The following is a 105318-nucleotide window of genomic DNA, read 5'->3' as shown; positions in this document are numbered from 1 at the left end:
CAATATATTTGTTTAAAACTGTTTTGGAGTCGTGTGTATTATGAGGTTTTTATCAGCAGTTTGGACTCTTATACTGACGGCACCCATTCACTGCAGAGGATCCACTGTGCAAATGATGTAAAACTAAATTTCTCTAAATCTGTTCCCATGAAAAAAAAAAAATTCCAACATTTTTGGGAGAACTATTCCTTTTAGAACAAAAAATAGTTCAGTTCAGTGGAAGGGTCTCTGGGGAATCCAAATGGTTCTTTTATGGCATTGCTGTTAAAAGTCCTTTTGGAACCTTCCTTTTTAAAGGGGTCATACAATGCTTTTTTAAAAGATTATTATTTTGTTATTATTATTATTATTATTTTATTTGTTGTAATAGAATATGATGACATGCTTTAATGTTAAAAAAACACATTATTTTTCAAATACTGTACATTATTGTTGGTCTTCTATGCCCCGCCTCTCTAAAACCAGTAATTTCTACAAAGTTCAGTTCAATTCAAGTTTATTACTTGATACAAATCATTGCAAAGAAAATTTACTTCAATATTTAGTAGTAGCTTATCAGTGGTGACTGTCAGTTTATCTGCAGATGACAGGAATTTTCAGAAAAATTAATACAAGACATGGTCAACCAGACGATGAACACTATTAATATCAATTATAATATGATGCAATCACACTTGTAGCCCTCCTTCTGACCAGCGCAGTCTGCTCCGATTGGCCAACTGAACCAGTGCATTGTGATTGGCCGAACACAACAAGCAAATATAAATATTTCCACATAGTGACATAGATGTGGGGGCATGTTTGAATGAGTCACTTTAGGGGGGCGTTAACTTTGATGAAGAATATCTCTTTAGATTTGAAACTTTAGTCTTTGCAACTTTACAGATCTTCATTATGCACCAAGAGCTTGTAACACTCCAAAGAGAAAGGACAAATTTAAAATCGCATCATACGACCCCTTTAAGAGAGCCACATGGAGATTCTGTTCATGCCTTTTTTGGCTTTTTTTAAAGACCCCCCCCCCCACATGAGGGCGAGTAAACAATGACACCATTGCATTTTTTTTGTGAACTATCTCTTCAGTCTAATGAGGTTTGATGTTTTTAGGTTTAATGACTGGAAAGGGGACAATTCAGTGTGAAATGACCTATGAAATAAGATGTTGTTTTCAGTAAACACGAACGATCATATAATCAACGACTTTTAGGATCCTTACACTGAAAATACATTGCTGATTAGATGAAGACAAGAGGGCTGAAGCCCCCCTAAATAGAGTCTTTAGCTGTCTATATGATGTATTATCAAACAAAGGCCCTTCTGCAAATTCAGGTGCAGAAATTCCCAGATTAGAAGCAATCACAAAGGTGCACATATAAGACTGTGCAAACCATCATGATGTCATAACTTTGGAAGAAGAGGACTGGTCCATGGATGGATGTGCAGCAACATCAATTGTCTATTCTGATTCGCCTATTAAGACTACCTGATGGAAAAAAAAAAAAAAACGCCTGATATCAGGGACTGAGGAAGGATTTGAAAAGCAGAGGGGAGACACATCAAAGTATGGATCTTTGAAAAGTGATGATTATCTCCCAAAACCACTGAAAATGAATATTCCCTGTTTCTAGTAAGGGGGGCATGTCTCCTCTAGTTATGATGAATTCCAGGCTCCGGCCAAAGCCTGCAATCTGGAGGAAACAGGAAAAACTCTGCTGTATTCAGAAGATTTCCCCTCATAGATGTAGACGGGGAGCTGCATGGCTGATTTGTATATCTTTTTGCCTCTTTTTGCTTCTCATTTGATATGAATGGGAGACATCAGAATGTTTTTGAAATGAGATTGGGAAATTCAGTCAAACAGCTGGTCCTGGGGAGATGCTGGTGATACTCAGCATGAAATATTTTAGGAAGGAAGACAACTTTTCAAATTATGTTCTCTGTCGGAGCCGTGACGCAGCAGGTTTTGCACGTGCTCACCGGGACACTGGTTGAAGTTTACCTTGTGCCGTGTCCTTATCGAAATCCCACCGGCTCTCCCTCCGTGCTCATGTCTGCTCATTTTGGTTCCTGCATATTAAAGAAAATTATGGATCAGTAGCCTATGGGATTGTGATGATAAGGATTTAATGACAGAAACACACAAATCTCTAAAAGTCTCATTTAAAACATAGATGCTCAGAAATCTAAAAATAAAAAAATGCAATCTCAATCTTTATATAATTTGTTCTGTTTTCATGTTTTTGAAAAACCTGAGTAAATGCTATTTTCAAGACGTTTAGCTTTAATGACTGTGAAATTGCAAGCAGCGCACCTGCTAACAGCTAAACAGAAAATGAATAATATTTTACATTTCATAAACTAACCTCGCAAAAGGTCAAATGATTTGTCATTTCTTGTCACTTGACAACAAAATGGACATTCAATGTTTGTTTGATAGGTTTTGTCTTAAATTTTTTGTATAATACTTATACTTTTTGTATATATCATAAATATATTCACGAAGCCTTAGATGGAAGCATGCATGTGTAGGAATTTTTGTGTCCTCCATAAATATATAATTATGTGTCAGAGCGTGCGTGTTCATGTATGTGCATCGGGAGCAGAGAGTCCATCATAAATATGTGAATATATGTCTAAAATGAGTGTGCTTGGCATGATAAATTATGTACTTAGTGCGTGTCAAATTGAATAAATTTCACTTTGTTAACAGTTCATGACCTGTGTATCAGTTTTATATGTGTGTGCGTGAGTTTGTTAATGGGATGTAAAATTAGACTGCAAGAAGTCAAAAGAGAATCTCACAAGATGTTTTATTGTAGTCCGTTAAGTAAATGTGTGTGAACATTTGGCAGCTAGCGTGAGACCGAAAATGACATGAGCTGGTGCTCATTACAGAGAAAGAAAAGAGAGAGAGAGAAGAGAGAATGTTTTTTTTTTATCAAATTTAATCAGCCACTATTCCCATTAAATTATTTTAACTTGTTGGAGATGTGGCCTGCCGGGTAGTAAATGCCTTATAATGTGTGGGTGATGTGACACTGAATCAATCTTAGTTCACGTCTTGACCCTCTGCAGTGTACAATCAAATTTACTGCAAATGTATATATATTTCACAGTTGTTCTGGCTTGTATCATAATGCCATAGCTTGGAGTCTAAGTGCTGTCACAACTGCAGCAAAGGCTCATTTTATTTATATATACTAACTAGCTGCACAGATGCTGTTTTCTCAGAGTGGTAGGGATCCAAGCATGCACTGGAGCATGAATAAATAATACAGTTGCATTGTTTGACCGTTTGCCAGTTTTATTTGCATAGTTGTTGTGTTCAGTAACTTGTTCTCTGTTGATGCCGTGCTGAGTTTGTTCCTCTATTAAACAGATCAGCCGATTGTTTACCATTTCATGTTACATCTACAGGTCTGTGTGCGGCAAGGGTTTCATGAGTGTTGTTTTGTTTCATGAATGCTCATGTGACATTGGCATTAAGTGCTTTCCTTTTATGGAAATGTAATGTTAAGTGAATATGTTTAATAAAAATTAGATTAACTTCCAGTAAAAAACAAAAAACAAATGACTGAAAGTCCAATTCTACAATGGTGGGTTGTTTTGAATTGGCAGTGTTCATTCTTCTGGTTAGCGACAGAAGAAGCCTGCTGGTCTCTACACCCTCTTCCAACTGCCATCAAGTTGCATATTACTCCCACAGATTCTCAGGCTCTTTGTTTTTTTCCATCTGAATGTCTCCAAAAAAGCCCAAAGTAATCCAAAACCCCTTAATATATGTTTAATGAGTTAGCAAGACAGAAAAAATCTCTAACTATAGTACAGTAATTGCCCACTGCCAATTAAAGGAGGACAGGCTCCCCTCGGGTTTGATTCCTCACCAGGTTTCTGCTCGTTGCGCTTCTCTGTGGGAATCATTCCTCCCACAGGTCGCTTAAAGGTACCCTATGGCATTCTCTCAGGGTTTCAGACCCAGCATTCTGTGAAGTTGCTCTCTGACAAGATCCATTTGATGATGCATCGCAGTAGGACGAAATTTAATAATGCATGCAGCTGAATTGTTTGAAACTGTCAGTGTAAGTTGTTGTATAGGACTAGACATCCAGCTGACAGGGTGAAAGATCTATGATGGAGATGGGAAGCTACTCATCAGCAAAATAGTACTGGAGAATAACTAACTTAAGGCGGCGTCCAACTGGCTGTCTTGGAACAACTCGATTTATGCAAGGGAATGTCAGACATCCAAAATGTTTTCACTGAAATCTCACCCTGTTCTGTCGGAGATAACTAAACTAGTGCCTCTGACATTTATGTCCATTCCCCTGGCGCACAGAGCTTACCAAAATGTGAATGGGAGCATGGCATGAGCATAAACAACTGTAATTCATGCAGTAACTTTTCCCAGTAAATGTGTGTGATTATGTATTTCTCCCTTCGGGGCTGTTAAGTGTTTATGCACAGCTTCAGCGAGAATATGATTTACATTTAATCAACAGACTGTCCTGCCTCAACTTTCTTATTTTATTGGTAATTTAAAGAAAGAAAATATCCCAGAAAAACACTCTGTGGATAACAAATGGTGGTTGCGATTTATGACTTTTTGTTCACTGAGGAAAATGTTTAAATGAGATTAGAGTGTGACACAGTAACACTGACTCATAGCAACCGTGGCTCAACCAATAATGTGAATTTGGGGCGGAGCCATCTGTTTTCTGACCAATAGCAGACAGGGAGAGTGTTCAAGAAACCTTTTGGAAACAATCATTATTTTTCCAATTTCATGCTGATGATTTGAAGTGAGGTCAACAATGTTTTTGTGCCCGATAAATATACATTTATAACATGATTTATATATAATTTATAAATAATTAAATATATATATACTTTAAAATGCATTTTATTCCTGTGATGGCAAAGCTGATTTTTTTTTTAGCTGGCAATATGCTGATAACTACCAAAAACATAAAGCATTAAAATCCCAAGAGTATTCAGAAATGTCAGCAGGACACTTGTAAATATTCTGTTCCCATGTTTGCAGTTTCTACAACTGTACCACTGACATGTAAACTGTACAGTATGAGAACACATTTTTATTAGTTTATTAGTCTTGGGTCAATAATAAGTCAACGTATGATTGTATGATTTCCTCCTCTCCTACAACGAAACATTCACTCTGGCTGGATATACTTAAATATGCAATAAGGGCGTTTTTCTGTTACATAACACATGTGTACTTCAGTGTGCCAAATGAATGTAAGCTAAGGTGTTTATATGCGGGGTGAAATCGGGGTAATAGGCAAAAATCTATAGCTATGGTCATAAACGGCTTAAGATTAACCTTAAATTTTTGCCCACTACACTGTTTTGTGGTGTTGAAAACAGTTGTGCTGCTTATTAAAAAAAATGTGAACCATGATACATTTTTTTTTTTTTTTGGATTCTACTAGTTACAGAATTATTTTATTATTAATTGCACATGTGTTTATTTATTTATTTAGCCACTGACCTCTATTGGGGATCTGTCATTCAGATATCAACTATTCAGTTCTGGCTAGTATGTATTGCAATAGTAATTCTTATCTTTTTACATATTACTGGTAATTATTTAGTAGAGTACACATTTATTAGATACTAGGACTTATTCCAAATGTTACTAAGATTTTAACTGAAGTCCACAGTGGCCATTCTGACTAGTCATAACATAAGACCAGTAAAAGATACTATAGTCTCTAAAAAAAAAAGTACTAGTGCCTAGTCAATAAACTACTAGTATCTATTAAATAGGTACTAGTATCTAATAAATGTAATATTATTTAAAAAAATAAGTACTAATATCTGTTTAATAGGTACTACTGTAGTATTTAATGAATAAGTACAAGTAAATAAGAAGTAGTGTCTAATGAATAAGTACTAGTATGTTTAAAATGTTACTAGTAACTAAAGAATAAGGACTAGCAGCTAACGAATAAGCACTTGTTTTTAATGGAAAGGGTATTAGCAGCAAAGAGATAAAAACAGATTCTAGTATGTTTTAAGGATTAAATGTTAATATGGCTTGCCATAAAGTACTACACTAAAGTAACAAATGCAGTCCTTAGAAGACAAAGCCATCGTGAAAATGCTATTGAAAGCAAATTCTTGAAATTAGAGACCTGTGCCTGTTCAAATACACACAAACACACACAGACACACACACACACACACACACACACACTCTCTCTCACTGTAAGGTCAATACCTGCCAAACATACAATAAATGTGCTGCAAAACTAACAGAGGTTGGCCGCTTTTTGAGTTGCTAGTGTGTGTGTGTGTGTGTGTGTGTTCTCATTTTTTTGTTTCTGTTGTCAGGTTGGCCTACTTAAGTGTGTGTGTGTGAGTATGAGCATGTGTTTATGGGCTAATATTACAGACCAACTGGAAACTTGGTCCATCTGTTACTAAAATGTGTTCTAGTCACAATTAGGTCTAATGGAGACTCACGAGAAGTAGAGAAGTTCTAAGTGCTGACCTCGTCTCGAGCCAATTAAAGTCTGCTATAACACACACACACACACACACACACACACACCAACAGAGGTTATTAACTGTGACCAGTGCATCACACTCTTCAAATTACTGATAGACCTTTATTCCATCCTGTGCCTAAGAAATGGATCCACTCGCAGTAGGTAAGTATAATACCGTAAGTGAATTAAAAGTAAAAGTGATAAAAGGGTTAGATATCCACCCCCCTTGAGAGCAATTAGTGAGACTTATAGGGTATTTTAAGAAGAAATCACAGGGTGGGTGTTTAAGAAGGTTATAATCTGGATCAAAAATGAATTACTTGACTGGATATTTCCAATTTACAGTGACATTTGAGTTAGAAAGTTAGAAAGACTTTTCTGCTTCCCACACATGCAGTGCTTTGCAGCAGGGATGCATGTTCAACTTTGGCCTGTTTTTATAGGAATATAATCCAGTCTGTAATTTTTTTTAAAGAAACGTTAAAATAAATTTAACATAACATTTAACTTTAAAATAAAATTTTTGCTAATAATAAGAAATGTTTATTGGGCACCAAAATAGCATATTAGACTATACTGAGATATTAAACAGTAGTAATATTAAAGAGTTAAACAGTTACAATATTACTTAAATAGCAGGGATATAAATTCCAAACTTCATGACAAGAATGAGAGATTAAATAATGCAATAAAAATAAATAATAATTGGTACTTTCCTGCAATCACTTATTTCATATTGTAGATAATGAAGGTTGCGTCATCATTTATTTAAGCCTTTATGACTTTATTTCTTCTGTGGAACATAAAAATATATATATAAATGTTAAAATTGGACCCCACTGATTTTTTTCGTGACTTAGAATCAATGGCGAAATCACGTGGCGGGCGGACATGCTTCTACACCAATGAAAGGTGGTGTATAGATGTAACAACAATGAAGAAGATCCTGTCCTGATCTAGTACTCTCTGTGGGAGTTTTTCCTCGTTCATTCTACTAAGTGTTTACATTCCACTGCAAACACGGTGCTACAACAGCTGGCTGTTCAGATCTCAGACACAGAGCAACAACACCCGGACTCTGTCATAATAAAGCAAACCACATGTCCCACCAGAGACAGTAATTTGCTGGACCACTGTTACAACATGATAAAGGATGCATATCACTCTGTCCCACGGGCAGCTTTGGGGATCTCTGATCGCTGTCTGGTTCATCTTATTCTGACCTACAGGCAGAAACTGAAATTAGCTAAACCTCTAATAAGGACTGTTTAAAAATGGACTAATGAAGCAGAGTGGGATTTCCAAGCCTGTTTTGACACCACTGGTTGAAGTGTTTTTTTGAAGCTGCTTCCACCGAGCTGGACCAATTTTTAAACTTACAATGACAAACCATGGTTTCGCAAAACTCAGACAGCTCCATCAGGCAAAAAAAGATGCCTGTAGGACAGTGGCGGCTCCTGCCAATTCTTTTGGGGGAGGGGAAATGTTTGCTCGATTAATGAGGATATGTTTTTACTTCGATTTCAGTTTAATAAGAAATAATTGAAGTCACATAAATCAGTGTTTACACAACTCACTTATATTACACTGCTCATTTATATCAATGGTATTTCATTCAATGACACCATAGAATTAATCCGCGCTGAGGTAATGTTCGCTGTGATGTCGATCAAGTTCAGCTGACACAAGCATAACGTTAGCTGATCCCATCTCTCTGTTTTTTTTTCCACATTTGATAAAGATACTAAAGTAGTTTTTCATTTTTTCTTGTTGTTGAAATTCAAAATAGTTTTTACTGTTCCCACCAGTCGTTGACGAAATGCACGATGACGAAAGCACGTTAGGGCTAGCCCTCCCGGAACTCATTGAGATTGCATTGCAGTGCCTGCAGTTCGAAAAAAATTTACTTTGAATGGAAGTCTATGAGAGCACTCGGGGCGATTCTCAGTCTGACAGAAATCGCCCAAAAAGGGGCGGTACTACACAAAACGCGACTCAACGCTGATTGGACAATTTAGAGGCAGCACAAACAGTCTAGAATGGTGAAAGCTAGCATAACACTGTGGTTGAATGTAAAAGAAGGAAAAAAATCCCTCCCTTTCCTTTGGTGGTGCATCACCCAATCGTCCTAATGGAGAAACCGCGACTGCTACAGGAATGGGGAAAGTCTTTTATAAACAGGCCAAAAAAGCACCAGACCCAGAATGTGTTACACAAGCCTGTCTGAAATCCTGTGCTGACCAGCTGGCCCCCGTCTTCACAGAGAATTTTAACAGATCACTGGAGCTATGCGAAGTCCCTTCCTACTTCAAATGCTCCACCATCATCCCCATTCCAAAGAAACCCAAAATTACAGGAAGAAAAGATTACAGACCTCTTCTCCCTCTAAACTAAGAGCTGCACCTCTTAATACCCCTCGGTCAAGGTCCTGAAGTTCGCAGATGACACCACACTTATCGACCTCATCCAGGATGAAGAGCTGGCTGTCTGGTGCAGTTATAACAACCTGGAGCTGAACGCGCTCGAAACAGTGAAGATAATAGTGGACTTCAGGAGAATCTCCCCTGCACTCCCCCACATCTCACCATCATGGACAGCACTGTTACAACAGTAGAGTCATTCAAGATCCTGGGCACCACCATCAGGACCATCCTGGGCACCACCATCAGGACCTGAAGTGGGAGTTCCACATAGACTCCATCATCAAGAAGGCCCAGCAGAGGCTGAACTTCCTTTGTCAGCTCAGGAAGTTCAAGTTGCCGATACAGTTTTACTAGAGGCTGACATTTTTCAGGAATCCCGCGGACTTCAAAATCACTATTAATCACGTGATTAGGACGAGACAGGAAAAACGTCAGAGGGAGTGGGCAGGGCCGGAAATCACGATCAGAAATTGCTCACTAACATTTCTGGGTTGTCTGAAGTAACCAAAACTTTTTTTACCATTAATTTTTATAATGTGTGCGCGTGCAAGTGTGTTTTTGCATGGATGATTTCTATGACATTTAATGTGTGTCAGTTCAAAATAGCATAAAAAACTTCATTTTGGATTTTTATTCAGCTAAGGTGGGCATGCTGTGATCTGTACTGTATTTTTTACTGTAACTGAAGGATTCCTGCCAAAAAAACAACAACACGGGAGTGGGAGGCATTCTTCTGGGATTGGGACTGGATAGGATTTCCCCCCAGTTTTTTAATGGGATCAGGATGGGATTTTTATTTTATTTTATTTTTTGTGGGAGTGGGACGGGAGAGATTTGAAAATCCTGTCACCCTCTACTCTGCAGTCATCGAATCTGTCCTCTGCACTTCTATAACTGTCTGGTTCAACTCAGCTACTTAGAAGATTGAAGATTAAAAGATAGTCCAGACTGCTGAGCAACTCTCTCCCCTCTCCTAGAACTACACTCATTCAGAGGGAGTAAAAGAGCTGGCAAAATCATTTTGGACCCCTCACACCCAGGCCACTTCCTCTTTGAACTGTTGCCGTCTGGTTGGTGCCACAAAGCACTGAGCACCAGAACGTTCAGACTTAAGAACAGTTTCTTTCCTCATGCAATCCATCTCTTGAACAGCTAACTTGGCAATAAACACTATTTATTTATTTAACACATACCTCTTTTTACATTTCCTTGTATTTGTACATAACACACATGTGCAGACACATACCATCAACTGTCTACTTTGTATGTTGTGTACTGTTATATATAAATATATATATATATATATATATATATATATATATTTGTGTATATTGTTAATTCCTATCTACTTTTTCTTTATTATTATTATTATTATTATTATTATTATTTATATCTCTCTTGTCTTGTCACGGTCATTCTGCTTGTGCTGTGGAAGCTTCCGTCACTAAGACGGTTAAAGGTGCTGTAGGGAACTTTTGTAAAAAAAATATTTTTTACATATTTGTTAAACCTGTCATTATGTCCTGACAGTAGAATATGAGACAGATAATCTGTGAAAAAAATCAAGCTCCTCTGGCTCCTCCCAGTGGTCCTATTGCCATTTGCAGGAACTCCATCGCTCCCGGTAAGAAATCAACCAATCAGAGCCGCGGTCCGTAACTTTGTTTGTGTTCAAAATGTAGAAAAATGTACAGTATTGTTCAAAATAATAGCAGTACAATGTGACTAACCAGAATAATCAAGGTTTTTAGTATATTTTTTATTGCTACGTGGCAAACAAGTTACCAGTAGGTTCAGTAGATTGTCAGAAAACAAACAAGACCCAGCATTCATGATATGCACGCTCTTAAGGCTGTGCAATTGGGCAATTAGTTGAAAGGGGTGTGTTCAAAAAAATAGCAGTGTCTACCTTTGACTGTACAAACTCAAAACTATTTTGTACAAACATTTTTTTTTTCTGGGATTTAGCAATCCTGTGAATCACTAAACTAATATTTAGTTGTATGACCACAGTTTTTTAAAACTGCTTGACATCTGTGTGGCATGAAGTCAACCAACTTGTGGCACCTCTCAGCTGTTATTCCACTCCATGATTCTTTAACAACATTCCACAATTCATTCACATTTCTTGGTTTTGCTTCAGAAACAGCATTTTTGATATCACCCCACAAGTTCTCAATTGGATTAAGGTCTGGAGATTGGGCTGGCCACTCCATAACATTAATTTTGTTGGTTTGGAACCAAGACTTTGCCCGTTTACTAGTGTGTTTTGGGTCATTGTCTTGTTGAAACAACCATTTCAAGGGCATGTCCTCTTCAGCATAGGGCAACATGACCTCTTCAAGTATTTTAACATATGCAAACTGATCCATGATCCCTGGTATGCGATAAATAGGCCCAACACCATAGTAGGAGAAACATGCCCATATCATGATGCTTGCACCTCCATGCTTCACTGTCTTCACTGTGTACTGTGGCTTGAATTCAGAGTTTGGGGGTCGTCTCACAAACTGCCTGTGGCCCTTGGACCCAAAAAGAACAATTTTACTCTCATCAGTCCACAAAATGTTCCTCCATTTCTCTTTAGGCCAGTTGATGTGTTCTTTGGCAAATTGTAACCTCTTCTGCACATGCCTTTTTTTTAACAGAGGGACTTTGCGGGGGATTCTTGAAAATAGATTAGCTTCACACAGACGTCTTCTAACTGTCACAGTACTTACAGGTAACTCCAGACTGTCTTTGATCATCCTGGAGGTGATCATTGGCTGAGCCTTTGCCATTCTGGTTATTCTTCTATCCATTTTGATGGTTGTCTTCCGTTTTCTTCCACGTCTCTCTGGTTTTGCTCTCCATTTTAAGGCATTGGAGATCATTTTAGCTGAACAGCCTATCATTTTTTGCACCTCTTTATAGGTTTTCCCTTCTCTAATCAACTTTTTAATCAAAGTACGCTGTTCTTCTGAACAATGTCTTGAACGACCCATTTTCCTCAGCTTTCAAATGCATGTTCAACAAGTGTTGGCTTCATCCTTAAATAGGGGGCACCTGATTCACACCTGTTTCTTCACAAAATTGATGACCTCAGTGATTGAATGCCACACTGCTATTTTTTTGAACACACCCCTTTCAACTAATTCAACTAATTGCCCAATTGCACAGCCTTAAGAGCGTGCATTTCATGAATGCTGGGTCTCATTTGTTTTCTGAGAATCTACTGAACCTACTGGTAACTTGTTTGCCACGTAGCAATAAAAAAATATACGAAAAACCTTGATTATTCTGGTTAGTCACATTGTACTGCTATTATTTTGAACAATACTGTATATAATAAGCGAGTACACCATGAATCCATTTTCCGAACCGTGTTTTTAGCCTGTCCTGAATCACTAGGGTACACCTATAATAAGTGTTTATATTCAGACTATTTTAGATTGCTTCGGGGGTACCGTGGCGGAGTAACCCAGTACCTTTGTGATTCTTCATAGACATAAACAGAGAGAAGTAGTTCCGGCTACGATGTTCTTCCACAAGATGCAAACAGTTCTGTTTATTAACCGCTAGAGCGTCAAAAGTTCCCTACCGCAGCTTTAAATAAAACAGTAAAACAGTTATTTCTTGTATGTGTAAACATACCTCGCAATTAAGCTCTCTCTGATTCCCCCAGTGTCTATGTATCAGTTCTAGTGCTGGTACTTCAGGCTTGTGGTGCAAAAATACGATTTCTTGCAAATTCAGCAGTAACCTTTTCAAATGAAACTGAACTTCAGGCACAAAAAGGCACAGTTTCCTGAGAACGACCCATTTTACAGTCTTGTGACTGATAGGTACTGTGCATGAAGTTGTCAGGATGTCATGTTTTGTTAGGTATGATTTTGAACCTGGAGGGTTAGAAGCAATCAAACAAAAGTTGTCATCCATCAAGCAGCAGCTTTTGTTCCAATGACCCAATATATATATGTATTTTTAATTTATAGATGTTCTTTTTATGTGTTGCTTTTGAAATTTGCTCCACGGGTAGTCAGGATGTCGGGATGACATCATCGCTGCAGCCCACACTCTGACAAGTCAACACTCAAGAGATGCATATTAAATGTTGAGATATCACATTAAAAAATAAATGTATAACACTTTTCATGAATTAAACATGTAGGGGGCCACCTGCGTAATGTTCCAGACTTTCCACTGTCTTGTCATCCCCATGCACATTCTTCTCCCTCTCCCTCTTTCTCTCATATAAGATGGGAAACTAGGTCTTTGCATCTACAGGCAGCTACATGAAATGCCCAGCAAAACAGGAAATGATGTTTTTTATTCCCAAAATGCACAAGAGAGAAGCCAGAACAAGCAAGAGTAATGAAGTGTAAAAATTAATTATTTATATTTTAACAACTCTGCTCCTTATCCAGTGCACTCTAAAAACATAAACAGAGATTTGTGTGTTTCACAATTAAATTAATAGTTTAAACTAAAAATTTACCCTCAGACTATCCAAGATGTGGACTGAATTTGTTTCTTCTTTGGAGAAATTTGTCATTACATCACTTGTTCACCAGTGGATCCTCTGCAGTGTATGGGTGCCGTCAGAATGAGAGTCCAAAAAGCTTATAAAAACAACACAAAAAATCCACAAGTAGTCCACATGACTCCAGTCCATCAACTAATGTCTTATAAAGTGAAAAATTGCATTTTTATACAAAACAAATCCATTAAGAAGTTGAACTTCAAACCAAGTCCTCTCCATGATATTGGCATCTCCAGTGAAAAGGTTGTCTCATCTGAATCAGGAGAGAAATATGCACAGAACAAACAGTTCTAAACAAATATGTTGTTCTGATTTGGTGTAAAAGGAAAACAGGGTATATGGACTTTGAGCAAGTGTTATCATGGACTATTCTGGACTCGTGTTTTGGCCAGAAGGTATGGTTTAAAATGACTGTAAGTTCTTGTTAAAGAATATTGTTATGGAATAAGTAATAACATTCGTTTTAGTAGCTGATCAGTAGTTCTCCATTCTAAAATATTTTGACTGAACTTTACAAAAATACAACTTATCTTAAAAAAAATATCTCAAATATAATGTGTAAGTCAAAGATTAATCTTTAAAAATAACTTATGCAAATGTTAGACAAAATTAACTGTTGGATTTTTTAGCCATTTATTTTGGTATTTCCAACACAATCATTCAAGTTATATTCAGATATATTTTTTAAGGTAGTTATTTATTTTTGTGATATATACAAAGCCATTGAATTATTTCTTAAAGTGCATTCCCTTAATGGCCAAAAATCTGTGAACATCTGAACACCTCAACCATATGCGCTTGCTGAACATTTAACAGGTTCAATTCTTCTGGGAAGACTTTCCACAAGATGTTGGAACATGGCTGCAGGGATTTGCTTCCATTCAGAGCATCAGAGAGGTCAGATACTGATGCTGGGAGATGGGGCCTGGCACACTGCCAAACTCATCCCAAAAGTGTTCAGCAGGATTCTGGTCTAGGTATTGTTCAAGTTCTTCCACACCAGACTCAGTAAAACGCTTAGTGCATTGTCATGCTGAAACAGAAAAGGGTTCCTTACTGCTGAAATGCAGACTGCTTGGCTGCACGCTTGATTTTATGCACCTGTTATGGTATTAATATGTGCATCTGAAATATCTAAACCTGTTAAACAAACAATAAGTGTCATCATATTCTAATGGCCATATATTTAATCCAAACATTTTGACTTCTGGCTCCAACTGGGAACTCACCTAAAATAACACTCATTTGCATTTGCATAAACAGTTCCCATTTGGAGTGTTTTTGAAAGCATAATTAGAGTTATAATTTTGCTATATGTGCGGCCTCTTTCCCAAGTGACTTTATGAACGAACATAGTCACACTGATTGGGTGTATAAGACCATTTGCAAGCCTACACACACACAAACTCATATTCATACACATTATTGGGGTCACATGCAATATACTGGATTTAATATTTTTCACTTGATTAGTTTTAAAATACTTCCAAATTTGAAATAACTAACACTGCACATGAAGTCTATATGCTTGACACATTATGATGGGCTTTTTAATGCACTATAATTCACTCATTATGCTTTAGTACACCTTGTAATGATCTGCATGTTAAATAAATTGCAATCATCTTTTGAATAATTGGGATCAGTCATATCAGTTATGGTAAATGCCTTCTTATTCACATGATATATTGTGCATCCCTAATTAATAAAATAATTATGCAAATATTATGTGTTTTTTACGTAGACCTGGTCTTAATTTTAAGATTGTAAAAATGAGTGATACATATCAAAATGACGCAAAAAAAAATGTTTGCTAAAACAGTGTCTATTTACAAAAACAAACATTACAAAGTTGAAAAGATGGAAATTTGATACCGACTAGAAAGACAAAATAACAATATGAATAACATGCACTGAAAAAAAATCACCCACAGTACAGCACAAAACGTAAATAGGGACAATTTTAATTTCATGTTGACTTCAAACATCCATCGGCTCCAATATCCTGTACTTTGATTTCCCATATAATGTGTGACCTGTGGCATTCTGCGGTCACACCACACATGGAGGCCTGGAAGGAAAGTCTCACACATCTATCTCACACACTAAACACACACACATGATCATAAAAGGTTGACTCTGAGAGTGTCATTTGAAAAGAGAAACCCTTGCATGGTGTGCCACGTGTACAACGCTCTCCTGCTCACCGAACGTCATCCTCTTCCTCCTATCTCTCTCTCTCTCTCTTCCTCCCTCCCTCTCTTGCCTCCAACTATCTTCCTCTGTATTTTTAGTAATGGAGAGTAGGCGTCGCGCCCTTATGAATTTTCATGGGTTCTTCGATGTGTAGGCAGAGCGCGCTCTTCTGGCAAGATCTCAGAAATACTCGCTCACAAACGCATGCACACAAACATACACTCATTCTTTCAAAACTGCAACCCAGAAGAAAACTCATCAACATCATCATCTCTGTTCCTCCTGTTTGGCACAAACACACACGTACACACCCACATGAGTGAAATACAGTACACACCTAACACTACATGAACATTCAATGTCTCACAGTAAATTAAGCCAATGAGAAAGGACTTATATATAAAAATGGATAGATCTGGGTCTCTTGCTTTCCTTGTGATCCCCCACACAGACCTTCAGAGGAAAAAAATCCCTTGACTTCTTCAGAAGCTCATGTTAGTGACTTGATAATACAATGTTAATCGGGTTTTACTGCAGGCGCATTTCTGAGATTTATCTGGGGTCACTGACCTCTCCATTTAAGCTCACACTGTACTGTATGTGCACTCTCACACACACAGACACACACACACACACACACACACACACACACACACACACACACACACACACACACACACACACACACGCAGCAGGAACTTCTGCAGCACTGACTGACAGCAATCCAGCATGTGAAAGCCATGTGTGAGCGTGCATGCTAATCTGTGAGCACATTATAGGCATTATTTTGCTCAAGGGGACCGCGCATATGTCCACATTAGGGCCTTAGTTAAGCAAATTCTTCAAATTTGATTCATTTAGCAGCATTCTTTTATTTTTTTGACATGTGCTTGTATGTGTGTTAGTAATTAGTATCTCCAGCTCCTCTCTCTCTCTGTGATAGGAATCAATGTAAACATGTCAGGGCATGTTTGCAGTTTTACTGCAGGCTGTGAAGCGGTGAATATGGATTATGTCATGATTCATTAGATTAGGATAGTCTGACTGCAGATTATCGCCTGTGTATTTGAAGCTGTTTGTTTAAAGCTGTATAAATTATGGAAACTTGTTTGATAGGTTCTCATCTGCCCTTCACACTGACTCCTTTCAGCCTCATCGCAATACATCTGGACCTTTTACAGCCCATTGATGAGTAAAAGTAATGCTTTCACCCGTGTGCATCGCTAAACACACTATGACACATGCATACTACACGCTGTTAGAGACACAGACACCAGATTTCCGGAGTGGGAATGTATGGAGGCGTTTGGTCCTTGATATGCTTGAAACATAACAGATATTATAAATATAACTGTCATAAGTAATAAAAAAAGAAAAGAAAGAGAGAAAGAAAGATTGAAAACAAGAAAATTACTGGACAAACAAAGAGAGAGAGAAAGGGAGAGAGTAAAACAAAAGAAAATAAAAAAAGGTTTATTTAAAATTTAAAAGTAAATTAAAATAGAAAAGGGTTTTAAGTATCCAGAAAGAAATGCTAAAGTGTATCGTTAACCAGCACTATTAAAAATCATTGTTGGTAATTAAAATAAGGCTGAAATTAAACAAAATATAAATATGAGATGAAAAAATAAGGATGGAAAATAAAACCTTAAATGTTCCTAATTGCAGCAACCTAAAATTACTTTAAACTGAAAAAATAAAATGAATTATTAAATGAATTAATTCAAATGTAATCAGAAATATTTTCAACAAAAACTAATCAAAACAAAAAGCAAATAAACTAAATTGAAAACTATTAATATATATAATATATAAAACTTCAAAATATTAATATATATTATAACAGTATATAAACAATACTAAAATAACACTGAATGGCTTTGAAGAAAACAATTCAACTGTCACTATCACACGCTAAAAAAATCATAGTTTATAATTAGAAGATAATGTTTCATTTCTAATTAATATAACTGTCTAAAGTAAAATACATAAAAACAAATCAAAATAAAATAGTACTTTTAAATGAAATTATATGAATATAATTTTTGCCCATTCCATTCACACAATAACTTGTTTTGTGTCATTAGTTATATGGACTGGAACCATTATGCTGCAGTATGGCCTAAAGTGTGTTAAATGACAACCCAAGTCATTATAAAATAATCTAAATTATAGCATTGAAAATCAAAAAGTTCTATAGTGCACTTACATCCTCCCATTGAGGATCTCTCATGAAGTGCATTCCCTGCCATTAAAGTGCTCTCAAGAAATAGTAGGTCACATCTGGTTGAAATCTGTAAAGCACACAAAGCAGTCTATTAAGGCTTCATGAAAAAACTGTGATGGAGAAATAAAAGTAGAAATTGTTGCTAATATTTATTTCAGACCAAAGGGTCTTAATGGATACATAAAACCATAATTAAACATGCATGAACATTATAAATAACCATTATGTTTAAAATAATTAATAAATATGTCCGAAGATGTATTATCTTTCTTTATATGGTACAATTCAGCAAGTGAATGCTTGTTAAGACAAGTCTGATTGCCTTTTTACATTTTTTTTTACAAGAAGCCAAGTATGGTGTCCTGTCCTCTGTATTTGTGCTCTGTATTTAACCCAAGTGCACACAAACAACAGATATATATATAAATTATTCATATTTAAATCCCCAAAAATATAAAACTGAAGTGTGTCATTTCTGTGCCACCAAAAGATTATTATAAAATGATTGTTGTCAAACATGTTTTCCGAACACTCCCACCATTTTACATTTATTGGACAAACAGCCACTGGGTGGGCCAATGTTCTGGTGTTGGGCTGGTTGTGTTGTTCAACCCAACAAAGCAAGGTTTTGACAGCAGTTTCTAACAACTAATAAACTTATACACTTCACCTATAACCAGGAGAATTGGATTGTTTCGTGACATTAACCTGAATGATTAATCAGATACATTGTCTTACTAAGAAGGACACAACACTTAGTACATAATACATACAAAAGTCATACACATACCAGTCTTGGACATCTGAAGTTTAGACACATACACAGTGAACATAAACTGCATTTGTATATTGCCAGTGTACACACACCCACACACACACAAGTGTATTCTGTAGTGCATCAGCCTACTTGTACTAGACTGAAGACTGAAGAGGAAATGACTGAAAATGTAGCTTAGCCCTCATTTTAAACTACAAAATGTTCTTTATATTGTAATAATATTTAAAAGTATTACAGTTTTAATCAAAAGAATAAAACAATTAAAAAAATAAATTGTCCATACAGATAAAAAATGTCTCTAGACTTTTGTGCAAAAATCTCTATTTATTTTTATACAAGTGCAGATGAAATGAGTATTAAAGGGTATAGTTCGCCCAAAAATGAAAATTATGTCAATGTTCCAAACTTGTATGAATTTCAACAGAAGATATTTTGATAAAGGTTGGTAACCAAACAGTTGCTAGCCAATGACTTCCACAGTATGGAGAGAAAAAAAAAAACTATGGAAGTCAATGGCTACCATAAACTGTTTGGTTTCCAACATTACTGGGTGAACTGTTCAGAGCATTTGAATTCAGAGCATTTCTTCCTTTTCTGAGCCAATTGCTGTGCCTCGAGATGCCAGGTTTGTCAGGGTCTTTTGGCAACTGCAAATTACAGGGGGAAAAAGAAAACCAATGCAAAGTTGTTTTGAAAGATCTACCAAAAGCCCGTCATGTAGCTGTTATCAACATCATTATGTTTCATTTTTTTTTAAATGGGATACTTCATATGTTTCTCTGTAGCAACATGACCAGTCTTACAACAGAGGCAAACAGTGTTGATACAGAAAAGAAAAAAAAATGCTGCAGGTTGTCAGCTTTAAATTTAAATTATATACCTTACCGATACTACCTATACATTAGTCTTTGTTATACAGAATCACTGTCAGAGGTTCCCTACAATTGCACTATGGGCATGAATTATATACCACAGACAGTTTGACTGCTTGTTAAGAAGAGCTGGATTTTTTTTTTATTTTCAAACTGGTCAGACTTTTCATCTGCTAGAAGTTAAATTTGGTGAAAGCATCCCTTTGACTTTTATTCAATCAGGGACCTGAGTTATATTTACAAACAAGAATAATATAGAGACTTTGGTCAGCAATTTACTAATCCGAACACCCAAGCAACCACACAGCAATGAACTTACCATTAACCAGAACACCTTTGAAACTGCATAGCAACACCCTGGCAACCATTTTAGAATAGCATAACATTGTGTTTTTTTTTTTTTTTGCTTTGATATGCACAACACAAGATTTCATGTGTTTACTAGAAGACTTTCAGTTGTTATTTGACAACTGGTTATGTAATTAGCAAGCAGTTCTGCCGGAAGAATTCCCATGGACCTCATTCCTCTAACCACAAATGTTCTCCAGTAAGTGTTTCTAGGTGAGTTTGAGTACAAGCCTTCATGTGGGTCGGACCTCTCATTCTGGGCTCGTGATGAGGATAAGTTGTCTATCGCAGAATTGACACTGAGATGGCAGCCGTGCTTACCTGGGCAACAGGGAGCATCAGAAACTCACCTGAGCTGTTCCCTTTCTTCCCAGAAGTCCACGAGGAGCTGATAAAATCATTGAACGCACCTTTCTGTCATAACACCATACACATTTCCACCATTCTCACCACCCTTGACAGCGGTCCAGTGAGGGAATATATGGAGGTTCCCCTGGTGGTCCGAGACTCCCATATAGAACATGTTAGTTTCTTCCTTTATGGCGAAAGCTTATAATGCTTCTGGACAAGCTGTGTCTGCTCTGCACACCATGGCTGTACTGCAGGTATTTAGGCCAGGGTCTGCACAAGGGTGATCCCAACACGGAGCATACAGGAACTACATTCAGCAACTGACTATGCCGTCTGGGTAATGAAGGTCACAATGCAGGATGTGGGGAGGGCAATGTCCACATTAGTGGTCCAGGAGCACCACCTGTGGCTCAGTCTGGAGATTGTAGGATGCTGAGAAAGTGCACTTTCTCGCCGCCCCCATTTTTTTGGCAAAACCTTTGAAGAATCTGCGCTGCAATTCTCCATGGTTAAAAACAAATGCAATCCATTAAACACCTCCAGGAGGAAATCAGAGGTCTTTCATCCACAGTGGTGAATACTATCATGTAAGCTAAGACCCCCTCTATGAGGCAGCTATATGCCTGAAATTGTGAATTTTTGTGAATTGGTGTTTTTCCCATGGGAAGGATCCTTTAGAGATGTGGCAACGAATCTGTGCTATCTTTCCTCCAAGAGTGCCTGGAGAGGCACCTGTCTCTGTCTACACTCAAGATATACATGGCCACTATTCCACAACATAACCACAATCTGGTTATCAGGTTCCTAGGAGGTGCCCTGAGGGTTGAATCCTCCAAGGCAGTGCCTCATCCTCTCTTGGAATCTCTCAGTGGTCCTTCAGGCCTTAAAGAGATATCCGTGGAGCCCTGTCAGTCAGTTGGCCTCTCTATAAAAGCACCCCTCCTGATTGCGCTCACTTCTATCAAGAGGGTGGGGGATCTCCAAGCCCTCTCCATTAAAGAATCATGCCTACAATTCAGACCAGCAGACTCTAACATTTTTTCTGAGACCTTGGCCTGGATATGGGCCCAAATTCCCACCACTCCTTTTAGAGATCAGGTGGTAACATTGCAAGCTATTCCACCATAGTAGGGGGACCCTGACCTGTCTCTGTTTTGCCTGGTGCAAGCCCTACACATCTATTTGGAATACACACAGAGTTTCAGACAACAGCTCTGTCTGCTTTGAAGGTCAGCAGAAGGGGAATACTGTCTCCAAACAAAGGATCTCCCACTGTATTGTGGATGCGATCCTTTCTGCCTATCAGGCCAGAGGCTTACCATGGCCTCTTGAAGTAAGAGCACACTCAACAGGGACATTTCTGCTTCATCAGCTTTAGCAAATGGTGCCTCATTAGCGGATGTTTCTAGAGCTGTGGGTCGTGCTTCATCTAATACATTTGCCAGATTCTACGTTATGCGAATGGAACCAGTTTCATCCAGAGGTTTGAGCACTACCTCTTGAACTCAGGTGGCTGGTAGGGTGTAGAGCTTGCATTTCGCACCTTCTCCTCTCTGAGCTGATAATGTGGGCTTACTGAGTCCAGTTCAGTTCCTTCTTATTAACCCTAGACTACCCATCCATCACTCAAGCACTCCCTTACATAACATAGTCTAGTGGAAGAACTTGCTGTAAGAATCCATTACGAGCAAGTATCCCTCGAGTGAATCATAATGGATTAGTGCTCCATATGTTGTGACTCCCTTTGACTCCCCCTGCTTTGTTCCGAATTGGATTCAGTGTTTCTCATAGACAGAGAGTCCATATGTCAGTTTAGCAGCTGTGGCGTTTGGTATAGGGACCCCTAGAATCTGAACTTTGACGCAACGTTGAAGTGACCGACTGAAAGTGATTGTTCGGTTACATATCGTAACCCTCATTTCCTGATGGAGGGAACAGAGACATTGTGTCCCTTACGCCACGACTCTGAACTGCTTCTGAGTGGGATGAGATGCTTCTCAACTCCTCAGAACAAAACAAGTGAGTAAATGTCATTGATGTCAATGTCAAATGATGCATTATTACAGTATTTTATTACACTATTTTAATATAATGAATTCTAGCAGTGGATCAAGCAAGTGTAAATTGGTCTAAATTTGCATAATGGACGGGATCTGAATGATGTAAAACATATCAATGTGCAAATAGATTTATTCAAAATCTACCTGTAAATACAACTGCATACTGGTTGTGTAAACCACTACAATCTAATCACAACCCATCTACTCTTGACATTAAAATCCTACGTTGTCTGGATGTTGTTGTCTACATTCAAGTGAGATGTTTATGCACATAGACGTGGACTTTTCCATAGAGGCTTATATGAAATATGAATATGCTAGTATTCCGTAGACATTAAGGAGGTTAAAAACAAACAGCTGATTTGAATATTCTTGAGAGTGTAAACACAAGAACGCCTATCCAGATGCAGAATGGAAATGGTTAGAGGCAGACGTGTAGCATCTGTCAGACTGACCTTATGAAAAATGCTTCTCTTCACAATATATTCTTTATTATTGTCAAACCATGTTCGTGTGGTGAGGCTAAAACCTGGTATATACCCTGAAATGTTAATGTCACTTCGTTTCAGACACAGCACTGAAATCACAGTAAAGAACGGTGATCCAGTTAACATTTGGTCATACAACAGTTTTATGTTTGTATTCAAATGAGAATCAAAATCACATCTGAGATGAATCCATATTTTCACCTTCACTGTAAACATATACTCCCATTCACATCAAAATCAAAAAGAACAATTCTAAATGTTTGACCATAGAGAAGATTAACATGCTGTTATCTTTTAAATATGTACGCAATTAAATCACATTAATAAATTAATTCCACATGTATAACAATTCATAAAATGAAAGGAACTAATAATTAAACATATTAAAACTAGGAAATTTCATACATAAATATAATATTGCAACCTGATATTGTGCATATCGCTGGAACGACCATTATATTCAAAACAACCAAACACTTTTGTGAAGTATGAGTGTGTGGTTGGATTCTACAGGAAGTGATGTGTTTGTGTGTTCGAGGCAATCAGGAATATTTTGTATTTCGGTGGTTCTGTATCGACATCATTAGTTGGTGTGGGCTTTTACATTTACTCTGCCTTCTCTGAGTCCCTTATGACCACGAAAAATACAGTATACCTATTTTTCTATCACTTCCCTTAATTTCTTTTCCTGCTGTCTTCTTTTCTATAACACAATAAACATATTTGCACACCTTTTGCAAATATTTGGTAGTGTATAAAACTGTGTATAAATTGACTATTACTTTTTTCAATATTCTAGACAACTATAGAAATATGCTCAAGAATTTAGATTAATAATGAATGAACACTGACACTTACTACACTGTTGTGCTGTTAGCAGAGGAGTGTCTTCCTGCATTTGACACATTCAAGGGTGGGAGGGTCAAAGACTTTTTCCACTTGGTGTCGTCAGAGACATGAATGAGTCGTGGGTCTTGTGAGCATCGAGTTCACCTTCTCTGAAATTCCCCAACATACTTGATTTCAGAGATTACACTCGAGACTAATCATACAGGTAGTGCATTTTGTCACAGTTCAGACTGGAATGGAAATCTTATCTTTGAACTCTGAACAGTCTTTGAGGACCATGCCTCATTGCAGCTTTTACATCAAAATGCATTCATACATGCATTTATAAGCCGTTTAAACAGTGTAACAGATGTTCTGCTGCCTTTCCAAAAACTCAAATCAGGTTCGGATCTGCTAAACAATTATTTATTTCAGAGCATGAGATTCATAGCCTGTTATTTATGCTATTACATTATATATGGTTTTCCTTTTTTTTGGTCAAGTCATACCTAATGTCGTCCTTTCAGTAGTTTGAGATCATGTTTTGTTTGTGCCTCTTGCATGTGCATGTGTATTTTTGTGTGTAAAAGTGCAGAATGTGGTTATTCACGTATGTTTACATATATTCAATTTTTTGGTTGCTTGTGTTGTGTTAAAAAGGAAACTCTTTGGAGCTGCCCCTGTACTTCCTTCGTTCAAAGGCGCAAGAGCGTCCTGCCCACCATTTTTTGTTTTCTGGAAGACACAGAGCTGCCGCTCGACTAGAGGGGGGGACCTGATGTAAAGTTGAACTCTGATTTCTGTTCAGACAGATAAGTCCAAGAAGGGAAACAAAATATATTCCAGACTTGCTTGCCTTATATTTAAAAAGCTTTACAATCCATCCAAGAGTTCCACGATTAAGCCATATCCTGGTGGAAATATCCATGCATGTCTTTTTATAGTCTTCCTGATCTCTCTATCAGACCTCCGATCTCTATCAGACGTCAGATTCAATGCTTGGCATCCTCTTGTAGACACGCCGAGCTCCCCCAGCGCTCAATGCCCTGGGAGCGGCGTATGTGGCGACAGGGGGAGGGGCTACATAAGGCATGACATGCTCGGAATAATAGAGTTCAGGGGTCGGCATCCTCACGCCGAGCACATTGCATTCAGCCTGCCCTAATGTGAGTGGCACAAGCTGCTTATAAATGTCTGTGGAGCTGCGCCCGTGAGCTAGACGCTGGTCGTCACGAAGCGTCTGGAGAAATGGGTTGTCCGTTGGACGTGCCGGATACATTGACTTGCTGCGACGCCCAATTCCGAGTCCGCTGACACCCACCCCCGCAAGCGTGTTGTTTAGGTGGACAGACTGATTTTTGGGGGGCTTGTCCGGGATCAGAGTCGCCGAGGGAACATTAGCGTATGGTGTGTTGTCCTGCAGACTGACCCGCCGTGACGAACTCTTCTGGGGCAGATTCTCATATGAGTGCTGACGGATGATTACACCCTCATTCTGGTAGTGACTAATAAGACCATCGCCTTCTTGGTCACTCTGGGGAAGATAGGCTGTGAAGGAAGCATCAGGCTGAGGGAGAAAAGGAGAGAAGGCCCTGTCAACACTTCCGCCTCCAGTGCCCCGTCCATTTGGATGAAGGAATTGATCTTCGCTTATGTCATACAGGTTTCCAGAGTGCAGGCAGGCATCACAGCGATACTGAGGAGACCGTACAGTGTAAAGCCCAGAGTAACTGGACAATTTCGACAGGCAGCTACGGCAGTGTGTCTGTCGTGGATCCTGAGTAGAACCAGACCCACCGGTGATGCTCCCTGCCCCGCCGGGCTTTCCGCATGTGTTGTATTTCTTATCCTTTGCAATGGTGGTTTGCATCACTTCTGGTTCATGGGCCTGGGACAGCAGACTGCTGTTGAGCTGCAGGATTGGCTGCTGCTCGGAGGAAGAGGATGGCCGGTGCTTATTGTCATTGTGATCATTGAAAATATCTGGGTAGTGCAGCCCATACTCCTGATCAATGGAGTCAATGGTATAAATCTGACTTCCCTGGCTGCTCTGAGAGTAGATCTGAGCACTGTGGTTACTTTGCTGACTGGGCTGGCTCCGGAGAGTTGAAATCTCCACATCGCTCAGATCCCGCGGTAGGCGGTTCCGTTTCCGAAGTGTTTCTTTTAACTTGTGCTGCTTTTGCAAGTCCACCCGACTGGAGCAATCTGATATATCTGAGCGGGCAGGTGCATCTTCAGGCAGGTAGCGCTGGCTCTTCATAGGTAGGGTCTCGGTAGGCTGCTGGACAGATGGTGGGGAATTATCCCCAGGTCCTTGGTTCTTCTGTAGAGTTTCCACAGACTTCTTCCAGAGAGCACGTGGCTTGGAGGCTGGTGGTCGAGTGGTCTCACCTCCACCTACTGAGCCACCATTTCCAGCAACACCTGGCTGAGCATCCGTCAAGCTTAGGGCACGTTGCCCTGGCAACAGAGTGTTGTTAAGTGGCTCTTTGTGACGGTTGCTGAGCATTGAGCTGGTATTGCTGTACGGTGTGTTTTTCTGGGCAAGGTTGTTGCCTTTTGCTCCATCCATAAGTTCCATCAAGCCCGTGGTAGGACCCAGAATGCTACTCACGGGACGTTTGGGAGAGGTAACTCCAAGGGTGGTGATCTCTTTAGCTGTTTTCAGAAGGTGTAACATGTTGGCCTGAGGACTGAAGCCCAACTCTGGGGCTTTCTTCATCTCAATATGGACACCGTGAATACAGCTCCAAATCCCCTATAGGTGAAATGGAGACAGAAATGTTAATGGAGAGAAGTTCTTAAGTGGAGGCTAACACCAAAAAGTATATATTAACAACATTTTTCTCTGTATAGTCCAGCTATATGTTTTTGGGGTCTCTATAAACCAATGAAATTAAGTAATATATCCTGCTGTGACAAACAACTGCACCCTGCAACTTTATTCTAGAGATGGTGGCTGGTGCTATTATATTCTGTTATATAAGCTCTTTCTTATTTCACATTTTATCTTTCTTAAAATGTGTTTGTCAGCACATAAGCAGCAATTCCAACACTGATGAAGCTTTAAGTTGACTGTGGTAAACAGCCACCATAACATGTTAATATATCAAGACTGAACAGATAATGGTTGCCTTCAGCAACGGAACCTCTCTAGTTAATTTACCATGGTGTTTCTGTGACATACCCTGCTGATAGTGAAGAGCATTCCTGGCCGACCAGAACAGAGACCAGTGAAACAGTAACGTAGCCTCCAGTAGAAGAGGTGCTCCCAGACAAAAGTAATTAGCGACAGAGTCATGGCAGCCGCAAGCATATAGAACACACCAGCCATATTATCCACATCCAGCTGACTGCTCATCACTTCATTCTTCTCATTATGACAGATACCAGTCAGCCACTGGGCCTCCAGCTCTTCCATCTCACCTAATACACAACACAACATCACAGTTTTAATGCTTATGCACAGACTCAAAACAGGCTCACATTCTGGCTCTGTTCCAAACACAAGCCAGCTGTTTACTGGGCAGCATTTACAAACGATACAAAGGCTGTTAAATAGTCGGCAAAATAATTTTGCTTTGTGAGATATCTTGTTAAATAAACCAAATAGAAAATAATTTTTGTAATATATTTTTTTAATCTAAAATAGTATAGTTAAATCTAAAAAATTACACTGAAAAAAAAAATACCCCAAAAAATATAAACTCAGAATTTACTAGTGAATTTCACAATTAATAAGAAATAGCAAGTAACATTTTGTAAAAAGTATAAACACTGAAATAAAATTTTCTTGAATTGAAAACATTCCAATAATCTTTATTTATAATTTTGAAATTATAAATATAAATATAAATATAATTTATTTACCCATGATTTCACTCCCTGGAATATCTCATTCTGATTGTTTGCTTGCAGCATTCTGCAGTCAATTTGTTAAATAATTACCGTTAAATTGCATATTTATCCTCTGTCCCTGGCTATCAATCACCTACAATGCTGTAGTTTTGCTCACTTCCTTCTACCATTCAAACGTTTGGGGTCAATAAGATTTTTCAGAATGTTTTGAAAGAAGTCTCATGTTCATCGAGGCTGCATTTACTTTATCAAAAATACAGATTTGTTTTATTTTTTATTTTGAAATATCATTTTAAAATGAGTATCAGTATTTCATGTTCAATGTCAAATCTATTCTAATCAAGTGAGTCACTTGCAATTCATGATATTTATGCTGCACATCTGGGTGAGTGTTTAACAGGTTTTATCCTGTATTAAAACAACCATTTATTAAAGGGATAGTTCACCCCAAAATCTAAATTATGTCATTAATGACTCACCCTCATGTCGTTTCCAAACCTGTGAGACCTCCGTTCATCTTCGAAACACAGTTTAAGATATTTTAGATTTAGTCTGAGAGCTTTCTGTCCCTCCATTGAAAGTGTGTGTACGGTATACTATCCATGCCTAGAAAGGTAAGAAAAACATAATCAAAGTAGTCCATGTGACAACAGAGGTTCAGTTAGAATTTGTTGAAGCATCGAAAATACATTTTGGTCCAAAATTAGCAAAAGCTACGACTTTATTCAGCATTCTCTTCTCTTCCGGTTCTGTTGTGAGACCGTTCAAAACACTGCAGTTTAGTGACAACCAGTTTGCGAACGAATTTGATGTAATCGGATATTCTTGAACCAGTTCACCGAATCGAACTGAATCATTTGAATCGGTTCGCGTCTCCAATAAGCATTAATCCACAAATGACTTAAGTTGTTAACTTTTTTAATGTGGCTGACACTCCCTCTGAATCAGAATAAACCAATATCCCAGAGTAATTAATTTACTCAAACAGTACACTGACAGAACTGCTGTGAAGAGAGAACTGAAGATGAACACCGAGCCAAGCCAGATAACGAACGAAAGATTGACTCGTCACAAGTCAAGAACCGGTTGCATCGGTTTTCGGATCACCAGTAGTGATGGGAAGTTCGGTTCTTTTCCGTGAAACAGTTCCTTCGGACAGTTCAAGTCAATAAACCGGTTCTTTTGCGCTCGACGTAATGACGTAATTTGCGATGATTGCCCTTGATTCAGCCCATCAGTTTACCCGCGCTCATAACATTAGCACAGAATCAGTTCAGAATCAATCACCAAAAATCAAATGCGTCTGACAGAAACGGTTCTTGACTCGTGAACGAGTCATTATCTGGCTCGGCTCGGTGTTCATCTTCAGTTCTCTCTTCACATCAGTTCAGTCAGTGTACTGTTTGAGTAAATGAGTGATCAGTGGGAGTGTCAGCCACCTTAAAAAAGTTAACAGCTTAAGTCATTTGTGTATTAATGCGTATTGGAGATGCAAACCGTTTAAAACGATTCAGTTCGATTTGGTGAACTGGTTCAAGAAGATCCAGTTACACCAAATGATTCGTTTGCGAATATCACATATCCGGATATCACAAACTGCTTTGTTTTGAACTCTCTCTCACAACAGACACGAAGACAATGCTGAATAAAGTCGTAGTTTTGGCTATTTTTGGACCAAAATTTATTTTCGATGCTTCAAAACATGCTTTTCTAACTGACCCTCTGATGTCACATGGACTACTTTGATGATGTTTTTCTTACCTTTCTGGACATGGACAGTATACCGTACACACAGCTTCAATGGAGGGACTGAGAGCTCTCGGACTAAATCAAAAATATCTAAACTGTGTTTCGAAGATGAACGGAGGTCTCACGGGTTTGGAACAACATGAGGGTGAGTTATTAATGACATAAATTTGATTTTTGGGTGAACTAACCCTTTAAGGTCATTTAATTTAGGATGCTGCTTATGTAGAGAACAAGGAATCTCAATAAGGTTAGGAACAGAGATAGTGTTTAATACAGAGGTCATGAAATAAGTGAAATAATAGGAAAGAAAAACAGGAGAAGACTGATACCATCTCCAATGATCCCGAGGATAGCAAGGTCAACCAGACGTTTCCAGTAGGATCCTTTCTGCAGGGCAATGCCATATCCTGTTGTGGCAAAGACGTAGCCACTGCCAATAGTTACTAGCTTACAGCCATCATCACGCCCCGCCATATAGTTGAGCACAGCAGCATCATATATGAAAGCATCCAGTTTACTATACAAAGCACAAAAGCACAAGTAGTGGCTTAAATATATATTATATAACATTATGTCTACCAGAAATAATCTTGTTGTCAGTACAGAACATTTGGATATCCCAGCCTTACCCTGTCTTGAGGCTGACCAGTGCATCCTGAACTCCAGTCTGATGGTATTTCACCATGTATTGGTGCATATCTGGGTAGTTTTTCCTGATGTTTCGCTCTGTGCTCCCATTAGGCACGGTCCCGAAGCGAAACGGTGGTGAATAAGAATAGGGACTCTGAAACTATAAAACAGAAAAAAAATAAAATAAAATCATCAATTACATGAAGAACAGTGAGGGCAGCTTTAAGAGATACATGGAGGGAATCAATACAAGCTCAAATAATGAAATATATACAGGGAGATAAACCAAGTAACTGGTGTAGTTCAGACACTCCATCTTGTAAATTTAGAAATTTGAGCTGCCAACTAGATAGCACACTCTAAAATATGTTTTGTCAGGTAGCCTAGAAAATGTGCCTCTAAATTAATGGTTTTTATTTGAGTCACAAAAATTCTTTTTTATGACTAAATCAACTGGAATACATTAGGTTACACACATAAAAAGTCATTTCTAATGTAAAAATAGCTTCTTTTTACAGGGCATTTTAAGCATGCACCAGTGTGTGTGTCGTCCATAGATAAGGTAATTTCACAATGGATTTGTGCTGACATCAGCAACAAATGATAGCCAAGATGGCTGACAGAGCCAAAGTTAGATGCTGTCTATAAATGTAGGTATTATTAAGTTAGAACTTCAGTGTCAACAAGACACAACTGCTGCCAGGGATGTCAAGCACCTATTTTTTTGAGGAGTGCCAACCCTGCTTCACTCAGAGTCCTAGGTAAGATAAGACATAATTAAAAGAAAAACACACATTAACTACTTAAAAAGTTCTCTACATACACTCCCATTCAAAAGTTTGAGGTCATTAATTATTATTATTTATATATATTTTTAAACACAATCATACTTGTATTCAGCAAAAACACATGAAATTTATAAATGTAAATAATTCGCTTGTTAAGTCTGACGTCACGCCGCTGCGCTTCCGTGTCCAAACGCTCGATCAGTTACCACGAGAAAACAACAAAAGGTGCTAATATAAACTAACAATGTGATAGAATACTAGCGAAAAAGTTATAATCTTAACCTTTAACTCCATACTGAAGTCCCAGATAGCCAGACAATGAAAATATAAATATAAAATAAATATATAAAAATCTTTTGTGTTTGGGACGCTGTGAGCACGGAGACTGTAGTGTATACCATAAGTTTGAAAGCGTTTATCTTAAATGATTAATATGAATAAACAGTGCTCATAAACGGCTGCTGGGGTAGTATTCTCAAGTGAAGTGAGTTGAGGCTTGGACCCGGAAGCAGCGCTTCTTACGTCATCACTAAACAACCGAATAATTATTATTTTTTAAATATATTTAAGCACAACTGCTTCCAACACTGATAACAGTGAGAAATGATCCTTGAGCCGTAAAGCAGCATATTAGAATGATTTCTGAAAGATCACGCTACCCTGAACATTGGAGTAATGGCTGCTGAAAATTCTGGTTTGCCATCACGGAAATATATCCCATTTTAAAATATATTAAAATAGAAAAAAATAACAACATTTCACATTATTACTGTGTTTACTGTATTAATATTTTACTGATCAAATAAATGCAACCTTTTAAATGGTATTATGAATATCAGACAGAATACTCTAGTCACATATTTTATTTCCATCCTAACACAGAGTTACAGGTATAGATATAAATACAGGTTAGAGTTAGAGAGGCAGTAGACAGTAAGACAGCTCAGTATATTTCTACATTCACAAAAAATACCTTTCTGTCACTGAGGCCTGTGACTTGATCCACAAACTCCTCTTGGATCATAAAGGCAGCTAAGTTGGCAGTGTAGCTGGCCAGGAATATCACAGCGAAAAAGGCCCATACGGACACAATAAATTTACTGGTAGTGCCCCTGGGGTTCTGTACCGGAACGGAATTGTTGAACACCAGACCCCACAGCAGCCACACAGCCTTACCAATGGTGAAGGAGGGTCCATGAGGGTCTATAGAAATGCATAACAAGAGAGAAGGAAAGTCAGTGAGTAGGAAGTCATAAAAGTTTTGTGGATCTCAAGGTGCTTATTGTTTAAATTTTTAATGTTGAGATTTTACAATTCCTTCAGTTTCAAATCAGACGCTGGTTGACTGTGTGGCTGAGGTTGTGTATCATACCTTTGCCCTGTGCAAGGTTTCTATTGAAACCGAGTGGACTGATGAATTCAAAGAGGAAAACAGCGATTGCTGTGACGATGAGTAACATGACAAACATCATAACCCACACTGAAGCACTGAAGGGTTCTGAGGGAGGAGAGAGAAGAGAGATGCATGGGGTGAAGGCAGAGATTACAAAAACAAAACTGGTTCCAGAGGGATTTCAAACATATTATTTCATCTATTACCTAGAAACGCAGAGGGCGACACCGTTCCATTGCTCCGTGACACCATTACGCTGATGCCTGTCTCGACAAATGGGACAGAAAAGTCTATGGCCTCTGACCGCTCTTCATTTATGGTCAATGAGCCCACAGCCATTACAGCCTTTTTATAGACTACCTATAGAGAAGAGAAGAGAAAACAACTCAAGAAACAGGTGTGTGACAGGCTGAATGAAAGACTGATAGACCAACAGACAAACAGAAAGCCAACATATAGAAAGACAGACATGCACAGAGGCAGAATAATCCTTTGATAGAAAAGTAAAAAGAACGATGGAATGACAGAGAGATGATAGAACAACTGATAGACAGACAGAATGAAAGACTGATACAGCGACTGATATACAGACATTATAGATGATTGACAGAGAGACAAAACAACATAAAGACAGACTTGATGATATACAGATAAACAGATAGATAACAAACAGACAGACAGACAGACAGACAGACGAACAGACAGGGAAAACTGACATCCATGTGACTGAAATCAGGTTATTTAAAGTGACTAACCTCCCCCACCATGCCGTTCCACATGTTATTGATCTTCTTGCCATGTTTGCCATTTGTGACCAGGTAAAGATCATAGGTGAACTTTACATTTCTGGCAATCTTCTTTAGGATGTCTATGCAAAAGCCCTTGCAGCACTGCTTGATATAGGAACCCTCCGTGGTATTACTGCAGCATACACAGGCAAAGCAATACAGAAAACAGCTGATACTGAGAAAGATTGACGATAACTCAGTCTAATAGGTTCTAAATATAAAACACAAAAGTTCATAAACACATTAGAGACTGTACAATTATTTCTGTATTCCCCAGGAAAAGATTAGGATTAAGATAGGATGCCTGCGGAACCTACTAGTTTCTTCCAAACTGGTATTAGCTGCAATAGTTTTTCTATAAAGTTAAACAACTAAAGCAAAACTTACTTTTTAATGTGTTTCCTGCAAGGTACAGAGTTCCGCATGCATGTGCCAGTAAGAATGTCCACATCATCCACTATTACAAAGGGTCTTTCCTCTAGAGTCACAATGCTCAAGTGGTTCTCATCAGCGTCTATGTCCCCGAATGAGTTATAACGTGGCCAAACTGGAAACTTCAACTTCAAGGTGTGGTTTTCCCATCGCCCCATCTGTAGACATACACACGTAACATTTGGCTCACAAATAAACAAGGTCTGAAGGTTCTACTAAAGCGGCTTCCATTTTTATAAGTTTGAGGATGAAAATACGATTTTCTGCTCTTTAAGACAAACATAAGAAATGTTACACTGTTACACTTGTATATTATATCCAGCAAGCAACAAAGTCACATTCAAGGACTGGGACTCAAGTCTGTCTTTACTTCAGCTTTCTTTATCATATTTCATCTCATTTGCTCTCTCTGTTTGCCATGTAGGTGGTTGACATAAACAACATAAATGTCTAGATTTTAGGGATTTACACTTTATGGTATTTTGGTGCAATTTCATCTGTCACTTGGTAATATGACTAATACCAATATCATATTTGGCCCAGTATTTGTTCCATGTGTTAGGCTGGAAATCACACTTGTGCTGTTGTGTATGCATAAGCAAAATTCTCAGTTTTACCATTCAGCCTTTGTCATGTAAATAATTATGCACATTGTTTTGCCTGTGCAGTTCATGCTAATATTAATAAATGTTAATTTTGGATTTAAAGGACATTTTTGTTACTTTTGTACATTAACGAATTTTAGTTGCAACTTGAAGTCCAAGATAATATCGGTTTTAAATAATCCTGTGTATAAATGTGTATATGTATATATAATCCAGTCTTAAAACTGCATGTGTACTAATATTACAAAAGAAAAAAAGCTGTTTAATGTAGTTTCAGATAGCATGGCAGACTGCAAGATAATGCTGTTTCTGCTTGAAATGCCATGTCAACTCATGCAACAACGTGCAAATTTATCCCATTTATGTGCAACAGTTATGCATTCCATCAAGTGTGATTGTTTCTTTGTTGATGTTTGATAAGCAATGTCAACTATCCATGTATTGACATAATGTGTCAAGTTTACCCCATGTATGTTCACTGTGCACTCTTTATTCAATAGTTATGTGTTCCGTCAAGTGCACATGTTCGTCTATAAGCTCGATTCCATGATCGGCTCACACCCTGTTCTAGCCCCTCTGCAGTGAGAAATGATTAGTGTCACACTTGACTTTTCACACAATCACTGCAGGGTTTTAATTTGAGTGTGTGTGTCTTCACACACACTGCAGGGCACTGTCAAAATACACAGCATCCAACACACCTCAGATGAAAAAACAATTCATTAAAAGAATGCATGAGTGAGCAAACGATTACGAAAATGAGTGTGTGAAGCACCAAGATAGAACAGGAGAAGATGTAAAACTAATTAGAGAAAGGGCACAAAGACAGAGAATGGATTAATGTACAAAAAAAAAAAACAATAACAAAAAACAAGCAAATTATTTATGCTAATAGCCAAAATAGAGAGAGAGATGAAAAAGGGCATAACCAGCACAATCAAATTGGATGGAGACACGTGCACTCTTCCTCAATTTAAAGCTAGAAGTAATTTCAAAATAAATCAGTTATGAAACCAATGACTTAATAAAGGCTATTTTCACTCTTTATGACTAAGTAAACAGTATTTTAAGTCATGTGCATGAAAAACCCTAGGCTGTGAAATGGGAAGTACAAATGAAATGTTCTTTTTCTTTGCTAGCAAAGTCCAGTGCATTTTCAGTCACAGTCACATAAAGGCTTTGAGCTAGTAAACAGAATATTGATTGCTAATGCTTCCAGAATCCCCTTACAGGCAAAGCTAATAGAAGGATATAAAGATTAGAGGCTCTTACCTTCTCCCATTCCCTCTTTGTGTTCAGAACAATGACAACCAGTTTGGGATTGACTTGGTAGCCATCATCCATGAATGAATGATCTCTACCCCCTAGATTGACTCCCATCATATATCTGCAACACACACAGACACAAAAGCCCCAAACAGTTAAATATCAGCAGACTTACAAGATGCTTTAAGGTTTCAGGGCTCGTTAATAAGGACTGCCGATGGCCCAGGGCCAGTGTGAAAGACGCTTGGGACAGCTGACAGATTTGTCAATGGCCCAATTGGGCAACTGCTGCATTGTTATGAAAGTTTATAAGTTGCATGTGCTTTTAAGACTTGCTAATTAAAAAAAATCATCACAATTAAAATAACCTAATACTTAAACTACTTCAGTCTGTGTGCATGTAATTTATTTAATACATGAGTTTCATAATTTGAGTTGAATTACTGAAATAAATCATCTTTTCCACAACATTCTAATTTATTGAGATGCACCTTTATATTTTCACAAAGCTAAAATCGGACCATTCTGTTTTTTGCTTCAGATTTTCATATAATACAAATTAATTTGAATAAAAAAACTGCATTTTACATGTGTGTAGCATTTGACTCAAATGCAGTAGTTGTTTCTAATTTCAAATGGCTGCAGACATTTTAATTCTTTCTCGTTTCTGACTTAAATAAAAACAAAAAACGTAAATATTTAAAAAACAATAATGAGAAAATCAAGATTGGTGCGATGTGATTATTCAGTTTCTGTACACCTACAAACCTAAAAACCTAAAGCTCTGTTTAATTTGAATCTCTGTGCTATTGATTGTTATTTGTTCTTATTTACTGACTTTTCAGTTGTCTTTAGTAATGATTAAACTTTATATTTGTCAGGCTAGTAGTTTTTGCTGTGGTATCGAAATTGGAATTGTAAAATTTAATTGGTGTCTAAAATCTAGGTGTCATATAAATAGGCCTATCGCGATAGTCGATAAATCAATTAATCGCACGATTAAATAAAATGAGTTTGTTAATTTTTTCGGCCGCGATAATTTATTTTTTCAATTTTTATTTAAGAAATGTAAAATGTCATGATGTGTGGTTAGTCTGGAGCGCAGCCCGTAGACATATCGTGGTAGAAAACACCCTCTCTAATGGCACAAATGTCCCGGGAATAAAGAGATAACGTCTCGCTAGAGTGACCAGCTTTGGGAAGCGCCTTTCATTTGCTTGTGGATGTTTGTGTCACAAGTGATACAGCATTGTACTTGCACTACTTCTTTATTTAGATACCGCGTAGCATATTTTGCAAGTAACTTTGTTGCCCTTTCTCTCGAAATGTGCTTACTTTTGTATTATGAGCAGCGTATACAGCATTTGAAATAAAGAACTTGAGCACAAATAAAGACGTGATATGTGAACGGCCCTTTCATCAATCAAAATGTTTACTTTCGGTTTAACATTTAAACGGTCAATATGAGCATCCCAAACTGGCATATAAACATAATATAACATACAAAATTAATTAATTTTAAGCCAAATAAAGTCAACATATCTTGCTCTGAATCTGCCATAAAAAAAAACCTGCCTTATTATGCCATTATCATTATATTAGTTGAAACTGGCTTAGAATGACGATATTTCTTGGACAATTTATCGTTCAGCAAAATTTGTTATCATGACAGCCCTACATACACATTTATTTATTAGAATAAAAGACAACATCAAATCAATCTATCGCAGTTTCGTGTTTTTGTAGCAAAAACCCAAAATTCAATGAGCCAGCAAACACATAAACACATGAAGTCTTGCAAATGCATTTAGACCCACACCTAATTCATTTTAAATGGACAAGTTATCCATTGTTTTTCATCTTTCAATACATTAAAACTCCTAATTATTTTAATGTGGAATGTATTAAGTATTCTGAACAACAATAGCAACATCAATTTAAAGTATAAAATTTCCACAATTTAATCATTTGTAGATTCACCCTTTGCTGTAAAGACAAACACTTTATGTGGTGTGTATATAAAGGCTTTACACACTCTACAAGTGTTATGTTTTTTCCTTTTACTGAATTCTGGCAGATTTGCTTCATGTTGTTCTGGTTAATAGGATTACACTTATGCTGTTCACAAACTTAATTTCACAAACTGATGTTGTAGGACATTCAACTTTAAGTTCTTAAATCTGACACCAAGTTATTTTTGTTTCAGAAACAGGTTATCTTGTATCTTTCAGTATTTATTTTTCATTCAATTTCTTTGTACTGTATAGGAAAGAAAAATGTATAGCAAATTGTTATTCACTCATAAATCTTCTCATCTGCATGGACTTTCATGGTTTTTCTTGACAGGAGCTTGGAAGACCCAGTCTCATTTCAAACACTCTAAAAACTGCTGGGTTGAAAACAACCCAATTTGGGTTATTTTGACAACCAAGCGCTGGGTCAAAAAGGGACGAACCCAGCGCTGGGTTATTTTAACCCAACCAGTTGGGTTATCATATTTAACCCAGCCTGCTGGGTTGCCTTTTTTATGGTTTAAAATGACTATATTGCAGGGTTTAAAAAAACAGAGCGGGTGTTTTTTATCACTGTATTTCAGAAGGAAAACTACTGTATTTAAAAAATGTTCGATATCATTTCACATATGCTTGATAAGGCAGCGTTTGTGAGCTCAGTACCGCTCTGCAGCCGTTACCGGAGAAACCTACCTCTCCCGCTCTTAGCGCCTCCTGCTGGCAGAAAATAAACTCGCAGAGTGCAGCCATGTGGGGAAACAATGCATTTCTACGTTAAAATTAACCCAAATTGAGCTAGGCATTAAACCTACAAATGTTGTTCATTTTAAATATCACTTTTACACACAAATAATAATTATCAAAAGGAAAATATTTATTAAAAACAAGAGAAAAGTCAAAAAGTAACATGTTAGAAGAAATGCAGAAAAGGATGGCATTAACAGCTACAGAGTTCATAAAGCATTGAACATTTGATGAATATAACTTAAGATCAAATTGGACTTTGTTCAATTGTATATATTGTATAAAAATATACGAAAACACATCCAAAAAATTTAAAATTAGTTAAGTTTTTTTCCAACTATTCTGGCATGACAGTACACAAATAAATCACAACATTAACTTTGATATTATAACATTTAACAGACGCGTGTGTGTGTGTGAAAGAAAGTGACAGGTGTATGAATGACAGAGTGTAAACTCTTCTACTAAACAACACAGAAAAAGCATTTAACTTTTTTTTTTTTTTTTTACAAATTATACACTTACAGTTTGTTTCATAGTCCATGAATACAGATCATGCATCACGGTCAATTTTCATGATCTCTTTAGCATAACTGATGTAATCATGAAGAAACCCCATCAGCACAGCATGTGACATCTTCTACATCATCCAGGGCAGCGTCCTCCTTTAAAACCACCGCTGCTGTTTAGGGGAAAGAAGATTCTCCTCTCTGACCAGCATTCATCCCAATCACCGCCTGCTCTTCATCAGTGGCCTAAGAGAAACACATTTGAAAAAAATTAAACATTTAATTAAACTATCCATTTTCAGGTAGAGGTGTATTCACATCCGTAAGGATAGGTAAATAATCGGTTTTAAAGTTTCAACACTTTGTGCGGTTGTTTAATGTCTCAGTCCACCACAGCGCTCCAGAATGCTATAATGGCAGCACTAGTGTGAGGACATGCGATACTGTTTGAATAAATATTGCTTTCAGAAAGCTTCTTTACTGAAACATTAAAACAGACATGACATTCACATACCTCACAAATGTTCATGTATGTGGAAGGCTGCTCTTCAAACCGTTAGTTCACCAAATAATTAAAATGTTCATAATTTACTCTCCCCATGTTTTTCCAGACTCATACAAAATCTGCAAATTTTTTGGAAAACATATGAATATATTTAATATTCTCTTTTTGTGTCCTCCATTGCTGGTCTGGGAGACCAGTATTTTATTTTGAACATACATGTTTGCTATCATATAATTGAAGATGTATTCATATATAAATATCAGAATTTACTTCTACAATAACTCTATATTTATGAAGCTTGAAAATACTGATTATCTAAACTATAAATGGATTAACAAATATTATGAGAAAACTAAAAATATATTAATTTATGTTGTAAAGACAGACAAAAGTCTTATAGGTTTGGAATGACTTGAGGGCAAGTAAATGATTTTTTGTGTGAACTTTACCTCTAAGAGCGAAGACCAAGAATAATGACTCTCCAAATCAGACAAGACAACTCCAAACTTGGTTTGATTTCTGCAATAAAAAACACAGACATCAATGGTTTTAATGAAATGAGCATGTAATCACACTGTTGTTGCATCAAAATGTGAAGTAAACTGGCAGGAGACAACAGAAAAATTTATTTTCTAAAAATAACTTACATAAAATCTCAAAGGAATGATGCTCTCCCATGTCTCTTGCTTTTAACATCTACAAAAACAAAAAACAAACATTATTTTACTCTTAGTAAAACACAACAACAACTGATAACATGAAATTATGAAGTTTACTTGCCTTAAACGATCTTTCCCTCTCTTCAGAAGAAGCTGAGAAAACCACCTCCTCACACAAGCAGACTTGTGTGTCCTTAACTCCAGTTAGTTTGAGTTCTGCAAAGAGGGACATCAATGGCTTCAATAAAATATTAACATATACATACATACATATATAAAATCACACTGTTTTTGCATCAAAATGTGAAGTTAACAGGCAGGACATGGAACAGAAACATAAATTTTCAAAAAAAAAAAAAAAAAGTAATAATAATTTAACTTACATCAGTCTCAAAAGAATGAAGTTATCTTGTCTCTGGATTTCAACATCTAAAAAAACACACATTATTTTAGTCTTAGTAAAAATAAAGATAACTTGATGTTATTCTGAAGTTTACTCTCCTTAAACCGTCTGTCCCTCTCTTCAGAAGAACACCTCCTCCTCCTCCTCCTCACACAGGTCTGTGACTCCTCACACAAACAGCTTCTGTGTCTTTAACTCTCAGCGCGAGGACAATGAAGGCAGGAGCTCGACAAGAAATATTACATGTAAAACATACTTTTAACAGTTACCACTTCAACAGCCTCAAAATAATTATGCTAGTCTTTACTACACAATGCCGTTTCCTTTAGGAGACAAACATACATTCAGTTTAACCGCGAAAAAAAAAGACAAATTCACATGAGCGTAACCGTGACCATAACCGTCTGTTAACGCCTCAAAGAGTACAGATAATGTAAAATCTTATGTAAATATGACAAAATACATTCACAGACGTTATATTAAAAGTACATCCTCCGTTCAGTAACGTTACATGAGGCAGTTAAGACCTCCGTGTCTGAGGCGAAAACCGCGTCCGTTTTTTATATATATATATATATATATATAACGTTAAGCTCCTTTGTTTCCGCCTTTCATAAAACCTTCCGCCTTACATACAACCGGGTAAACAATAAAAGATAACTTTACATTTTGAATATTTACTTACCATAGTCTTTCACTCGCTTCTCGCTTCTATCACGCTGAGAAAATGGCGGCTGCTCGCACTGGAGACGTACGATTTTGACGTGACGTGCGTGCTCTCCTTCACGTCCGCGTCCTCAACCCAGCCTCGCTGGGTTAAAAAAGAGAGTTATTTTCAACCCAAACTTGGGTTAAAACATCCCAAAGTCCTATCCAACGGCCTCAACCCAGCAGTTGGGTTGAAAAAACAACCCAGCGTTTTTTAGAGTGAAGCCTAATTTTTTTTTTTATGCATCTTTTGTGTTCGATGGAAGAAAGATGGTTACAGGTTGGGAACCACATGAAGGTGAGTATATAATACCAGAATTGGGCAAACTGGGAACATTAAAGGGGGGGTGAAATGCTCGTTTTCACTCAATATCCTGTTAATCTTGAGTACCTATAGGGTAGTACTGCATCCTTCATAACTCCCAAAAAGTCTTTAGTTTTATTATATTCATAAGAGAAAGATAGTCTGTACCGATTTTTCCCGGAAAAACACGACCGGCTTGAGGCGTGACATGTGGGCGGAGCTAAAGAATCATGAGTGCCAGTTGGCTTTTGCGTTAAGAGCGTTTGGAAGCTGTGACAATACCTTGAGGAAAAAACCATCATCCAAAACAAACCATGGCTTACAGTCAGATTCAGCCCTTTATTCATGATCCAGAATCAGATCCCGAGGCTGAAACTGAACGAGAGCAGCAGCAGCAACGACTTGCTCCGAGCGGGGCTCGAACCCGGGTCTCAGGCATGGGAGGCGGACGCACTAACAAGGAGGCAGAGATATTTGAAGCAGTTTTACTCACCGCCTGCGGTTCCAACACACGATTGTGACCCTTTTTCGTTGGGACAAGCATCTTCGAAATGCAGGGAACAAACACAAACACTTGTACAACTCCGTTGATGCTCTGTAAAAATAAACTCCATCCACTGGTCCCTTAATGCTGTTTTTTCTTTGGTAATCTGTGCAGGGTTGTCTTGCCCTGGCAACCAAAAACACACTTCTTTTGTGACATTTCGCGACGCTCTCGCTCTGATCAGTGATTGTCTGTGCTCAGCCTCTCATTGCTCTGCTATACGGGAGCGCGCGCTCTTCCTGGAGAAGTGCCCTTAAGACCCATATAAGGAAATTCCGCTCCATCTAACGTCACACAGAGCCATACTCGAAAAAAACTTTCCGAAACTTGTGACAAACCGGAAGGAGTATTTTTGGAACAGAAATACTCCTTCAAACGTACAACTTAATTTTTGAAACTTTGTCCATGTTTAGCATGGGAATCCAACTCTTTAACAGTGTAAAAAACTCAGTATGCATGAAATAGCATTTTACCCCCCCTTTAAAAACACCTTATTCTAGTTACATCTGACAAATTAGTTTCTAAGTTTTTTTCCCATGTGGCGCTATGATAATGCTTGACTGCTCATTCCATCTTTTATTTTGATCTCAACTGCTGAACTCAGTAACACTTTCAAAGTGATCTCTGGCCTCTCTTACAAATCTGCTTGTTTGTGCAGTAAGTTTTAAGGGATGACCTTTTCTAGATGGCGTCTGGGGGGCTTGTGGTAGTTTCACTTCCTCATAATTGAACCAACACCACTGGGATATCCAAAGATTTGGACATTGTTTTGTAACCTTTTCCTAAAGCATTTGTCTAACATTTTCGCTGACATATTTAAAATGCTCTTAAGACTTCATTTTCACAGATGTCCTTTAGATTAACAACCTGAATAATTATTCCCCAATGTGACATTTTTGCTTATTTAGGAAAGGTTATAATCACTCAAAGGTATAATCCAATTGCACCTGTTCATATCCACCACCAGGAATTTTTTTTGTTGTTGAAGTTTTCAACCGATTAAAAATTATCAAAAAATCTAATTAATATTGTGTTGTTTACTTAATCAAATGGAATGCAATTAACTGTATATTCACGGAGAATGATTTTTAAATGCTAAAAATAAAATAAAATATATTAAATAAAACTAACTAGAAATACTTTTAAAAACAAAAAATGGCAAAAGCGTATAAGGAAATTAGTTAAAATTAAAATGAAAGCTAATTCAAAATATTGATAATATAACAGTATATAAATAATACTAAAATAAAAAATTCTATTTAAAAACAACATAAACATAAGCCATGTATAATGCTCGGAGGACATGATTAAATGTGATTCCTTTTCTTTTTTTTTAAACAATAGTGTTGTTACTTTTTTTTTTTTTACAATTAACTACTAAATTGTACTAAATTAACAACCATACAATGTTTGTGAACTTAAACCTTCTGTGACCTGTAGACACTGAATACACATACATCAATTTTTCATTTTTTTCAAGGAACAATATTACATTAAACTTATTAATTTACTGTTTCAGTGCTTAAAAGTAAAAATTGTACAGATATTTAAACAATGAATTGTAATTAACTAAAAATATGGTTTGGTAAAGAATTTGTTCTCTCTCTCTCAAAAAAAGAAAAAAGAAAAAAAGAAATAAAAGATAAGTCTGTTATTTACTCACCCACATGTTGTTTCAAACCCATATAATGTTCTTTCTTCAGTTGAAAACAAAATAAAATTTACATTTTGACATCTGCCCTAAATCTTCTGGAAAAAGAAGCAGCATCTTTTCAATTAAATGTTGATCCAGTTCACAGAAAGAGTCTGACTCAACAGTTCACAGGAGGGGAAGATTACTTTTATACACAAAGCTAAATGGCTCCAGAAGACTTGGAATAGAGTACATATGTGGAGTACACTACCTTCATACTTCTACAGTGCTTTGACACTTAGCTTGAGTCCCCTTTCACCGTAATGGCATGGTAATGAGTGACCAGTCCAGTTATTCAAGATGTCTTAATCTGAATCACATGGAAGATGGTCACATGTGGTCTGGCTCGACATGAGGGTGAGGAAATAAAGACAGAATACAAATTTTTGGGTGATCTAATCCTTTATGGGCATGAATACTTTTGCAAGGCCCTCACACAGAATCCTCTGAATAACAGAAGTGCAATACTGTATCTCTGCCTTCTCCATGTAGCGCACAATGAAGATTAGCTCAGCTGTGCACTACTCAGATGGCACAAACACACACAAACGTAATTTAATTAAGAAACAGGAACATAACTAGGAAATGGGGTTTAGCTTCAGGCAGAAATGAAAAGAACAGGGTCAGAGCTGCATCTGCTCCTCAAATACAGCTTCTCTTGTGCGTGTTTGTTTGTTAGTGTGTCTTATTCATATTTTAGAGATTGCCACAGTCTAAACATGAAAAATGTTTTTTGTAATAGCCGTCACAGAGTTTTCTCTTAAACAAACACATCATTCTGTGCATCTAATCTCACACAAAGAGAGACGGAGAGAGTATAATATACTAGACACTATCCAGGGTGACCTTTATTTTCCATAGTCTTCTGGAAATTAACAAAAGCTTATGACTAATTATGTCAGTAAGAGTTTGTGATTTATAAAATGTCATTTCAAATGGCTTTCTGTACACAGAGCCTCTTTATGCGTGATCTCAATTAACAGTGAAATGTAAGTCAGAGATCAGATGTAGTTTAAATGTATATTAGGTGATGATAGTTCAACATGAAGCCATGAATGCTATTACTGTAATCTCTCTCTAGCCAGATCTTTGTTAGTGCTGTGATAAAGCGTATGATCACTAACAGGGCTGTCACGATTCTGACAAATTATTACAATCGACCGTTTTGTTCATATAAAGTAGAGGTCATTTCATATTTACACAGAAACTGGAATCCTTGAATAATATATAAGGCTTTGTAATACAAATATTGCACCTGGGTATAAAATAATAAGAAGTAGTGTACACACACACACACACGCGCGCGCGCACACACACACACACACACACACACACACACACACACACACACACACACACACACAATAAAAATAAAATAAAAATGACATAAAAATAAATACAGCAAAATTCTATGTCAATTATATTCCATTCACAGTTGTTTTGTGGAAACAAGCCAACCTGAAATAATATTATTTATTATGTAATAGTAATAAATATACATTTTCTTAAGGCAGGCCAATCAAACACATGAGCCTTTATTTTGACATGAAAAACAAAGACCGTTATATATATACAAAATGAATATGCTATTACAAAAAATAAGAAATACCGGAGCATTCTATGTATGCAATTCATGTTAAGCCTTTGAAATTTAAAGCACGAAACATCTGTGGTTATCACAAATAATTGTGATCTTGCATTTATGTAATAATTGTGACTGGCAGAAAACTGTAGCATATCTAGCTTAGCAAAAAAAATCTCAAAAAGAGAGTATTTGAACATCAACAGACAAAAGATGGAAAAGGATTTACATAAGAGTTAAGCAATTTCATGCAATATTAAAGTGAAATCTTCCATTAATTGACTATAAAGTAAAACTGAGAATTTGTCAGGCCATAAACAAAAAAGACAAATTATTACCAGAATATCAGAGACCTTAAAATGTAATTTCAATAAGATAGACTATGTAAGTAAACACCGGTTTGTCAGTAATAATAACAAGGCTGACATATCCATGCAGCCAATAAGAACTGGCTCAGCACTTATTATGTGGTTTTATGAGCTGAAAGACAATAAATAGGAGGTCAACAATGAGGGAAAGCTACAACATAATGCTTCAGAATCGATTTTCAGAGATCTTGCCTTGCCTACAAGCGAGGCAAGTAAACAAGGCCAGAATCAAAGGACAGTAAGCGTGGAGGAAAATGTCTGATAGAAAGCAGATTCATGTTCCCATAACACAAGGCTCGCACAGCTAAGGTGTTTAATGTTTAAAAAGTGTATCAAGCGAGGAGAATACCCCCTTAAAATCTGTACAGTGAGAAATACAGTACGCGTGACTACATTAAACCTGATTGAGCAGGGGAAAAAAGAAAGAAAACAGCAGCGCTATAGATGAGCAGATGATAATTGATGCCATTAACAGTTAATGTGTCAGACTGTGAATAATTTGGAGTAAAGGAGTTGCCAGAACTCAAAACGCAAAACAAAAGGCAGACACTTTCGCCTTAGGCTGTGAAATCACTCAAGCGCTTAAAACATGAGACTTGTCAGCCTCATGTCTTCTGTGTAAAGGTGATAATGTTGCAGCAGGTGCTTATGAAAGGAGCTGTTGTGTTTGCGCTTGAGCAGATACAGCAGGTCTGTGTTAGGCTCACAACACACGAATACAGAAAGAACATACAGAACTCTCCAACTTACTAAAGTTAACCTAAGGATGCATAAATAGTGGTGAACATATCACCATTTTGACTAATGATGTACAAAACTATTCAAAAATCTGTGTTTGAGCCGATATCTTATTAATAACTTTTTCCCCACCACTGACGAGTTATCTCTTCTTTTAGAAGACAACGCTTCCCTGCCGAAGACGAGTTTTTCATGTTTTTCATGTTTTCACTGTTATACACTCTGGGGCACTATTACACATCTTCTGAACGATTACAAAACCTCCCGAACAAAATCACATTTGAACAGGACAGAGAAATGAGCAATCTCTTATGTAAACTGATGCATCTTAAAAATAATGCTATCATCAGCAATAGACCGCGTATACAAGAAAACTGCATAATTTTATGGAGTAAAATGTTGATCAAGGAAGTGGTATATGTCTGTGCAAGCTTTGGAGGTGTTGATGGAAGAGATCTACTGGATTTATGCTTTGATAATTGTAACTCCAGATGTAGTTTTTGATACAATTTACATTGTCTTACATTTTGCTCAAAACTAAACATTTTTATGAAATCTTCCTATATTCAGCTGTTGATAAAAAAAGAATGCTTTAAGCTAGAATAAAACAGATTTTTTTGTTTAAAAATAGAGGCTCTGATCTGATTTATTTGGTGCATTGCATATTCAAATATTCATATGGCAAGATATACTGGAGGCCATCAAACTTTAGTGAAAATCATCAAAATCGCTGGCAGTGGCTGGCAACTCTTTTCAAGATTTTGGTGGGGAAAGAGTTAAGAACAATATATGGCAATACCAAAAAGACTTGTGACTTCCATCTGTATACATACATGGACGTAGTAAAGACTTCACAACCCTTAGGCTAAATGTCAGATATTAAAAAAGTAGACGATTGCTACAGCCTTCACTGGATTAAAATTCAAATTGAAATCTAATTCATCACGTTCAAAAATCATCGCCCTTACAAAAACGGGGAACTAAAGATTATGTAATAATAATAATAATGAGTAGAGTTTGACCAATTTTGGATTTTGCTGATACGATTGCTAAAATTGGAAAACATGGCCAATCATGATATGGAGGAATTAAAATCTATCACTGCTGATTTTTACCGATATCCAGTCTATCTGTGATGATTATCTGTCTTTATCAATAGTACTTGGATCATTAATTGTATTAAGGTGCTCCATATATGAAACAAGTTACCTTAAGAGTCACCTTCATACAAACTTGTTAGGCCATTAGGTCTCATTCACTAATAATTTTTATGTGCAATAAAAAAATGCATAAATAAGTTAGGTTTTGCCTTCTTATGCTGAAATTGAGGTATCATCACTACCGTAGTCCAAGCAACACAGTAGAGGTGCTTCACAACTTACTGAAAAAATCCAAAGTATTTTTTATAAAAAAAAAATTATGATTTAGTTAAATATTTAATAATTCACTCATTAAAAACAGCCACTTGCTTCATTCCTGAATAAATCAATGTATTTGAACAAATGATTCACTCATAAAGACAGTTACTTGTTTCATTTCATTGTTTAATTTAATTGAAAATCACTTAGGCTACTGAAAACTCCTCACCACTAATGCATAGACAGTCTGTCTGGAAAATACAAACACAGGCGTGATACAAATAGTGAAACGGTTGGAACGGTGCTTCACCAATCAAATTCAACAATTGAAAGTAACTGTTTTATAGTATATGATTTGATATTCAGAACAAAAGCACTTATTTACTCATAATTTCAATCTAATCGGTATTGGCCAAAGCTTCTATATCGATGTATTTCAATACACCATATGACAGTCTGTAATATAGGGACTAATTGCTGGCATTAATTTTCATAGGGTAGCTGTTTGTATACATATGTGTGTGTGAAGGAGGGGAGTTAATTAATTAAGACAACACATACACTACATTTGTCAGAAATGGGGTTTAACCTCTGGGAAGACAGAAGGACAAAGGCCAGAACTACACCTGCTTCTCAGATATAGTATTTTTGGTTTGTGTGTATATGTATATGTACATGTATATGTATGACAGCCAACTGTTTTATACTTTCCAAATTTCATTGACATCTTGGCGAAAATTACACTAGCGTTTTTGATTACAACACCATTTTTAACCTGTTAGCCAGCACCCCCCATTATGAGACTCACAGCTGAAAGTGCCCAACCTAACTTAAAATTGTTTCTTACTTCAGTGTTTTTTTCAGGGCTTTACTTTTTATCAATCAGATTTGATCATGCTCAAAAATATTAAAAGTTATAGACAATGAAGTGCCTTGAATTTTTTTTTTTTTACCACACTGATTTTTTTAGTATATATATATATATATATATATATATATATATATATATATATATATATATATATATATATATATAAATACTTGAAATCAGTCCTGGAGCAATCTAGAAAAGTAATGGGTTGAAAGTCAATTTCAAATCTGAAGAAGATATCATGAAAAATGAGATTCCTGCAAATATTTTTATGAGACTATGTCTAGAGCCCCTCACCCCAAATATACAAATATTTACCCACTGTATTTAAGGCTTCTACAAACTATTTAGTCATTAAACATACCACTGCATATTTTTTTTTCAATTCTTAAACACTAGACAGAAACTTAGACATCATATAAGTGATTAATTTGAGCACTAGAAAAATACAATAAGAATAATTTGATTAAGAAAAAAAAATTAAAATAAATAAAAAAATATTTTGCTTTGTATGCCAATAAAAGAACATCCTGAGATTGCTAGAAATGCAGCATTTACAATTAATTACAATGTGTGCGTCATGAGCCGTCACGAGAGAGCGCCAGAATTCAAATATACTATTTTTCACTTTTCTTTCTTTTTTTTCTTTGTGGATCGTCTTATTCTGTTTGTGACGCTGTATGCTGCAAAACTATGCCGTTTTTTTAGCGTGAGTTATTCCATAACGGACACAAACAGTTCTGTCCCTGAAAAACTGAAATATAAACAAAGGAATTATCATCCATATTACAATGTTATTGCTTCATTGGACTAAACATGCTACACGAGGTGTCGTTCAGTAGACCCTTACCTTTCTAACTAAACCGGGATTTACAGCTTTGGATGTGTTTATGACTCATTATTACGACGAATCTGGTATGTACTGCATTTTCATTCTTCATGTTTTGATGTGTACTGCTTACACAAATCTAGCAAATAGTCTTCATAAGCTTTCAATTGAAAAACAGCGATCTGTCGTCCATGCTTGAGGCTTAGATCTTTATAATGATATATAGTTTGTCAAGATTAAATTTGTCCCGTTTCATTTAATCTATTCGTAAACATTGACATGTGCGAGTTGAGGGCTGTTGAGGATGCGGGCGTCGGGGTACAGGTTTACAGGTTAAAGTCTAATTATTTTTTATGATCATTCTATGTTGTAAAAAATACCACTGCTCACACTATACTATATTTATGTACATTGATATAACCGATATCACAATGCATCTATACATCTTTCTTGGAGGCATTTCAGAGGTTAATTCTAGCTCTGTGAATGGTGGCATCATACAAAATGTTCCCACACCGAAGAGTCTGCAGTGTCCCAGATACAGACAGCCTTAGCAACGAGGGAGAGATCAAAAGGAACACCTACTCGGAGCAGACGGATACCAACGCTGCAAACAGCTACTGATGGTAACCCATGGCAACTCCTGATAACTGTGCATTCTGAAAAAACAGCCACAGCAAGTGCTTTCGAAATTTGAACTAAGAGCAGATTTTGTTTCCGACTAATGTGTGTGATATGGACGTCTTCCTGGCTGATGTAGACATCACAAGTTTGACCTGGGTATTTGCAAGTTTAAAATACTCAAAACACATTTAATATATGCTGATGTATTGAAATTGGTTTATGTATCAGTATATCAAGACATATGAATTAGAGGTCAACCGATATTGAAGTTTGCTGATAATGATAATAATGAATAGTTTATTGTGCTGATACTAGTAAAATCTATATACGGGATGTGTTAATGTTCTTAGTCCTTTCTTCCCTTTTAATTATAAACAAGGCTGAAATAAACAAGGACTCTTATATTGAATTCTAAATGATTTACTACTGCCAGCCGCTCATTCAAAAAGGACACAAAAAATACACATTCTCACACTGTCATATTTCATCAAAAGTAGATCATAAAAAAAAAAAAATCACATGGTATAAATGCACGGTTTTCATTGATTGTGAACTGCTCTGGAAACATAAGCCTGCAGAATCTGCATCCACAGTGCTGTTTTTATATTCAGCATTCACATTCAATTAACCTGTTTTTCCATCCCCGAATTTTAAGACCTCTAAAATTACAATTACAATTAAGACTACTGTTAAGCAATTTAAGATATTTAGGAACCTTGTTGGAATAATTGTTTAGGTTTATGTTATACAATTTACACAATATCTACAACATCTAGAGCAGTGGTTATCAACCTTTTTGAACATAAGGCTCCCCCCAGCATCCAACACAGTATTCAAAGGTCCCCCAAACAGGCTAAAATATTTCCATTATTTCTGCTGTAATTTATTACAAAGCAGGTTGTTTTCAACCTTTTTATTAACAGAAACTGATATATTGCATTAATGACCCATGATTTTGTGAATCCAGAAGCTGCAAGAACTGTATGTTCTTAAATAGATGTTTAGTTATCAATATAATGGTTATTGACTGTTTATGTTTTTTTTCTTTACATTTAAATTTAGATAAGTACGGAAGTTCTAAGAGACCATGCATTATTATGTTTTTTCCTTCTTGTTTTCTCATTATCACAGCTTAATTTTCTCCTGATCTTGACATAACCAGTTGTTTTCTCGTTATAACGACTTCATTTTCTCGTGATCTCGGCATAGCCAGTTGTTTTCTCATTATAACGACTTAATATTTCTCGCGATCTAGACATAACCAGAATTTTCTCATTATAACAACTTAATTTTCTCATGATCTCCACATATCAAAAGTAGTTTTCTTGTTATCACGACTTAATTTTCTCGTGATCTCGACATAATGAAAGTTTTTTTTTTTACAATGATTGTTTAATCTACTGTTGCTATATTAACGAACTCAACTTTGACACGCATGATGGCCAGATAAACCATGCGCTCTTATACTTTAGCCTATGCAGTGGATATTTCAGCAAATTTTGCTTTGCATAGAAATAACGTCTACAATACATAAATAAAGGCTAATCAACCACTTTTGATATTTCCAGAGAGATTACACTAAACATTTTGTGTAAAGCCTCCATTATACTTTCCACATGAGCAATCTGAATGCGTACACAGACAGCGCGGATGTGGACTACTTGTACTTATAGTACCAAAAGGTCTATAGTGTCACCTGCTGACGGAGCTTTGTAACGAATTTAGTTATGTCGAGATCACAAAAAAAAGTTGTGATAACGATAAAATAACTTTCATTATGCCGAGATAAGAACTTAGAACTTCCTTAGATAAAGTATTATTTCAATATATTAGCAATAATTTTTTACACTGAAATACTTTTAAAGCTTTCTGAGGCCCCCTAGTGGGACCCAGTCCACAGGTTGGGAACCAGACCTACTACAAATTAAAGTGAACTATATAATAAATGCTGTTGGCTCTTTCTTTTTTTTGTTGACCTTTACATTTTCCTAGCTCTTATGTCTAACATAAACCACAAGACTCGCTTATCACCCTTTCATGCTTTAAACCCCAGATCGTCATGGATGCTCACAGTTGCATGCACTTTTGACACAGTTGCAAACTTTTTTAAATCTGAAAGCTGAACAGTGAGATGTGTGCATTTGTGCATCTCCAAGCAGCGATGACAAGCAGCCAATACAATTTCCGGGGGGAAAAGCGCAAGAGGAGGGCGAGGCAGTAGGAAGTGGAAGCCAAAAACAACATAAAATCATCAAAGTGGCAGCTAGTTACTGCCCATGTCTGCTCAACTACTGTCTCATCCATATTGTTTAGATCTTTTTCCCCATTCTGTGCAAAATGCAAGACCTTCCTCCACATTGTTTGTTGAAATGCTGTCAAGAATGGACTTACTATGAGTTAGCATGTGCATGAATTTGTGCCTACCGAAGGGTGCTGAGTTTGTGTCTTGTAGAGCATGGAGGTCTGTAATGCCTGGAGAAATCTGTCTGTTAGCATTCATTTCAATGCCAGTTCCCTGGTCTTCTTGGAAGTATATGCAATTTGAATTCTGCCATTTTTGCTTGTAGCCACTCAGTTCCGGACACAATTGTTTTCAAGTCAATCAGGGGCTAATTGGACCATGCTAACCAGCCAAACCTTGAACCCTCAGTGTGTGCCTGTCCAAATTTGTCTTCTGAAACCACCAATATGATGGCATTGGCCTTTCTTATGCCCTTAAAATCTATCAAAAGAATCCAGATGACAAACTGACAGATGCATAACATAAGTTGAAAAAATTGTTTTCTGGAAGTTTCTTTACTTAACTCATTCAAAGTTATTTCAACATGATGGCTACAATAAAAGGGTCACTTATGTACAATAAAACTGCTTTTTTAAGACTTTCATAGAGTGAACACCATTTTGACACATTTGTCAAAAGTACTACTCATTTCTTTAATTACTATTCTCATTCCAAAGTGCACCTATTGCAGAGCGGAATTATATATTCTGGAAACTCATGTTAGCCACTTTGCTGGATTGAGTAACAAAAAAAAAGAGTACTGTTTGCCAGTAAGTTTGAGCCTTGTAAAAGGAACTGCTTGCCCAAAGAAGTAGGTGGCCAAGCTGTAGTACAGAAAGGCGAGCCAAAAGACACAGCATGAAGCATCTACATAAGTATGTTGAGATTACAGAGTTTGAAAAATATTGAGCTTTATCATGTTAATGTTGAATTAATCTGTCTTTCTCAAAGTATAACTACCATTACACAGTACATATGATAGGATTTACCTCAGGTTAGTTCAATATTTGTGTATGATTGTCCATTTCATTATGCAAACAAATTCTCATGCAAGCAACCATAACCAATCTGTGCTTACCTTCGCAGAGCACTTGGCGGCACCTCCAGCTTCTCTGACTGGCCGTAGCAGCTTGCCGTTCCGTCAGGTATCCGACCTTCCTCTCTGAACATGGCAGCGGCTGCAGAACTGATAATTCCTACAGCGTCCTGCACACGCGTCTCCAGGGGATAATCCCATTCATCATATGCCACAGATATCATCCCCATCGGAAAGGCTTCTGGGGTTCGTTCAAGATTTCCTGTCGGCAGACTAGGAACAATCCACACAAAGCCAGCCCCAGTGAGCCCTAGTGAACGGGCTTCCTCCATAACCAGCGCTGCTTCGTTTTTGGAGCAGTAGAGGAGGATGACGGGTGACTGGATGCGTTTAAGCTGCACGTGGGCACGGTCCTCAGGTTCGCCAACACCGTCCAGCGTCACTACGCTCTGAAGGTCCCAACGAATGAAGCTTTGGTCCACCGTGGCACGAATGGTGGCTATGAACTCCTGGAAACCTGGGAACTTGGTGGTGACCACCGAGAAGATGTGCCAGTCATACTCCTCCATTATAGAAAGCATCAACAACGCCTCCTGCTGGAGGGAGGCCCCAAACTGGAAAAACGAAGAACTGACATCCTGGAAAAAAGAGATAGAGGGAGAGCCAGAAAGAACAGGTGGTGGAAGAGAAAAGGAGAAAAGGAAAAATGAGTAGGAGTGTAGACAGAAAAGGAAATATAGATAAAGAAATGTGCGGAAATACAAATCTAGGCTTGCCTTTGGCGATTACATGTTGGTTGCACCAGCAACTAAAGCAAAGTCTGAGGTGTGGAAAAGTTTTGACCATGCTTATAATGAGAATAATGAGTGAATAATGACGCACCATCAGTGAGCGCAGGGAGCGCGCCAAAGACATCTACAGTGGATTAAATAATTTTCCTCCAGAAAAACATGTAGGCTTAGCCTAATCTCAGTGAGTCAAGGTTTTTCAAATAACTAAATATTAATTTAGTCTTAAAAGCATAATGTGGACAGAGTATTTACGCTAATGTTGGCATTATTCTTTTATTAAATGTCAGCTGCTGTTGCGAAAAAATCTTAATTTCGTTATTGCCAAATACCCATCTTAATTTAAAATGTATCTTAATTTGTTAAAAAAGACTCGTTTTTATTGGTGCGTTGGTCTTATTTATAGGCTAAATGAGCCTATGTCTATTTAGAGTGCTGAGATGTTAAGATGTCACAGAGGACTTATTTTATTTCTTTATTCCAACTTCCAAGTGGTCTAGTCTAGGTTAGTTATTAAAAAATTATGTTTAAACACGTATACATGACTCATTCCTGACAAAAGGCAAAAGAGCTGTGTGTGTGCGCACATTTGAATAATGTCGGGCTGTAAACGGGTTCGGGCTTTTAAAAAGCTGTCAATCATAATGTACTCGTCGGGCTCGGGCCGAAACCTGTCAGGCTCGGGTCCTGTCGGGCCTAACTTTTATGGCCCGATTACAGCTCTAATCTTTTCATCTCTAATATTCAGGTGATTCTCAGAGGATTTCATGTGGCCAAGTGTTCAAAGAGACATTTTATAAGTGAATGTTACTTCTAATGTTTCCCTGATGTTGTTGCAGCATATTATTTTTCCTTTTTACTTCAAACATAATGTAGTTGCAGACACAGCAATGTTTCCATCTATTTCACTATGTTAATGTTCATTATGTACACTGCATCAAAATCGAAACTCACTTCTGTAATTTATCTTGTTGTGTGTACATTTGGTCATTATACATTCAAGCTCAATTGGCTGGGGTTAGAAATATGCCTTTCTGAGCAATTTAAAAAGGGTTTTTTAAAACATCCATGGAAAATATATGTAATAAAAAGTTATTGAAAGTAATGTGAACATCATTGTTCTCTCTGTGCAATTTTATTGTTTATGCTGTCCAATTTTTACTCATAAATGTATTCTTTTTTATGCATGTTTTTTTATTTGCTATATGTAGTCCTGTTTATATTGCTTTTTTTTGCATATCTTTAATAAAACTACTTTTTGAACTGCTGTTTACATGTGTACATTGGTCTCAAAAAGCATTTGGACACTTACTGTAAGCCACATTTAAAATGTACTAATGTCATTGCACTGGATAACAAAAGTGGCATATATTTTAAAGATAAATTACACAATCACATTTTGAAGGAGAAACCTACAAATGTTAGGTTTTAAGTGATAAAACAACAAATACACAACTGTTCAAAAGATTGGGGTCAGCAAGATTTTTTGTTGTTGTTGAAAGTAATTAATACTTTAAAGAAGAATTAAACTGATTAAAAAACATGAATAATCTCACATTTCTATTTCAAATAAATGTTGTTTTTAGCTTACTATTCCAAATAGAAATAGTAATCCAAAATTTATCACAATTTCCACAAAAATAAGCTGATAATACTAATGTGACACTAAATGGAGTTATGGCTGAAGATAATTCAGCATTGCTATCTCAAGAATAGGCCTAATTAAACATTTTAAATCTTTTTAAAAAATCCAAAGAAGTTTGGTATTTCAAAATGTATTTTCACAATGTTTTTATACTGTATCTATTTTAAATAAATCCAGCCGGCCAAAAAAAACCCCCAAAAAAACAAAAGAAAAAAACAGACGGCAGTGTACTTTGATACTTTATATCCAATGCAATGATGTTCACAGACTTTTAAGTGGGTGTTTTTGGGGCCACTTTATGTACTTCTGCTTTAAACCATAAAATATCTGCTTTCATCCAGTTGTATAACATGAAATCATTTTGCTTCGTTTCATCACCCCTGAGAAATATTTAAAAACTGTGTAAGGGCTGTTTCTCACTGCCGCTGATAAAGCAGAAGTTTCTGTACCTTACTACTGAAGCCTTGAGCTTTACGAATGTGGAAGTGTGAAAAGGTCTATAGAGGGAACAGGAACGAGTAAGAGAAGGGCACGCAACAGGAGCAGAGAATGAGCACTGAATACAGGAGAGGGAAGAAAGAAAGATATTGCTGTACACTGTCACACTGGAGTCACTGACTGAGTTAAGAATAATGACTGCATTCTTGTGCAGTGACAGCTTGATATCTCGGAATACACAAACACATAAACGAGCAACAATAGAGCTTATGAATATCATGGTTCATGCGCTGTGCATACACACAGACACTGATCTGTCCACCACAGTGCTGTGACAGATTTAAAATACTGAGCTTAAACAAACAGGGACACACAAATAAATAGGTAAGGAGGAGTTATATTCGCCAAGGATTAGTACTATACTTTGTGCAGGATAAAAAAATAATAGTCCAAAGGCAACTGAATTTACAAGGGGTAAATGTATGTTATTCAAATTGTACTTCACTGTACCTGAACCTACTGAGAAAATTTAATCTTCAGCTCGTAACGGAGTCACAAAGCAATACATCTCCACTGATCCAAAACTGATCCAAACTTCACATAAACCAGTTATGTCACGTTCTAACAGTATATCACACAAACAATTCAGGACATAATAAAGCTATGCCCCAGATACACTGAGTTAATAAATCAATGCAAATATAGTGGCTGCACTCAATGTTTTTGGATGGTCCCTTTTGTACTGTGAATGCAGCACTTCAGTGTTTAAGAGGTTCTAGAATGAAACTGGATTAGAGGTATGAACTAGGGCTGTGCAATATGGACAAAAAAAATCTATCACTATTTTTTTATTTAGCGATTTCAATTTTAATCAAACATGCTTTACAGTCATAAATGCATTCAGTATAAATTTGAAATATCTTTCCAAAAGAAAACCAATGAAAGCTTTATCAAAAAGTTGTAACATGTCTCTAGAACAGACATAAGACAAAATAATCACTAAGTAAAGATGTCAAACAAAATGTCTAGTCTAGCAAAAAAATGTTTTTAAATAAAATAAAACCATGTCCGGTCATAGAGCTCACTGTAGCAGTGCCTCAGGTGTTGAAATATATTTACTGACCAAGGTTCCCATGTACTCCGTTTGCAGTGAGTATACAGTATGTGTATGCGGTGCAGAAGCAGCAGCGAAAATGCGTTAAATAATAAAAACATTAAAATAATGCTCGAGTGCAAATCTCTCCGCTCACACACAGATTTAATTTGCTCTGTTACAAAACCGTGCACACTTTAAACATGTCTCCTCACGCTCAAACAGTGCAATCACAACTCTCTCTATGCTCATGTGCTAGATATTTATTCTTTTCGCACGTTTCTATTTCTAGACATTTCTGTTCACATCTTTTAACACGTGCAGTGTGAACGCTCTGATCCATTAACATGGGCTTCGGAAAAAATACGTATCACACACAGAGTGTGTGCACTTGGAGTTACCATATGCCCAGTCTGTTCTGTTCTCATGCTTCACTTAGGCGCACTGCATTCTGATTGGATCGGATAGCACACTGTGGGAGGTGGGGGCCACGGAAAATGGTGTTATAAAGAAATTTAGAAATTGCGCCCTAGTATGCACACCGTTTAGGCGCGCTCACGAAGCTCATGTGCATGGGCGCGCGCCGCACACACACACACACACACACACACACACACTTGAAGGCCCACACAAATCTGAGGTGTAAACGGATATATGCAAAGGTGCACATACTTACATTGCCATGTGTACATGTGCGCATATATGGGGCGCCCTTGTAAAGCGGCTCACACTGAAAATAACAGCAACATTTTGTCACATTTAGCTTCAAACAATGTTTAAAAAACTGGTATGAATTTTTGACGGTCACTTTTTAGCACATTTACAACAATATTTGTCAACTTAGAGATATTTTAAAGTTAAATCTAAAAGTGACCGTCAAAAATTCATACCAGTTTTTTAAACATTGTTTGAAGCTAAATGTGACAAAATGTTATTTTCAGCGTGACCCGTTTTACAAATGGCACCCCATACGAATACATGTAGCCCATCTAATCAAAAATACTCACTCTCAGACCAGGTTTCGAAAATAAATAATACAGACTCACACATAAGAACGTTTTTTTTTTTTTTTTTTGCTACTTGAGGTGCTGAGAGGTTTTTCAGTTTGGCAGGAGGTTGATAAGCATGTGAAGAGGGTTAGGATTTAGCTGTAGAGCTGGAGGTTTGCAGGTAGATGCACACACAAACAAACACACAAAAACATGTGTGCGCTTGGAAATTGCTTTAATCAGAGAGGGTATGAGGGTCAGAGCACGGAAATACATTTACATTAAAGCACTTCTTTAATCTTGTCACCCATTTATCCACACATCCTGACCTTGGAGCTGCCATTTTCTTGATAATGTTGCATATGAGTGTTCCTTAATGAAAACACTCATTGATTGCCACTATGAAGATGGCTATGATTCCTATGATTACTTTTTGTTTTCTAGCTTTGGGATATCATGCAAATTTGAAAACGGAAGAAATAGAGAAATCATATCAATAATTTAACATCCACATGGATCTTTTGAAGTAATCACAAATGATATAGACAGAGCCCAGAGATTATCCAGATGATCCACACATACTGATTATCCCTAAAAATGATAAAATGCTTATTCATATTTGCATTTCCAAAATACAGTTTATCAAAGATTATTTGATTTGTTTATGATGGTTGTTAGCATTATGATTCAGAATATGACAATTGGGAGTTTGCTGTCCTACGGTCATATTTCTTTCTTTTTAAATACAGAAGCTTAAACACATTAGAGAGTAATGAGCTACTATGGCACTAAAGACATTTGGAATAAATCTTTCTGAATGTATGCTACAGTATATGTCCCAAAGAAATCCCATTTTTTGGTGGAAAATGCCTGCTGTTCTCACTTCATCAAAGTGGGAGAAGTACTGAAAAAGCTCCCTTTTCTTTTATTACTCAGCAGAGACTGTCCAGGGTTTGGACTGACACTCCAGGAGGAAACAAAACTTACACACTTACACAATCATTCAAAAGTTTGGAGATAGTATTGTTTTCCTAAGAAATCAATACGTTTGATTAATTAAAAACATCTTTGCAGAATAAATGTAACTTAAAGACATTTAATAATATTACAAAAGATCTCTACTTTAAATACATTTAGTTGTTTTTCTTGTTTCTATTCACTAAAGAATCCTGAAAATACAGTATGTTTCCATAACAGCATAACTGCTTAAATATATTTAAAAGAAAAATAAATGTTTCTTGAGCATCAACAGCATATTAGAATGATTTATAAAGAATCAAATGACACTGAAGACTGCTGGAAATTCATTAATCACTTTAGAAAACAAGATTTTAGAGAGGGTAAAAGACATAGTCCATGATGTTTATTAATAAAGACAGTACTTAGCCAATTATCTCCTCCAAGTTAGAGCCAATGACAGAACTTGCCTTTTTTTGGTTGATCATGTTCAACCCTTTAGCATCCCCTGCTCTGAAGAGCTCTGATGATCACAGAAGAGCACAGTCATGAAGGCCGGGAATGATTTGGAACATACTTCCTCCTTGGCACGAAAGTGACCTCAGGCATTTTGCTAGATGACCTATCTCTGCCATCGCCACTGGATGTTGTTCCACCATTGACTTCTTAGATCAGATCAAGAAAGGACACTCAGAAAAGATCACCTTTTGTAAGCTGACAGCCCACACCATTAAGCCAGTTCCTGTGAGCCCTGGGCTTCAACCTACATTTATAAAGATATATTAGAGCCAAGGGATCAATCAGTTAGAAACAGACCCTTGCAAAGTCCAGGTACACAGAGGTACATGAAGTCTTTGTAATCAAGTGTACTGTCCTGTTGATAATATCTGTTATAGTAATAGAAAACCAGACTCACCTGAACATGATTTCTTGTGCATGGGGCTGCCCGACAACCCATAACCTTGCCACTTGTGCTACAGCCACCGATTCAAAAGCTTGGTAACAAATATTTAATCTTTACCTCTACCACTTCACTGCAAAAAATGCCTATCCTCACCGAAATCATGTGTATACTTGTTTTGGCAGTACACAGAAAAACAAGGCCGGCCTATACAACACATGCAAATTGGTAATTTGATAGTCTTGCTGCATTCAAGATAAAACTACAACAGTTAGATTACAGTGCATTGCACAAATGCACAAAAAGACATTTCAAAAGAAATATTTTTCCATGTGCATTGTATCATGACGTAACTATAGTGATAATATTGTATATTGGGATTCTTTCTGATTCCTGCCTCTATAAAGACTCGCTGAAGGCAGCGGAGAAAAATATAGTATCATAAAATTACTCTGAGAGGCTATACCAAATGATGGAATCTCAGGAGTAGGAGATAATGAGCCAGTTAAGATAGCAAAACAGAGATAAATTAGATAAAGGCAGATCTGGACAGACTGAAAGAAAGGAATAATGTGCTGCAAGAAAGAACTTGACAGTATCCAAAGCACACAATTTCATCTGTGAATAATGTCCCAAGGATCAATGGTATATGGGTACTACTGGTTCTCTCCAATTTGTCATTGTTGGTGATTAAACTGTTGGCTCTTATCCACTCGAATGCCTTAAAAATCATTGGATGGGACTTTATTTGGCAGCTTGATTAAAACTCTGCTTAGGCTCCCTATGAGCATTCAGGCACAATAAATAAATAAATAAATAAAACAATTGTTTAATCTGAATCCAACTGTGTGTTTTTGATACCAGAATTACAGCAAACGAGGAGGCCCCAAAGGTGGCAACAGTACAAGCTTGGCAGGGTATCACAAAGGAACATGTCCAATGTCTACAGTTTGAGTTGTTAGCTTCAGGTAATGAATAACTGCTTAACTATAGTAAGACTGCTGCTTTCTACATGGTTGTGCAAAATTCAGCTTTGAAGAATTAGCTCACTTTCAGTTTGTGATTTTCTTTCTTTCTTTCTTTTTTTTTTTTGAATTGTCTGTCTCATAGGAATTTTCTGCATTGTAATTCAAAGAAATTCAACATGCAACGCATAATGCATTCTGGAAAATCAAGTGTTCAAGCACACTTTCTGTCTGTCTGTTCTTTTGTGTTTAGCCAGCCAGCCAACCATCCATGCATCTATCCATCCTTTTTTTGGTTCCAATGTAGGCCTACATCCAAAAGGCATCTAAATGTCTTTACTCATGCCATAAATGCATTATTCCAGTTATCGTTCCTTTAACTATAGCTATCACAGGAGCTTCTTTGATTGCGCTTTCTTTAGTTTATTAATCAGTATTCGTCAAAGTGTTCTCTGAAAGTTGTCTTAATAAAGAGCTTCACTGTCTCACGTCACGTTTAAAAGAATTGCATTTTCCTGTCCTCAAATCTATTCTCTTTTTTCATTTAGCAATCAGAATGTTCTTTCATTTCTAACATCTTTCCATCTTAACATGCCACCATTAAACAGGTCTTGCATTCCTTCCACTGCTCTTCCAAAACATCCTTTCATCAGAACACTGTACTTGTTTATTCTAACCATCCATCATCCACCTAAACATACTCTCAGCCATCAAAATGTAACGTTTCTCACTTCACACACACCTCCACACTGACATCTCTCCATTCCTAAAGCCCTTTATCACAGCAACCACTCATCCATCAAATACCACACACACACACACACACACACACACACACACACACACACACACACACAGACAAAATATATAGGCAGGGTTTATATTTTGCCACATGTGTCACCTATCACTTATGTGTTCTCTCTTTTGGAAAAAAAAAGTAGAATATATTTTATAATTTAGTATTCAGTATGCATTGCATACAGAAATACATGCGTGAGCCTGTACATTAGTATTCGGTGCTGAGTCTCTCTTTTTGAGCGGAAACACATTATTGTTTCTGGTTGCAGAAACAATGCCTTTTTAATGTTGTTATTATTCTCCCCGAAGGACATTCAAACCCCCAAATACTCAAACTCCCAGAGTTCATTAGAACTTCATTACTGTGGAAAACTCAAAGTCCAATAAAATCACAAAAGCAGAAGCATCATGCTACTTAAGGAAGACTGAGTTCAATTCCGTGTGATGCCATTCAACCAAAGTAAGCATTTCTTCCAATGTCTTCCCTTATTAGATCAGAAGTAATGAGAGCTATATAAAAAAACAATCATATTCAAATCCCATATTAACCACTACCTATTACTGGGCCCACAAAGAATTGTCATGCCTTTGCACATTTTCTGATTGATTGTGATGAAAAATCTGTGGAATGGATTTAAAGTAGGGCTGTCAGTTGATTCATATTTGTAATCTAATTGATTACATTATGTGGCGATTAATTAATCTAATGAATCGCAAATTAAATTTGGCAGTGAAAATACCCACAAATTATCACTTAAAGCCATTATTGTGTTAAATGAGAAAAGTATCAAGTAGACATTACAAAAAGTAGTTTTAGAAAGAAAGTTAATTTGATTCAACAAAATCTGTTGCACAAATGTTTAGGCTATAACAGCTTTACATAAACTATGGAACACAGAAAGAAGATAATTTGAGAAACATCTAAGTATTTTTTGTTCATACAACAAAAGTCAAAACAGCTTGGTTACCAACATTCTTCAAAATACTTTCTATGTTCCGCGAAAGAAAGTTAAGTTATACATTTTTGAAATAATATGAGGGTGAGTAAATGATTACAGAATTTTCATTTTTGGGTGAACTATCCATTTAATGGGTTTTCTTTTTTAATGTTATTGTTATTTATTAATATGGATTTTTTTTTTAAAATGAAATTATATTCTAAATAAGAAACTAAAAGTTGGCGGCAAATGTTTTTAAGTCATTGAGTCTTTAGTTCACCACTATATTAACACTTTATGCTTGTACATAATTATAAATCCCAAACTGGTTTGCATTTTATTTGTATTTTCACCTCATGTAATTGAACGCATCAAATAACACTCCTTGGTCTGCCTTCACCCTTTTGTAAAAAATAAATAAATTCCACAGATGATGTGATGCGCGTGCGAGTGTTTAAAAAGAGCTCGCAGGCTCCCGTTTCCTCACGAGTGGATCTATTATCTTCTCACAGAAGCAATTTACTGAGCGTGTAAACATAACTGGTGCACTCGGTTCTTTTTGGCATAGACTTGCCGACATAGAAATTATGCAAATTATGTGGAAATATGTCCAAGTTTCTGTTAGTCTTGTGTAAGCCTACCAATAACCATTGCAGTTATGCCCTTAACCCTCATCCATGCCAAGAACACCATTTATGGCTGGCTGCACCTGTTATTGCTCTTTCTTCTGTTTCTGTCAGTAGAGCATTGGCATGTCAAGCAGCGTTCCCAGAATTCCCAGGTAAGTCAGCTACATCAAATTCATGCAGCAGACCCAGAACATCGTTCAAAATAAAGCAACTCTGGGAACATAAGTCTTCCTGTTTAATTCCAGGAATAAAATAGACATAAAATGCAAAACACAAAATAAATGAAAAAAAGAGACAAAAAATACATGAACACTATGATGAATATGATTAATGAAGTTTTATTTAGGGGTGGTTGACAAATTAACTGAAAATAATAAACAATGAAAAGTAATAGTCATTTCTGTCATATTCAGGATTCTTCATTGTTGAAGGATATTCTGACCTGTGTCTATGTAATTGAACCTCCCATCTGCAGATGGCAATACATGAGTGTAATGCAGTTTGAAGGGTTAGTTCACCCCAAAAATTTTAATTAGGCCATAAATTACTCACCCTGAAGTCATCCTAGGTGTGTATGACTTATTTTAAAGGGATGGTTGACTTTTTTTTCTAGGCTTGATTGTGTTTATAGGGTGCAGTTTAACATGTGTTCATGCTTATTTAAAAAAAAAAAAAAAAAGAATGTATCTCTTTTCACATAATTTACCTTTACCTACACACAGCTAAAAAGTCACTGGTAGTGTGAACGAGGCTGAAAGCAACTCAATATTGCCTCGTCCCCTTTGTTACATGTACCCGGGGGGTTATCTGGGTTTGTGATGTACAGTAACAGACCTGGGAGGTAGAGTTGGGTCCGAGTCCACCTTTGTCGAGTACGAGTCAAGACCAAGTCCACAAACATCGAGTCCAAGTCCGAGTCCGAGTCCAAAAGGGGTCGAGTTGGACTCAAGTCCGAGTTCTTAAAGGCCGAGTCCGAGTCGAGTCCGCCCGAGTCCAGAAAGTAATTAAATTAAAAATGATTATAAATTGGTATTGTACATTTTTACATTCTATTAATATTTTTACCTTTGAACCCATTAAACCAATGGCAATATAAAAATGTAATAAAAAAAATACCACTGTTACATCTAGTCATTGCCATCGAACATTTTTATTTTATGTCAACAGAACTAGTTTCCTATCAAAAAAAGTTTCAAAGGTTTTATTGTATTACAAGTGCATGAAAATACAAATGAACCTATTTTATTATTGTATCACACTATATTGTCCTCCAGTTAAAGATGACATTTCAGTTATTTAATGCCTCTCCCCCACATTTGACAGAGGTAAAGTGCAGTTAATGAGGAGATCCTTAATGATGACATTATGAATTTCTTGTTGTCTTGGAGAACTTGCATCATAAAGTTGCATTGCTTGTTTGGTCAGTTCTGGTCTTGCAAATCCTGCAATGCTGAGCTGTGCAGCATCTGTTGGTTGCTGCTGCTGTCTTTGGTAGTCGGTTGCATCGGTTTTCGGATCACCAGTACACTGAACCGAAAACCGTTTCTTTCAGAGGCATCCGATTTGAGAACCGATGAACTGATGATACTGCGCATGCGTGTAATTTTTCAAGTATTTTGTTAAACATCGGAAAGTGTGATAAAACTATAAATATATATATATATATATATATATATATATATATATATATATATATATATATATATATATATATATATATACGGGTTTTTTTTTAAGATAGGGGCTACATGTTTCTAATCTGTATATTGTAGATTATGTATGGGCCAAAGGGGTTTTCAGGGAAGTTGGACAATAATTAAGACTCTAAAGACTCCATGTTTAATATGAATAAGGGATGATTTATGAAATATCTGTACTGTATTTATAGTTAATGATGACAGATTCACAAACTGAGTTTGTAGTAAACAGAACATGAACACGAGTAGAGCAGCTGATGATACTGAACTGCAGCATGTGCCGGTGTCCTGACATTTTATCCTACCCTGTCAGATTTTCCTACCCGGGTTTTGAGCGATTCTCGTTCTCGAGTCAAGAACCGGTTGTATCAGTTTTCAGATCATCAGTAAACTGAACCGAAAACCGTTTCTTTCGGACGCGTCCGATTCGAGAACCGAGGAGCTGATGATACTGCGCATTCGTGATTCAGCATGAAGCCGACTGACTCACAGCGCGTCTGAACCGAACTGATTCTTTTGGTGATTGATTCTGAACTGATTTTGTGCTAATGTAATGAGTGCGGGTAAACCGAGGGCTTGAATGAAGGGCAATCTGACGAAACGTAAATTAATTTAATAACAAATACATCGCAATGGATTATGTATCCGGTGAACTGTTTTTTTTTTTCAACCGGTTTATTGAATCAAACCGTCCGAAAGAACCGGTTCGCGGAAAAGAATCGAACTTCCCATCACTAATCCACACTGATATCCAGTGAGTGGTGCGTGTGTTTCGTCTGCAAGCATGAGACTTCTGCCTGCCGGTGTGGTGCAGTAAAATGACAGAAGGGGAGACATTCATTTATTTATCATTTCAATTTTATGCTGATTTTATTTAATACACATGACGTGGACTCGACTGTACTCGGAATATTTTCCGAGTCCAAAATGTTCAAGTCCCGTGTCAAGTCCGAGTACAAATTCACCCGAGTGCGTGACAAGTCCGAGTTCATTCAAAATTGGACTCGAGTCCGGACTCGAGTCCGAGTCCAAGTTCGAGTACCCCAACTCTACTGGGAGGAAGCTTGTTGTAGTCCCTTACCAGCCATTATTGTAGGCATTAATCTGCCAGAAACTGCAAACTCCATTTGCATTGAACTTTCAGCTTCGCAACTTTGCAACAAGCTGACATCATTCCCCCGGAACTGCTTTGTTTACAATAGTGAGATTAAAGTGGTTATTACATATTGAATATGGATATTCATTTTACAAAAAAACGCATCGATTCATTACAGGAGGTCTAACATAACTCCAACTGGATTTGTCTGGAAGAAAGTCATATACACCTAGGACGAATTCAGAGTGAGTAATTTATGGCTTAATTTTCAATTTGGGTGAACTAACCCTTTAACTCAATATTTTTCTGAACAGAAACAAAAGGGGATAAAAAAAAATGTGCTCAAATCTTTTCATATTGATGGGAAAAAAAAGTCTCATTGCCTTACACGAAATCTACATTGCAAGGAAGTGGTGCAACATAATATAAATGGTCTCAATTAAAATCAATGATGATTTCTACAATGCAAACTGCTTTGTTGATTATAATCTGAATTGAATATGATATTACTATGTGATATGATTAAAAAAAAAAAAAAAAAAAAACGTGAGTAACAGCTATTAAAATTCAAAGAAATAGGTGATTACATGTTTTTGACTACATAATTTTTAAGGGAACTGGATCTGCATTTATTACTAATAAAAAATATTATGTTTATTGTCTGGATGTGGACAATACAGATGAGCATGTGACATACCTACAGACATCGTCACTCTATTAATCCTCTATAGGCTATAGCTTAACCAATCGCATTATAAAATAAACAACGTACAATTGCACAAAAGACTTTAAATGCACAAGCAAACTTAACTGTGCTAGTCGTGTGGATCCATTGTGGATGCGCTCTTCCCTTAACAACGCGCTAAAACACGGGTGAACAAAGATTCCGCTACATTATTTTACAGTAGCTAATAATCTCATCATAATATGACAGACTTGCCCTGCATGTTGGAGTTCACCATATTTTCCTTTTTGAAGTGTTTCCAATGATATTTCAAGCAATTAAAAACCAACATGGTGAACAGTGCACATCTGAAGTGTCTCTGCAGGAAATAATGCATTATTTAGCTGCATTTAACTGTCATTTTGCATTATTGACACACTGTTTTCCTAATGAATGTTGTTCAGTTGCTTTGACGCAATGTATTTTGTTTAAAGCGCTATATAAATAAAGGTGACTTGACTTGACTCCTCTAAGATACCGGCTAAATTCTTTTATCAGTTCGATAATGATAACAGAAAAATTTACATTTATCGGCCGATATCGATATGATGGCCGATATATCATGCATCCCTAATAATTAGGGAAGATAATTTAAGTAAGAAAAATACCTAATGCTGCTATAGTGGTCATTCTAAGCAGTTTATGGGCCTGCACTCTCTTTATTGATTTAAAACCACCAACGTTACCCAGAAAGTTGAATATACAAAGTCCAAATTCATGATAAAGGTGCATGAGGCAGTGCAACAACTTTAGTTTTCAGCTTTAGTTACACTATACGCTTTTGATAAAGGTCAAAATAAATTAGGAAAAACTCTGTGGAAAAAAATATTTGACTGCAATGCATACATTCTATCCCAACAGGATTAAACTGCTCAGAGGACCAGAGCAAGCTGAAGAACAGTAGATAATTTGCCACGGTTATGTGAGAAAACACAAATGCGCTTACTTCAGATGGAATTAAAACCATGTCTGTGAAAAAATGTCTCTGAAAAACAGTCCTAAACAGGGATTAAGATAAAAAAAAAGAAAAAAAGTGTCTATGAAATAAACACAGAAACGAACAAAAACTGAATTAAAATTTAGTAAACCTTAAAACCATGGTGAAGAAATGTGTGCTTATGTGTATTATGTAGAAAGTTTGTAATAATCTAATCTCATTAGTTAGATCAAAGTTTCATGTATTTAACCTTGCATAGAGTAATGTTATGTCGACATTCTGTCTAGAGACGCATATGACAACAACAGACACATTAACAAGGTGGCTCACAGACTAAAGAAAAGATTTCATATCACTCTGATCTAATCAAATCATTCACAACCCCACGCATTTTGTTGTGAGACACTTCCCAAACCCTTCATCACATAGCAATCACACACAAAGCAAGCACATGACATGCTAATTAATTAATTAGACTGCTAAACAATTATTAAAACATACACTATGTTAAAAGAGGTGAAATTAACATCTTTTCTGTATTCTTAAACGAGTATCTGCTGTATTAAGCATGTCTGCGCATGGTAATGACATGTTTCTAGTGTCTGAAATTTAAAACACATTCACCGAATCTTTGAAAGTGCTGCTGGTGATATTGCTGAGGGCAAAATAGTGTGTGCCAACAGCTTGCTTCAGCAATGTAAGCAAAATGTATATTTAGCTTGATTAAAAAAGCCCATTAGGAACCACTTCCACTAAACATCCAAGTCAAATACCTGAGGCCCTTATGAGGAAGCATTTCTTTTTCAATGAACAATTCCTGTAATTTAGCTGACATATATGCAAATGATTATTGAACTGTTACATATAATTTGCATATTCCAATGCCAAGCTATTTAGCCATGAGGCAGAAGACATCAAACTACATTATGTTAAATAAAATTACACTGCAACAAGAGGTCAGTATTTTTATTTCTGTTTTTGCGGCAAAATTCAAGTAGTTTTACAAATGCAAACTGTTATTAATGTACTGATGATTAAAATTATGGCCAACAGGTTAAGCTGAAAATTATATTAATGTTATGGCCAATTAGCAATAAACGCAATAAATTATTAAAATTATATAGTAGTTTGTCAAGATTTTTTTTTATTAAAAATAAAGAAATTTGAAATGCTACAAGTGAATTTAGGCATCACAGAATTATGATTCAGAGTATGAAAAATGTATTATTCATTTTGAGATTACTTTTGCTCATCAACTCAATCTAAATGTAAAAAGAGGGGAAATATTTAAAAAACAATAAATTAAACAATATATTTATTACTGGGCTACTTAATAGTAAAAATTGTCAAAATATTAATTCGAGCTGAAATTCTTTGATTATTTTTAAAATTTTGATGGCCACTATACAAAAATATTAGACCTCAGAATGCCACACTTGACCAATCAGAATATATCATTCCAAAGGGCCGTGTACACGTGGCCTTTGCCAGATATGGACCTCTGAAAATATTCAGATATGGACCTTTCATATTCAAAAATAAAATTTTCTCTAAATGACTAATATGCCATTTAAAATGTGCCTCCTATGAGTGTCTGAATGTATAATTTACTTCAGACAGTTTGCTAAAATGTTTAGTATCACAGTGTAAAAAATTATGGAGAGTGATTCATGTTGCTGTGAGACACTGCTGGAGTGAACGAGGCTCGAGTCTCTGTTCAGGTTAAGCTATTATAAGCATCTTTGGACTTGTCTTTTCTACGTACTTTATTTGACACTTTAGGAAGTTAATAAAGTGGGAAGTTGCAGTTTATGATTAGCGATAACTTATTATATTATCTTATTTACAAAACAAACGATAAAACATTGTTTATTTTATTTGTTTTTAGCTTTTATCTGTTTTTGTAGCAATATCTGGCATCACTGCATCACAAGAAAATAAACTATCGTAATCAAAAAAGCCCATGGACGTATTGAAAGGATACAACATTCAGTGAGGCAAACGCAATGATCATCAGGATACTGATCTGTAAGAAAACTTTGTCAGCGTAATCAAAACCAGTAGCACATGACACCCTGGACTTTTTTCAGGCAAGTGTGTTCACATAGTTTTTAAAGGGCCAGTGTGAATAAACCTAGATTTAATGCAAAGAGACAAGATAGTCTATTAGTGACCAGACATTTTAACAAATTTACATTAATACTATACAAGATATTATTTTGAAATACTTCATCAATAGCATTAATTACCAAAAACATTTATAGATGAATAAATCATTTTCATACAGTTGCACTTTAAAAGAGTACAATTATCAATATATTATTTTGTTTTCCACTGAGGTAAGAAAATGATATAGGTTTAAAGCTAAATGAAAGGGAGTGCATTTGAATAATTTTAGTAACATTTTCTGTATTACATACATTTAAAGGGAAAGGGGACGTGCCTTTTGTTTTGCAGAACTCTGCAGAGCTTAAATTCCTGCTGGAGCAGATTCCAAGCAGGATTACAGATGACTTCAAGTATCAAGTTGTACTCCCTGAAGTTTTATATGAAAGCCATTATCATGAGCCTTGATGTTTACTTTGTTAAAAAATCTGTCAGTGTCATAAAAGACTGAAATAAAGTGAAATAAAGACTAACTTTGCAGTAACAAGTTAATCTTCTTGCTAGAATATTGTCAAATTGTAATCTCAAGCTACAGCCAGCAAGCCTCATCCAAGCAATATAAGAAGATTCGCTCAACACTGCAATGGGATAATTGATGATAAAGATTATTACGAATAATGCTTCACACTAAGTGGGATAAAAGGCTGGTAACAAAAACTGAGCAAGGGTGCAGATGATTACAGCCACGGAGAACCAGCTGGCTCAGTTCAGCTTGAATAAACACATTGGAGAAGCAGGTGCATGAAATATATCACAGGGTAAAACTGAAAGGAGAAAGAATGCACAGTTTGTCTGAGACAATGAAGATGAATATTTTGTAATAGTCTAGTTGTCAAGATTGGATTGAGAAATTTTCACAACTGAGAATCAGATTTTGGATGGGTCAATTACAATACTTGTGTTACTGTATTTAGAAGTTCCACTAAATCCACAGTGTAAAACATTAGGGGTGGGAATATTTTGATACCTCAATTCAATTCAAACGGATTCTTAGAGTCACAAATCGATTCAAAATTAATTCTAACATAAGACATACTTCAGGAATTGAATAATCAAATATAAAACTAAAACACTGCATAGATTTCACTGCATGAATAAAATATATATTGATACTTATATATTTAAAGATAAACACAAAATGTTTGATGGAGTTTGGGGACCTCAAATTGTTCTTAAAATGTGGTGGAGTTGTAAATGTGTTGATAGATTAAAGCTGCAGTAGGTAAATTTTGTAAAAATATATTTTTTACATATTTGTTAAACCTGTCATTATGTCCTGACAGTAGAATATGAGACAGATAATCTGTGAAAAAATCAAGCTCCTCTGGCTCCTCCCAGTGCTCCTATTGCCATTTGCAGAAACTCCATCGCTCCGGGTAAAAAATAACCAATCAGAGCTGCGGTCCGTAACTTTGTTTGGGTTCAAAATGTAGAAAAATGTATATAATAAGCGAGTACACCATGAATCCATTTTCCAAACCGTGTTTTTAGCTTGTCCTGAATCACTAGGGTGCACCTATAATAAGTGTTTATATTCGGACTATTTTAGATTGCTTCGGGGATACCGCGGCGGAGTAACCCAGTACCTTTGTGATTCTTCATAGACATAAACATGAGAGAAGTAGTTCCGGCTACGATGTTCTTCCGCAAGACGCAAGCAGTTCTGTTTATTAACCGCTAGAGCGTCAAAAGTTACCAACTACAGCTTTAAGAGGTGATACTGTATTTTAAAGGGGGGGTGAAATGCTATTTCATGCATACTGAGTTTTTTACACTGTTAAAGAGTTGGATTCCCATGCTAAACATGGACAAAGTTTCAAAAATTAAGTTGTACGTTTGAAGGAGTATTTCTGTTCCAAAAATACTCCTTCCGGTTTGTCACAAGTTGCGGAAAGTTTTTTTCGAGTATGGCTCTGTGTGACGTTAGATGGAGCGGAATTTCCTTATATGGGTCCTAAGTGCGCTCCCGTATAGCACAGCACTGAGAGCACAACAGACATTCACTGATCAGAGCGAGAGCGTCACGAAATGTCACAAAAGGAGTGTGTTTTTGGTTGCCAGGGCAAGACAACCCTGCACAGATTACCAAAAGAGAAACAGCATTAAGGGACCAGTGGATGGAGTTTATTTTTACAGAGCATCAACGGAGTTGTGCAAGTGTTTGTGTTTGTTCCCCTGCATTTCGAAGATGCTTGTTTTACAAACAAGGCCCAGTTTGACGCCGGATTTGCACATCGTTTATTTCTTAAGGATAATGCATTCCCAAGGAAAAAGGGTCACGATCGTGTGTTGGAACCGCAGGCGGTGAGTAAAACTGCTTCAAATATCTCTGTGTTGTTAACTTAGCTATCGGCGCGTAAGCACATCAAGTAAAAAAAAAAAAAAAAAGACGACAAAGTGGAACTTAGTCATTTTCCAAAACCGCTAAGCAAATATATACAGTTTCAGTACATACCACAGAGACATTGTTGCTGATGCTGCTCTTGTTGAATTTCAGCCTCTGGATCTGATTCTGGATCATAAATAAACGGCAGAATCTGACTGTAAGCCATGGTTTGTTTTGGATGTGTTTTCCCTCACGGTAATGTCAGCTTCCAAACGCTCTCAATGCGATGCCTACTGGTGCTTTTGATTCTTTAGCTCCGCCCACGCGTCACGCCTCCAGCCGTTCGTGTTTTTCCGGGAAAAATCGGTACAGACTATCTTTCTCTTATGAATATAATAAAAATAAAGACTTTTTGGAGTTATGAAGGATGCAGTACTACTCTATAGGTACTCAAGATTAACAGGATATTGAGTGAAAACGAGCATTTCACCCCCCCTTTAATGTAAAATACCGAGTAGCTTTTTTTTCCACTTGGAGTTTTTTTTGTTCTTGTTCTCTCCATTACATGAAAATGTATATATTTCAATTGCAATAAAAAGATTAAACAGATGGTAACAAGTGCCTGCAGTCCCTTTAAGACCGAATGCATGGATCCAATATAACGATAAGCAGTCAGTTATAACCTACGTGAACTTAAGGAGAAAACTGTATGTGTTAATATCAATACTCCAGACAATGGTTATTTTGACATAATTTTGTGTGTATTTAACAATCGAAGTGCAATAAGTCACATAGTGTCTGAGAGGCAGGTTTCTGTGCACACTCCGGGTGTGTGTGTGTTCCTATCAGCATGAGCAATGTAAAACATTAGATTACCATTATAAAATAGTTTTGTGACATTTGTGAATCTATGTTATTCAGCAGAAGATACAATCACGATTCATATGTAAATCAATTTTTTCCCCACCCCTACAAAACATACAATGCGACCAGTGTACCCCAAGCCGAACAACTGGCTATTCAATGAATAAAATCATGTATTAAGTGTTAACAGAACCCCAAATCACAGAATCCCAAATTATGCCTGGATTTGAATCAGATTAGCAAAAAAAGAAAAAATAAATAAAGTAAAAGAAAATCTGATTTATGCTGCCTGTCAAAATGTAAATTAACTAGTTAATTCAAGTCAAAGAAATTATGACTGAATTAACCTGACTACATTAGGTTTCTCTGTGAAGGTAGACAGATAAGGTAGAAATAGATTAAAGCAGCAACAGTACATTTTCACTTCTTATAGTTTAGAATCAAGCCTTTGAAAAACTCAACCAATAAAATAAACAGAAAAGGTTTGTGGCTTTCCTGGGTCAAAGTGATTCTGAGGCATATGGTGAGAACTGAACAATCCAAAGGTTATATGAGCAATCAGAGGCAGACACAGGCCCTAGTGGCTGTTCGCACTAAAACTTACATTTACACTGCATTTAAAGGGAGAGATATGCAATAAATGACAAATCTGACTACTCAGATTCATGATTTTCTTCTCTCTTAACAAGGCTTATAGTAGGTTGTCTTAATTCAGTAGCTAAATTAAATAAATAAATTGAAAAATACACAGAAAGAAAAACAAAAAGCATCATTAAATTATCAAAATCAATTACATGGTTGATCTATTTAGATTTATGTGCCAAATCATTATTTTCTTACATAAAATCACCAAATCAAAACATTTTATTTATCATTCTGGTTTAGAAGAATGCTTTGAATACAGTATTCAGTCATATATAATTATTGGAATTTGACAGCTGCAGTCTATGGACAAATCTATGGACATTGTGCTAAATCTAAACCTCAATTTGCGCTCTATGAGAAAAATAATCATACATGTTGAGCAACACGAGGGTGAGTAGATGACAGTCCATTAGACTATATTAAATTTTTGGATGGATATTCCAACACCATATTTTATATAAGTATGTGTCCACATGTGAACAAAAAGCCAGCTAATATGGAATAGCTGAAACACCTGCACAATTCTGCAGATTAAGCATCTGTGTAGTAAAAACTCACTACACAGGTTTATAGCTAATATAATTATATGATATTGGGACCTACAGGGTGGAGAATGAATATGCTCCAGTATATGTTTGCTTGACCAAAATAATTTTTTTAAATGTATTAATATTTCATAGTAGTTTTTAAAGAATACACAATTTTCACTCAAAATTTGCTAATAAATTACACAAATAACTGCAAAGAAATGGCAAGTAACACAATTACGGTAATTAAAATGTACACCAATAACCTTTATTTATGACTTTTGATTTTTACTTATTTATTTTCAGTACAGAATTTGTCTGTGCATTGTACTACTACACTTTTCTTTTCTTTTATAGGGAGAAAAAAAACGTCAGCAGACATGTTCTCAAAGAAGGGAGGTTACACTAAGCCTTCTTCTCTCTCTCTCTCTCTCTCTCTCTCTCTCTCTCTCTCTGTCTCCTGTCATTACTTTGTGCCTTGCTTTCACCAAGGGGTCGTTTAAAGTCCTGCTAACCAAAATATATGAAAGGCGCTCCACTCATGCAGCCTAATTTTATTCCTTCTACAGGGTAAAACAGTACACGTTTTTTTTTTCAGCTGCCATGGCACTCTCCCTGCAAACATTTCTACCAGCGCCATCATAAAAAAAAAATCAAACTCTGCATATTTAGCATGCATTTTTATATTTAACAAATAAAATTTTTAGACTTAGGATATGTTAAGAAAAGAAAAATATAGCAAGGCTTAGAACAAATGTACATCATCAGACATGGGATGTAGTGACAGCGCAGAGACAGTTGTGACAGTTGTGTCAACTGACCTCAAACACTCTCAAACTGCCCCCGGACCAGCACACAATCATTATTGTTGAGCTCTCCTATTTGATTCTCTCTTGCTCTCACACAGAAACATACGGTCAGAGCCATAATTTACAAATACTGGGTTTTTCTATTCATCGAAAAGGCAATGCTGTCACTAACCTACAGAAATCCATATTTAACACTTTTGTAGTGTTTATTTTCCCTGAAGTTCACTAATAATGTTAATCAAGGCTTCTTGTATCACAAAGTCTAAATTTAAGTCATTCTGAAATGCCTATTAGGTGCTCAAGAAACATTTTATTCTATTTTATTCAAAATAGAAATTGTTTGTAACATTTAATTAGAGCTATGAAATTAATTGAAATACTGTTTCTATTTCGGCCTCAAACGATAATGAAAATACAATAATTGAGATAAATGATTATTGTGCCCCATTCTGCCCTCTTTCCAACAGTGTTATTTTATTCTTCCATAAAAACCCAATTTCACAAGCAAATCAGTTAAATCATGTAACATGGTTTTGCTAAATGGGACCTGCTTGATTTATCAAAGTTCCTTAGATTTATTCATGTTTTGCTCAGAGATGGAACAGAACAAGCATGTAAAGTCAACTTCTAGCTTAAGATGTGCCCCTAAATGATCGAAATAAATGTGTCAAAATGTGACGCTCGGAGATTACTCACATTAACCTTCGTCGGTTTTGTTATATATGAACGTTGAGAAATAAAATACATATGTAACAGTAAACTGGATCCATGTGGCTCTTAAAGTGCCTGCTGCTGACAGTGTGCTTAATATTAATCAAAAACAAAGGACAAAGACTAAATCACTCACTGCTCTTGACTGAAGGAATTTTGTAGCTTTAATAAGAAACAAAGGAACTTTAATTCTTACAGTGAAGACTATGTGGTTTTATTTTACATTCAATTATTCAATTTCTTTAGTAGCCCTAAATTATACATGTATACATGTTAGTGCATGCTGATTACAATTTGATGCATTTTTGATTAATAGATTAATTTAAATTAAAATTATATTAAAATGTTTATATCATTATAACCTTAATTACTGTTAACTACTGGCATGGATTTAGAAAGCCTGCATTACCTATAATAACTTATTTCATAAGTGATAAAACTTGTTTTATTATTGATGAACTTTGGACAGTTAGCAATGCTGAACTGACTGGAGCTGAATGATGACACTATTGTCTTGTTAGATCAGCTTTACAGCAGAATTTGGATTGGCCTCATATTTGAAGTTTGCATGACTGATTCTGTTATTTTGCTCTTTAATACTGTGAAGCTTTGACACAATCTCTATTGTATAAAGCACTATAAAAATAAAGGTAACTTGACTATACTAAAACAGTACCTAAAAAGCAAATTGGCTAGTGATTCATATTTCTTTCCCACTCACATTTGATGACATCAAAAAAAAAAAAAAAAATTCAGAGGCAAAGGCAGTTTTCTGATTCTAATGAAAGATTATGAAAGCTTTTTTTTTAGATTAAAGGTACAGTCACATTTACTGTCGCTTGGCGAAATTTTGCGAACAAAATTCCAAATATTCTGTTAAATTGATGATGCCATCAACAGAAAGCTTTGAAAGTGACTTCTGTGTGAGCTGTGCTTTATGCATTACTACACTTTTACAATAGAAAATTGACCTAAATTGACCAAAATACGACCAAAATGTGTTTTAAGAAAGTAAACACGGTCAATTTTGAATGCATGTTGACTAATGCAGCCCCCATTCAAACTTGGAAATGATCATACAGTGAGATTACACAGTATACTATTACAGTGGAGAAATGGCATGTAATACACATCCTAATAATTACAGTATATCCTTCCTTTAGTGCAAGCCCATCAGTGGAGTAAAACTCAGTAATGATCCATCAGGATTGTACAATCTTTGAAATATACATAATTTTTCCATTCTTGTGAAGTACAAAATCTATGGTTTGTGTGTGAACATGAGTGTGTTATTCTTAGAGCATCAAGACTCCACTGATGAAGAGAAATAGCTGTAGCAGGGTACTCATAAATAAAACACCAAAGTTACTCAAGAATAGATTTATTCACACATGCACAGATACTCAATCTAATGGGAGCTACATGATTTGATGGTTTACACACTTTTAACATACATGCACCCACACGAGGGGGCAAAAGTAAAATAAAATTGACAAAGAACTACAATGAGCTTGCAAAACTCCTACAACAAAAAGTGCCACTTGTATACATTGACTAAGCAGTTATTTAAATGAATTCTATCATGAAATTTGCTCTTGAATGAATTCTGTGGCAATTAATTTTGTATTTACTCTAGCTCTAGTAGTGCAACATCATGATGTCTGGATGTCGCTCCGCACTAAGTGACCTCAAACTCACTAAATGATTCACTGGGCTCTGCGATGCATTGGAATGTTTTTGCAACTTGGCAAATGTTGCCACTTCTGCTTCAAAGACAAAATGACACACTTCATAATGGAGTGGACTGAAACATCAGAAACCAAGATTTGCGGGCACTCATTTCCTTTGACCAACACAATCATAGCAACTGGAAGGATCCAAAGAAATAGGTCTCTGCAAAGCAAATAATTTGGTTTGTTCAGATTATCCAGAGCCCTTCAAAGTGCTCCAGAAATCCCTTCCCCTGGGTAAACTCCAAATGGATTAGACATTAAATCCATTATTTTCCTGCCATAACATCATACAGCACTGGAAAATTTAATCAGTGTCAAGTATAAAATTACAGACTGTCAAACACTGTTCATTTAAAACATTCTGTACGATTATAAAAACGCATATGGGGCAAATAAAACAAAAAGGCTTTCAATTGGGTCACATGATTATTTGGTGCACTTACCCAGTTTATCTCGCTGTTTTTGCATTATGAATTATGAATTTAATTTTATGCATTCTGACCCCTGAAAACGCCTACACTAGAACTGTACATGAGATTTAGAAGCAGGACTGATGAATAATGAACAATCCTCTTCCGACAACTACAGTTTCCTATCTTAACCAAATGGGGATAAACTTCTCTCATTAAAGTACAAGTTCAGTCTTCTGTGCCATATCTCAAATTCTGAAATCAAATTTCTGCAGCATTTAGTGTGTACCCCGAAGTTTTAACTTTTAGCTCCTTCCACCCAAATTAGATTTGAAATGTCATATGCACAACAAATCAGCCTCGAAAGGAATAATTACCTCTGTCAGCACTTGTTATTCACTTAATTTTATGGACTAATCTGCAGAGTTTTGTTTGAATTAAGCAGATAATATTATCATTAAAGGGGTCATATGATATGATTCCTAAAGTTGCAAAGACTAAAGCCTCAAACCCAAGGAGATTTTCTTTATCAAAGTTAAGAGTCATCCATGCCCTCCTAAAACGACTCATTTAAACACACCCCCACATATCTACCTCACGATGTGGGAAGATTTGAATAAAACCACCCAAATGTTCACGCAAAGAAAGAAGGCTAACTTTGATTCTCACTGTTGCCGCTGGTGCCATGTTGTGGAGATGCTATTTCATTGTTAAAGCGAAACTACTTTGTTTGGCCTTCAAAAGAGGACACAACTAGAAATCAGTTGTAAGGTTATATTAACAACACAGGAACCTGACAAAGTTGGGAATTACTTCTTTTAGACCAACTTTAAAAGTATCCTTTTTTTAACACGACTCTCTTTATCTGGATAATTTTGAATAGTTTCAAAAACTATTTAAGGTGAACTGGAGAACACATTTACACTCTAAGAAAAGTCTGAGGACACAATGTTAACATGAATTGATTTTACACATTGTTTTTCTCACAGATGTTTTACCCATATTTTTAATTACACATACAATTGCATTGTTTTAAGGTTAAAGCAAGTTTTCAAAACAATTTAAACATATTTACAGGATTTATTTTACAGCGTTTAGGAATCTAGGTAAATTTAAACTCATATGCCATTGTTCGCTGTTTATTAATGGCATTAAAAAGCTAATGCTAAATTAAAATGTTAAAAGTGTAGAAATGAACATAAACCTATATTAATAAATTATGCCAAAGAACTGTTAATTGTAAGTATATATTATCTATTGCATTGGCTATTGTTAACCTAGTAAATCTTATATTTAGCACATAATACCTATATGGAACCCTATTTTATGACATTTAGCATTAACTAGAAATGAGCTTACTCTACCAATATGAAGTACAGACAGTGTCTTTCACTTGACCTTTAAAATGTCTCTTGCTTTCAAAATGTCAATTTTTTTTATGTTAACCTTGTAACATCTTACAATAGTATTGATACTGAATCACTTTATATTATACTGATTTATACTATACTGATATATTAGAAAACAGTTCGCACAGTGTAATAAACACATTTATCCATCAAATATATTCAGAAAAGTATAACAATGTCAGAGTCATAGGGCTGGGTATGTGACCTGAACTGGAACGTGATCAATATTTCATTGGATTTTTGCAATGACCGTAAGCATATTGCTCTGGCACATGCTGCTGCCTTTCAATGTATTTTGTACGTCATTGATAAGCACAGTGTGAGACCAGCCATTAGAACAAAGCCCTACTGCTGCTAAAACACACACTCCATTCTCTTTTGCTCTCTGTCATACAAACACACACACAATGCCATGCCCTCAAAGCACTGCTGTTTGCTGTATTATGCCTAAACACACCCAGCAGTGAGCCAAAGACTTATGCAAACACTGTTAGCATGTTAAAAGAATGATTCATGTTCATTTGCCATGGCATATTTATTAGTGTGCAAGAATAATTTGGAGAATAACAGTTTTCATGAGCTCTCTGCATATGAAATACCCTTTTTAAATTCATGCTACTCTGCAGTAAAAAATAAGGTTAGCTGGTGATACCATCGACTGCTTGATGCAGAGACATCGCTGCTGGCTGCACAACTGACAAACGTCAATCAAAAAAGGTTCTGTTACCCTTCAGTGATTTGGATGGTTTGGAATCTGAATCTGAATTAATTTGAGCAGCGAAATCACAAAATGGTCTGCAGCAGTGATTCCCAAGAAGGGGGTACTTAAGCAGTTTCCAGGGGGCCCTTGAAGATTTTAATTTTACTTTGTTAAACCTATGAAACAGAAAAGATTAAAATAACCATTCATGATTTATTCAGTTACTTAGGAAAAGAGAAGAAAGAAAAAGTGCAGAGGCTCTTTTTCACTAATAGGGCTGCGGGGTGCAAAAGACAAAAAAGGTTGAGAAAAAAAAAAACAGTCTACAGCATATAAATCCTTTATAATAGAACAGAAAACACTACAATAATAATAATAATAATAATAATAATAATAATAATAATAATAATAATAATAATAATAATAATAATAATAATTCACAGATTTTTTTTTATTTCTACAGAAAAAAAGTACTGCTACAGTAAAAACATGTTAATTGGTCCGTTGTTAGTTATCTTTCCATATGTTTCAAACGGAAAATTGTAAAAAGGTTTAACATTGCACTATATGCAATTTTCATGTAAAATATTGCAACGAAAAGTGAGAAGTAGGATTAACCTAAAACAAGCTAAGAAGCAATTTTCACTCAGAAACTGTTAATAAATTTCTCATATAATTACAAAGAAACAGAAATTAACACCCTGAATTAAAATGAGAAATTTTAGAAGTTGAAAGAGTGAAATGTATTTTCTTGTAAACCAAACTTCAATAAACTTTACCTCATTTACAACGTTGAACAGTTAAATTTGATTTTGCATGAAAAAATATGAATTACTATATGACGTACAAAAAAAAAAAACTAAAATGGGACATTTCCAGAAGTCCCTATACAGTACGTGACATCAATTCCAATTTTAATTGATATTTTTGTTTACCATTTTTTTTCTGTTATTCAGTTTTTATTGCATTATTTAAATGTGTGTTAGCGTGATGGTGTTTTGTATGATTCTGTGCTCCGTCTATACACATGAACAGGCCAAGTTTTAATGCACAGGCCACTTAAGCCTCGAAATGCAAGCTGGATCAGGGTGTATCATCCCAAATTGCACCGTTCTGTACTGTACCATACTCGGTGGAAACAAGACTTTACATCTGCATTATTGGGGTGGTTATTGGTACATGTTGAGGTAAAAAGCTGATTTAAAGAGTTAGTTCACCCAAAAATCTAAATTATGTCATTAATAACTCGCACTCATGTCGTTCCAAACCCATAAGACACAAGTTTGTTTTAACTCAGAGGGAGTAGCAGCCACGTTAAAAGTTAACAGCTTAAGTCATTTGTGGATTAATGCGTATTGGAGACGCGAACCGTTTCAAAAGATTCAGTTCGATTTAGTGAACTGGTTCAAAAAGATCCAGTTACACCGAATGATTTGTTCGCAAACCGGATATCACAAACTGCCGTTTTGAACTCTCTCACAACAGACCCAGAAGAGAAGACAATGCTGAATAAAGTCATCGTTTTTGCTATTTTTGGACCAAAATGTATTTGATGCTTAAAAAAATTCTAACTGACCCTCTGATGTCACACAGACTACTTTTTATATTTTTACTTTTGGATTTTATCTATGTTCCATTGTTTTACTGTGTCATCTGTTTTGTTTATTTTATGTTTATCTTTGACTTTGTTCAGCGCTTTGGTCAGCTTTGCTGTGATAAATGTGCTATATAAATAAACTTTACTTACTTAGATGATGTTTTTCTTACCTTTCTGGACATGGACAGTATACCGTACACACAGTTTCAATGGAGGGACTGAGAGCTCTCGGACTAAATCTAAAATATTTTAAACTGTGTTCTGAAGATAAACGGAGGTCTCTCGGGTTTGGAACGACATGAGGGTGAGTCATTAATGACATAATTTAGATTTTTGGGTGAACTAACCCTTTAAGTAATTGGGTACCTTAATATTACATCACTTAATGAAATATTTACCTATAAGTTGTAAAATATACAGCAACGAATTTGCCATCCTATGGTATCAGAAACACTCTCACAGTATTTTTTAGCATGAATTTCTGTCTGTCAGTCTTTTCCCCCGAATATAACAGGACATTGAATAAAATGAGAAAACAGCACAGCAGAAGAGAAAAACAAATCACAACCAAATCTTTGCAATCTAGTGACGAATCACAAAGGATTCCTGACAGAAAAATGAAACGGCTTTGACAATTTACTCAAATAAGATTTTCCTCAAGCGCTCTACATGAAGATCTACGTGGTACAGGTTTCACTGTCTTTGAAGATCGTCCAATACATCACTCAAAATATGATTCTAATGTGAAGAATATATGGTGCACTGCGCTATAAAAGGATGAATGATACGGCTGAAAAAGTTCCCATGATGCCATGCGTGTTTGCCTCGACCCCATTGGGGACTTCATTAAAGATCAAACTATCAAAACCAACAAATTTCTCCCTGACTCAACCCTTCTTCTTCTACACATCTCTCACCGTGTCTCTCCCAGGAGCGTGCATTTAACAGCTTTGAAACAGAGAAGGTCCCAGAGGTTTCTTTTCCTTTACTGATATAATAACTCTAATAAAGCAGGAAGGAACATGCAAGCAGCTGCATACATCCTTTCTCGCATATACTGCACTGTAACGATTTTGATCTTTCAAAATCCACTGCTCTGAGAGCCCTTTGAGAGCAAGCGTGTGATTGTGAGTGCACGCATGTTAGGATGTGGGTGCACATGTTGCATATAATCCCTTTCCTGGGGAAAATTCCTCCACAATCTTCACAGTAACAGCTGGAGTTACCGTGACAACACCCCATTACTGTTGTGCTAACCTCTGGTAACCTTGGCAACACCGTGGTGACACCATGGCAACGGAGCCATTTGACAAAGATAAGAAAAGTAGCTAACGCCGCAGACACAGAGCATTTAAATTCATCACCCTCTTCTCGCATCTGTCCTCTCGTGTGCCACTCTCAGCACATTACGTTTATATGAACTGGATTCAATTCATTTGAGGCTTTAGTGTTGAAAAATGTGATCAACAGTAAATGTGGCCTTTGAGAATCGATGGGAACATGGAGTGATGATATAAAGATGACGATCCTGGCCGTGTTCAGAGATCCTCTAATGTTTATCATCTGGCCCTCGATCTATACGTCTTCATCTGTGTTCCTCCCTCACTGGTGCCGAGAAGAGTTGAGCAGTCAAGCTTTATTCTGTCAGGCTGTTAACTAGTTTTCAGATTCTGTGACACTTCTTTGAGTGGCTTGGAGGAGTAACATCCTTTACATCAGATGAGAAATAAAACATGTTTCATATCCTCAGACCGCTCCCTCACTTCTCTCTGAATTCTCCCTTCTCCCTCATGCTATTCTTCTCAAAGACTTTAACTTTAACAACGCAGTCATGTTTTCATTTCTTTTTTTCCCCATCACACTCTCCCTGTTGTCTTGTTCTGTAATTCCCCTCCTCTCTCCTTCCGTCCATATGTTTGTTCTGCTTTTCCTCTAAACTCTTGTTCAGATCTTTCTCTCTCTCTCTCATGGCCTCTCTTTGCTGATACTAATGTCTGTTTTCTGTTTTTGTAACTTCCTGTAACTGAAGCCAATCTCCACCAGATATAGGGCACTCAAGGAAATAAAGTCAGCAATTTAAGTTGTCACTCTGAACTCTGGGGAGACGGTCAACTCGCTAATGCTATATGCTGTGCTGCAATCAGACAATTGCTAATGCATTCGACGTTTGTTCTGTCTGACTCTGCATGCATAATACCAGTAGTAACGTCAATCTGAAACTCTTAAAAAAAGTAGAAGAAAAAAGAACAAATAATGACAGTGTGATCAAAGGGAATAAAATATACTTTATTTGAGAAGTGACTAAAACAATAGCTAATTATTATTATTAGTGAAGATTATTATTATTATTATTATAATTATTATTAATATTAATTACTTCTCCAAGCCACGTTTAATAATAATTATTATAATAATCATAATTTAATCATCATCGTCATCATCGTACAATTACATTAATTGTCATATTTAATATTATTAATTACATTATTTTACAGCTCAGAAAACTTTATTAAGTTTCCTTACTATAAATAATAAAATCAAATAAAAGCATTTCCATTTGTTCTCAGTTTAACCTCTTCCATTTGCTTTCTAGGAGAAACAGTTGAGATTTTAATCTCATTTGTGATTTTTCTTTCCTAAGGGTTGTTTTTCTGCACCATTTAACACAATTTAGTCACATCCTCATCACATCTTCATGAACTTAAAGAGTTTAAAGCTGTCTCTTCGCACAACTGAGACTCCAGAAACATCCATCACCGCTAATGATAAAATCAAAGTCTAGCTTGTTTTTTCCAAACACTTTGTTCAATAGTTTTCTCACTCTTTTACTAAACAGAAAAGCCATGGCAGATGTGATGTCTTGTAACACCTACTGTAGCATCCATTTTCAAGAGCTGAACATCCTGTCTAAACCAGTCATGACAAGTTATATCTCTCATAACTGCATGGCATAGCACAAATCACAGCCAATAAGAACATTTTCCATGTTTAATATAGAATTATGTGGACGGTGATTTTGAAACAGTAAGATTTTACTGTGAGCAGTGCTACTCAAAACAGAAACTGTTACCCCTCTGCTTGACATTGCTAGACAGGAGAGGTAAAATACATCAATATAGTATTAAATATGTTATATAAATGTATATATTATTGGTTCCTGCAGTTAAAATGATACTAACAACAAAAACTAAAAGCACATAGGTTTCTTATAACTGCCTGCACTAAAAAGCGTTTAACAGCAATATAATTTTGGGTGGGTGTTAGGATCCCACGCATGAGGAGACAAGCGATTGAGCAAGCCAACGGTCAACCATTAAAAGTCCTTAAATGGCTGCTGTTTCTGGCGTAAAAATCTACAACAAGTGTTGTAAATGGATCAGGGATCAGTCACCAATGAACTGTGTAATATCGTTTATTCACTCATCTATAAAGGGAGCTACATTTTACTTACAGTTATTTGGTCTGAACATTTTTTTTCTCTGTATTGCCTGGAGGAGTTGGTTAATTAATTTAAGGAAGATTTATTATTTCTGCGGCACAGCTGGTAATTAAAAAACATCTGACAGAACCATTTGACATTGTTCAAAGAAAATAGTTCTTCTGTTGTTTTTTACACCACCTTGGATTTAGAAGAGAACTCTTTTAAAGATACTTTCTGGTCTAAATGATTTGTGGTATGTTCTGGTTCTTAAGTCACTGAAGGAAGTTATACAGGTTTGGAATTGCATGAATACAGGATGACATTGGTTTTGATTGGCTACAGAAATGTTTAGTACACAAACCTAATTTGAACCAAATGAAGAAGTTACAATGCAATTTTATTTATTTTCCAAATTGTCTTTGTGTGGGGGTTCATAATGTTTAAAAGACTTGCTTTTATTTTGTATATTACTCGCACTCTGTAACTGTTTGGTAGAGGTCAAACCAACTGTGTGGTTGTAGGAGTGAAGACTGCAGAACTGAGTCTTTTCATGAGTCACACACTCTTAAATACAAGAAATAAACTGAATACTGATTCATGACATTACACACATTTACCTATTTATTATTATACATTCATGATGCTGTAGAAGTCAAAACTAGATAAACTATTGTATTATTCAAATGACACACATTCGCATTCAGAAATGAATTAAAATACCTACAAAAAAGCACCACTACTAGTGTTATCCATACTTTCAGTAAAGGTTTTCTTAAAGTATTAAAATCCAGTACATAATGTGTAGGTGCTAAAGAAGTAAATGACACAAATCATGTTGCTTGCTGAGGAGAGGTGTGCTATTACATTTCTAAGTGATCCGATTTATGATTTTTGCCTAGAGCATGTTAAAACTGGTGGAAAAGTACCACAAAGTTTCATTGAGGGAAAGAACCCTAGCCATTAACATCAGAGACTTGGCTTTTTAGATTAGCAAACACCAGAAGACCATAGCAACTGCACAGCAACACACTAAAAACATCTCAGGACACATTAGCAACCACACAGCGATGGCCTGGCACTCATCCCAAACACCCAAACAGACATTAAGATCTGTAATATCTAAACCATGTTGGTTTGTACATTTCATTTTATAAGGACAGTTCACCCCAAAATTATAATCTTGTCATCATTTGCTTATCATTTATGGAGAGAGGAAAAAAAGACACTAATTCTAACAGCACTCGGAATTTCTTGTTTTATGTTCCATACATGTAGAAGAACAGGTTTACATATTAGAACTATCCGTCTAATTTTCTCCCAGACATTTCACATTCAGCAAATGCATCCTGCCCTTAATGCACTAGTGATTTTTGAAAGACCCTGAGATAATGCAAATATCTCTCAATTAGTCTTTCATTGTTCTGCCTAATGTTCATCAGTGCCATATTAATCATAAGGGTAACTGGGATTAAATCCTTTGGGGACATTAAAATAAGATAAGATATGCACATTATCTTGTACATTTTAACCCAGAATCTTGATGTTTATTAAAAAAACTCCATGGACATGTTATGAATCAACTACTCGCACCTTTCTTGGCAGACTTTCTTTAATAGCTGAGCATTAAAGAAAATACAGTGTTTACCTTCAACAGAGTAAACTCAGCAGGAATGCTGGCAATATGGCACCTCTAAAGCTAATAAATGAAGAATTTTCTTGTTCTGAAAAGGAACAGAGGTACTGTATCTCCCTTTCGCCGATCCCTGATTTTTTGTTAGTGTGTGAGTGTTTATGCTGCGCACTTCCCACGCTTAGTGAGCCTATGACTTGCATAAGAGAACCTAACCTCTTTAACTCTCTCCCTCACACACGCAAACAAATACACTCACAAACACAAATCACGCTCTTCACTTACTAGTCAGACTGATATTTTTTTAAAACCAATAAAATACTATTCAAAATGTTGAAAGATGCTAGAAAGCTAAATATCACACTGTATTGTCAAAACTAAATCAACGGCAAAGGATGATAAGCAAACCGTAATAAGCAATAAGCTTTAAGTTCACGGCTCAGTTCACTAATAGCATACGTTGGGAACACTTCGGGTTCCCAATTACAAATATTTTCGGTCTTTACAAAATATATGGCAATTCTTGTGAAAATTGGCAAATTCGTGACCCTTTTTCCTTGGAATTGCATCATCCTTAAGAAATAAATGATACGCAAATCCGTCGTCAAACTGGGGCTTGTGAACAAGCATCTTCGAAATGCAGGGAACAAACAAAAACACTTGCACAACTCCGTTGATGCTCTGTAAAAATAAACTCCATCCACTGGTCCCTTAATGCTTTTTTTTTTTTGGTAATCTGTGCAGGGTTGTCTTGCCCTGGCAACCAAAGACACACTTCTTTTGTGACTTTTCACGACGCTCTCGCTCTGATCAGTGAATCGCTCTGATCAGTGAAATGTCTGTGCTGCTCAGCCTCGCTATACGGGAGCGCGCGCTCTTCCGGCAGAAGTGCCTCAGGACCCATATAAGGAAATTCCGCTCCATCTAACGTCACACAGAGCCATACTCGAAAAAAACTTTCCGAAACTTGTGACAAACCGGAAGGAGTATTTTGGGAACAAAAATACTCCTTCAAATGTACAACTTAATTTTTGAAACTTTTTCCATGTTTAGCATGGGAATCCAACTCTTTAACAGTGTAAAAAACTCGAAATAGCATTTCACCCCCCCTTTAAACAGTACTGTACATAACATTACCTTTTCTAAGATTAAATCTATTGTTATTACTATTATTTAGAGGACACTCCAATGAAAAAAATAAAAGTAAAAATTGTAAATCCTGTAGCTAGAGATTCACGAGTTCACCCTTACATCTAATCTGAAGGCAAATAGTAGGCATATTTTGGCGTGCTGTCCTGGGGGAGGGGTCCGGGCCCGGAGCATAGCCCGAACCCAAATAACTCCCCCTATCCCTAATTTGGGATAAATAGATTAGAAGTGAGGAGTTGGGGTGGAGGAGGGTTGCCGAAAAACTGTCGTGGGACAGGAGGTAGGAAGACTGGATATATATACGCTTGCGTGCTATTTAAGATTATTAGCTAAACGAGATGAACCTGTGCCAAATTGGATGATTATCTGATCGTGCTTCTCCCGAACTTTGTTAATAAAACCACATGTCTCTTAACTATATCTAAGTTATTTACATTTTGTTTAAATTGATTAATTAAAAAAAATAATATACTTTAAGTCACAACTAAAATGGAACTCATTTTAAAAGGTGTGACTCTCAGGCTGTCCTTTAAATATAACAGCAGACCGGATTAGATACTGTTTGTATGGATGCTCTCAATCCCCTTCACTAACCTGCAATAGCCTCAAGTAAACATGTAACCAAGGTGACAGTACACAGAAGTAAACACTGAGACCCCTTATGCCATCTATAAGAATAACTTGCATTCTAAACAGTTTGGAATTTCAAGCACCCCAAAATTCGAACAAAATTTCATTCGTAAAGATGTGTGCAAAATTCTGTGTTCTGATTTTGTGCAATTCAAGCTTTTGTACGAGCACATATTCCCACCACATGATGGTTTTATCTCACTCTCAGACACAATACCCCATTCTCTGACATTTTTCATAACCGGAGAGATGCTGACAGCCTTAATGTTGGTGACTGACAGCAAAACAAAACCTACAACCTGTGTGCTAATGTCAAATGCATATCAATGACTAGCTTACAGCAGTTCATGTAGCATTTTATCAACCAAATTTTTTTCTTCGAATTGTGCATGAATAGCAATCCAAACAGTTCTGACAACGATGTTCTGCTTGTATGTGAACACTCTCACTGTTCAATAACAAATATGTCAATGGTATGTATGCTGTATACCTTCTGTAAATCTAATATGTTTTCTTTGCCCTTCTTGAAGGACTCTAATACCATCTGGACTGAGAAAGTCATCTGACATTTTCGTAAATTCAAAAGAACATTTTACCTTTCGAAGCCAGTTGGTAAAATGTCCACTTGTCAATAAAAAACTGATTTCTGCCTGAGGCATTGCAGGAAGGCTCCATCTTTCCCTTGCTTTGTCTCTCTTTCTCCTGTACTCCTGAAGGGATTTAGAGGACACTCCAATGGACAAAAAATAAATACGGTAAATAAATCATCATATCATGTAGCTATCAGTTAAGTTACAGTACAAGATGATTTAATGCAATTACCTCATGAGCATTCTTAAATCATTATTCAATTTCATGAAGATAATTTTTTGTCATGTCCAGTCAATGCTTTAACTCGCCACTTAATTGTAAAGAATTTTAATCCTCTTCATTTGGGGACTTTTCTCTGCAAATACTTATACACATGATACATTTGATTAGTTAATTGCCATATCATATAATTAATTTGATTAAAATCTTTAATTGATTAACAACATATGGTATGATGCACTAAACTCATCAATAAACATCCTGTGGAGCAACAACCGTGCAATTAATTAGTGCAATTAAAACATGTTGCTGCCATAAATACATATATTTATGTATGTATCCTTTGATGTGCTACAGAACAGGGATGTGATGCACTGATACTGATTACAGAATCATATTTTGAAACTTGTTGACAGTAGCACACTGCTCATGAACTGAGCAAACACTCGATAAGATGACGAGGCAAAGGGCGATAAAGACACGTCATAATGTGCACGAAATCTTCTATTTCTGTAAATCTCTGGCAGACACATAGACACATGCACACAAAGACTGAGGAAGGGGATGAGGCACAAGGTCAGCCAAACCGCAGCCTGCCCAGAGCAGACAAGGCTCAAGTGCCTTGCTCAAGGGCACAATGGTGGATGGTTGTACGGCGCAGTCTTTCAGACTCACTCTTCAAAATGAAGGTTGTTAAATTATTCTTAGATTAAGTGAAGAACCCTCATATCAAGAATCCTTTTTCAGTTTATAGGGGGTTCTTGAGGCAAGATTGTTCTTTTTTATTGGTTTTTGAGCCAATGAAAACATTTATTGCTCAGAGGTTGAGAGACTTAATGGAATTCACAGATGTTTTTACTGTATCAGATGTTTCTCGGAAGGCACTGCTTAAGGTATACAAAAGGACTTAAAAAAAGTCAATACTTGACATATAGTGAAATTGCAGAGCTAAATTTGATAACTGCAGTTTTTGACTTGAAGGGGAATGTTTGAAATCATACGGTCGATCAAGTGGTCGATATTAAGCCGATATTACAGAATTTAGTTTAAATATCATGAAAACACATGTATAACAGTTTCTAAAATTAAATTTAGATTTACTTTACATAATATTTACAAAATTATATAATTTGAAAATTAATAAATGTGAAAAGAATAATCATTTGAACTTGATAAATTATCTGTAAAATAAAGAGATGTATTTAAATGTAACCTCCTTGATTCTGTAATTATATTATTGTATTTTCAGTAAAAAAAAAAAAAAACCTGTTGAAAATATTATTAAAAAGGAAGTAAACACTGTAACCAAGAGTGTTTCTGGTCAAGTTGTGTGCAGTGGGATTTATATATTTTTCCAATTAAAGAAAAAGTAGCAATAATTTTACATACAGCACACAGTATAAATATGACAATAATATGGCAACAGCAAATGGTATATTATGCAGCGTAGTTTGAAATCAAGGGTTTAAAATTTGTCAATCAAGTACAGACATTTTATGCAATCTACAAATGCAATCCTCAGAGGATCTCAGCTGAATTCAACAAAGTTTGCAAGGTAAGTGAAATTAGTTTATTAGACATTCAAAGACTTGAAATAAAATGCATTTTCGCTAAAGGCCGACAGTAAGTATTATCGCATTTGTCTTTCTTTTAGTAATAATAGAAAAGCAAACGCTATAATATGTTTTCAAATATACCTTGTTCAAAAGTTCTTTGTAATTTTTTTTTGCCAGAACTGTTAGACAAAGACAGGAAACTAATGAAGACCGATAACAAAAGCTTTGTGCGCTCAGGCGCTGGCATTTTCTGCACTGTCATAATAAAAGTCCCAGGCGCCATTAAAATATTAAGCAGCACAGCCATTTTCATCTGTGACATTCTAAGAAATCTTTCTTGAGCCCCAAATCAGCATAATAAAACTATTTCTGAAGGATCATGTGACACTGACAACTGGAGTAATGATGATGAAAATTCAGCTTTTACTACTTTATCGTGACAGGAATAAATTAAATTAGAAAATACATAGAAATAGAAAAGTGCTATTTAAAATGGCATCAATACTTCTCAATATTGCAGTTTTTACTATATTTCTAAGCAAACAAATGCAGCCGTGGTGAGCTTAAGAGAAGTATTTCAAAAACATTAAACGGTAAATGGATTTATTTGGAACTGTTCAATTTTAAGGGTTTAGGATCTGACCATTTCCTTTGTTTCTCAACCTGATTATTTAAAATGAACTAAAGAAAGAAATATGAAACATGTACATGTATTGACATTCAGTTTGGTAACAGTAAAGTGAGAAATGCAATCCTGCCTGAACAGACAGAGTATGGAAGTGAATCATAAGGGGTGATCAGTCCCACACACAGCTACTGTGGCCCAGCGCTTTGAACAGCTACACATTTATGAATCCAATCCTACGCCAGGCAGTCTTTGATCAGGAGATGACTGCTAGACCATTATGACCAAACATGGACATGCTCGAAAATCTATAAACCACCACCTGAAACAAATAAAGATACAGCATGTACATTAGTATTTTTAAATGTTATAATTAATTAATTTCTAATAAATGTGATCTTACAGCAATCCTGCCTTAATATTGTGCATTAAAATTGTTTAAAGCAGTGTATTCGCTCTTTAGCAGCAGTTTTTAAGGCAATATTTAAATGTCATTCTTGATGTACCCAAAATAGTCCAACACTATCGACAGTCATTTCTCTGGTGGGAATAAAGGATCACTGTTTGGTTCCTCTGTCATAGTTAATCTAGTGTGTGTAGTAGACTCCGTGTCTCTGATAAGCATGACATTTTAAGTTGGCGCACCGCTAGTATAACTTCGTATTTGTTCCTTATGAACCCCATGCTTTTGATTCGTAGTTTTTATAGTAGCGACTTGTTTTGAAAGGCAACTCAAGCTGATGCATATAAAAAAGATCAGATTTAACATATTAACATAATCTCTCAAACTCTTCATAATTCATTCTCTCACCCTCTCGCACAAAAAAAAGCCTCTGGCCCAAGTCAAATCCAAAAAACAGTAGGAATTATGAGGTTAACATTTCACTCTAAATGAATTAGCCTGTGTGTCTACTTCACTATAAAATATTCATAAAGTTAGTGTCGCACAAAATGCAGTAGGCTGCTGAACAGGGAATCTAAACTTAGCCTTTAAAAGCTGCTTTCAAAGGTTTTTTCGAGTTGTTTCACTCGTTCTTCTCCCAAATAGACTGTCATTTCCCATGAAGGCAGCGCTAAGTGTGAAAATGACCTCATTCGGTCCTGAATGCAGCCACCAATCTCCATGTTAGCTGATTGTCCTTTACAACCCGCAGGAAAGAAGCGACGAGAGGAATAGGAAGAAAGAAAATAAGTGACGACGAGAGACATTTTGGTGGTCTGCCAGAGAGAGGGATCCTTTGTGTAGACCCTCTCTTCTGATAAATCCTGAAGGAAAAAAGATTGGGTAAGAGAGAGATGAGGGGAAAGGAAGATTCATATATAGAGGTATTGCGGAGATTAAAAGATTAGGGGACAGACTGAAACTTGACAGAGGTTTGAAAGCATTATCTTCTAAGAAAAGACCTGTAAAGCTTCATCTGATCCTATAGTTCAAAGTACCACATACAATATGGAAGCTTCCCTGTAACTTGAATTGAAGCGACATTGACTTGGCTAGAGATTTGTTATCCAGTCTCCCAACGACAGTAACCGAATGTAAATTAATTTCTTATTTCATATATCTGTAAGCCAAGTCCATCTATAATAGCATCTAAGAACTGCAATGAGTCACTGTGGTACAGACCAAAATAGGTAGGTGGCCATCAAGGCACTACTGTTAGGAGAGAGAAGGATTTATCAAACAGTATTGAGTGATGGCAGATCGTTTGTCCACTGTGTACCATTCCGGGGTCTTTTAAAGCATTTGAAATTACATTTTAGCTGAGGTCCGCCATTGTAACTTTATTTTGGTGTCTACTTGAAGTGCAGTAATACATGACAAAATAACGAAGGACGATTTTATTTTGGCTTATATAGGACTATCAACTTAACCTGTAATGATCCCTCCTTGGGGGAATTTGGGAATGGAGGAACACAGGGAAAGTATAAACAAGAGCTGGAACAGTATTTCAAAATTACACCAAATGCTGTTCTAAGCTAAATAAAAACGGCCATCTTAATTACACAAAAAAATCTTAACTCTATTTTCATGCTATAAATATTTTAGTAATATATACATTTCCATTCAAAAGTTTGGGGTCAATAAGATTTGTTTTACTGATACTTTTATTCAGCATGGATGCGTTCAAAAGTGACCGAAAAAGACTTTCCACAAAAATATTACCTACATAATGTTTTCGATAAAATTAAACAAATTACATCAAACAAAAAGCAGCTGCTTTGTTGTTGTTTTAGACGTTTTTTAAACATATATTTTTGTCAATTTTACCTTATATATTTTATTTTATATACCTTTATATATTTTGTTTCTTCTTTTATGCTACAACACAAAAAAAAACTATATGACATGAACCGATCCAGTGCAGAGAGTTTTATTGTGGCTGACATCATCAAAAAGTGACATCAGCAAAGTGTCTTGTAAGCTTAGAGATAGAGATGAGTTGACTTTTACCCTTCAAGTGGGTTTTTCTGTGCATTACTGTGTTTTTTATAGCTACTTATTTGGCACAGCTGATGACATCATATGATCTAATGTGCCAGTGCAACCTTAATCTATTGTTAAATAAATAACAAGAAAATTTGAGAGTGTGTGGGAGATGGATAAGCGAAAAGGAAAGGACTGTGTGTCTGTACACGTCCGCCTGTAAGTGAATGCTACATATTTAATTTATGCCAGCCCCTCTGTTTTGTTCTTTTCTCCCATAATGCACCTCTCTAATACAGATGGGATAAAAACAGCTTCAATGGGGCAGAAAACAGCTTTAGTGTTTAACTCTTCAGGCCTGGCTCTTTTTCCCTCCAGTTTTCTTTCTCTATCCTTCTCTCCACCCCCTCATATAGACCCTAAATGCATATGCCCAGACCTCATTCTAGAAACTGAACATGTGAACCACATAAAGCAGCACATCGAATATTCAGTCCTGCCCCCTCAGTGTGCATTAGGGCCTGTGTGTTAGTGTTCCCTGTCCCTTTCTTTCCCATATGAGAGGCGGAAGCATGGTTAAAAAGATGCATCCCGGTGCCTTCATTTTTAATAACATGAGAATAAAAATCTGGGTTCACAGTGAAGCGATGCATCCACTAGGATCATCACTTACACACTCTCAAAACACACTCATACACCCCCCAGAGTACACCGCAAAAAGACATGCAGTTGAACTTGATCAAAGCAGGCCAAGAAACACAGCGGTACAAGAGAGAAATTATGTATAATACAACAGAGATAAAGGCCATTCTGAAACATTTTAAAGAGATAGTTCACCCAAATCTAAAAATTCTGGAATGATTTTTAAGTCGCTCCAAACCTAAAAGTACATAAAAGCTGGCTTTTTTTCATGGATCACAGAAGGACACATTTTGAAGAATCTTTACACGATTCTATCCAACTCCTTCTTGTTAAAATCTCTCCTTTTGTGTTTTATGAAAAAAAAAGATGACTAATATAAAAGGTGCTGCAGTTAGAGATCAACCGATAATCAGAATACAAAGAGTGCTAAATAATAATTAATAATATTACTGTACATCTACTTGTGGTAAACTCCTGACAGTGTAGTAAAATATACTATTTACTTAATTTTCATACAATTTATGATTTAGCAAGCCACTCATGTTGTGTAGAAATCAGTCCTGCAGTAACAGCACTTGTATGCAAAATGTACAATTTAGGATGCCAAATGTTAACATGTTCTATGGTACATTGAAATCAATTAAATATTTCTAACACTAAATTGTAACATTACATTTAACACAGTTAACACATTTACCTAATTTGACACCGAAGCAGTTTAATTCTGTTAAGTCTAATCAGAAAGGCTGAAACTAAACACATCACAACAGAGGTTATTTTTATAAATAAATTAAAAAGTGCTGAGAAAAGACTTAATTTGTTTGCAAAAACCATTTGAATTTAATTGAACTGAACTGTAACCCTTTATTATCATTATATGTAGCAGATTTGGATCAGTATTAGATATCATGATGGTTATGACTCTTTGAAAGAAAGTGTCCTTGAATCTCAGTGTCGCCTACCCAAGGGCAGCAGACCAAAATGTTTTATTAAAAGCAAGAATATGCAAGGATGTACAATTGTACACTTTTTTTTAAAGAAATGTAAACTTATATACAGCAAAGATGCATTGAACTCATCAAAAGTTACAATAAAACATTTATAATGTTACAAAAGATGACCATTTCAAATTAATACTAAAAGCTGTTCTTTTGAGCTTTCTATTACTAAAATAATCCTGGAAAAATTCTAAGCACACTAACCATTTTCAACTGTGATAAAAAAAAAAAAAAAAAAAATTCTTGAGCACCAAATTAACATTTCATAATGTTACACTGAAGGCTGAAAATGTAGCTTTGCCATCACAATCTTACTGACTCCTTATTAAATGTGAAAAGGATCAGACAGTAATTGTGATATTTTCCATCTTTCTATTTCAGACTTGGAAATGCATTGTGCTTTATGTGTTATTGAACAGCCAATACAGCACAGGCTGTTTAAGCTTGAGTATCAAAAGAAACTCTGGGTGATGATTTAAAAAAGGGATGAGTAGTGTTATGGGAAACAGCAAGCAGGGGTCTTCTTAATGTATGAGTTTCATTCACATCAGCCCCAGCATTTGACTCCCTAAGCCCCACTTCATCCTGAAGAATCTCTTCAATTATTACCCTTCAAGCTCTACGGCAGAACCAGGGCCTAATGTGTCAAAAAACGAAGTCGGGGGATGTGGCCCTAGTTCGGAGGAAATTAGATAATGATGAATCTGAACCTTATGAATTATTAAGCACCTTTCAGTATATACTTGCCATCAAACATAACTTGTCATACATAGAATGACAGTATAAGAAGACAGTAAAAAAAAACTAAAAATAATAATAAACCAGCACATAAAAATGATATACTAATCATAGAAAACTAAATGACATTGCATAAGAATTAAAACTTTAAAAACACTGTCTGGTTTAAGTGAGAAATAGTTCCAAACCATGAGTTTTGACAAAGTAGCACAATCCACTTACTTTGTAGTTGTATTTCATCACTGTTAAAAGAGATTGTGCATTCATCTAAAATTATTAAATCACTATTTGGAAGGATAGTTTGAAGTGAACTCAGCCAGATGATGCAACAGGAAGACATGGTCGCCCACAAGAAGTTTGTACAGCTCATGTGGATGAACATTGTGCATTAATAGCCAAACAGTCAAATTTATCAATTTGATAGTATTAAAACATCATCAGATTGATGTTTAAAGGAACACTCCACTTCTTTAAAAAATAGGCTCATTTTCCAACTCCCCTAGAGTTAAACAATTGAGTTTTACAGTTTTTTAATCTATTCAGCCGATCTCTGGGTCTGGATGTAGCACTTTTAGCTTAACATTGATCATTGAATCTGATGGTTGAATCTGAAAATAGTCCCCGGCAACTCTGCTATTGCTGCAACTACACAAACTAGTTAGGGACTATTTTTAGGCACTGCATAATATCACTGCACCTGCTGCACCCATGGTATGGCAGCAACGTTCCTTCATTATTACGCCAGAATGAGAGTATAGTTCCTAGCCATATCAGCCTAGAAAATCACAACTTTTCATTTACTGTCATTCTTAGTACAACATGTAACTACAGAAGAGTCAAGTTTTAAATAGGAAAAATATAGAAACTCTTTGGTCATTTTTGAGTGAGATGCTAAACGTTCTAATCAGATTTAATGATCTTTGCTAGATCTTTGCTAAGCTAAGCTAAAAGTGCAACCACCAGACCCGGAGATCAGCTGAATGGATTCGAAAATGGTAAAACTCAACTGCTTAACTCTAGAGGAGTTGGAAAATGAGCTTATTTTAAAAAAAAAAGAAGTATTTTCATAAAAATGAAAACAGCATCAATGAATAGATTTGCAATCATACACTTTCTTCAATGCTAAACTGTCAGCTTTGTCACTAACCTGGCAGCAGGTATCTGTCACACCCACACAACTGCAACTGATTTTGCTATAAACACAACTCATTGCCAACTTTGCAGAAACAAACAGACAGACAGAGGGACAGTGACAGGAAGACTGGCAATCCGTCAGGCTATATCTGATGCAGATGGCATGCTGATAAAGAAAATCTGTCAGGTATCTGAATTGCGTCTCGTTTAATGCCACACAGCTAGACAATCCAAAACATGACATTGAATATTTGAAATCAAGCTTTCTGTTTAGGCTTTGATATGATGAAATATTCCAAGGTGGGTTGCTGAAAATGTCTAGCCAAAGTATACAACAAATAAAGCGCATACAGCCAGCAAGAGAGGAATGCATGCTTACCTTTTCAGCCATTGTCATAGCAGAGCCACCATGGATTCCAAGAATGGGCATGGAAGTCTGAGAGGAAACAAAGTCCAGCATCTGTGCCACAGCTTCCTGGTCCGTGCCATCTCCATAGACCAGCCCGTGCAGCCTCTGTCGGGACATGAGCTCACACAGGTGTGTAAGCATGCTTCCTGGGTCCGTCTGGTTCACCTGGATACTGAGAACTGTCACATCCAGAGGCGCACCTATCCCACGAGCCGGACGCAGGGCTGATTCAGATACGGTGGGGGTCTGGCCCAATATCACAGCTACACTCAGGGAAGGAGGCTTCTCTGCAGCCTCCGACCAACCCAGCAAACCCCATAAGACCATCAACCAGACTACAGCTCCCATCATTCCTGGCTTCAGCCCCTGTCAAGATGAGAAATTTTTAAAGAATGCATAACACAGTCAGTCTTAACAAATCATGTTTGCTAGTTCCAAACTAGACCAAAATCAGACAACGCAAAGACATAAATTCCATCTGACCTATTACTTTCCAGGTTGCACGCAATGATTCAGTGGAGGGGAATTTGAAAGTGAATAGGATGCAAATCTGCAAGACAAGCTTTTAAACGTTAAGATTAAGATGGTATGGTACTCTGTCCAAATACTCAATCATTTCAAGTCAATACTTTTCAATTAGTCTAAACAGTTAAATGGAACAGTGGTTCACTTATTAGCAATTAACTCTGATGTACTGTCTTGCAATATATCAGTGTGGCTGCATTTAAACGGCCCATCTAATTGATAGGACTCTTCAATATTTATTACGATTCTAGGTGGAATTTGATGCCTGAATGATTCCAGATGGCTAGTGTGTCTGTCTCTTAAATTATAGTAATAATGGATGAAACCATGCACTAACTGGAGTTCATTATAACTTCATGAGTGAAGAACAGCTTATACATGGTTAAGCTTATACATGGTTAAATTTAAGTGCGCTGATGTCAGCGGTTCAAAAATGGTTCAATCTCAAGAGATTGAACGTAAAAGTCAACCTCAGGATGGAAGAAACTGTACTCATTGCTTAAAGGAATAGTTTACTCAACAAATAAATAAATTGGTCAACATTACTCACCCCCATATCATTGCAATTCCACCTGACTTTCTTGTATTCTGTGGAACACAAAAAGAGATGTAGTCTACTACAGGAGCTTTATTCCATACAACATAGTGTATTCAACAACCCAATTGGCACCTTTTCATTTTTGCTGTATGGAAAACAGCAGTGTGAACATACTTCAAAACATCTCCTTTTATGTTACTCAGATGAAAAATCATACAGATTTGGAACAACTAAAGGGTGGGTGAATGACTGACAATATTCCTTTAAGTAAAAAAAAAAAAACATACGTATATAGATTTTTTTCCTGTTCATTTGGCTCCTTTTATCAAGGTAGAGATACTTTGCTATCAAACATGCTTTACAAGACTGATCAAATTCACTCTGAACTTTTCAGTTTCAGAAATGTCATTGGAAACACCTGCTTCATCCCTGGAGTTTAACCATCAGTCATATTCACACCTCGATTTCATTCACAGACTACCCTGGGCCATAGCCAATAACCACAGAAAGGTACTCAGATAATGTTGAGAATTATGTTATAACAAAAATGTATGCACCAGTACAGTATAATTTTCTGTTTCTTGTTCAATTCAGGTTGAAAATTTCATTGGTAACACACAAACAGGACATACGGGGTGCATCTCAATAAATTATATGTTGTGGAAAAGTTCATTTCAGTAATTAAACTCAAATTGTGAAACTCATGTATTAAATAAATTCAGCCCACAATTCTCAACAAATTAGAATATGGTGGCATGCCAATCAGCTCAAAATGCCTGCAAAGGTTTCCTGAGTCTTCAATATGGTCTCTCAGTTTGGTTCCCTAGGCTACACAATCATGAGGAAGACAATCATTGACCCCCTTCACAAGGAGGGTAAGTCACAAACACTCATTGCCAAAGAAGCTGGCTTCTCAGAGTGCTGTATCCAATCATGTTAACAGAAGTTGAGTGGAAGGAAAACCTATTGAAGAAAAAGATGCACAACCAACCGAGAGAACCGCAGCCTTATGAGTCAAGCAAAATCGATTCAAGAATTTGAGTGAACTTCATAAGGAATGGACTGAGGCTGGGGTCAAGGCATACAGACATGTTAAAGATTTTGGCTACAGTTGTCTTTTTCCTCTTGTTAAGCAACTCCTGAACCACAGACAACATCAGAAGCGTCTTACCTGGGCTAAGGAGAAGAAGAACTGGACTGTTGCCCACTGGTCCAAAGTCCTCTTTTCAGATGAGAGCAAGTTTTGTATTTCATTTGGAAACCAAGGTCCTAGAGTCTGGAGGAAGGGTGGAGAAGCTCATAGCCCAAGTTGCTTGAAGTCCAGTGTTAAGTTTCCACAGTCTGTGATAATTTGGGGTGCAATGTCATCTGCTGGTGTTGGTCCATTGTGTTTTTTGAAAACCATAGTCACTGCACCCATTTACCAAGAAATTTTGGAGCACTTCATGCTTCCTTTTGCTGACCAGCTTTTTGAAGATACTGATTTCATTTTCCTGCAGGATTTGGCACCTGCCCACACTGCCAAAAGTACCAAAAGTTGGTTAAATGACCATGGTGTTGGTGTGCTTGACTGGCCAGCAAACTCACCAGACCAGATCCCCGTAAAGAATATATGGGGTGTTGTCGAGAGGAAAATGATAAACAAGAGACCAAAAAATGCAGATGAGCTGAAGGTCACTGTCAAAAAAACCTGGGGTTCCATACCACCTCAGCAGTGCCACAAACTGATCACGTCCATGCCATGCCGACTTGTGGTATTAATTAAAGCAAAAGGAGCCCCTACCAAGTATAGAGTACATGTACAGTAAATTAACATACTTTCCAGAAGACCAACAATTCACTAAAAATGTTTTATTTTTTTTTGTTCTTATGATTTATTCTAATTGGTTGAGATAGTGAATTGATGGGTTTTTGTTAAATGTGAGCCAAAATCATCACAATTAAAAGAAACAAAAAGTCTGAATTTATTTAATAGACGAGTTTCACAATTAGAGTTGAAATACTGAAATAAATCAACTTTTCCATGCCATTCTAATTTATTGAGATGCACCTGTATATACAACAGCATCATAAAATTGTGCCAGTTTATGTGTCAGCTTAATATACTGTATGTGCCAGGGCATGTCATTTGAAATCAATACTAATCATGACATCAAAATCAATAAAACATTTTCACAGCTTGAATTTTGGGAATTTGTTTGGAGTGCTCAGCAATGAACGATGTGATAAGAATGTGCTGCCATACTGCATGCTGCAGATACTACCATTTTATATCACCAGTCCTCAACAAAGGACGAAGCTTAATGCAAAACTCATAAATGCACAGCTTAACAGAAAAAGTCCTACACTGAAATATTACACTGAATATATTGCAAATACTCCTATATGGGAAGTTGAAAAATAATATGGGCATGAATGTTTTCAACAACGGCACTTTTGGACAAAACTTATTTAAATAGGATCCATTTATCTAAAACAACACATTTAATAATATAAAGAAAAATTTTTACAATTAGACATTTGACGTGTGTGTGTGTACACAAACACACACACAATAGATTAAATTGATATTTAAAAATAGTTTTAATAACAACATTGATATAGCAATGCATGAACAGAAGAAAAGTGGATGACTACCACCTGATGTATTATAGAATTCCTCCTACAATGTCATTTTTTAATAAAAGAAGCAAAGACTTGTTTAACACCTGACAAATTAAAAATGTATTGATGCATTTTGAATTGTTTGAAAACACTTATAGGAGATAGTAAGAGGGTTTCGCTTTTGACAGCTAAAACATTCAGGTGTATTGTGAAGCATACTAATTAGTGCCAATCACATAATTGCATAATTGCTTTCTTGATGGTTGCATTGGTAGTTTGTGAGGGTATAAAATTGGTACATGCCTCAATGACCACATTAGAGATTCCAGAGACAGGCAGTTATGCTCTGTTGCCCCTGTACCTTTCTCATTTAGAATACTTGCTAACGTCCATAATTGGCATACTCACCGAGCTACCCCAGCAAAGCAACCATGCCCTTAAAGCTAACCTGGAGTAGCATCACTCTATCTCGTTCTGCATGTGCATCTGTCAGATTTGTTGGACACTTTACGTAAAACGTGTGTAATGTTTTCAGTCACATTAGACATCACCTTCACCCTGAGCTTGCAGGATACAACAGAAGAGAAGCCAAGGTTCAAAATAAAGACAGTTTGTTTCACCCACATACAAAAATAGGCCCATGACTTTTTATGCATCAAAATTTAAGCAACCCTACCAGAAACGTCATGCAAATAGGAATGTTTTTTTACGAGTGAGCTTTGAACATATGTCTGAAAGTACTAACCACAGTTCTGATGGTCTGTCACAGCCCATATTTCATAATTCAGAACCACAACATAAAGTGCATATTGGCTCCTCTGTTTGCAGAATATCACCGCTGAGATCAATTCTCTTCACAGGCGAATGGGGAGGTAGTGGGTGGATTTCTGAGTTTTACTGTGTGGAAAGGTGGAGGTGTCATTAGTTACGAGCACTCTCAAAATCAGCACCTGCACTAGGTCCTCTTCCCCCATCCATCTCTTTTTCTGACCAGCATGTACCCTCATATATTCTTCTCTTTAAGGTCCAAAACATAATCTACTTAAGTAAATTAATGCAGAGACCTCTAGCTTTGCAAGCTTATGAAATGTGTGGAAAACTGTGGTATTATAGCCTATAAAGTCTCTAAGGTCAACTAACTGTTGTGGTGAAGCAACAGTTTGAAAAAAATCTTGCTATGGAGATTTAAAGTCAGTATGCTTTATTGCAACTTCCATTTTATTTGCCAATAATTCTGAAGGTAATTCCACTGCCCCTTGAGCACATTAGTATGTTCAACAGGGCAGTGCATTAGCCAAACACTCATGTCTGTGTTTGCATATTTTGATTCAATTATGCTTCTGAACCTAAGGCATCACACTGGCCCAATAAAACAAATGTAAGAATGCATTGCTGTATATCTGTGTGTTCAGTTAAGGTCATTTTATCAATATGTGTATAGTATCTCTATGCATGAATGTATGGGTAGGGAGAGGGTGGTTTTAAAATATTTCAGCTTCTAAAATTGTATCCTCCATTGCAGGAAAGACTATTTCAGACCTGGTCCTGTAAGCAAGAGGAAAACATCAAAAATGTGCTTGGACAACGTGACTGCACCCAAATCTGCAAGTCCCTCATTCCCCTTTAATACTGAACCCGCGAAACAACGGCGCCCCCTGTCGGATCTCACAGTCAGCCGCTTCACACATATTACTAAACGTTCAATTTTTATATCATATCTTACCTTGCGTGTCACGAGGTGTCAGTGAAGAAGCCTCTCCGTGATTGAAATGTGCCATCTGTGAAACTGACCGATGTCTTGTGAATGTTATCCACGAAGATTTCCTCACAGAGAAGGCGCGTTTGTCGGCGCATATTTTCAGACCTTCGGCGAACCACCTTGACAGGAGCTTAAGTATTCAATGTTCTGGAATAAAGTCAACCAAAATCCTTACACCAGGTCAGCAGAAATGACAAAACTCATCATTTAGTGTATTTCTGTAACTTCTCGCGCATTTTCAGTAGTCTATTAGAGAAAAAAGAAACATCAATAGGATCCGAGAGTGGGCTCGCGGGCAAACTGATCTGCGTGGAAGCGTAACGGTTCCCCCGCACGGAACCAAGTAACCTCAGAGGCTGACTACAACACCACATAACCGTGTTTTAAAGAAGTGAGCTTCGAGAGTGTAGTCAGTGCTTAAAAGGTGTGTGTTTAAATAACGGTGTGGTATTCCCCTCACGCGCGCTCGGGGGTTGTCTCTATGTAGGGCGCTCGCTCGCGCAGCAGGTGTTGCGCATCAAGGCGGTTGAAATAATTTCTCCCGTCATAAAAATAAGCCGACGATTTCATCAACGGGAAGCTCCAACGACTCCTGTTTGGCTTTGAGAGAGCGAACCCACGTTCGGTAGGGAAAATAATACGTGAATAACACGTTCTTTGATGTTTTATTGAAAGTAAAAAGAGAGCAACTCACCTAATATCCTCATTATACATTTCCAAAGTACCAGTCAGGAAATTAAACCGTGTCCTCAGTCTTCATCGCATAACCTTGATCTTTCTTTATAAACAAATCCGTCAAGTTCAGCGCTCTTAACGGCGTAATTCCACCAGTGTCCTTGTGTTTACCGTGTCCATTCCTTACAGAGATTAACCAGGAAAAAAAAAAACGTTCAGGGATTCAGTTGAAATACAAAAACCACATGGATTTTTCACCTTAATATTTCTGTTATTTTTTATTTTCTAAGTCTCGAGCGCTTTCCGCAGTGGAGCTTTGTGGAACAGGTACGCGTGCCGCCACCGAGGGGGATTCCGTCAATATCGCATCCTTTTGGAGAAAACAACAGCAACACGCCGTATTCAGTCGTTAAAACGTCGGTAACGGGGATGAGATCTATTCTGGATCGAGATTCCTCTGCGACTCCATCGACTGAACTCGAGACATCATGGCAAACTGTCGAGCGCATGCACGCTCCTTAACATCTCCGCTCAGATCTGATACTGTGTTTGCCAGTGCCTCCCACGCGCTCCGCGCCAAATTCAACTCGATTCTCTTACCTTGCCACCTATAATTAAACACAAAACGTACGTTCCATAAGGGTATGTATGCGTATTTGATTTCTGTCTATGCAAACAGACTAGTATTTTTGAGGAAAATATTTGGTTATGAGGTGTGTTCATATTTCCATCCAACTTTACAAACCATTGCTCTCAGACGCACGCTCAATGATTCGAGTAACGTTAGATGTTAGATTGAATCTCTCTCTCTCTCTCTCTCCCTCTCTCTACACCAAACACATGAAAACAGTCAAATGCAAATGAACGCCATTAACAGTCCCTGCGCACGGTGGGCGCGTCAAAACTGTGGAAAATTCACAATCACGCGACGCCCAGTAAACAAGTAATTTTCCTGCTCGATGTTTCACACTCATGTCGCATCTACTAGATCGCCTCCACGTGTTAAAGAGAGCAAAACAGTTAAACGAACCGACTCCTGTCTGTCTCAATAGAATGGGGATTTTGCGTTTGCTCCGTTGGAGCCAAAATTGGTAGTTCGTTATGAATCAGACGCTCCCAGCTGTGCATTTTCCCTGTAAGAAATCCACTGGAGCAGTTATGATCCTCAACTCATGCAATTAAATCAAAAGATTTGATGCTTTAAGATCAATCACCCAGTCAAAGGAAAAACTGCCTGACAAGTCTATTTAAAGTCTTTTAAACTTCGAATTATGACAGCGTGTTTAAGATTTACAGAACACACGTGTCCCCTCATGTTTTTTAACCAAATGCAGATTTTCGTATCTTTAAAATAAATAAATAAATAAACTGCACCATTACTGTGGGTTACAAAATCATTTTTATTAAAGATTCTCCCAAAAAATATCGCCTAGTGAGTCAGAATTGCCACTGGTGTATAGATATATTTAAAATAATGATTCATATCTACTCCAATAGAGATGATCAAAGCTTATTTTAAACATTAAGGTCAATGTAACAGATTTTTACAGCTATGCATAACACAAACTAACCACTCACTATTTTATGGTTGTAGGAAACTACACTTTTTTAGCGTAACACTACAAAACAATTTAACAGACAAACCATTCAACCATTTAACAAAAACAAACAGG

General features: G+C 36.5%; 1 protein-coding gene and 1 long non-coding RNA gene across 4 annotated transcripts; both read right to left on the bottom strand.

Annotated features, from left to right (window-relative positions):
• Nucleotides 1-22058: 22058 nt before the first annotated feature.
• Nucleotides 22059-103982, bottom strand: LOC127985926 (glutamate receptor ionotropic, NMDA 2A). Of its 3 annotated transcripts, XM_052588168.1 has the most exons (15): nucleotides 103665-103982; nucleotides 102935-103117; nucleotides 98620-98657; nucleotides 97515-97910; nucleotides 52928-53523; nucleotides 35124-35238; nucleotides 33202-33404; nucleotides 32782-32947; nucleotides 32233-32386; nucleotides 32006-32131; nucleotides 31607-31836; nucleotides 29845-30005; nucleotides 29545-29732; nucleotides 26796-27034; nucleotides 22059-26366 (listed from the first exon to the last, which is right to left on the bottom strand). In XM_052588168.1, exons 2-15 carry the CDS (start codon nucleotides 102987-102989, stop codon nucleotides 24585-24587), a joined length of 4449 nt encoding a protein of 1482 aa, XP_052444128.1. In that variant the 5' UTR covers nucleotides 102990-103117; nucleotides 103665-103982; the 3' UTR covers nucleotides 22059-24584. The 3 variants fall into 3 exon arrangements, with proteins under 3 accessions (XP_052444128.1, XP_052444192.1, XP_052444221.1); XM_052588232.1 differs by lacking the exon at nucleotides 98620-98657 and having other exon boundaries at nucleotides 22109-26366; XM_052588261.1 differs by lacking the exons at nucleotides 98620-98657; nucleotides 102935-103117; nucleotides 103665-103982 and adding an exon at nucleotides 98028-98388 and having other exon boundaries at nucleotides 22109-26366.
• LOC127986113 (uncharacterized) lies at nucleotides 37782-39589 on the bottom strand. The gene is made up of 3 exons (XR_008160778.1): nucleotides 39535-39589; nucleotides 39337-39406; nucleotides 37782-38628 (listed from the first exon to the last, which is right to left on the bottom strand). It is a non-coding gene; the product is annotated as an uncharacterized LOC127986113 (long non-coding RNA).
• Nucleotides 103983-105318: the final 1336 nt, after the last annotated feature.

This window comes from Carassius gibelio, chromosome A1 (assembly GCF_023724105.1).
Source record: "Carassius gibelio isolate Cgi1373 ecotype wild population from Czech Republic chromosome A1, carGib1.2-hapl.c, whole genome shotgun sequence".
NCBI classification, from domain to species: Eukaryota; Metazoa; Chordata; class Actinopteri; order Cypriniformes; family Cyprinidae; genus Carassius; species Carassius gibelio.
This window is presented reverse-complemented; position numbering and strand designations above follow the sequence as displayed.

What these genes read in the sequence shown, in the direction of transcription:
- LOC127985926 (XM_052588168.1), bottom strand. Translation starts at nt 102,989, where the DNA reads ATGGCACATTTCAATCACGGAGAGGCTTCTTCACTGACACCTCGTGAC. An exon ending in CAGGCCTCAGTGACAGAAAG is followed by an intron (nt 30,006 to 31,606) that starts GTATTTTTTGTG and finishes TCTGTTTTATAG; the next exon opens with TTTCAGAGTCCCTATTCTTA. An exon ending in CTGGTCAGCCTCAAGACAGG is followed by an intron (nt 29,733 to 29,844) that starts GTAAGGCTGGGA and finishes TGCTTTGTATAG; the next exon opens with TAAACTGGATGCTTTCATAT.